Consider the following 116,439-nt stretch of genomic DNA (forward strand, 5'->3'; position numbering starts at 1 on the left):
TCCCACACCCCGAAACTTAGGGAAGTGTCTATGACCTCCCGGTTCAGTTGTGAAAATCAAAGGTGCGGAGCCAGGATAGAACCCAAACACGGCCACCCAATAAGGGCACGTAACGCATTTTGTGTTAATTACAGGTTTTATTAAGGGTCTTGTCAAACTTTACAAAGGAAAAAGCGGTTTATGGTTTGGCTTACCCGCAGCCCAAGCCAAACAGGGCTGGCAGGGCACGGTTGTCTGATCGTGGTTCCCAAGTTCTGGACCCGTGCACCTCCTTGGTGCTACCACCTCTACTGACTGGCTCCGCCAGGGATGGGTAACAATACATGCTAGCTAACTGCATCTTGTCAGGTAGGAGCCAAACGCAAACCCTAACAGTAAAAGGGAAATAGGTAGCAGGTAATTATACACTCTGAAGAACACAAGTAATTTCCTTGAATCCACAGCGATTGGAAATTAAATTGTTCACAAACAAATAGTGTGAACATTATGTGGAAGGTCATGTATTTGCTACCTAGTCTATGAAACAGTTGACAGTATTGTGGCACAACAGCTTATTTTGGTTCAGAATTCTTCAAATCACTCCCCGGTTTTTCGTGACCTTCCTAAGATAATCAATGGCCCAATTAATTGTAAAGCAAAGTAAGAATGAAACAAAAACCCCTGGAGATCCAGGAATTTGAAGGTTTGCAACAGCTAACACCTGATTACTCTAAAGGTTCCTCGTGTTTCTATGTTTACAATCACGGAGCGCAGGAACGGGTAGTGAAAATTTTAGTGTACAGCTAAAAGCAAAAGTCCAGTGGTATTTTAAAATATTAAGTCATTTTAGCAATGTACAGTGTGACTTGGTCAAATCCTCCAAGAATGGAGTAATAGTTAGTTGAAGTGACCTCTGTATTATTTCATGAAAATGACCAAAACCTTTATCCTGAGTAAGAATCAACAAAAGACTTTTGTTGGTCTCACGTAGAAGAACCTATTTCCTGGCACTGCTTGGAGGCAACCAGTGACCCGGGCACACCTACCACATTTATAAAGATTAGCATGTGTGCAGACTGCATCTAATCTCTTCTTTCCAGCTCACAGGGACTGTGAGCTGCAGCCATCTAAAGAATTTCCGTTCCCGATGAATTTGAGCAGTTCTATTTCTCCAGCCAAAGCCCCGCACTGAAGAAAATCCAAAAAACAAGATCTAGCATGTTAACTTTAGGAAGTATAAAATGCCTCCAGGTATATGCGATCTGAAATTACAGGCAGGGAGTTCCCCGAGAGCATGTGAACATAGCTAATGTTGCAATTAAGCCAATGTTCTGAAGAAAAGCTGATACTTAGCGCTGCTTTGTTCTGAAGACCAGAACATGAAAGGCCCTGAAGGCTTTGGAACCAACTGCGCTCTGAGATCACTAATGTCCAAAGGCTGAAATACTCCTTGGTATATATGTATCTAGTAGAGCTCCAAATACTTCAGGAAGAATCAACCTTCATCCGTTACAAATCGCAAAATCCTATTAAACCTCAATTTCCCAATTTTGAGTTCTGTTCATAGTACTTTTTCAAAAAGGCTTCCATCAGTATCTAACAGAAAAATCTTCCAGCCTCTCTGCATTTATCCATCAGTTTGGAGAAGAGGCTGTATCTTTGTACTTTTTGTGAAAACGGCTCACCGAAGAACCAAACAGAACGAAACCTATCTGTAGCAAAGCCTGGCTTCTTAGGGAGAGCAAACTGGATATGCTGCTTCGAGAGCGGCCGTAAGCACGAACTCGTGCACCAGTGGGATCCCGCACAGCAGCTGCAGAACCACACCAGTGACAGGATTTACAGCGATCTGCCCAGGCAGGCCTCACTCCTTCCCGTTTTGTTCTGCTACTGAACCTAATAACCTCATAAAACCGTACCTTAAAATTTCATAATTTCAGCTTATGTTTAATTACGTGGCATTCTCTTTCCCTCATGACAGTACAAATTAGAGAGGTTTTACTATATTTAGATTACAGTGAATAAAGTTCAAGACAAAAATCCCAGTGTTAGTAAAAACAGTATCAAATATCAGATTTCGCGTTTAAGTAAACTCAACGTGCAGGACTGAAGTCGGCTGTTGTGTCTACAGCTTGCTCAGACCTGCTAAGATAGATCCCAGATCAATGCAGCTGGATCAGGTCCCAACTACAGATGATCATCTGTGAACCAGGTATTTAAATTAACCACTAAGTCTGAGGCAATTTTACACGTAACAGGCTGATATTAAGCAATTTAAATCTATTTTATTTCCCAGAATCTGAACTACTGTCAAGATCTATTCCAATGAAATTAATAGACTGCTTACTTCAGTCTTACAATTCCCAAGCAGCTTTCCTGATGGAAGGATTAAGGCTTGTGTCAACAGCATTTCTGTGGGACCTGAAAATCTCATATAACTGGTTCCACTGGGATAGTTTTTATGTTGGGTCCCAAGGTAGGGAGACATTTCCCTGAATTATCCTACATTCTCAAGCCTGATTACGGAACAACTGGATTCATGAGGCAGAAGTTACAGATACAGTTAACAGGTAAAAGAAAAAACAAACACAACAAAACAAAAAATCAGCTAATGTGTTGCTTTACATTGATTTTAAGAAAAAACTTCACTAGGAGGTCCATGTTTAACTTTTAAATGCAGAGTGATTGTGTAAATTAGATTTTGGCTCAAAGGACAATGTTGCAATTCTGATCAGTCTCCTAGGAACAGACTGAAAATAAAGCCGATGTACAGTAAGAGAGAGATTCTGTGAAACTGGCATTTATCCATTAGCCATAGTTTCGATGATTATTTTGATTCGATGATTTACATCCAAAATCAGAAGCCGTGGTTTGTCAAAGGGGTTTTCTGTGCTCGCCCTGGGTGGAAGAGGTGGCCTGAGTGATGCTTCTATTTTATAATGCCAAACACTGTAACCTCCAAGCGCTGTAATAGACTATTGAAAAATCTAGATTGTTCCAGAATATCCAGTTAGTATGGACACCACAGTCACAGTGACCATACCTGAGAGAGCTCTCCCCGTACTCATTCTACTATGAAGGAACTGTGACCCCTTCTTTTCCTTTCTTAGGATCTCTTTCGGGACAGAGAAAGGGGTGGGAGAGGAAACACCACACGACCAGAGGTGCCATCAGTTGCTAGAAGTCAGATGCAGAGATGATTTTGCTTGTTGCCCTTTCCTAAGAAGTTTGGGACAAAGTGAATTGCAATGCTACTGCACAGACGATTTAGGGATCCCTCGAATGGAAGGAAGAGTAACTCCTAATTATGCGGGACAGTGATCCTATTCTAGGCCTGTGCTGAAGTCGAAGAAGTCCTCATGCTGGAAAGGTGCTACTGTGAATAGTTAGGTGGAAATACCAGGTCGGCAAAGCGGGGCAAATGGGCACGTCGCGTCAACGTGTCGGGCACAAACTCACTCACACTAAATGTCTTGATTAGTTTCTTTCCCCATATCCCTTTTCTTCAGTCCTGCTTCTTAGCCAGGGCCCATGACAGGAACGTTTAACAGAAAGGCTGGGAAGGGTTCTATGTACCCCGCTTAAAAAATACCTTTGCTTAAAAACACTTACATATCCAGTGATTAGCAATTAAGAGGTGAAAATAATTAACTACTCAGTAGTTAAATTCTACTAGTTATCAAAAGTCATGGCCTACTGGAACCAGCAGCACTACAAATGGAAGGCATGCTGCATTTCTTAAAGCTTCTTCTGATGCTCGATACGTCTCTTGCAGTGTTAATTGCACTTAAAACACATCTGTTTTTCTCATTTAATCTCTGAAATTTGTCCATTTTTTTTCTTCATTTATAAAAAGAGGGAAGGGCTCAATTTATCATTTGCTCTATAGCTCTCTGAATTTGATAGAGATTCCAAGCAGATTTGTGTGATGAGTATAAGGGGAGCGGAGTACAGCTGCTTTCTGGAGCAAATGAAACTTCTCATCATGACCCTTCAGAGCTTGGACTGCAGGGGCTTTAAATACTTGTGGTAAGATTCATGGACCTGCAGGGAAGGGAGAGAGAAAAAAATCACTGACAAGGAGCTGGCGATGTAAAAGAGCATACTTTTAATTGAGAAATTATCTGGACCTTATTTGGATCCTGATTTGAAAAACTAAAGGGGAAGAAAAAAACGGAGTCAATTAGAGGATTTGGACATTGATTGGGTAGTTCATGAAATTATTCTTAATTTGTTTAGGTGGGAGAATGGTTCTGTGGTTACGTTTTCAAAAAACGTATCTTTTAGAGATACCTACTGAAATGTCTATGGATACAGTTATCTGGTATCTTGGATTTGTTTCAAAATAATCCCAAGGGGAGAGGGTGGGGGGCGGGGGGGGGGGGGGCCTCAGGTGAAACACATTGGCCATGAGTGTGTCACTGAAGTGTGACAAAGGGTCCACAGGGGTGTACATGTATTCTGTTTTTTGTATTTGTTTGGAAATTTTCAGTTAGTTATTAAAAACGCGGGGCGCCTGGGTGGCGCAGTCGGTTAAGCGTCCGACTTCAGCCAGGTCACGATCTCGCGGTCTGTGAGTTCGAGCCCCGCGTCAGGCTCTGGGCTGATGGCTCGGAGCCTGGAGCCTGTTTCCGATTCTGTGTCTCCCACTCTCTCTGCCCCTCCCCCGTTCATGCTCTGTCTCTCTCTGTCCCAAGAATAAAAATAAAAAACGTTGAAAAAAAAAAAAAAAACACAAAAACAAAAACTCACGGAAATTAAAAACCTGCATACTGTGGGGACGACCCAGTTCCTTTCTGGATCTGTTACTCAAACAAAGTGACTGTCTAAGTGGCCACAGGAGTTTCCAAAGCTTTCACACAGGTGAGTCACTCTGAGGTCTTTCCTGCCTTAACATTTTTTTTAAATTTATTTTTAATGCTTATTTATTTTGAGAAAGAGAGAATGCGTGAGCTGGGGAGGGGCAGAGAGAGAGGGAAAGAATCCCAGGCAGGCTCCATTCTGACAGCAGAGAGCCCGATGTGGGGCTCAAACTCATGACCTGAGCTGAAATCAAGAGCCGGAAGCTTAACGGACTGAGCCACCCAGGTGCCTCTCCTGCCTTAATATTTAAATGAGGAGTTTCAAAAGGTGAAAAAACATTGTTTTTGGTACCTCTGCTTTGTTCAGTGGGGACTTCTTGGCCCACTCAAATAAGTTTTCATACACGTTCCCATCATAACGGCCGAGCACAGAGCCGAGTGTCACATCCTGAAAGTCAAAAGCATCGACCAAAGCAACAGCATCTGGGCGAATCACAGTCAGCAGCTCCTTAATGCGCTGATTTACTTGGGTAATTTGAGACTCCGTCATGATGCCTCCCTAAGAGGAACGGAACAGGCAAACGTTTAGACATATATTCACGTATGCCGACAGATATTCACATATACATGCACATACGCAACTGTAAAGTAGACCACGACTATTTTTCCAGCAAAGAAAAGGACTTAAATTCAGCAAACACTGACCTGCAGAAAGTCCCCTGCCTTTTGACTGACTCCATACAGGCAGTACAAGAGACATAAATTCTTCAAGACAGTGTGGATGGACTTATCTTGGATTTTGAGGAGTTTTTCTGAAAAGAGCTTAACTACCACATAGTGGCAATGTGCCTAGATAAAAACACACCAGAAGGAGAGAACCTTTGAAAAAGATTCAATGCACAGCAATGAGGGTTCTGCACTAAGAAAACGGGGTGGAATTGGGTGGGGTGAAGAATGGAGAGAGAGACAGGAAGGAGACAGGGAGGGAGGGAGGGGGGAAGGGAGCATGACCACCGACCTCGCTTGCTCGAACAAGGTCAATGGAAGTTAGATTCCATGCTACCTCCTTGCTTTCTCTGTGAATCACTTCATTTTGAAGGTTTTTTGCAGCAATTTCTACTAATCTGTTAAGAAATGAAAGAAAACTGGAGCTTGCAGGAAATGATGAGCAGTACTCAGGCTTCCTGCTCTTCCATCGGGCCCCAGCCCCCAGAGCTCCCCCCACCAGCTACCGATCCCAGCTCCTAAGGGTGGGCTCACCTGGCTGCGCGGAGTTTATAGGCTTCCGTTAGGCTGTCGGGGCTGTCGATGTCCACCACAGTCGGCCAGACCGCGACCTGCTGCGGCTGGATGCGCTGACTGGGCAGGTCATTCAAGTAGGACACCATGCCACACATCAACTTTCCTGAGTGCACCTGGTCATAACTTTTCATCAGGAACCTACAAATCACCGGTACACATGCCTTCAGTACCTACACTCTCATGACACAGAGGCAAACTCTTGCAATGACTCTAAGCTGGATGACAGGTGTTTCCTACTCACTCGTCTGACCATGAGATAAAAACAGTGGGTCAGGATGGAAGGCAAAACCACAGACTACAGGAACAAATAGAACGTGAAGAGCAAACACGGGAACAGGAACCGATGAAGATGACGCAAACATTCTCGACAGCGGCGAAATCGCAAATCAGGTTCTCACCTAGCCGTCTGCAGCATCATGACAGTGTTCTCTCCCTCAAAGGTGCAGGTGGGGGTAAAATTGACATAAATGTTTGGAAGGCCGCTGCAGTGAGAATAGCCATGCCCGCCACAAGCCATCCGACAAGCTTCGATGGCAGCATTAGTTGTCCAGGAGGTGAAAGCCTTCATCCCGGCGGCAAGGGCATGAAGCTGGAGGGGGAAAGCACAGGCCGTCAGAACGTGGGTGACGCCAGCAGTCTGGTCCGGGATGCAGCGAGGAGCACTCTTCCTCACCTAGGTGCCAGTCACTTGCAACATCACATGGCATGCGTGCGAACGGAAGCACGATCGTATCAGTGGCCTGAATTAGTGTTCCCACACTCCCTTCCAAACTGTTCTGCTTGGCAAAAAGTCACCAATTATGTTCCTTTGATTAACCAATGACCAACATAGTACAGTACTTCTGAAACTTAAAAACAAAACCCACGTATCTTCATACGTGATCCACTTTCAATTAAAAAAAAAAAATTCTTTTGGGAATATATGGATTCTTTACCAGAAATCCCAACAATTAGTTCTGTCTGGACATTATCCAACAGGCAAATGTCAAATGGGAGGGTGCCCACAAGCGAATGAGTAAACACATACCTCGGGCAGTTCACTCAGGTCCCCTTGGCCAATGTCCTCATTAATCCGATGGTAGGTCTCCTTCATGTACGCGCCGACAAACTGGAAGGCGTAGGCAGTAGCCAGGAGTGGGAAGAGTTTATACTGCTGGGTCTGAAAATCCAAAATCTGTGGTTCTGGTTCACTAAAGGATACAGAAGAAAAAGAAGTAAACACTCACATGGAACTTAACAGGTGCCAGATTCTAGTCTAAACACTTTGATATATTGCAGCGGCTATTATTTTCTCCATTATACAGAGGAGAAAACAAGAGGTGAAAAACCTGCCTGAGGTCACACAGCTAATACGTGGCAGATCCTCAATTTAAGTCTAGCTGTTTGGCTACAGAAGACCATGTTCTCAACCACCTTGTTGAACTGCCTAGGTCACAGAATTTTCTAGCTGTGAAGTTCATATCTAAGTCTTTGCAGTATGACTAAGGAAACTATCTCACAGCAACATACAAAATCAGAATCAACTTCGCAGAAGGAAAGCAATGATAAAAACATCTAACACTTAGATAGCTGAATAAACTATCTTAACCACAATACTGGAGAAGTCTCAATGAACAGAATTAAGTATCTGATGTCTAAGCAGGTCAGCTCTTACTGATTTCTTTATTCCTTCTGTAAGAGTTAAATAAAAAAGCTTATCGGGGGGGGGGGGGGGCGGTGCCTGGGTGGCTCAGTCGGTTGAGTGGACGTCCAACTTCAGCTCAGGTCATGCTCTCACGGTTCGTGACTTCGAGCCCTGTGTCGGGCCCTGTGCTGATGGCTCAGAGCCTGGAGGCTGCTTCGGATTCTGTGTCTCCCTCTCTTTCTGCCCTCCCCTGCTAGCACTCTGTCTCTCTGTCTCTCAAACATGAATAAATGTTAAAAAAAAAAAGGTTATCGGGGAGTCACGTTCAAGTGAAAGGCAGCAGTAAGAACTGTGGCCGGGAACACAAGAGGGAATCAAGTTTCACGCCACTTTCACCAAACCCAATTCATAGTTGTTAGTAGCAATTAAGGATTTTCAAATTGCCTTCAGTGTTCTAAACATTTCAATTGCAGAGCTCAGGTAATATCACTGTTTTTCTTAGAAGGCTAAAAATAACGTGCCCACTCTCATCTTTCCACTTAAGATCCGGCACGCCGCCATCTTAGCTAATTTTGCATAGCCAGTGAGTATTCTCTGGATCACATTTGAAAATTCTGGTATGTGAATGGGGTCAAAGGTAGGTCTTCGGCACCGATGCCACCCTTACCCTGGCTTGAGCTCAGACTGGTGCCTCACAGCGCTGTATCTGATGGCGATGGTGCAAGCCTTGGATAGAGACCGAGCGGCTTCTCCTACGAGGAAGGACCTGACAAACACCATGGTCCCGTAGGTCAGCTTGTTACTCACGGGCTTCACGTACGTGCCATCAGGCTTCACCTGGACAAAGAACACGGGACTGATGCTTCCTTCTGTTAAACCCAACTGGCAGGTGGGGCTTGTGATTCTCCAAGTTTGGTCCCCAGAGTGGCGGCATCTCCTGGGAACTTGCTTGAAATACAAAATCTCAGTCCCCATCCTGATCTACTTTAAACAGCCCTCCAGGTGATTCCGACACATGCTGAAGTCTGAGACCCGCTGGTTTAGCAAACTAGAATATGCTCTTCATACCCGCCAACTGCTTTTGATTTCATGGTCATTAATAAAAGAAGCATTGGGAATAAAACTCTATTATTCCCTTCTAAAAGAACAGACCCTTCTAACCCCGTGGTTATCAACAGCGGCTGAAACCCCAATGTTTGACACGTCTGCTCCTCTAAATATACCTGGGCATACTTCATCAGCATGTTTTCTCTGGGAATACGATAATTGTCCATCTTCAGGTAGCCATTATCCATCTCATCATAGCCAAATTTGGGGCCGATATCGCCAACAGTAATACCTACCACAGAAGAAAGGAAAGTCACCAGATGTTTGCGCTCTGCGATTCCTGGCTGGCACTGGCCTCTTCAGCTGTGTTCTACTTTCTGCAGAAGAAAGTGATCGGTTTAGCTCTTTACCTCAACATCAGATGAACAGTTCTAACCTGGCAAAGGCTTATGGGTCCCAATTTCACGAATCGGTACGATGAAGGCATGTAATCCGTAGCACTTGCCCTTTGTGATGAGCTGGGCAAGAACTATTGCATGATTTGAGGTCTTTCCAACTGTAACATCAAAGAGAACGAGACAGAGAAGTGAGCGCAAGCATTCTTACACTTTCAAAGGATAGAAATGGGGCGGAAAAGCCATATGTTAAACACCATAAGCCGGGAACTCTCTGGGCGTCTTATGACGGCACCATACCCAGTTTTCAGAAAGAAATCCACTTAAGCGGACAGTTATGAAAATGTATTGAATTTTGGTAAAGCAATCCTTTGTTTTACATATATGTAAAAGCTTTTATACAAATTTTATTGAGATGTTATTAACCTATCATATTTATAAGTTTAAGGTGTACAGCCTCTTGGTTTGATAGTAATCCTCCATTTTAAAAAGACTTTGCTTTCTTTTCTACTTTTTTCTCATTTGTTTACATAAAAAAATTTTTTTTTAAGATAACCATAAGACCACTATTCATTTCCTTTTTCTCTCTTACGGAACTGCTTTCCAGAACAGTGGCCACTAGCCACATGGGGCTCTTTACATTTAAATTAATTATAACCAAGCAGGGAATACTAAGTTACTTTAAATGATGACCAAGGAAACTGAGCTAACAATAGGAATGTTGGGAAGAGGGGCGCCTGGGCGGCTCAGTTGGTTGGGCAACTGACTTCAGCTCAGGTCATGATCTCACTGTCCGTGAGTTCGAGACCCGCGTTGGGCTCTGTGCTGACAGCTCAGAGCCTGGAGCCTGCTTTGGATTCCATGTCTCCCTCTCTCTCCCCCTTCCCTGCTCATGCTCTGTCTCTTGATAATAAATAAACGTTAAAAAAAAAAAAATTACAAAAAAAAAAAAAGGAATGTTGGGAAGAAAAATTAAGAAAAGAGAGTAAGAGGCTGAACTCTCTATGTTGTAAATATAGACATATCTAGAACATGCACTGTAAGAGACTGTGAAACAGCTCAGAAGAGCTTAAGACTGAAGAGTTCTCTCCAGACTTCAAAAGGATATTCTTGTACAAGCTCTACATTCTACACACAATCTTGTAATGACTCTTTGAAACATCCAAGAAACGCTAAAAACGTCACATACGTCCACCAGGCCACCACTTGATGGAGGTCACGGTAGGGCTGTTGAGAATGAACTCCTGAGTTTCAGGGTCATAAGTGGCTGTGGTTTCCAACCCTCGGAGATGAGTTCCTAAGGAAATAAGTTAAATTCACTTCGTGTAAAATAAGGGCAAAAAAAAACCAAGCACAGGGTTAAATCTCCTGCCTCCTCCTTTCAGCTCTAGAAACAGCTCAGAGAACAACAAAATCTAAAGGCAACAAAACATTTGTATATGAGCTACAAATAGCTGATAACCAAGATATGTTAATTTCCTATCTTTTTTTTTTTTTTTTTTTTTTTTTTTACAGAAAACTCTACGGGGGTGTCTGGCTGGCTCAGCTGGTGAAGCCTGTGACTCCTGATCTCAGGGTCATGAGTTCAAGCCCCACACTGGGTGTGGAGCGTACTTAACATAAAAATTAAAACAAACAAACAAACAAACTCTACACCTCAACATGGGGCTTGAATTCATAACCCCGCGATCAAGAGTCACGTGCTCCACTGTCGGAGCCAGCCAGGCATCCCCATCATTTCCTATACTTAAACCAGACAACTCCTATTAGGTTGAAAATATGTCAAGCATGTTCTGTTTCTACACTTGAATTGATTCACCTCTATGACAGTGGATTTGTAACATTATTTAAATCAAGAAAATGTAAAGGCATTTTAGAATCATATTTTCAGAAGATCACAGGATATGAACATAACAGGGAAGCTAAACGTCTCTTTAACACCTCTAAGCTTTGGTATGCCAACGTCAACTCACGTATTGTGTTTACCACACCAGTTCAACATTCTGGACTTCTCTATTTACGAAGACTAAGATAACAGGTGACAGAAAGAGACTCCAGCCAAAGTTCTTGTAAATTAAGGACTTATTTCAGAGGGATGGCTAGAATAGAAAATGAGACTTAAAAAAAAACTATAATCACTATGGGGGAAAAAGAGTCGCAGCTGTGACTTTGGATTTCTAAAGATCAAAGAATAAGGTGTGAGTTTTCCAATACCAGGCCTTTAACTTCCACCTGGCTGGTTCATTAGCGTGACAAGGAAGAGTTCCGGTTTCAGACGTTTATTGGAGATGGACAAGGGTTCATGCGTTAGATCCTAATATAAATGTGCCAAAATTCTTTGAAAACAGTTATGGAAAAATGTTCTAAGCGACACTCCCTCTAATAACACTACCCTGAAGCAAATGCTGAGGACCTTTTTACCAGACTGGTTTGATAATGACAGACCTCATTAAACACTTACGCTTTGAAACATTTAGAAACTTCCAAGTGGAGTTACAGAAACGGCCACTTTATGAGTGATCCACAACCTTCCCAAGTGTGAATCCAGGAACCAGATACTAAGACTCATTTCACCACAGAAGGTTTTTGTTTTTTTTTAACCAAAGAAGTTTTTATAGAAAAAGAAGTAATACAGTAACAGAACAGATAGTGACAAATTGTTTGCAAATGCACAGCTGAACGAAACAGTACTCCACTTTCAGTCTTGTGAAATATGACTCAGCACCAAGAGCCAAATTAGCTGTAAAATCAAGATGAAGTTGTACACACAGAAGTAGCAAGTGTGGCAAACATTCATTAGACCAGTTGTTCTGAAACCTCTAAGTAGGAGAAGAGAAGACAGAAGGAAATGAATAGCAAACACAGATACCAATTCACACCAGATAACAGGGACAGCCACCATCTCCCAGACCGACGGCCTAGAAGTGTGCCTTATCTTATTTTTGAAATAACCTTTGGCCAAACCAACTTCAGAACTTTACTGAATCAAGGCACAAAAAAAGTCAAAGTATAAAATGCTCACATTATGGTTATATAAAGCCACTCATTTCCCGGAAGCAAGTCAAAGAGCACGTGTACTATTAAGCTGTGTTTCTTCTGGAATTTGTGCAAGTTCATTAAGCTATCAGTAGCAAAGGTAATGAGAGTAATAAAGAAAAAAAGATGGGTTCCGATTCCACATGCACACAAATCCTACGTAACTCCAGTGAACTTGAAAACCCACTCAGGAAACAAATCCTTGACCTACTGAAGGGGAACCATGAAAAAGAATAATCAGCCTATCTCTGTGCTCACATAACCTTTAATTTCCACTGACCAAGGCAATGTCTACACCGAGACTTGTATACGCGAAAAGCCTGGACTCTGCAGAAAGATCACAGTAGGTGGCGATGCCATTGCTAACCTGTGGTGGGCTCTCCCTGTTTGCTAAGCTTGCAGAGTCCCACCCAACCCAGAAGGTAGACTGAATGCACCATACCATGGCCCATCTCTGTCTGGGCATAAGTGCCAATGATCTCCAAGTTCCAGGCGGGCATGAAGAAGCGCTCCTGTTGTTCCGCGGTTGCCTGGTGAAGTAAAGTAGGCAAGAACATGCCCAAGTGAAGATCCAGAGGCTCAGGCCGCCCTCGGTGCACAAAACTTCGAAGAAATACCAAGGATGGGCATTTGAGAGAAGAGTCATCAGGTGTGAGAGAATCAGCAATGTGAACAGAGTAAAGGGAAGGAGAAAAAAAAATTCTTTTAAGTATGGGTTAGCTGGGTGGACTTTGTCATGGATAGGAGCACTGCCCCTTTTTGTATTACTTTCATAAACTCTTGGCAAATTCCATTTTCCTCAATTTGGCGAGAAGTTTTTTCTTAAGCTACTCAACTCTTGGATAATTAATCTGGGTTGAGGACTGGCTTCCGATTCCAAAGCCCGTGCAGCGCAGAAATATGCGAGTCGGGCAGAGGAGTCCAGCCTTGCAATTAAATCAAAGGAAATAAAAAATGTGAAGAGGTTGTATGGAATGGAGAATTCAAGTTGTACAATGATTTACCCTGATGAGAAGGTGAGACCGGAGAACTTCGGTCTCTCAGGCCGACAATATGCTCCCCCAGATAAAGTGTCTCCTACGTGCATTTTCAAGAATGCATCCAGCTTCCAGGCTGGAGTGCTTTGTGCTGGCCCATAAAACATCCAGCACAGATCCACACCCCTCACATGAATCTGCTAATTTCATTCAGATTCATCACAAATATCCAGCCAGGCCCTACTGAAACAATTTAATACAAAAATGGGCAGTGCTCTGCATCTGGTAATTAAGTGCAGAAATAAAAAAAGACATGCAATTTCTAGGAAAGACCATAATAATAATAATTACAAATAACAGATTCATGCATTACAGGGCGGTTAAACGTGAATTATCACTAATGATAATAAACATCTTAGGTTTAGTAATTTTGAATCCACTTTAAAAAAATGTATTTCATTTATTGTTTTTTTTAAGTAGGCTCCACACCCAGCGTGGGGCTTGAACTCATGGCACTGAGATCAAGAGTCACATGCTCTACCAACTCAGCCAGCCAAGTGCCCCCGGAGTCCACTTTCTAAAGTCATTCTTTTCCATTTAAAATCTGCAGGTGCCTTAGACTCGTGTGAATTTATTTCCAATAGGAAGTAGACTGATATGCCTCTGTTCTTGTTCCACATCGCTGGCATTCTATTTAACTTCCAGCTCTAACTTCATCAACTATATACTGCTCTTATTATTCTATTAGAAATGAACTGACACAACATTTCAGTTTTAAAATTTCTCAGTTTGGGGGCGCCTGGGTGGCGCAGTCGGTTAAGCGTCCGACTTCAGCCAGGTCACGATCTCGCGGTCCGTGAGTTCGAGCCCCGCGTCAGGCTCTGGGCTGATGGCCCGGAGCCTGGAGCCTGTTTCCGATTCTGTGTCTCCCTCTCTCTCTGCCCTTCCCCCGTTCATGCTGTGTCTCTCTCTGTCCCAAAAATAAATAAAAAAAAAAAAAAAAAAAAAAAAAAAAAAAAAAAAAACATAAAATTTCTCAGTTTGTTCCGAAAGTAAGGAGGGAAATAACCGGGGCACGCTGCCCAGGCAAGAGCCGATCAACTGTCTTCCAATCGGGTGGCTGGGCTTTCAGCTATCCGATCACATAAAAATCAAAAAACGTGCAACCGATGTGCTCATTTTACAAAGAAATTAGACTGAGGTGAGTTAAGTGCCTTCAGATCAAGAAGATAATGGCAGAGTGAGGACAAGAATCCCACCACCTAATCACATCTTCTGATTGGGGCAGTTCTTATCCAAGTGCAATGAGGGCTGAGCACAATGATGAGGACACCAGAAAACCTTGCCCAGATCAGAGCAGCCAGCCTAGGAAGCAGCAAATGGAAATCCCGTAAGATGTCAGCACTGGTGGAAAATGGGTGAAAGGTCCATGGGATCTCTCTCTGCTATTTCTGCAACTTCCTACGAATTTATCATCATTTTAAAATAAACAGTTAAAAAAATAGTGGAAATCCTCAGATAAACACATTCATGTGAGGAGAGAGAGTGCTTTCACTCACAAACAGGAATGCCACTGTCTCCAGTTTCGAAAAGGATGGGACCTAGGAAGAAAAATCAATGTACACCTAGGACGCAACAGAAGAAAACTCTTTGAACCAGGGCTGAAAACTGAGGCTTGGGACCAGCCACTTTTAGGGCTGAAAGACTACTATGCGTTACTAGAACCCAGGGCAACTGCTGGTAAAGGCAGGGCCACTCTGAAGCACCCATCAGACTCCTGGGAGGGGTCTGCATCAGGGTGCCGTATAATGGAGCAACAAATACCCAGGTTACAAAAATACACTTAGTAGGGCAGGGGTAAACTATTGTAATCAGAAACCGTTTTGAGGGGCACCTGGGTGGCTCAGTGGGTTAAGCCTCAGGTCATGATCTCACAGCTCATGAGCTCAGGCCTCACACAGGGCTCTGTGCTGACAGCTCAGAGCCTGGAGCCTACTTCAGATTCAGTGTCCTTCTCTCTGTCCCTCCCTCTCTCACTCTCTGTCTCTCCAAAATAAATAAACAAAAAAAACAAAAAAAAAAAAAAAAGAAAAAGAAACCGTTTTGAGACCAAAGAATGTTTTTAGGAGAAAAATGTCTCTCGTGACTAAGATAAGGACTATTCACAAGTGGATGAAATTTAGACACGTTGCAAGGAGAAAGTGACTGGATAGTTTTTGTTTTTATTTATTTATTTTTACTTAAATCAAGTATTTGTTGCATAAAGCTGGTTATGCACGATAAAGATTATATATTATTTTTAAATAATTTATTTTGAAATTATCAAGGACGAACATTTTGCTATGGTGAAGCGGTGCAGTCAATTCTTTTAAAACCATTAACACCTGGGGTGCCTGGGTGGCTCAGTCGGTTGAGCGTCCGACTTCGGCTCAGGTCATGATCTCACAGCTTGCGGGTTCGAGCTCCGCATCGGGCTCTGTGCTGACAGCTCGGAGCCTGGAGCCTGCTTTGAATTCTGTGTCTCCCTCTCCCTCTGCCCCTAACCCACTCATATTCTGTCTCTGTCTCTCTCAAAAATAAATAAACTTAAAAAAAAAAAAAACAGAAAAAAAAACATTAACACCAAAAGGCCTGCCCAGTATCTGCTACGTGATACTGGGCTGGAAAGGCTGGTAGCCAATGCTGAGGACAAATTATTAGACTGATAATATATAAGAAAGAAAGAACTCAAAATAGTATCTCCACGGACAGCATGATTATAATGCCAGGGAATCAACAATAAAATACCATCAATAATAAGTGAACTTAGAAAAGCTGTAGGCTATAAGGAAAAAAACCCACTGCATTATTATCCATTAGGACCATTAAAGGAGATATATCAGGAAAGAGAAAAACAATTTATAAAAGCAACAAAATGTTTAAAAATGTTTAAGTAACTTAGCTCAGGATATTAAAGATTTAATTAAGAAAAAAATATCAGGGGCACCTGGGTGGCTCCGTCGGTTAAGCGACCGACTTCGGCTCAGGTCATGATCTCACTGTCCATGAGTTCGAGCCCCGCGTCGGGCTCTGTGCTGACAGCTCAGAGCCTGGAGCCTGTTTCAGATTCTGTGTCTCCCTCTCTCTGACCCTCCCCTGTTCATGCTTTGTCTCTCTCTGTCTCAAAAATAAACGTTAAAAGAAAAAAAAATTAAAAAAAAAAAAAAAAAAGAAAAAAATATCAGCACTAATGGGATGGATAAAAGAAGATAAATAACAGAAAAGAAATTGCTAAATCCTGGTCAAGATGTCAGTCCTTTATTATAATAAAGATAATACTTCCCAAGGAAATATAAGGATTTAATGTAACACAGATTTGAAATTCCTGTAGAATATAATTTAGATTTTGACAAATTAAGATCATAATTCTCCCAGAAGTATATAATAACACCAAATATGTAGGTCTTAAAATGTAACAATAGCAGGCTTATCTTACTAGATTTTTAAATATCTTACAAAGCAATAATGAACCAGTGTATGACATTTATGAGAAAAATGGACAAATCAACGTAATATATTTTAAGGTTCCAGAAATAAATAGAAACTCATAAAAGTCTAAGAAGAACCGGAAAGAATTAACAATGGGAAAAAAAAACCCACTAGTTAATAAAACATAAAATTAGTATGGGATTCATTCATCACTCTATACCATATACAAGTCAAAGCATTAAGCATCAATCAATCAAACAAACAAAAAAAACTGTTAGAAAATAGAGAATAATTATCCAAGCTATGAGGAAAAAATTTTATACCCACTCAGAGAAGGATGCATTAAATACAGAAAGCCAAAACGTTTAACAAAACAGATGGCAATAGAAAAAAACACTGGAAGGATACTATATAACCATGTAAGATCAACACACAGATTCTATTGAATCAATACTCAGAGAAAAATGCAGTTCATACATAGGAAATGTATACAGTAAGCCAAAACATGTAATAACATCCAGGCTCACTGGCACTGGAAAATTAAAACTTCAACTCTTAGATATGAAGGTAGCAAAAGCATTTAAAGTAACCACGCTGACGGGGTGTATGGAGACACAGTATGCTAGCAAGTCCCTAAATACACTATAAAAAGGTTCTGTGTTAAACCATGAAATGGAGGCTATACAATGTTCTTTTCAATACAGTAATTCACATCTGAGAAAGATATTCTGAAGGCATAACTCCAAAGGACACAGTTTTTAATAAAGAAGTTTATATCGCTATTAAAAACAATAGCGGGGAATTAGAACAGCCCAAAAACCGCGGGAGCGTGTCTCACGAGAAGTTCAACAGGGAAGAGACTCAGAAGAAAGAGAACAGGAGACAGAGCAGTGAAAATACAAGTGGAGAAAAACTAGTGGCTTACACAATCAAGTTGACGGTCTATTTCTCGAGTTTCAAAGGAAGAAAGGTGCTTTAGTTCATATTTGAGTATTAGAGATGGGAAGGTGCAGATATAGCCCATCAATATTCCAAGATGGTAACTATGTATTATATAAGCTCTATTTTCCTGAATAACAGCAACAGAAAACAAAGCAAGGATTGCTGTAAAGTGGCCACAACTTGAAATGAACAAGTATCTGTCAAGACCAAACAGACCACCTGCTTTGTGACCCGGAGAAAAGTACGGCCAGGATGATTATCACTGGACCACGTTCCACAGACGGTCCCTTCAACGCCAGAACCCCACGGAGAGGGTGCGCCCCTCAGCCCACACCTCTGCCTTTGCTTAAGGGTACAGACCCAGAGACCAAATGTGCGTCCGGTTTTGTGCACCTACACAGACAGGTGAGTATTTAGAGGCGAGAAGACAGAAAACAGGTGATCGAGACTTCGTGCAAGGGACTGAATTTTAAGATTCTTGAGGATCCTGGGATGAGCCTGAGCAATACCATCTCCTCACTTCTCGGCAGCCACCTAGAGCTGAAAGAATCCCAAACTCGACGTGACCGCCAACTCTGTGACAATACTTTAGACAACCGTCGTCAACCAATCAACGTTCCAGAGGCTCAGGATTTCCTCCCTCTGCACAATTTGCTCTATTTCCAGTCTCTTTGATGTTGAAGGACTTCTTATTCTTACACAGTCACCGGACGCAAATGAACTGACAGCCTGGTGCTCCCGGAAAAGGACAGTAGCAGACACAGCACGACAAACACCAATATGAATGAACAAGATTCCAGCAAAGCAGCAAGACCCAATCTCACAACCCTGTTCTCTAAAATACAGAGATTAAGACAAAGCTGGTTCAAATACAAGAAAATATCCGAAAAATAAAGGCAGCAAAGGAAAGAAAACTGACAAATGCAAACTCACCCAGAACAACATAGGATCTCAGTCCGATTTCTGGGCTCCTCAAGCCGGTAAACTTCAAGTTCCCGTTTCTTCCTCTTTCAAAATTTAGGGCAAGTATACATTTACAATGTAGTTTACAGAGGCAGAAAGGTTAGACTGATATACATATCAGGCCCATTTAGCCTCAGAATAATTTGCATCTTTATGCCTCCTATAAATAGCACCACTGTAAGTCAAATTCCACAATGATGCATACAGAAACAAAACAAAATAAAGGGCTCTGTACCACAAAACTATTTCAAGATTACAAAACTCTCCCTTTCTCTCCACCACCTCCCCCCACCAGGATGACCGTAAGAGTGTTACATTCCTGCCCTTAGGCAGGTTGCTTTAGTGTTGGCCATCCCCGGAGCTCAAGTCCTGGGTGTCTTGGCCGGGTGTTCGTAAGACAACATCACTACAGAACCTGCAGCTCTCACGGGGATCATGATAAAGAACATCTTAAACCATTTCACAAATCAAAAAGCACCAAATCAAACACAAAAATGAAGTTTTCAGGGTATCTCCGTCCCTTCCTCTTTTCCTTATTTACATAATGGAAGCATTATGGTAATTAAGGAATGAGACTGGGCAGCTCAAATTCAAAACCCCCAAACCTGCCAATGGCCTTGTCTATGAAAACAAACCTCTTTCACCTTAAGACCAAGCACAAAACTTTTTTGAGTAGGGCATTTATGAACAATTTAACCAATGACTGACAATACAAAGTTCAAAAACACGTAAAAGGAAAAGATATAATAAAAAGACTACTGTAGTCGGGGCGCCTGGGTGGCTCATTCGGTTGAGCGTCAGACTTCGACTCAGGTCACAGTTCGTGAGTTCGAGCCCCACATCCGGCTCTGTGCTGACAGCTCGAAGCCTGGAGCCTGCCTCGGATTCTTGAGTCTCCCTCTCTCTCTGACCCTCCCCTGCTTGCATTCTGTCTCTCTCAAAAGTAAATAAACATTAAAAAAAAAAAAAAAAGAAAAGAAAGAAAGAAAGACTACTGTAGTCAAATGCAGAGAATCCTGAAACTTTCCCCAAACTGCCTTACAGCCCAGCTAGCAGGCAATGGAAGAAAGATTAAGACACTTAAATGCTCCAACCCTCTGCCCCGCCCAGAAAATCAGCATCTTCAGCTTCATTAAAGCAGAGAGGCAACTTCCAGATGTTCCTGAGCCATTAACACTCACAAGAATTTCCAACAAAGTCATCTGTATAATAGACACCAACACAATTTTGCCACGTTTCAATCCTATCTTTCCAAACTGCTCAACAGTCATTAAAATGGGGTACACGTGAAGCAGGGGTAAAAAGGCTTTCAGAAGGAACAGTGGAGGATGAGAGTCCTGGGCACGTTTATGGGGAAATGACCTATGAGAAAACAAGAAGCTGGATTTTATTTAAGGTCTGACATCTGAAAGACCAAATCCCAAAAGGGCAGCAGCAGGAAAAGACGAACACCAGGGGTCATTTGTCAATTTAAGTCCTGAGGTGGGTTACCCACGGACCCTCAAATATGGACTAACCGTGGCCCATTTCCGTCTGGGCGTAGGTGCCAATTATCTCCAATCCTTTGCAGGAGAGCAGCCATTTCTCTTGCTGAGCAGTGGTGCCCTGATTCAGCAAGGTGGGAATAAACATGGAGTAATTGAGGCTCACAGGTTCCACAAAATTGACCAAATGTATTCTACAGGAGAGAAAAGAAAAGGGATCTCAGCCTTACTCTAGAAACTGCATTCTACTACCCATTCTTGTCAGACAGCCATGGCCCTCAGGGACTGAGGTTAGGACAATTTGAAGCCTTCTCTCAAGAAATTAAATCAGAAGTTTACCATTTCCCAGCAAAAAGGCCAAATCCAGTGGTATCTACTGCCTCCCCCTCAAGTCATTTCAGGGCCAGAAATCCTCTTTAATTCTACACTTCATCCAGGAAGCAAATTCTACCCATGTTTTATAGCTTAGAAACCCCTGTGTTTTTTTGTTTTGTTTTGTTGGTGTCATTTGTTGGTTTGATCGGTTGGATTCTTTGGAGTGTGTTTATTTTCAGATTTTACTTGTTCTGAAAATCAGAAGGAACCCCATACGACATTTATTTGTAGGACTGTTAACAAAAACAACTAAATAGTTTAATCTTTCCCTAGATAAATAAAGCAAACGTCTAGGATAGTAAATATATACTATACCCCAGGGCCAAACCACAGATCTCTAAAAGTCTTCCGAGTTTACAGATGGGTAAGTAGGTAATGTGAGAATGTTAAATGTTTACTGCTGATGATCTTTGATAACCACTCCAGATGAAAGGAATTCCAATCATACTAAAATTCAGCCTTCAACTATTTTCTCATAAAACAGAATCTGTGGGTACACCCGAGTGGCTTAGTCGGTTGGGGATCTGACTCTTGATTTCGGCTCAGGTCACGATCTCACAGTCATGAGATTGAGGCCCTCGTTGGCTCCCCGATGATGCCTGCGTGAGATCCTCTCTCCCTCTCTGTCCCTCCCCTGCTTGTGCACCTGCACGCTGTCTCAAATAAAATAAATAACAAAACAAACTGTGCAATAGTCAAAATACAATTTACATACGCTAGTCAGCTTGGTTATGCCATTAAAGATTTTACCGGGGTCTATTTTGCTCTACCTACCTACCTACCTACCTACCTATGTTAAAGGACAAAACAAGTGTCACCTAACTGCTTTTCACAACTCTGCAAGGAATGAATAGGAAGCAGTGTCACCGGTTTATCTTGGTCTGTCCAATGAGGACAGCGTGAATTAAAAGAAAGAGGGAGAAGGCTGTCAGTTCACTTCTGGGGATTGAATCCCAGCCCCACCGCCTTTAGGTTGGAAGATCACCTTTAAGGGTGCTGTGGACAAGCTGAAACATCTAAGGAGTGCCTGGATCCGAGAAACATCAAAAATGCCCTTTTAACCCAGAGATTCTAGACTTTTTACACCAGTGTCAAATGTCATTAAACTAAGTGGAGAACAAGAGGAAAAAGGAGGGGTATGAATAGAAGAAGTGAATTGAGTTAGCTTCTCAGTAACTTGGATTAACAGGAGTTTCCTGCTGCTGGACTGTAGAGAAGCAACACCCCGCCTCACTGAAGTGAGGGTCAAAAGCCTGAGGAGGTGGATAAATGTAGAAATTGTTCTCTCAAAGGTAAGAGCACCACCGCATTCCTTAACAATCATATTTTCCTAAAAGAGGAAACAGACTTAGGAGAGTTTCTGAGAAATAGAAGCAGTAATTTAGGTGCTAAAAATGGTGGCAAGATAAGACACTCCTATTCCTTGGAGGGAAGTGAGGAGCTGTGGGTTTATAAAATGACGATACTGACACAATATAATTCTGGGAAACTCAGAGAGAAAAATACGTGACACAAAACAGACTGCCCAATGTTTATGTTAATAAACATAGTGAGATTCTTTTGAAGATACTCGAAAACCAACTCATGAACAAAATCCCAGTGCTTGTTTTTCAATTGTTTAATTCCCCCTGAAAATGCTTTTCAAGGAATCAGCTGTAAAACCTAAAGAGAGTAACAGATACCACGGCTGATCTTCATCAGAATTTTAAACAGTCTTAAGACCGTTTTAGTTTTCATAGTAAACAGGACAGTTAATAGACAAAATTACAGGAGAGTAGATTAGGAAAACAACTTTTACATTCCCCAAACAGCAAGGTTTTTACCCCGAAGACTGGAGAGCACATTTCTTTTATTGCTCGAGTTGAGAAATCTCAGTATTTTACTAATATTCCATCAACTTTAAAATATTCCCATATGTGAATTTTATTTTGAGATAGGAGAAATAATTGTAAAGAAACTAGTAAATGCTCAAAATCTCCAGAAAGAGAAATATTACTGTATTTCATCAGTTCTAGCATGTAGTAAGTCAGGTGTATCTCACAACTAACAGGATGTCATAGTTAACTGGCTGCATTTCTTTTTTCTTAGCGCTACGTGAAACATGCGTGTTAGTTACAATGGATGGCAGGTTGAAACTCAATGGCATTCAGTAACTGCCAAAACTGATTTTCAATCCCCTTTTCTCGCAGAAGTTGATCTCCCTGTCCTGTCCTAGAACCACTGGAAGGATATCAAAAGGTGGGTTAAATTTTGTACTCTACATTCCCTAAACAGCAAGGTCTATATCGTGAAAAACGATAGACGAAACTGGTTTGTGTCCTCTGCTCTTTAACCCACATAAAGGAATTTGTTCTACTTCATTGTGACTTCACTCCACTCTGGTTACACCACTGATTATGAAATCTCCTAACCAACTCTGAAACACATAGCATCAACCATTTAAAACCAAAATGAAACAAACCTCTTCTTTTGGGTCGTTTCAAAAAAGAATAAAACCTTACTAAATTCTTAAATTTTACATAAAACCCAATTCAGGTAATTCAGACACATAGCCATCTAGGAGTTACTCAACCTCAATACTCCCACAGCCATGATGAGTTACAAACTTCAAAAGTGAAAAAAGAACATTTGGAAGCGAGTAAGTACTCTGATTTGGACTACCAAAAATAAACAAATCCTAACTTTATGACTAAAATGGAAAGGAGTTCTCAGGCAGTCCTAAGGGCCAGAGTAAATGATTCCATCCTCCACAATAATAACCAGGTCAGACTGAAAATAATTAGACACCGAACATATTAGAGGCAGTAGAATAAGGGAGCATTTATATTAGTACATAAACGCAGAACTTGTAACATGTTCCATTCTTCTTAGCTCTTGAATATACACCATTCCCGTCACTTAATCTTTACTGATAGAAAATACTGGAATCCTTCTAAAATGTGGAAACCTAAAAAACGAAGTGCCCAGGAATAAACAAGAAGCATAAGAGAGGGTACAAGCCAAAGAAAGGACCTTGTGCTAAGGTCATGTAATTATAGTGTTTATTTAGATAAAGGCAAAAAAAAAAAAAAAAAAAAAAGTGCTTGTTTCTAATTAAAAAACAAAACACAACAAAAAACAGACGATCTGGAAAAAGTACATACTCTTTTCAGCATAAGGACCAAGGCATTTTGAGGTCTCCTATGCCCAAGAGCCATTTAAATCACACTGCCACCAGATTTAAGAATGCTGGGTTCTTAGAATGCTTTATATTCAATTCTGAAATCTTCATCCAACCCACATTTTCCATTATTTTCAACTCAACATCTACACTCTCATACGGAAAGACAATCTGCTATCGCTCCAAGATACTGTTTGGTCTTGCAACTAAAATTTGTCCCAGGGTGGGGGCGCCTGAGTGGCTCAGCTGTCTGACTTCTGCTCAGGTCATGATCTCGAGGTTCGTGGGTTGGAGCCCTTTTGTCCGGCTCTGTGCTGACAGCTCAGAGTCCGGAACCTGCTTCTGATTCTGTGCCTCCCTCTCTCCCTGCCCCTCCCTGCTTGCACTCTCTCTCTCTCTCTCTCTCAAAAATAAATAACCATTAAAAAAAAATTTTTTTAATCATTCCAAATCCTGCCTCTAAATTTAACAAGCCTCCTTCTTACAAAGAGCAAAGTCATTTTGCAAGCAACTCAAATCACTCCAAGTTGAGATGTCTGAACCAAACAAATGGGTACTGATTCTTAAGAAGGGGAAAAAAAACCCCAAACCCTGCAGCATCTCCATTCATTATCGGCCTTCTACAAACGTCATCCTTTTAAAGGGCTTCCAGTACAAAAGCAGACACTGTTTTTCACACACGTAACTTTAAAGTGGAGTGAAAATATGCAATTTGTCTTGAAACACCAAGTCCGATGGAAAAGGAAGCCACAGGCTGCGGGTTTAAATGTGAAGTTTGGGCTTGGGCACTTCATCTATGGGAAGGCATACCTACTTTTTAAACCACACGATTTCTTCAGGGTCTGCGATGCCAAACTCCCTCATCTTCTTCACCATGCTGGCGCTCTTCTTAACAGCCACCTCGTAACGCTGGCTGCGACTGAGGAAGTTCAAGTCCTCATGCTGGAAGTCTGGGTCATTCAGAATCAGGTTCTCTGCAAGGGAGTTAAAGGGCATCGAGAGGAAGACAGAAATTCAGGGCGCCGTGACCCCTTGAGTCCCAGCAGCTTTCAGGGTGCGGGCACAGGTCCCCTCTCGGGATGGACGACATCCGTCACTCAGCCCCGGGGGGCCCCAGGGAGTGGGGGTCCCGGCTCCCCCACAGCTGAGCCCCGCGCGGCTCAGGCGCTGCGGCCTACTCTCCACAGCGCCCCCCCACGACTCCTCATCGAGGGAATCTCGAGCCGCGCTCGGGCAAGGAGGGAGGCCTCGTCTGCCGCCCTCACCGATCTCTCGGCGGCGCCGGGTGTTCTCGGGGCTGCCGTCCAAGACGTGCGTGAGCAGCTCCGGGTTGAAGCTGGCGGCTTCCCGCTCCCTGCGAAGATCCTGGTTCATGGTGGCGACCGGCAGCGGCGGTGGCAGCAGAAGCCAAGGTGGCGGCGGCGACAGCGACGACGGGTGTCCACGGCTCCAGCGCGGGCCCGGCCCTAAGAGCCGCCCCGGGACGGCGCGAGACCCCGCCCCCGCTCGCCTCGGCCCGCCCCGGCCCGCCCCTTTTCCTTTCCAGCCGCCCGTCTGCGCTCCGCCGACTGAGGCCCAGGCGGAGGCGGCGCCGGCGTGGACGCCGTGACCGCGGCCGGCAGGGGGGCGGACGAGCCCCCCGCTCTCGTCCAGGGAAGTCCTAGGGCGGCCCCCAGGGAAGGGGACCCCGGAAGACGAGCCAGAAATCGCCCTGGAGGAAGAAGCGCGGAGCTCCCGCTAACCCGCCCCTCCCTCGTCACGTGACCGCGCGGGGCGAAAAGAGGGAACCTAGGGCCGCCGCGACGCCCGCACAGGTTGGCGACGGGGTTGGGAAGGGGCGGGGCGACGCGACTGAGGAGGAGTGCGCCTGCGCCTTAGCAGTTGCCGGTCCCGCGGCTTCCGGGTCCGCGTGCAACGGCCTCCCCGGAAATGAGGTGGGAAGGTGGACCCAAGGTTCTGGGCGGGGTTGAGTCTGTCGGCCGTGCGACGTTGTTGGGGTGGGTTGTCGTAGGATTTCCCCGAGCCCTTCCAGGTTGGAGGAAGAAAAAGGGACTAGAACAAAAGTCGCCCTGGGAAGAGACTCCAGTTATCTTGTGTTAAGATAAGGGCATCCTTGCTGCCTGAAGCTCCGGGGAGCTGAGTATGGGATTGCCGGCGCTGCTCCCTGTCTATGGGGTGGGTGTGGACCAGATTGTGACCGAGCTGGCAGTTTAGAGGTCTTGGAATCCGGACTTTTTTGTTTTCCCAGTTATCATTGTCGTCATCAAAGTAACAGTTGCCCACGTTTAGGGTACCTGTATCCGAGAATTTGTAATGAGAAATCTCCCCATCCGAGGCAGCCCCCTTCAACCAGTTGTGTTTTTAATTCTGATTACTAAAAAATTGCTAAACAAAATACTTACATGCTAGTTCCTGATTTCTTCTAGTTACCGTTTGACTTCATACCACGATAAATGAGGATCGAGCATAGTACACCATCCCCTTCTTTCTCTCTCCCTAATTTACCCTTGTAACTTGAAGCAACCTACTCATCCATTGGGTTTTAAAACTATGCACTCCGTTCTCTGTTACTTATTACATCAGTTTTTAGTAGTAATCCTGGGAATAGGTTAAGGTAAGTGAAGCATCCCCTTGGGACACAATTTAAGGGAGCACTAATCAAGATTGATAAAGGCAAGATAGTTGTTACTGATCTTTCCTTTTGTCTCAGTTCCCCATATACCAGGACTAGCCACTGTTGCTACGTTTTTAATGCCCCCAGACATTAAACTATTATTTAGTTTGGCTATTGTGTTTGGATTTTACTCCTCTTGTCAGAAGCTGGCTTTCCAAATACCACCAAGGTAACAATATACGACAAAAGTGAGGTGATGGCTTACTCAGGTAAGGGAGAGCACTCCTTGGCAGAGCTTTGGCAGGGCCTCAGGAGAAGGTAAGGCCAGAATTTATGGTGAGTTGGAAGTTTGGTTTAAGGCATGTCGTTCACTTCAGGGTCGGGTAAGAACTGATGCGCGACAGTGGAAAAATGGTGGAAACGTCAAGGCAAGAGAATTCAGATCATCTCAGCGGGCAAACTGGCTATTGATGGTCAAAGCATTTGCATAGGCTGGACATTCAGGAAAAGTATTTAAAGGAAAAAAAAAAAAGTGCTAATGGAAGCTAAAGTCCCGTTAATGTAGGCAGTAAGATGTGGTTTGGGTTCTCTGTGTCCAGGCTGAGTGTGGAGGTAGATGGTCTTTTCTTCATGAATACATTCACCTGTTCAGTAAATATTTAATACTGTACCAGATGCTGTGTTAGGCACAGGAGAGACTCTGAGGAATAGAGGAAACCCTGCCCTCCTGGAACTGGTCATCTAGTGGGAGACAGAGGCATTAAACAAGTAAACAAATCCCATTGTTTGAAATTGTATTATTCAGTAAACTGGAATGAAAGAAAATAAATGAAGCTAAGGGGATAGAGTGACTGGGGGTGATGGAGAATGAGAATTTGGAGAAGGTCGACAGGGAAGGCCTCGCCGAGGAAGAGGAGGATGAGGTGGGGCCAAAGTAAGGAAAGAAAACCAGTTACGTGAAGGTCTGGGGAAGACCGCTCAAGTCTGAGGAAAAGCAAGTGTGCAGGTCCTGAGGGCGAGCTAGAGGAGGTGTGGTGGTAAACAAGGGCAGAAAGGTAGGCCAGGTGCCAACCCCATGTGGCATTGTGGGCCAACAAAAAGACTTTTTTCAATTTTTTACTTTATTGATTTTTTGGAGACAGAGTGGGAGTGGGGGCAAAGGGCAGCGGGGGAGAGAGAGAGAGAGACAGAGATTGAGAATCTTAAGCAGGCTCACTGCTCAGCAAGGATCCTGATGAAAGACTCGATCCTACGACCCTGGGGTCATGACAGCCAAAATCAAGAGTCCGACAACTGACTCTTAGCCACCTAGATGCCCCAAGATCTTCAATTTTAACAGGAGTTTATAATAGGAAGCTTTTAGTAGATTTTCATTGGGGTTATGTGATCTGATTTACATTTTTAAACACTTTGTTGTGGAAATGTTCAAACGTACAAAGGTAGAAGGAATAATACAACAAACCCCATATACTTTTCCCCCAGGTCCAATAATTTTCCACTATAATTCCATCCACTTCCCTACCACATTAATTTTAAGTAAATCCAATATCCTATCACCTATAAATACTTTTAGGATGTATCTTTAAACTATTTTTAACATGATCCTAATATCATTATCACACTTGGAAATATTAGCACAAATTTCTTGTCATCATTGCAATCAATTCAAATGTTTCTTAAAAAACTATCTACAGTAGGGGCACCTGGGTGGTTCAGTCAGTTAAGCATCTGACTTCAACTCAGGTCATGATCTCGTGGTTGATGAGTTTGGGCACCACGTCGGGCTCTGTGCTGACAGCTCAGAGCCTGGAGCCTGCTTCGGATTCTGTGTCTCCCTCTCTCTCTCTGCTCCTCCCCTGCTCATGCTCTGTCTCTCTCTGTCTCAAGAATAAATAAACATTAAAAAAAAATTTTTTTTAATAATAAAATAAAAAACAATTACAAAAAAAATTGTCTACAGTTAGTTTGTTCAAACCAGGGTCCAGACAAAGTTTACGTGTTGCAGTTGGTTGGGATAAGAATCTTAAGCCTCTTAATGTACAGGTTTCCACTATACGACTTTTTTTTTTTTTTTTTTTACAATTTGTTGGAAAAGCTAGGTCATTTTTCACATTGAACTTCCCACAACCTGGATTTTTACCATCTCTGGATATCTTTGATGTTCTCTGTAAGCTGTTGGTTGTATCTAGAGGCATTGTGAGATTCAGACTTGAGATTCTGGCAAAAAAAAAAAAAAAAAAAAAGACTCCCTGTGGCATATTTTCCATTTTAAAATATCACTCTGGCTGTTATGAAGAGAGTGAGCAGAAGGAAAATAGTGGAAACAAAGAGACTAGTGATAAAGCTGATGTAAGCTTGGACTGGGGTGGCTTGGTTGGAGTCAGGTGCATAGATTCAATGTGTATTTTGAGGTAGAATTGACAGAAATTTGTGACGGGTAGGATGAGACCATGAGAAAAGGGAGACCTCAAGAGCGAGTACTGGGCTTGAGCCGATGGAAGATGGGGGTGTGACCTGGAGGTGATATTAGAGCCACAGGACTCGGTTCTGGTTAAAACATCACCTACCTGTGTCTATTTCCTCTCCTTCCCAGGACCCATCTAAATGGACCACGAGAACAGGAGAACAGTAATTATCAAATCAAGGAAATACAATGGAAATACAATACTATTGGTACAAGACTATAATCTACAAACCTTTTCATGGGTTTACAATTGTGCAGTTATGTCCTTCATCATACTTTTCTCCTGCAACCAAGATCAATCCAGGATCATGAATTCTATTCCGTTGTATTAGTTTTCTAGGGCTGCAACAAAGTACCACACACGGGGTGCCTTAAAGAACAGACATTTATTGTCTTATAATTCTGGAGATCAGAAGTCCAAGATCAAGATGTAGACAGCTTTGGATCCTTCTGAGGCTGTGAGGGAGAGTCTGCTCCATGCCTCTCTCGGCTTCTGATAGTTTGCTGGCAGTCCTTGGTGTTCCTTGATCTCTGTGCACATCACTCTGACCTCTGTTTCCATCTTCACGTGGCCGCCTCCCTGTGTGCATGTCTGTGTCCACCTCTCCCCAACTATAAAGACACCAGATTAGAGCCCATCCTAATGATCTCATTTTAACTTGATTACCTCTGTGAAGTCCCTGTCTCCAAATAAGGTCATATTCTGAGGTATTAGGAGTTAGAATTCCAATATACCTTTTTGAGGGGACACATTTTACCCCCTAACAGGTGACGTGTCTCTTTAATCTCTTTTAACTGGAGCAATTTCTTTGTCTTCTGTGACTGACGTGTTTGAAATATATAAGCCATTTATTCTGTAGAATGTCCCTCAATTCAGAAGTCTGATATTTCTTCATGATTAGATTCAGGTTATGCATTTTTTTTGTAGAAATATCACAAAACAGGGGTGCCTGGGTGGCTCAGTCGGTAAAGCAGCTGACTTCGGGTCAGGTCATGATCTCACAGCTTGTGAGTTCAAGCCCCATGTCGGGCTCTGTGCTGACAGCTCAGAGCCTGGAGCCTGTTTCAGATTCTGTGTCTCCCTCTCTCTCTGCCCCTCCCCTGCTCACACTTTGTCTCTCTCTCTCTCTCTTTCTCTCTCTCTCTCAAGAATAAATAAAACATTTAAAAAAAATTTTTTTAAGAAATATCACAAAACAATGTGTCTGAGTGCCTCAGTGTCTGAGTACTGTTCCTGAGTACAAAACAATGTGTCTGAGTACTGTACCTCAGGCGGTACAGTAAGGTCATATTTGCTAAGTTCCTTTACCGTGAAGTAGATCATTTTTTCTGTTTGTAATTAATAGGTAATCTTTGGGCAGATCTGTTGAGACCAGGTAAATAGCCTGTTCCTCATCGGACTCTTACCCAGTACATGTAACATTCATTGATGATTCTTCTCTGAATACATTTTTACTCTGGTGATTGCAAAACTTTTAAAGACACAGTACACAATCCTTTTATTTCGTTTTTGTAAAATTCACTTCGTTGAGGTTACATTTAAAATTTGTAGCAATCCCCATGTGATAGAATCTTCTGAGGCCAAAGTTCAAACAACCTGATGCAATTTGAACTTTAAAGTTGAAGGTTCGTTGTGCAATATAAGCTAACAAAGAACTGTAACTTTACAAACACTTATGAGTCAGGGTTGGTGATCAAGCCCAGGTGGGGGACGGTGTGGTGCTCTGAGACAACATGGGAGCATCACGCCCCTTCCCACATACCTTGCTCCACACCTCTCTTCCATCTGGCTGTCCCTGACTCTTATCTTTTTATAATAAACCGGGGATCTCTTCCAATTGTGGAGTAGTAAACATATACGATCAAGATTCTTATTCCCTAGAAGGAAACCCAAAGCTGATAAAAGCTGTAATGATCTTGGTTTTGGGTGTTACTTCTCTGTCCTTCAGTCCTACTGCAGAAATCTTAGCAATTGCTTCAGAAAAAAAAGGAAGAAGCAGTCACACTGGGTCACTATCCTTCCCATCCTTCCCGTATGGTATTTTCTAATTTCCCAGTTGTTTTTTAAAAAAGAAGAAGAAGAAGAATATTTCTCTTGTTCATACCATGGAATTTTCTCCCAGAAGTGGATATTGTGCCTTGGGCAATCAATGAAAAGGGAAGGCTGGGAAGTACAGGTTATACCAGTACTCAGACTTCTAAAGGCATTATTTGAAATCCTGCTGAGCCACAAGAAAAGCCAGTCCTGACATACCTACTCAGAAACTCTCTTGAATGTCTGATGATACATAGATAATGATTTGGTGAGCCTGCTGTGCTTTGTAAATTAACAGACATGTCTTAATAAACACATAGCAACTTTTGTTCGAAAACAAATCAATGAGGTTAAAATTTACAAAAGCGCATGCCCCCTCCCCAGAGTCAATTCCACTGTATGATAATTCAAAAAATAATAATAAATTTAGTGATGTGGTTACTTACAGCTTACAGTATATGTGGTGTCTGAGAGCGGAAAAATTACTTTTTACAAAAGATTCAAAGTTTTCACCTTTTTGCTAGATTGGACAGAATTGTCCCCATTATTCCAAAACAGAAACCACAACATTTTCCCCTTACGGCTGACTTTTGGTTTTTTTTTTTTTTTTTTGGTTTGTTTTTTTGCTTCTCTCTCATGCCAGAGATGATTAGGGGGCTCTCTCATTTCTGGGGACAGGAATGGCTCTGCTCCCTGGTCACAGTGATTAGAACATCGGCACTTAGGGCAAAATAGGATGGGGCCTTGGCCAGTTGCCCCGTGCTGCTTGAAATGACACTGTCTTGAAATGACCTTAGAACATTGACCAACAACACTCCTGATGAGCCCCACGTTAGAGATCCTGAAACCAATTGTGCAAGTTTCTAGGTAACATAAACTTCTGCGCTAAAGCTGTGTCCTCTGGTTTTTCCAAGAATCTTACTGGGGATGATATAATTACAAATTTCTTTGTTTATATGTCCATTGGCTCGTCCTGTCAAATAGCTGAAGCTGTCACCTTCAGGATTCCTTTGTCATTAATCCTCATGGTCCTTGTGTCGTTGAACTCTGGAGTGTTCTTTTGCTCTCACATATGCAAATGTACATATTAGATGTAAACGCCTGCTCCTTACTTTTTTTCCTAATGATAGATCTTGGAGATCTTGCCATGCAAGCGCATGTAATGTGTCATCGTAAGAAGCCTGCTGAATGTCCATAGTATCATTATTACATCACTTATATAACTGGTCTTTTCTTTCTCTTTTTAAATTTTTTTTTATGTGTTTATTTATTTTTGAGTGACAGAGACAGAGCATGTGTGGGGGAGGGGCAGAGAGAAAGGGAGACACAGAATCCCAAGCAGGCTCCAGGCTCTGAGCTGTCAGCACAGAGCCCCCATGCGGGGCTCAAACTCATGAACCGTGAGATCATGACCTGAGCTGAAGTCGGACACTTAACCGACTGAGCCACCCAGGTGCCCCTTCTCTTTCTCTTTTTGAAATTACTAACAAAAACTCGTAACCCTAGTGCAGCCATGAGAAAGACATTAGACAAAACCGAAACTGAAGATCATAGTACAAAATACCTCAAAATTCTCAAGGTCAAAAGGCAAGGAGAGTCTGAGAAATTATCACAGCCTAGAAGAGTCTAAAGAGACCTAACAACTGAATGTAATGCGGCATTCCGGAAGGGACTGTGGAACAGAAAAGGGACATCAGGGAAAAAACTAAGGAAATCCAAATAAAGTATGTTGTTGAGTTGTTAATAACATATTGATTTAGGTTCATTAATAGTGGCAAATGTGTCGTACTAATGTAAGATGTTAATTAGAGGGAAAACTGGGTAGGATGTACTATCTTTACAGGGTTGCTGTTTTTTTTTTTTTTCTTTCAGTAGGCTCCACTCCCAGCACTGAGCCCAACGTGGAGCTCGAACTCGAGACCCTGAGATCCAGAAGTGAGCTGATAACAAGAGTTGGACACTTAACCAACTGAGCCACCCAGGTACCCCTACAGGTTTTTTTTTTTTATAAATTTTTTTTTTTATGTTTATTTTTGAGAGAGACAGAGACAGAGACAGAGTGTGGGCGGGGGAGGGGCAGAGACAGAGGGAGGCACCGAATCCGAGGCAGGCTCCAGGCTCCGAGGTGTAGCACAGAGCCCAAGGTGGGGCTCAGACCCACGAACTGTGTGATCATGACCTGAGCTGAAGTCAGAAACTCAACCGACAGAGCCACCCGGGCACCCCGAAATATTTTGTTTTTTATTAAACTGCTACCCACTGGAACTAGCCTTTCCTGTGTGGCTGGTCTCAGGAACCTGCTAATCTCAGTCTTGTGTTCTGCTTGGTTTGTCAGGAATCTTCAAAAATCCACCTCTGCTCCTTGAGATGCTACCCAAACCTGGGATCTATTACTTCCCCTGGGAAGTCAGTGCTGGCCAAGTTCCTGACGGGGGCACACTGAGAACATTCGGAAGGTCAGAATGGTTTTTTTCACATAGTCGGGGGAATGTTTCAATTCGTCACCCCCACCCCCAACAGAAAAAAACTAATTAAAATAGTTTTATTATAATTTTGTCTAGTAATTTTTTTGATGTTTTTAGAAGTTTTGACTCACGACTTCAACATCAAGAGTTGTATGCTTCCCTGACTGAGCCAACCAGGCGCCCCTTGTTTAGTTATTTTATTTTTTTAATTTTTTAATGTTTGTTTATTTATTTTGAGAGAGGGAGAGATAGAGAGCAAGCAGGGAAGGGCCAGAGAGAAAGGGAGACAGAATCCAAAGCAGGCTCCAGGCTCTGAGCTGTCAGCACAGAGCCCGACGCGGGGCTCGAACCCCCAAGCCGTGAGATCATGACCTGAGCCGAAGTCGGACACTCAACCGACTGAGCCACCCAGGCGCCCCTAAATGCTAAAAAACTAGTATGTTTTCATTGTACAAAATGTAGACAGTCCCTAAATGTATAAAGAAAGCAAGCAAAAACACATGTAATGCCACTTACTGTCTGGACAGCCACTGCTAACCTTTTGGTGATTACTTGACATGTTTTCACATGTATGTACGTACATGAATATGAGAATGGGTGTGTGTTCGCACAACATGTGTATAGCGTCATTAGTCATTAGGGAAATGCAAATTAAAACCCACGATGAAGGGCGCCTGGGTGGCTCAATCAGTTAAGCATCTGACTTTATTTTTAAAGGGATGTCTTTCTTTCTTTCTTTCTTTCTATTTTGAGAGAGAGAGCAAGCAGGGGAGGGCCAGAGAGAGAGGGAGAGAGAGAATCCCGGGAAGGCCCCACACTATCAGTGCAGAGCCTGATGCAGGGCTTAAACTCACGGACCGTGAGATCACAGCCTGAGCTGAAATCAAGAGTTGGACACTTAACTGACTGAGCCATCTAGGTGCCCCAAGTATCTGACTCTTGATTTCAGGTCAGGTTATAATCTCAAGGCTCATGAGTTTGAGCCCTGCATTGGGCTTGGCACCAACAGTGTGGAGCCTGCTTGGCATTCTCTCTCTCTCTCTCTCTCTCTCTCTCTCTCTCTCTCTCCCCCAAAACAAGTGAATAAACTTAAAAATATATTTAAGAAAAAGCCAATGAGATGCTCCTATACACTCACTAGAGTGGCTAAACTTAAAAAGACTAATAACATGGGGATACCTGGGTGACTCAGTTGGTTAAGAGTCCAACTCTTGATTTCGGCTCAGGTCACGATCTCATGGTTCCTGAGTTCAAGACCCACATCGGGCTGTTCAACGACAGTGTGGAGCCTGCTTGGGATTCCCTCTCTCTCCCCCGCTTCTCTCTGCCCCTCCCCTGCTCTCTCGTGCTCTCTCAAAAATAAATAAACTATTAAAAAAATTTAAAAAAGACTAACAAAACCAAATGCTGGAACTCCTGTACACACTCCTGGTAGGAATGTAAAATGGTACAACTGTTTTGGAAAACAGTTTGGCAGTTTCTTTAAAAGCTACACAGGGGCTCCTAAGTGGCTCAGTTGGCTGAGCGTCTGACTCTTTGATTTCAGCTCAGGTCATGATCCCGGGGTCATGGGATCGAGCCCTGCTTAGGGCTCTGCACCGAGTGTGAAGCCTGCTTGAGATTTTCTCTCTCTCTCTCTCTCTTTAAAGTAAAAGAAAGAAAGAAAGAAAGAAAGAAAGAAAGAAAGAAGGAAGGAAGGAAGGAAGGAAGGAAGGAAGGAAGGAAGAAAGAAAGAAAGAGAAAGAAAGAAAGAAAAAAGATTTAAAAGGTAAACATGTATCTCATGCGGTGCCTAACTGGCTGAGTCCATAGAGCATGAAACTCTTATGATCTCAGGGTTGTGAGTTCGAGCCCCACATTGTGTATAAGAGATTACTTAAATTAAAAAATATATATATATGTATATATATATATATGTATATATATATACATATATATATATATACATATATATACACATATATGTGTGTGTGTGTGTGTGTGTGTGTGTGTGTGTATGAACATATATCTATCATGATCCAGCTATTCTACTCCTAGGCATGTACTCAAGAGAAATGAAAACATGTCTGCACCAAGATTTGTGTGCAATATTTTAATTTTTTAAAATGTTTTATTTATTTTTGAGAGAGACAGAGAGACAGAGCATGAGCAGGGGAGGGGCAGAGAGAGAGGGAGACACAGAATCTCAAGCAGGCTCCAGGCTCCGAGCTGTCAGCACAGAGCCCGACGCGGGGCTCGAACTCACGGACCGCGAGATCATGACCTGAACCGAAGCCGCTCGCTTAACCTACTGAGCCACCCACACGCCCCTTGTGCACAGTTTATAGCAGCTTTCTTTGTAATGGCCAGAAACCAGAAGCATCCCGGATGTCCATTTGAGTGAATAAATAAATCGTGGTGTATCCACACAATGGGATACTACTCAGAAGAAAAATGGAGTGAACTATTGTCACGTGCACTGATACGGATGAATCTCAAAATAAATATGCTGAAGTAAGGAAACCAGGCCCCCCCCCGCAAAGTTACATGTTGTATGACTCCTTTTATATAAAAGTCTAGAAAATGCAAAGTAATCCGTAGTGGAAAACAGGAGACCGGTTGCCTGCGGGAGTTCCCTGGGTGTGGCACGTAGGAGGATTACAAAAAGGCAAGAGAACTTTTCAGGGTGATGAAAATGATATGTTCCTGTCTTCGTTCTCAAGTGTGTACGATGTCCAATGTCAGATTTTGTCCCTTAAGTATGTATTGTTTATTGTATGGCAGTTATATCTAAGTAAAACTGGAGGGGAAGACCGTATGTTGTAGAGTGTTCAAACAGAGGAGGGCAAAAGGCTTGAAGAAGCACTTCCTAAAAGCAGATATACATAACAATTAGCAGTCCTACAAATAAGTGAACAATTTTGCATATGACGATTAAAAAATATCTACGTATATACACTCAAATGGACAATAAGCACATGAAAAGATGCTCAACGTCATTAGTCACCAGGGAGATGCAAATTAAAACCACAATGATATGGTATTTTCATGCCCAGTAGAATGGCTAAAATTAAAAAGACTGACCATACCAAGTACTGGCAAGGATTCGGAGTGACTAGAATCCTCAGATGTTACGGGTGGGGTGCAAAATGGCACAACCATTTTGGAAAACAATTTGGCAGTTTCTTTTCTTTTTTTTTTTTTTTTTTTTATGATTATTTATTTTTGAGAGAGAGACACAGAGCACGAGTAGGGGAGGGGCAGAGAGAGAGGGAGACACAGAATCCGAAGCAGGATCCAGGCTCTGAGCTGTCAGCACAGAGCCCCATGCGGGGCTTGAACCCATGAGGCTTGCCAGATCATGACCTGAGCCGAAGTCAGACACTTAACCAACTGAGCCGCCCAGGTGCCCCTACACATTTTTTTTTTTAAGAGAGGGAGAGAGAGAGCGCATATGCGTGCAAGTGGGAGAAGGGCAGAGAGAGAGAGAGAGAGAGAGAGAGAGAGAGAGAAATCTTAAGCAGGCTCCACACTTTATCCCATGACCCAGGGATCATGACCTGAGCTGAAATCAACAGTTCGACGCTCAATTGACTGAGCCACTCAGGCACCCCAAACAAATTATTTTTAAGAATTTCAATGGTGTCCTACTGAGCAATAAAAGGAATAAACCACTGATTTACCCAACAGCATAAATGAATCTCAAAACCATTATGCTGACTGAAAGAAGCTAGACACAAAAGAATACATATTGTTCTGATTCTATTTCTATGAGGTGCTTGAGTAGAAAAATTCATCTGTAGAGACCAAAGGCAGATCAGTGGGTTGCCTGGGATGGGAGATGGGGAGATTGATTTCAGAGCGGCACAAGGGAACTTTTGGGGCTGATAGAAATGTGCCAAAGCACCCTGAAATGTGGCGAATCTTAATTGGGGTGGTGGTTATATAAGTGTATGCTTTTGTCAACACTCTTTAAACAAATGCCTTTTAGTGCATAGAATTTGTATCGTAACAATGTAGACTGAAAACGATTTTCTGACTTGTTGCTGCCATTTTTATATCTCTGACCGGAGTCCCCTGGATTTATGGGGCTCCCGGCACCTTTTGAGCTTTTCGTGTTTGTTCTGTGTGTGGATACAAATGATCACACTTTTCCTGACCTGCAGGTTGTGCCTCTATGACGTGGCTCAGTCCCGAGTCACCCTGAGGGCTCAGCATGGATCTGACGAGCACCAGATCCTGGTGTGTACCAAGTTGGTAGAGCCGTTCCAAGCCCAAGTGGACTCCATGTATCTTGTCCTTGGGGAGCTCGAGCACCAGGGTGAGTCGTGGCCTCACACACTCTTTTCCCTGTGGGTCCCGAGTGGGACAGTCTTCAGTCAGGATGGGGCCTGGCTTCTGACCCAACAAGAGTCCCTCACTGGGGTTAACTTTCCTTCTAAACCAGCCCACAAGTTCAAGGACTCGTGGGAAACGGAAGTGAGAGAGGAGAGAACCCATTAATTTCCGAAGGCTTACCATGTGCTAGGCCTGGTACTGGATAGTTTGCTTAAATCTTTGTGAATCTGCCCACCGGTCTTCAACTGAGTCTTAACTGTTGCCGTTTCACAGGTGAGAAAACCAAGGCTCAGAGAGGATGGGGTTAGAATAACAGGCCAAGAAGTCAGGGTGAGAGAAATAGAAGGGAAGGAGTATCAGCAACCTGGGAGAATCTCTCCCAGGCATCAAGAGTCGAAGGTTGCTCTTTTTTTTTTTTTTTTTAATGTTTATTTTTGAAAGGGAGAGAGAGCGCGAGAGAGCGTGCGTGTGTGTGCACAAGAGCAGGGGAGGGGCAGAGAGAGGGGGACAGAGCATCTGTGCTGTCAGCACAGAGCCTGATGTGGGGCTCAGACTCACAGACCTCGAGATCATGACCTGAGCTGAAGTTGGACGCTCGACCGACAGAGCCACTCAGACGTGCCGAAGGTTGTTGTTTAAAACCTAGGTACTTGAATGAATTCTTTGCTTCGCTCTCTGGCCATTCCTGTGTCATCTTCCTTTACACAGCTGATATCATACTATGTAATGTTGTATCTGGTTATTTTGGCTTCATCTACATTGTAAACATTTCCCCAGGTTTTAAAAGTTTGTGTAGACATAATGTTTTATAGCCATATAATATTTTATATGTACCTTGAGTCACACGACCATTGCACGTGTATATTGTTTCCGTTTTTTGCTCTTACAAAAATACTGTACGTTGACTGGTTAAAGAAATTACAGTATATTCAGTCAGTGGGATGTTATGCAGCCATTAAAAATGGTGTTGTAGGGGCACCTGGGTGGCTCAGTCGGTTAAGCGTCTGAGCTCAGCTCAGATCATGATCTCACAGTTTGTGAGTTCGAGCCCCACATTAGGTTCTGTGCTGGCAGCTCAGAGCCTGGAGCCTGCTTCAGATTCCGAGTCTCCCTCTCTCTGCCCCTCCCCTACTCATGCTCTGTCTCTATCTCTCAGAAATGAATAAACATTAAAAAAAATTTTTTTTAAATGGTGTTGTAAATCTTTATCAGTTGACATGAAGATATGTTCATAATATCTTACTAAGAAAAAGCAGTTTACAGGGGCGCCTGGGTGGCTCAGTTGGCTGAGTGTCCGACTTCGGCTCAGGTCATGATCTCATGGTCCGTGAGTTCAAGTCCTGTGTCGGGCTCTGTGCTGACAGCTCAGAGCCTGGAGCCTGCTTCGGATTCTGTGTCTCCCTCTCTGACCCTCCCCCAGTCATGCTCTGTCTCTCTCTGTCTCAAAACTAAATAAACATTTAAAAAAAATTTAAAATAAATTAAAAAAAAAGAAAAAAAGAAAAAGCAGTTTACAAAACAGTATGTATTGTAAGATCACATTTTTTAAGATTTTGTTTTTAAGTAATCTCTATATCCAACGTGAGGCTCGAACTTACAACCCTGAGATCAAGAGTCACCTACTATCCCAACTAAGCCAGCCAGGCACCCCTAATATACATTTTTTTTGCATACATCTATGTATATGAAAGATTATTCACCGAAATGTTAATAGAAGTTATTTCTGGTGGTGGGATTGTGGGATTCTTTGTATTTTTATTGGCATTTTACAGTGAAAACATATTGCTTTTTTTAAATCTTTCCTTAAAAATGTTTTTAATTGATTATTTTGAGAGAGAGAGAGAGAGAGAGAGAGCATGAGAAAGGCAGAGAAAGAGAGAATCCCAAGCAGGCTCTGTGATGTCAGCACAGAGCCTGATGCAGGGCTCAAACCCGCGAACTTCGAGATCATGACCTGAGCTGAAATCAAGAGCCGGGGGCACCTGGGTGGCTTAGTTGGTTAAGCATCCAACTTTAGCTCAGGTCATGACCTCACTGTTCATGAGCTCGAGCCCCCCCCATCGGGCTCTGTGCTGACAGTTCAGAGCCTGGAGCCTGCTTCAGATGTTGTGTCCCTCTCTCTGCCCCTAACCCACTCACACTGTGTCTCTCTTCCTCAAAAATAAACATTTCAAAAAATTTTTTAAATAAAAGAGTCAGAGACTTAACTGAGCCACCCAGGTGCCCCGGAAATGTATGCTTTTATAGCCAGAGGGTAAAAATGTAAAAAAAAAAAAAATTGTCTACATTGAGATATATTAAAAATGCCACACTTAATACCCTTCGGCACTAATCTCTGTCCACTTTCTGATTATTGCCTCAGGGTAGTTTCCTGAACATAGAATTGCTGTATCAGAGGATACAAACACATATGTTTCTTGCTTTACATCACCAATGTCCTTTCTAAAAGTCAGGGTGGTTTTTAACCCTGGATGAAATGTACTAGAAGAAATGTTAATGTTCATGTTTAATTATCTTTGATTTCATAATAGTTCATCTTTATTCAGGCTCAAGCCTTGGAGCTCACAGAGTTCCTGCCCTCCTGTTGATTTGAGAGAGGCATCAGGAGGGGGCTGCGAATGGGTACGACGGGCTTTTGCACAAATGATTTCTACTTTGACTGCAGCCCCAGGTCACCTGAGGCTTTCACCTGTACCCCCAGCCCTGCACTGAATCCTGGGAGCTCTCGGGAGCCCACCGCACAGAGTCTGGGGTGCTAAGGCCTGCTTGCCAATACAGAGAGGGGTTGAAGCTTAGGACGGCAGGCCAGGATGAGAGCAGGACCTGGCGTGGATGTTCAGAATTACTTGTGGGAAGAAAAATGGGAAAAAACTTGTATAAGTTCAACCCATGTAATTTTTTTAATTTAATATTTTCAAATCAAATGTGCGCGAGTGGAATGGTAGAATGGACCTCCCTGTCTGTGCCCATCACCCAGACTCAGCCGGGATCCATAGTCTACGTACGGTTCCTGAGTCTCCACTGCCTGCATTTACTTATTTGTTTTATTGGTGTCCAGAAACACCTCGCAGGTCTCTAACATTACCACAGTCATACTCCAACAAATTGACTCTTCTGGATACAATAGAATACATTTGTCCGTGTTCACTCTCCTCCTTGCCATGGCTTTTTTTTTTTTTTTTTTTTTGAGAGGGAGAGATAGAGACAGAGACAGACAGAGACGGAGGATATGAAGCCAGCTCCCCGCCGAGAGTGAAGAGCCCCATGCGTGGCTTGAACTCATGAACCATGACATCTTGATCTGAGCCAAAGTCAGATGCTTTAACCGACTAAGCCACCCAGGTGCCCCTCCATGGCTGTTTAAAAAATTGGTTAGCTCAGATCAAGATCCCAAGTCTATATATGGCATAAAGACTTGGGTTACATACCCCAAGTCCCTTGTAATATTTGTGGTTTCTTTTTTTTTCTTTATTTTTTTTTTTTAATTTTTGAAAGAGAGAGAGAGAGAGTGGGAGAGGGGTAGTGAGAGAGGGAGACACAGAATCCGAAGCAGGCTCCAGGCTCTGAGCTGTCAGCACAGAGCCCGACACGGGGCTCGAACTCATGAACTGCCTCGTGGCTCATGACCTGAGCCAAAGTCAGACGCTCAACTGACTGAGCCACCTAGGTGCCCCATCTTTTTTTAAATGCCATTTATTAGAGAACTCGGGTCCGGAATTGGCCAATTGCTTCCTCCTGGTTACGTTAAACCTTCTCCGTCCTGCCTTTTCCTGAGGGTAGTTCAGGGACAGCACTGGGTCGAAGAGAAGGAAAGGTTCTTTAGATAGGAATCACAGTCAATAAATGCAAGAAACTTCGAGAGGCACCTCTTTGAAAGCCCTGATGAAATAATGAATCTAGGCAAAGATCGATCTTATCACTGGCTGATCCCATTGTTCCATGAATGACTGGAACGTTGCAAAGCCGGAGTCAGCCAGCAGCACCCACACCCGCCCGATAAGCCAGACACCGCGGAAGTGGATTGATCAGTGTTGCACCTGCGCCGTGACTCACTTTGAAAGCACAGACAGCACCACTCTCAAGTGTCTTTGCGCCCCCGCTCCCCAAAACTGAACCTGAATAATCAAGCCTCAGATCAAGCAGCAGTCTCCCTAGGCTCTGGCTACGTTACTGCTTCTCCTTACTTTCATCACAGTCTATTTTTTTCTTTCTTAAAAAAATGTTTCAGAGGCCCCCCCGGGTGGCTCAGTCGGTTAAACGTCCAACTTCAGCTCAGGTCATGATCTCATGGTTCGGGAGTTCGAGCCCCACGTTGGACTCTGTGCTGACAGCTCAGAGCCTGGAACCTGCTTCGGATTCTGTGTCTCCCTCTGTCTCTGCCCCTCCCCCACTCACACTCGGTCTCTCTCAAAAATTAATAAACATCAGAAAAAAATTTTTTTAAGTTTCCCCCAAATTTCTAATTTCTGAATAGCACATGCTCATCATTGGCAACTGACACGGGAGGAAAGACAACAATGAGGAGGGGAGGGGCAGAGTGTGGGTTGAACCTGGAGGTGGCCACTGATCCACATAGACCAAGGTGCTCCTGTGTGGCTGCTTTCAGATCTCCTCCGTATGTCCTGTCCCAGCCAGATTCCAAGTCCTTTGGGGCACAAAGGTCATCTAGACACAAGACAATGCCCTGTGGCAAGCTTAGCAGTTCTGATGACAGAAAAGAGGCCACTTAAGGTCACTTTCTGAAATTTGTGCACACAGCTAGCCAAGAGGCACAAAAAGGTGAAGCTATGTCAGAAACCTGCTGGCTGTGACACGTTCCTTGGGCACCATCTAAGGGCTCAAGGACTTCCTGCCCAGGGATTGAGGTTTGGGGATGTAGGCTTTCCCCCAGTGCTGCTCCAGAGTCCCTAGACTTCCTAGGCTGCAGGTGACCTTGCCTACAGCGAGAGGGCTGCCCTAGGGCCCTCGCCATAAATCCCATAAACCCCACCTGCCTGATTTTCTTCCAGCTGACTGTTGTTCCCTTACAAGCCTTCCTGTCATGTTCTCTAAAACCTTCCCCCCTCCCTGAAAGACTCCTTTTTATGCTCTCACCTTCGATGGGACTTGCCTGAAACCTGGCTCTTCCCCAGGACAACAGCTCTCCTCCTGTCCCCAAGTGGCACCTGGTCAGCTTCCCAGGTCACTGCCGCCACCAGACCCGGACAGGTGCCAGCAGCCAGCTGGCTCCTCAGGTCTGCCGTTGTGAATCCTTATCCTTCTCTGCGGCCAACCGGTCCTGCCTGCAGGCGCCTCTTGCCCCACCTCTGCGTCCCATGGCCGCATCTCTGCCACCTGAAACTTCGGCCTTGCGACCTCGTACCTACCTGTCTGCTGCTCTCTCCTCTGCAGTGCCCCGCAGGACCTGTGGACCTGAGACACTCCTTCCTTTTTCTCCCACCTTCTCTGCCCTTTGCTTTCCCCTCCTCTAGCCCCACCTCACTCTGAGGGCAGCCCCTTTGCTGGCAGAACTTTCACGCCCTCGTTTCTATCACAGTGGCCTGATCAACCCCCGACCTTCGCCCTCTCGGGTCCCACCTGTTGATGGAGAAGGTTCACATGCTCTGTGGATTCCCAGCATGATGGTTTCAAGGTGTCCTGCCGCACCGGGCCTTCTGCGTGTCCCAGTCAACCCACCGTCCCGTGGTTCACAACATCTTCTCAGCCACTCACCTGTCACACATCTGCTTCATCACCTCCATGCTTTTGGCAGATGACCTTGCCTCCTATGTCCCGGGTGAAATCTTAAATGACCTGCGTCCACACCCACCAGACGCTCCTTGCGTCTCGTCTGGGAGAGAGAAGGGTCCGACCTCCGTGCGGCTCAGCCCCTGTGCTGTGACGCACAGCCTGCCCTTCCGTGGGGACTTTGCTCTCCCAACTGAGTCCTTATCCTGTTCCCGCTGCTTCTTCCTTCTCAACACATAAATCCCTCAAGCTTCTTGTATATTAAAATAATAGTGTCCTGGGGCGCCTGGGTGGCTCAGTCGGTTAAGCGTGACTTCGGTTCAGGTCGTGATCTCGCGGTTCGTGGGTTCGAGCCCCATGTCGGGCTCTGTGCTGACAGCTCGGCGCCTGGAGCCTGCTTCCGGTTCTGTCTCCTTCTCCCTCTGCCCCTCCCCCACTTGTGCTCGGTCTCTATCAAAACTAAATAAACGTAAAATTAAAAAAAATTTTTTTTATTTTTATTTTTTTTTTTTCAACGTTTTTTATTTATTTTTGGGACAGAGAGAGACAGAGCATGAACGGGGGAGGGGCAGAGAGAGAGGGAGACACAGAATCGGAAACAGGCTCCAGGCTCCGAGCCATCGGCCCAGAGCCTGACGCGGGGCTCGAACTCACGGACCGCGAGATCGTGACCTGGCTGAAGTCGGAGGCTTAACCGACTGCGCCACCCAGGCGCCCCTAAAAAAAAATTTTTTAATAATAGTGTCCTCTTCTGTGTCCCTACCTCGCTGTGGCCCTCCTTCTCTGGGCAAACGTCCTAAAAGCAGGTCTGTTTTGGGGGCGCCTGGGTGGCTCCGTCAGTTAAGCACCCGACTCTTGATTTCAGCTCAGGTCATGATCTCATGGTGCACGGGTTCGAGCCCCACAGAGCGCAGAGCCTGCTTGGAATTCTCTCTCTGCCCCTCCCCTGCTCAGGCTCACTCTCTCTCTCTCTCTCCCCAAATAAATACACTTAAAAGAAAGAAGGTCTGTTCTTCATATCACCCCTTCCTTCTCTCCAACCCACGCCTCTACCCACTGCATTCCAACGTTGTCTTCATCCAGGCTCTGTTGCTCTGGGTTCGTTAAACTTCCAAGAACTTCCCCTAAATGACTCTCTCCTTGGCCGTCTTGTGTGTAAACGCCGCTCTCCCCTCCCTACAGCATTTCTTCAAATGCTTTCAATCCCAGTTACAGAGACCTTCTGCAGACGGACTGACACAGATGGACTGATGGACTGACCCAGTTTGTCCCTTGTGGTAACCATCTTTCTAAAGGTCACCTCCACGTTTAATAACATTTTTCATTCACAGGGAGAAACGTGTTCCTCAATGTAAATAGAGAAGGGAGCGTTTCCCCAGGCTGGCGGGAGGGAAGGGCTGATAGGCATCACGTAAGGAAAGTCCTGCGAAATCAAGTCAAATAACTAAGAAAATCTTCGTACAGGTGGTTTTAATTGCAAACGAGAGCTGTGATTTTGTTCTTGCTTGTCCCGTGTCACCCCGAACGTGGGCAGCTGCTCTGTGACACCTGTGTGGGGCTACACGTGTCCCAAGAAAAGCTCTAGCCTTTCGGTGCCAAGTGACGTTTGCCAGGTATCCTGTTTGACTCCTCGGTATCCGTCTCTCAGCTATTCCTGAAGTGGCCGAGTGATGAGAATCAACCATCTACGGCGATGCAGAGATCCGGACGGTGCCACACGGCCACTGCTCTCCAGGCTGTGCCCTGTCTGCAGCCCCGCACTGGGACCAGTGGAAGCTGAGGACACACAGGCAGCCTCCTGTTCCAAACAGGTTTATCTGCCGGTGCTGAAGGCTGGAATCTAGACAGTCCAACATTCTGAATTGTGCCCCCAGGCTATGTTAAATCAAAAAAGCGGTCCAGGGGGCGCCTGGGTGGCTCAGCCCGTTAAGCATCCCACTTTGGCTCAGGTCATGATCTCGCGGTTCGTGGGTTTGAGCCCCGTGTCGGACTCTGTGCTGACAGCTCAGAGCCTGGAGCTTGTTTCGGATTCTGTGTCTCCCTCTCTGTCTGCTCCTCTCCTGCTAGCACTGTCTCTCTCTCTCTCTCTCTCTGCCTCAAAAATAAATAAACATTAAAAAAAAATTTTTTTTTTAAATCGTCTAGGGGTACCTGGCTGGCTCAGTCAGTAGAGTGTGCAATTCTTGATCTCGGAGTTGTGAGTTCAAGCCCCATATTGAGAGTAGAGCCTACTTAAAGAAAAAAAAAAAAAAAAGAAAAGAAAGTAAAAGAAAAAAAAAGAAAGAAAGAAAGCGGTCTAGACTAGGGGGATGGTGATTGAGACCCTCTTCAACCCCAGGCACTTGGGACCTACAGAGCAGGTGGCAGGAATTAGGACGACAAAGGAGGGGCACCTGGGTGGCTTAGTCGGTGAAGCATCTGAATCTTGATCTCGGCTCAGCACTTGATCTCAGGGTCCTGAGTTCGAGCCCCATGTTGGGCTCCACGTGGGGCGTGGAGCCTACTTTATGAGACTGACGCGCTGCCCACTGCACTAAGAAGGCGACAAGTGGAGCCTACTTAAAAAAAAAAAAAAAAAAAAGACAACAAAGGAGGGAAGTAGAGGGTACCTCGATCTGGCCCTTCCGCCATGCAGAAGTGGGATTTTCAGGCTCTCCCCCCAGTTCCAGACATGTGCCAATTGTGCTGTGGCAGGGCCACAGTTCTGAAGCCCTAGAAGGAAAATTACGGGGACTCCACGCGCCATCCCTCCAACTCATCCTGTTAAAATTCAGTCCTGAGAGCAAGGCCGGGGGAAACAGCTGGCATGCATCCGTAAGGTGACCCATGTGTCAGCCACTGCCAGTGCCTTGTGCTTGTGTCTTTCAGACGGAGGCTCCGTGGTGAAGGCCCGGGTGCTGACCTGTGTGGAAGGAATGAATCTGCCCTTGTTAGAACAAGCCGTCCGGGAGCAGAGGAGGTACCAGCAGGAGAGGGACAGCAGCCAGCAGCAAGCGACAGTGCCTGACAGCTGTCCCCCCGAAACCTTCCCTGAAGTCAAGCCCCCTGGAGATGCCAGAGCCACTGCAGGGAAGACGCAGGACCTTCCCCAGGAGTGACAGCCTTTGTCTGGAGCTGGAGAGAAGGGGTGGGGGCGGGGGTGGGGTGGGGTTGCTAATTTGGATTGTTCCAGACACCCTGTGGGAGGCTGCACTGTGGGGTGCTGGGGCCCGAGCCTCGAGTGGGAATATGGAGGGTTCTGGAAAGTCCTCATGAATAAAAACCCCAGTGGGGGGAGACCTTGTGTTGTGTGCACGTGGTGCAGCGCCGGCGGGGACCAGGAGGGGGAGCCGGGGAGCCGGCAGCCTGTTAGCAGTGAAGCTCCAGGAGCACAGGGTTTCTGGTGAATTCTGGGCTGGGGTTACCAGGGGGGTGGTGCTGGGGGTCCCCAGGGCTCGGGTGGGGGTCCCGGGATGCAGGGGGGCTGTCCCCACCGAGGTTCTGCCCTCACAGGAGGCTGAGCGTCCCCAGACAGTTGAGGCCCAGCCCCTCACCCTGGCCTTGCGGCCTAGAGCACGACTGTGGCTTCAGAAACCCTTCCGGACCCCTGACCTCTGCCCCGAGCTGCCCTGACCTCTACCCCGGCCCCTCAGGCCACCCTTCTGGGTAGCCTTCGCCCCCAGAACCTGGGGCTTGGCAGGGCAGAGGCGGGAGCTCCGCTGAGAAGTTTGGGCCCTCCTGCGCTCCGTAGCTGGGCACCTTCCTGGCTGGGTTGGGGGAGGCCTGCGCTGGGGATGTGTTCTCTGGGGCTGAGTGGGGCAGAGGCGGACCTGGGCCCAGGCAGGGGCTGGCCTAGGTGTTCCGGGGGGGCTGGAGGGGCAGCGGGGGCGCTGGGTGTGCCAGTGAATGCCCCAGGCGCCCTCTGTTTCCTGGGCAGCTCTGCGGCTATGGATGTGTTCCAGAAGGTAGAGAAGATCGGAGAGGGCACCTACGGGGTGGTGTATAAGGCCAAGAACAAGGAGACGGGGCAGCTCGTGGCCCTCAAGAAGATCAGGCTGGATTTGTGAGTGCCCGGAGGGCCCCGGGACACATCAGCCCCAGGGGTGGCCCCCGTCCGTCCCACACCTCAGGGTGCACTTCTGAGTGTGCCCAGTTACAGCAGGGGGGGCAGGCGCAGAGGTGCAGCCCTCCTCGTTCCCTCCACGCTTCGCCCGGGGCCCCTGGTGGTGCTAGTGTGTGCCTCATGAGGACCGCAGCGCCCCGTCGCTGGGGGCCGGGCCATCCTTCTGGAATACGGAACACACAGGTGACTCCCCCCCGGGGCAGAAGCACCCTTCTGGGCTCCCTGCCTCCACTGCCGTACCCTCCTTTCCCGTAGGGAAACTGAGGGAGTCCCAAGCACTGCCATCAGGGAGATCTCCCTGCTCAAAGAGCTGAAGCACCCCAACATCGTCAGGTGAGGTGGGGAAGGAGGCGGGGAGGCTGGGCCCGTCTCCGTCCAGCCGGGAGCCGTGTTGTGACTGGTGGACCCCGGCCAGGCTGCTGGATGTGGTGCACAGCGAGAAGAAGCTTTACCTGGTGTTTGAGTTCCTCAGCCAGGACCTAAAGAAGTACATGGACTCCACGCCGGCCTCCGAGCTCCCCCTGCACTTGGTCAAGGTAGCGAGGGAAGGGCGGGGAAGGCCAGCGAACGCCCCCCTCCGCCAGCCCCACTTCCGCTCATCCGGCCCCTTCCTCGCTCCCTGTTGCAGAGCTACCTCTTCCAGCTGCTGCAGGGGGTGAGTTTCTGCCACTCTCATCGGGTCATCCACCGAGACCTGAAGCCCCAGAATCTGCTCATCAATGAGTTGGGTGCCATCAAGCTGGCCGACTTCGGACTGGCTCGAGCCTTCGGGGTGCCCCTACGCACCTACACCCACGAGGTTCCGCGGGCCCCGGGGGAGAGGACGGCTGATGGGATGTCACCTGAACACTCAGCCAGCCTGCATGATGCTGTTTTCTTGCTCCCACAGGTGGTGACACTTTGGTATCGCGCCCCTGAGATCCTCTTGGGCAGCAAGTTCTATTCCACGGCTGTGGATGTCTGGAGCATTGGCTGCATCTTTGCCGAGATGGTAAAGAGGGACAGACATGGCCACGGGGGAGGCTACAGGCAGGGTGCTGCTGGGGGCAGCGGGGGAGGGGGGGGGGGGACAGTGCGACACTGATGCACCCATTAGAGGTGGATTAAGGGGTGTTTGGGCCTGGTTGCGGGACTAAGGAAGCGGAGCTCATTCCAGAAAAGGTCGGGATTCTCAGCACAGCCCCGGGAAGGATATCTTATCTGGTGTTGGATTCTGTATGACAAGGGAGTGGACCCCACACCCCGTCTCCCTCGTTGCAGGTGACCCGTAGAGCCCTGTTTCCTGGTGACTCTGAGATTGACCAGCTCTTTCGGATCTTTCGGACCCTGGGGACGCCCAGTGAAGCCATGTGGCCAGGAGTCACCCAGCTGCCCGACTATAAGGGCAGTTTCCCCAAGTGGACCAGGAAGGGGTTGGAGGAGATTGTGCCCGGCCTGGAACCAGAGGGCAAGGACCTGCTCATGGTAGGTACAGGTGGGGGGCAGGGGAGGGCCAGAAAGGCTGCTGCTCCCACCACAAGTGTCCTCTTTGTCAGCCAGCCCCTTGTGTCACCTCACCTCCTTCTGAGTCTCTTTTCTGACCCCTGATTGTCCCAGACCCTGCACATACTGGTTGTTCAATCCGGAGACCCCCTCCCCTGAGGAGTCGAGTGTTTGTGTTTCCTTTTAAAACTCCGATCTTCTAGTTAGTTAGCTTTGTTTTTATGCTGTGATACCTGCCCTTTCTCTGTAAGCTCTCCCCGGCAGGGAGCACGCCTCCTGCCATGGTGGTTACTCTCTGCACCTGGCTGTTCCCTGACGTCTGGGCCCCTGCCACACAGCCTTCACTCACCTGTCCTGTTGTACCATCCTGACCCACTGGGCTGGGCCCAGGCCAGGCTGCTCGGGAGGCCCCAGGTAGAACCACCTCTTCTCGCCCACAAAGATTTGGGGCCACGTTTGTCTCTTTAGTCTGGTTGTTGGGCCAGGGGAAGGCAGGGCCGGATTTTCACCTTTCCAGAGGCCTGCGTAGGTCTGCCAGCAGGACGGCATAGACCTCCAGCCAAGTCGCTTAGCATTCCATCTGGATTACTCCTAGACAAGGGGTCTGTCCGCAGCCTCGCCGGGCTCAGGGACTCCTACTTCCTGCCCCGCCCTCAAGCACGCGCCCTGGACAGCTTGGGCCCTCGCCTTCTCCATACATAGAAGTCTGTCTCCACCAGACAAGGGCTGAGGCCTGGGAACCTCAGGCAGGGAGAAGACAGATGGTCTCAGCCTCTAGTCCGCAGGAGGCGGGGAAGGTTTCCCAGGGCCGGACCAGAACTCATTCTTTGTCCCCAGATTCCGAGAGCATCCAGAACTGGCTTGCGAGCTGGGAGATGGCTCGAAGGCAGCTGCTCCCGGGTTTGGGGCCCGCCCCCTAGGGCCCGAGGGTAACTCCTCTCAGGGGCCCGGCCCGGCCCAGTGCTCGATCTCTTTCCTCCTCCTTCCTCCACAGCAGCTCCTGCAGTACGACCCCAGCCAGCGGATCTCCGCCAAGGCCGCCCTCGCACATCCGTACTTCTTGTCCGCTGAGACCTCCCCGGCCCCCCCACAGTATGTGGTGGAGCGTTTCTGCCGCTGAGAGGGTGTGAGGTCCTCCGCCTCGGAGCCTCTCTCCGCTGCTGCCCCGGCTGCCTCCCCCACCCATGTCCCAAGGAAGAGGACCTATCTGGGAGAGAGCAAAGTTCTGAGGAATTTGGCATCGGCTGCCAGAGAGCGGAGTTTGGGTTAGTCCTGCCCGCAGGTTAACGAGTTCCAGTGCTGTTTGTTGGGTTTGACAGTATCGGTTCAAGACGGGGGCACCGGAGCTCCGTGCGCAGGGGGTATGTTAGAGGTTGGGCCCCCTGCCGCAGGAACAGCTGCTGAGATGAGGAGGAAGACTGCCCCCGTGTGGCGGCGAGGCAGAGCCAGACAACGCCCCCCCCCCCCCCCCCCAAAGGGAAGGGGTGCCCCCTGCCGGTCTTTTTGGCTTTAAAATGTTTGGGGGAAGAGTTGCATACCAGTTAAGAGTCCCAGTTTAACGGGAAGAGAGAGGACATTTTCCTGATCCCAGGGAACGTCTGGGATGTGTGTGGCTGTTCTAAGTACTTGTCTTACACTTAGGATATGCTCATGTTGTTTGCCTCTGGCTTTAAGAACAGTAAATAAAAGTGCTATATTTCCTGAGTTTTCCAGTGTTTTTCTTGGGGGCAGGGCGGGGGGAAGGGCGCGTACCAAGGACTTGCTGACAAGGGGGAGGTTGACAGAAGGCTGGATGGAGACTGTTCCTGGCCAGAAGTCAAAGTCCCGGAGCAGAGGCAGTGGGGACGGGAGGGGCTGTTCGGGGTCTCTCCGGGGCCTGCCGGTGCACCCCTCCCAGAGTCAAGGGAGCCAAAGCCCTTGGAAGCATCCATTCCCTTGGCCAGGCTGGGTGGATGGGTCTGCTTCCCACCTGGGAAGGACCCCAGCAACTCTCCCTTGTGCTTATGGCTCAGACAAACCCATCCTGCATTCCCAAATGTGAACTAGACGCGGGGAGAACTCATTTATTGGAAGCACTGGGGCAGGGAGGAGGGAGGAGAGACAGATGTGCCGATGGATGGCTGGGTCTGGGGATGGGCCGGGCAGCCAAAGTTGGGGGAGGGGTCCCACACCGCAAACTTCCGAGTAATAGCACAAGTATCAGAGGAAGGACCCACCCGCTTGGATGAGGCTGTTCCCCCCGGGGCGAGGAGTGCACGTGTCCCACCCTCCCCCTCACACCCGCTCCCCGGGACCGCCTGGCCCCCTCAGCGCAGGGGCAGGGAGCGCAGTACTGAGGGGGAGGCGGCACGGTAGCAGCGGTACCCCTCCAGGGCAGCTGGGAGCAGCAGCAGGCCGCTCAGGGGGTCTCTCCGGCAGCGCCCCATGGCCTCCTTATAGCTCACCCGCTCCTTGGAGATGGGGTCTGTCAAATCCTTCTCGTAGCCGGACTCATCCTGCAGAAGCTGGGCCAGCTCCTCGCTGATCATTCCAGAGAGCACCGCCTGCGGGACCGGGATGCGGCCGGTCCTCTTGGGGTCGATGAGCCCCCCAGTCAGGTGCTGCACCTGCAGGTGTGGGAGCACGCTCTCCCGGGGCATCCAGCCCTTCTGGACGGCCTCGCCCACCGACAGCCTCTTCTTGGTGACGGGATCCTCGATGCCCGTGAAGGCCTTCTGGGCGTTGAGCAGCCTCTGCGTGGACGTGTTCTCGATCAGCCCCCTCTCCATAGCCTTGTGCACGGAGTAGCGCTCCCGGCTGAGGAGGTCTATGATGCCCCCCGTGGCCGCCTGGGCCTCCAGCAGCTTCTGCCCGGTGATGGGGTCCAGCATGTTCTTGGCCACTGCCGTCTTGATGGTGCATTTGTTGTCTGTGGTTGTGTCGTAGATGCCGGCGATGGGGAAGCTGTCATCGCCGAGTCCGAGAGAGACGCTGGGAGAGAAGAAACCGGTGCCCTGGGGCGCTGGGGAGGCCAGGGGGGACTTGGAGATGATGGAGCCGATGGAGAGTGAGGAGCAGGGCTTGGTCTCCCCCGCCACGAGCAGCGCGAACTCGGAGACGGGGAGGCGGCCGTCCTTGTAGAGATGGTACTCTTCCTTGGAGATGCGCCGACAGCGCAGGGCGGCCTCGATGGAGTACTGCTTCCCGCTCTTGCGGTCCAGGAGCACGGACTCCTCCCCACAGGGGCCCGAGGTGGTGACCTCCTCCCAGTCACACTCGAGCTCCTGTAGCTGAAGGTACTGGCCTCGGTCGATGATGCCCCTCTTGTAGGCCTCGTATGGGGACAGGTCCTTCCCCGTCTCCGGTTCCAAGATGGAGATCTTGGTGGAAAGGTTGGTCTCTCGCGTCTGGGTCTCCTGGTTGAGCTCCTCCCTGCTCACCTTGGCGTGGAGGTCCCGGAGGGTCCTCTCCTTCTCGTGGATCTGGTCCTTCTCGCGGAGGATGGCCGCCTCGAGCTGCGAGAGCTCCCGGCCCCGCCGGGCGGCCTTCTGCCGCTCGCTCTCCGTCCTCTGGCTGAGCAGCTGCGCCTCCTCCTGCAGACGCAGCACCGTCTGCTGCTTCTGCTTCTCCAGCTCCCGCAGCTCCTGCTGCAGCTGCCTTCGCTCCCGGGCCGCCTGGTCCCGGCCCTTCTGCAGCTCGGCCTCCTCCCGGGCCCGCGTCTTCCTCAGCGCCTCGGCCTTGTCGATGCGCTCCCGCAGGTGCCGCACCTCCTCCTCCCGGCTCTGCCGGGCCGAACGTTCCCTGTTGAGCGCCTCCCACGCCCGGGACCGCTCTCCCTCCAGCACCCGGTCCTTCTCCACGCGGATCACCTCCTTGTAGATGGTCTTCTCTTGCGCTTTGGTTGTCTGGAGCACGTCGATCTGGACCCTCAGGTTCTTGCACTCCCGATGCAGCCCCGTCACCCGGGCTTTCTCCTGGTCCAGGTCCTGCCGCAGGGCTTCTGTGGACTTCTCCAGGTCCGGGTCCTTCTCCAGCTTGACCACCTCCTCCGTGACGATCTGCTCTTGCGGCACGGGAGGCCGCTCCTCGAGCTCCCGGATCTTCAGGCTCAGCCGCCGCAGCTCCCTCTCCGCGGCCAGCTTCTTGCCCCGGTCCTCCTGGAAGCCGAGCAGGCCCTCCCTCTCCTGCACGCCAGCCTGCAGCTGCTGGACTTCCCGCTCCAGCTGCCGCCGCCGGCCCGCCTCCTCGTCCAGGCTCCGGCTCAGCCGGCTGTGGTCCTCGCGGAGCTTCGGGTCCTTCCGGGTGACCACCACCTCCTGCACCACCACCTTCTCCTCGGGCCGCCTCCTCTCCAGCAGCAGGTACTTACTCTGCAGCTCGGAGACCGCATCCTCGGCCGCCCGCCTCTTCTGCGCGGCTTCTCGCACCTCCTGGCGCAGCCGCTCGGCCTCCTTCTCCAGGACGGGGTCCTTCTCGTGGCGCACCACCTCCCTGTTCACCGTCTTGGTCTCCACCTTGGAGCGCTCCCGCTTCCACTCGTCGCGCTCCCCCCGCAGGCGGATGAGCTGCTCCTGGGCCCGCCCGCTGCCGTTGACCAGCTCGTTGAGCCGCGCCTTCAGGCGGTCGATTTCCCGCAGCACCTCGGGGCTCCTCTCGTGCTTCACCACCTCCTGCGTCACCTCCTTGTACTCCACCGCCGGCTTCTGGGCGCGCAGGGCCGCCAGGTCGGGCAGCAGCGCCGCCACCTCCTGCTCCACGCGGCTCCTCTCGCCAGCGGTCTCCTGCAGCTGGGCCCTGAGCCTCGCCATCTCCTGCTGCGTCTCCGGAGCCACCTGGAAGGTCTCGTGGACGCGCTCCCGGAGCTCCACTTCGGGCTTCTGCTCCTCCGCCGCGCCGTGCCTTCCCCGCAGCTCCTCCAGCTCCCGCGCCAGGGTCGCGTTCTCGCTGCGGGTCTCCTCGAGGAGGCTCCTCAGCCTCGCCGCCTCTTCCAGAAGGCACGGGTCCCGCTCCACCTTCTTCACCTCCTTCACGATCACCTTGGGCTCCACGGCGCCGATTGCCCGCTCCAGCGCTTCGAGACGAGCCCGCAGCTTGGCCACGGCCTCCTCGGCGCCCTTCCTCCGCACGGTGTCCTCTTCCAGCTGCAGCCTCAGGGCCTGGGCCGCCTTGAGCATCTCCAGGTCCTTCTCCACCTTGACCACCTCTCTCACCACAACCTTCTCCTTCACGTTCGGCTCCTTCTCCTCCAGGGCCAGCAGCTCCTTCTTGAGCTTCTCCAGCCGGACCGAGACGGTGGCGTTCTGTCCCCGCAGGTGCTGGATCTCGCGGCCGAGCTGGGCCGCCTGGCTGTCCAGGTCAGGGTCCCTCTCGATCTGGGTGACCTCCTTGGTCAGCAGGTGGGGCCGCACGGCCCTCCTCTTGCTCTCCAGCTGGACCACCTGCTGGGCCACTGCCTCCAGGTCTGCCTGCAGGCTGGCCCGCTTCTTGCCCTCATCCTCTACCTGGGACTTCACCCTGGACAGGTCGCTCTCCAGCTGGGGGTCCCGGTAGAACTCCACCACTTCCTTCTCTTCCAGCCTCTCCAAGGGCCGCTGGGTCCTCAGCTGCAGCAGCCGCTTCCTCTGTTCCTCCAGCTCGTGCTGCACCTGAGCTACCCGCTTCCTCTCCTCCTCCAGCTGGGACTTCAGGGCCTCGGGATCCTTCCCTGCTCGGGCTGGGCCCTCGGACCCCTGCCGTGCATCATGGGTCACCTGGATATCCTCACTGAGCTCCTTCTGCAGAGGGAGAGGAGGAGGGAAAGAGTCCTGGAGGGGAGGTGGGCGCGGGGGGGGGAGGGATGAGCCCCATTTCTATCACCCCCACTGCACGCTGAGATCAGAGACCCCTCCCTGCTTCCTGAGGCTTCTGGTAGGTTCTGGGAGCAGGAGTCGCAGACCTTGGACGCGGGATTTTGAGAGGACCCCTCAGCCCCACGACGCAAGGCAGTGTTCGGGAGGAATTTGCACCAGAACGTGCAAACAGGACAGGGTCTCCTTTCCAAACCTCTGCCCCTCCCCTTCCAGCTAGGCTCCCGGGTATGGGCCCACACTCTTCTGGGAGTGTCGGTGTAGGAGAAAGATGGCAAGTTCCTCAGCCAGACACCAAGAGCCATGGAAGGCTTCTGTCTCCCAGGGAGGGAGACTTAGGTGGCCTCTTGCCCCTTGCGGCTGGTCCTGAGCTAAAGACTTCGTGGGGATTTTCTCCTGTCCCCACTGGCAGACTGCCCAGTGGCTAAGCTGTGACTGCACTGAATGACATCTCCAGGGCCTGACTCTGAGACGGTTACCAGCCTGGAAGAGCCGCTGGGGAGAGAACCGGGGAAGGTAGAGAGCTGTACCCCTCAGGCCGCGGAGCCTGCCATGTCCGTGACCAGCCCAGGCTGCCTCGCACAGGGACGGAGTGGGCGCTGTCCCCGTACCTTCTCGAGCATCCTTCTGGCAAACTCCAGCTGGCGCAGCTGCTGCTGGCATGCAGCTGCCACCTCCGTGTAGGCCTTTGTCAAGTTCTTCTCCTAGAGACGGGGAGCAGGGAGGGAGAGGGAGGACAGGGTCAGCTCCAGAGCTGGCAGGGCTGGTGCCGAGGGACACTGAGCCTCGCCGGGTCCCATCTCACCTGGTCCTGGATGCTCTCCTGCAGGGGAGCTACTCGGGGTCTCTTGGGGGCTGACCCTGCCTGAGTGGTCTCCAGGGAGCAGCGGTAGGTATCTGCCTGCAACGCGTAGTCCTGAACAGGGAGGGAAGGACAATAGGCCGATGGTCAGTGGGGGAGACAGGGGATGGGAGAGCAGAGGACTGGCAGAGGGAGGGGAGATAAGGGAAGGGCTTACCTGGAGGGCTGCCTGCAGGTCCTGGGAGAGGCGGGACGCCATGGCCCTGTCCTGCTCTCGGCCCTGGATCTCCTGCTGTAGCCTCTGCCAGGGAGAAAGCGGGAGTCGAGGGAGGTCGGCAAACACCATTCAGCCAGGCCCTCCTCCGGGGCCTCAGGCAGCCAGCACGCTCCAGGGGCCGCAGGGGCAGGAGTTCACCTGGGAAACTGCCCTTTCCGGGAATTCTTCCTTCCTCTTTTTGGGAGAATCCCTTCCTTCTGCCCAGTGCCCCTCAGAGTCACGTTCTAGCCCAGGGGCCTTCACCCTGTGACCCACCTAGAGAGCTTGTTGAAACAGAGATTGAAGGCCCCCCTCCAGAGGTCATGACTGAGCAGAGCTGGGTTGGGGCCTGAGAATTTGCACGCCTAACTGTCTCCATGATGCTGGTGCTACAGGTCCAGGGACCTGAGGACCACTGCTCCATCTGAATCGCTCCTAACCTTGGCCGCCCCTTTTCTTCACTTGGGGAACTTTTTAAAAAGTGCTGATGTGGGGCACCCGGGTGGCTCGGCCAGTTAATTGACTCTTGATTTCGGCTCAGGTCATGCATGATCTCACGGTTCGTGAGATCGAGCCCCGAGTCTGGCTCACGTGCTGTCTGCTTGAGATTCACTCTCTCCGTTCTTACTTCCATGCACACACGCGTGCTCTCTCTCTCCCTCAAAATAAATAAATAAACTTCAAACAACAAAAAAAAAGTACCGACGTTCTGGTCCCAGCGATTCCAATTTAATCCATCTGGAGTGGGGTTCTGGGACAGGGATGTTTTAAAAGCCCCCTGGGTGATTCTAATCTCCAGCCAGGTCTAATAATCTCTGTCCCAAGCCACGTGTCCGACCTTATACCCCTTTGCTTTCTCCCTAGACACTGTCATTCCTCCTGCGGCCCCAGGCCCTTGTCTTTCAGACCACTTGCCCTGACCCCCCCGTGTCCTGCCAGGGGCTCCCACGGGGCTCTGGCTCTCCACCAGAGCACTCACCAGCAAGGTGGTCTGCAAGGCATTGGCCTCCCCCACCAGACTGGCTGTGCCCGTCGCCTCTGGTTCATTGCCAGTGCGTAGCAGGGGACTGGCAAGTAGGAGGAAGAGGATGAGGTAGGAGCTGGAACCCCCAGGAGCGTAAAGCTCGCTGCCCACCTCATACCAGATGGCGCTGGCCTTGACGTTTCTGTGGGCCAGGTGGGGCGAGTGTTTAGGGTGGGGGTGACCCCAGCAGGGGCCTGAGCTCTGAGGTCTCTTAGCATGCTGGCCACTAGGGGGCCACACACGCACGGGCGGCTCTCCCTGTGGGAAGGGCCCCCAGAGAGGCTGGAGGTGGCCTGCGGTCCCAGCTCCTCACCTTCTGCGCCTGCAACTTGTAGGCCACCTGGCTGGGCCCGTCGCTGGGCCGCAGCTGGTTGTGGGGCAGGTGCTCCAGCCAGAAGCTCAGGTTGTCCCTGCAGTTCTTGAACTGCTGGTAGGTGAGGCTGGCGTCCTGCAACATCTTCTCCCTACAGGAGGAGGAGGAGGAGGCCCGGAGCAGAGGTGACAGCTACCCTCTGGGGACAGGTGAGGGGTGCACAGAGGAGACTGGTGGGTGCCTTCCTCCCTGGGACGGGTCAGAAGGCCCTATTCTGGGCCTATGCTGGAGCTGGGCATTCTGGGAAGGCCCAGACAGTCTCTGCCAGGGAGGTAGGCAGGCTCGCCCTGGGAGACGGGTGCTGTTATTATCCCATTTTAATTAGCAATAATCGCGCCTCGGATAAACCTTACGGGCTACGATACTGCCACTGCGCAAAGCTGGTTATTATCCCGTTTTAGAGTTGAGGAAACCCAGCCTCAGAGAGGTGAAGTCACCAGTCCAAGGTCACACAGCTCGGTGGCAGCAGCCACTGCTGTGCACTGGGGGGGGGGGGGGGGGGGGGGGGGGGCGTGCCTCGAGCCCTAACAGCCCAGCCACTCACCGCAGGTCCAGCTGGTCCCCCACAGCGTGGTAGCGGTCGGTGAGGGCCCTCGCCTGGCGCTGCTGGTGAGGCAGATCTTGGCAGAACTCGCAGAAGCTGTTCTGCAGGGTGCTGCACGCATGCTCGGTGGCCTTCAGCTCGCGGTGCAGCCCCAGCACGCAGGCCTGCTGTTCCCGCAGCTCCCTCCGCAGGCGCTGGGGAGGAGGGGACACGGCGCCGTGCACCCTCGTGGCTCCATGAGTCACCACGCCCACACCCCCCCCACCGCCCCGCAAATGCTCGGCAAGGCCACCCGGCCCCTCACCTGCAGCTCGCTGACCCTCTCCTGCAGCGCGCCTGGGCTGGCAGGGAGAGGGGCCTCCTGTGCCACAGAAGATTCCAAGCCTCGGATGACCCTCTCCGTGTCCTGGATCTGCCGCTCCAGACCCAGGGCAGCTCTGGCTCTGTGTCAAGGGGGCCCCGTGTCAGGAGCTCCCAGGGCCACACGCACCCCCAACGGCACCACCCAGGGGTCCCCCTTCCCAGTCCCCGGAGCACTCACTTCTCCCCGTAGAGGTTGCAGAGAACCTGAACGTCACTGTACTTGTTCTTGAGGTTGTTGAGGACTACAGGCAGGTGCAGGGCCACGGGGCCCACGGGCTGGCTGGACAGAAATGCTTCACACTCCTGCTGGGCTGCCTCCTTCTCTGCTCCCAGGCTCTGCAGCCGCTGGGCTGTGCCCTGGGGCGGGGCGGGGCGGGGCGGGGCGGGGCGGGACAGGGTCAGAGGTCTCCTTCCAGAAGGGCCCACCCAACCCTGCCCACAAGGCCTCAGAGCACGGTGGGTATGAGCCTGGGCTGAGGCCAGAGATCAGGGATCAGTCCTGGCCCCCAGCATCCCCCTGGGGATGACCTTGGGCCTGTCAACCTCCCTGAGCCCCAGTGTCTTCATCTGCAGAAAGACTGATGGGAGGAGGCAGCACGACCCTGTGGGTGTCACTGTGCCATTCACAAAACGGTTCCCTGCCCGGTCGCCCAGGTCAGGCGGCAAAGCCCTAGCTCTGTCCACATGGGTTATTCTGTTCCTCCTCAGCCACTCACTGTCTACCTTCAGGCCTAAGTGCACTTCCTAGGGCCCCCAGCACCCCTAACGTGGGAGACGTGGTGGCTTCAGGACTTGAGGACCCAGTTGGGGGCTGCCATGTCCCCATGCAGGCATAACTGGTGACTCAGGTGCAAAGGCCCAGCCCCCTGTCAGCCCCAGAGCCTCAGGCGGCGGGGGGATCTGTGTTGAGGCTGCATTCTGCCCCCTGCCCGCTCTGCCGTCCCCCCACGACGTCCCCTCTGAGTCAAGACCCAGTCTTCAACACCTCCCGCGCATCCTGTCCCAGCCCGGGAGCCCTCCTGTCCCCACCGGCCCTCTGAGCATCTCACACCCCCGGTACAAGGTGGAGCGGAGACCAGCTGTTTGCATGGGGACATGGGCCAACGAGATTCAAACATTTAGAAACCAAACCCCAGCACTGTATTGAACAGAAACTGGTCGGCAAGGACATAACTCAAACCGCCACCCCCTTCCTCCCTGCCCCGTGGGGAGGGGCTGCTTTCACTGTTAGCGCTCAGAGGACTGTCCTTTTGTGATGGAGTTTACACACTGCAACCTCTCCTGGGGAGGCTCCCCCACCTGCCTCCAGGAGGAAGCCCAGGCTTCCTTGCTGCTCTCGGGACCCTCGCTGGAACACCTCCCAAGTGCAGGGTCCAGGGCCTTTACCCTGGGCCCTGCCCTTCTAGAACCTTCCTTGGGCCTGACGTCATCCTTGGGACAACCAGATGCATGGGTATCACTGTGTCTGTTTTCAGTGGCGAGGAAATCAGGGCCCAGAGAGGTTAAGTGATTTGCCAAGATCACAAAGCTGGTCAGCGGAGGAGCCAGAGTGGGAGTCAGCTTGTCTTGAACCCTGGACTGTCCGCTCCCTGCCTCTGCCTCGGGTCCCTGCGGCTGAGCGCACACTCGCCTCACCTTTAGTTCGTGCGCCCCCAGGGGAGGGGTTGTTCTTATCCCTGCTGTCCTCGCTCATCCACCCACCTCGTGGCTTTGGATGCGGCCCTCCAGGTCCTCCAGTGGTGCCGTGCGGCTCAGTGGGGCCCGGGCCCAGGCCAGCACCTGCCTCTCTATTTGCCCTAGGTCTCCATCCAGTCGGGTCATCTGTGTCAGGAGTTTCTGGGCCTGTGGGTCTTCTGGGGCTGAGCCAGCGGGAGCTGGGGGCATAGAGTTCCTGTAAGGGTCCAGGGCCTACCTCCCCTCTGCCCATCTGCCTGAGGAGCTCTTCCCTGGTGCCCCCATAGCATCCTGTGTGGGGAAGGGAGGGAGGCGGGTGGGTAGGGCCTAACTGGGGGAGGGACCACGCTCCCTCGGGGCTTGCCAACCCAAGAGATGGAACCCCCCAGCAGAAGTCCCTAATCCAGGGTCCCCCCTGCCCATCATAACCCCCCCCGACAGTGACCAAAGTAGGAATCTACTCCTTCTCTCCCAACAATCCCCAAGTCTCTGGCCAGCCCTCAGTACCCTGCTGGCCAGTCTGTAAGGGCTGCGTAGTGCTGGCCGTCAGGTGGCTCTGGACTGTGGCCAATTTCTGCTTCAGGGCCTGCAGCTCCGAGGCCAGCCTAGAACAAGGGGGAGATCAGAGAGGGACGTCTCTCCTCTCTCTCTGAACGCCCCCCCGCCCCCAACTCCACCCCAGGAGTCACTGCTCCAGGTGAAGGGCAAACACCACAGGACCTGGTCTGGGCCCACAGCCTGCCTCCTGCCCCCGAGTATCCCCAGGCGGACCCACTTGGAGGCCCTGGCCACGGCTTCAGGGTCCGGAGCCGGGATGCAGAAGCAGGCGGCTGGGGCACGTTTGGTCTCCCCACCTGGGCCTTGCACGACCCAGGTGTGCTGGTCGGTGTTGTCCATCAACACATACCGCTCACCCCGCAGCAGCTGCACCTGGGGGACAGGGCAGGTGGGGCTCGTGTCGGCTCAGGGGCAGGGGGATCTGAGGCCAAGATGGAGCCAGGCTGGGTACACGGGCTGGGGTAGGGGCAGGGACAGGCCAGAGGCAGAGCAGGGCTTGGAGGACAGAGGGCTGGGGCAGGGTGGGGATGGGTGGGAGCGGAGGCAATGGTGGGACTGGAGGAGGCAGGGCTGCGGCTGGGCGGGCAGAGCCTGTACTTCTTCTGAGTCCCAGTCGCAGATGCTGTCCACGTGCAGAGGCTGCTGGGGGGGGTTCCTGCGCTGCTGCAGAGGGGCCACCTGATGGCTCTGCCGCTGCAGGTCCCCAATGGTCTTCTCAGCGACAGCCAGCTGCTTCTTGTCTGCCTGTGGGGTCCCAGGCTGCACTTGAGGCCTGCCCCGTACTGCCCACCCCCACCATGAGAGCCAAGGGGCCTTCACGAAGACAGGGTCTCTAAGTCAGGAAAGTAAAAGAAGGCCCTCCAAGGGGCCCAGGATCCTGGGGTCTGCTGGTTGGGGCGGGGCGGGGTGGGGGGCTGCTCAGCATCACCCAGGCCTCTAGAGTAGGGGCTGGGGTGGGCGCGCACAGATCCCTCCCAGGCGGTCTCTGTCGCATTGCAGGTGAGGAAACTGAGGCCCAGAGGTGGAAAGGGCTTGCTGGTAACAGACCAGCCCCTTCCTACTAGAGCAGACCCCCTTCTCCTCCCCACCCAGGGTGGGCTCAGGACGGGAATAAGTCCCCGGAGAAGGGTGAGACCTAGACGCAAGGGCCAGCCCCATCCCCTGGAGCGGGGTGCAGGTGGTCTGGTGGGGCTCGCTCACCTCCAGCTGTTGTAGCAGCTCTGTGGGGGCGCCAGGGGGCCCCCCAGGGGCAGGGCTGTACTGGGTGTCCAGGCTGGAGTTCAGCTTTGCCAGGGTTTGGCTGACGGAGTCGGCCTCTTCCTGGAACTGAGGTCGTGGGTAGTCAGGGGGAGAGCTCTGCCCACCAACCCCGCACTGGCCCCTGCACCGTCGGCCTTTCTACCCAGGCCGTGCGGCTTTTTTAACCGGAGTGTTCTGCAAATGGGCGTTTCTGGCTCACTGGGCTTGTTTCAGGGTTATGAAACACCGTGGCTTCTGTGCTTCCTGCCCAGATGGAGTGGGGCTCTCCTGCTTACTCCAGTACCTGCTGTCGTCCTGGCTGGAACCTGGGGTGGGTGCCCCCAAGTGGAAGCTAGGAGTGTGCTTTACAAAGAAACTCCTGGGGGCACCTGGGGGCACCTGGGTGCCTCTGTCGATTAAGCATCCGACTCTTGACTTGGGCTCAGGTCATGATCTCACGGTTCGTGGGATCGAGCCCCGCTTGGGGCTCTGCACTCACATCACGGAGCCTGCTTGGGATTCTCTCTTTCTCTCTCTCTCTCTCTGCCCCCCTCCCACTCATGCATGCTCTCTCTCTCAAAATAAATAAACTTAAAAAAAAAAAAAAAAGAAACATCCTGCAGTTGGGTGATGTTGTGGAATTCTTGTCCGTGTGATAATGGTATGGCAGTTATGTAGGAAAATATTTTTAAAAAGGAAGGAAAACCCCTTTGGCTTATGTCCCTCTCAAAGTATATGAAACATCACTTGTGATTTATGCAGAAGAGTAAGATTTTAACTAATTTATTTAGTTTGCCTTTGAGAACCAACCCCTTCCCCACCCCCCGGCCCCCCGGGAGCCACCTCACCCTGTTGTGAATGTTTGCGTGACCTCGTTTTCCCTCTGGGACCCGGTCATGATGACACAGCTCTGCCGTTTTTAGGAGGTGCCTTGTCTCCCTCCGTGTGAGCGTGTCCTGTGGCGTTCTCCAGGCACTTCTGCGCCCAGGGCCCCGGTGGCCGCCCGCCCCTGTCTCCTCGGGCCCCCACCCAGCCCCGCGCACCGGCTCACCTGGCGATACGTCTCCACATGCTGCAGCTGGCTCTCCTGGCAGATGCACAGGTTCAGAAAGTTCTGCCACGCCATCTTCAGGGCCTCCTGGTGGGTCTGGGGACAGCAACACCCAGCCCTCGGACCGCGCCCGCCCCGCCCCGCCCTGCGCACCCATCCGCTGCCCGCTCGGCCGGCCCCACCCTGGGCCGTGTCTCCCTCTCCCCAGCCTCCCTGGGGAGCCCCCGGATTGAGGGAGCGGGCGGCCCTGAGACCGCGGGCAGCCTCTGTCCCTCGCACCTGGATGGGCCCCACAGCCGGGTGCCCCAGCTCCACCATGCGCTCCCCGTCGTCCTCTAGCTGGTTCACGCTCTGCTCCTGGCTCAGCAGCTCGTGCTGCTTGAAGTGCTGGGGGAAGAGTGCGGAGCATCAGTGACGGGGGAGGACGGGACGGGATGTCCGTGTGCCCCCCTCCCCCGGCCCCCCACTCTGCCCCCGACCTCGTACTCCCGCCGCACGCCCTCGGGGTCCGCCATGAGGTCGCTCCAGTCCTGCTGCAGGATGCCCTGCTGCTGCTGGGCCAGGGCGTTCAGCTGGCGCGTGCAGCCCTGCAGGTGCGTGTACAGGCTGCCCAGGCTCTGCCCGCGCCACGAGGCCGCCTTCTGTGCTCCGCAGGACGTGGCGGGGGAAGGGGGGTAGCAAGGGGCGCCGTCAGGCTGTGCCTGGAAACGCTGGCCCCCGGAAGGGTGCAGGGGGCCAGGCCCAGCCCTCTCCCTGTCCACCCAGCCCTTCCGCTCACCAGGAGGTCCCGGTATTGGCTCCGGATGGTAGCTGCGTCCTGCTTCACCAAGGGGGGAGACAGAGCAGGCTCAGCAAGAGGCAGCATCCAGGGGAGATTGTACCCCTTGTCCTGGGCCCACTGTGTCCCCCACCTCCATCCCTTGCCCCAGAGGGCCCGCCAGGCCACCTAGGCTAGGATGGGAGAAAAGGGAGGGGAGGGGAGTGGAGGGGAGGGGAGGGGAGGGGAGGGGAGGGGAAGGGCCAGGCAGGGATGTACATCCCCCACCTGCCCGATGAGGTTCCGCAGCTGCTGCCCGTAGGCCTCGATCTCCTTCTGCAGGATGTTGTGCTCGGCAATCTGCTCTTCCAGCTGGGCCATCCCGGGCCCGTACCGGCCCTCGCGCACCTGCTTCTGCAGAAGGAGCTGGGGGTTCAGCTCAGCCGCAGGGCGCCAGCCCTCCCACGCCCTCCCCGCGTCCCCGTGCGGAGGAGCGGAGTCGGTCGTTGGGGCAGAGGGTGGACAGGCCCGCAGAGCAGCCCAGGTGAACGGCAGGCAGCTCACCCCGGGGGACATGCTGCCCTCTGGTGGCCCTGACTGAGCGTCATCACGACTGCAGTCCCCGATGCCTACTGGTCCCCAGAATGCAGAGCGCGGCCGCTAAAATGTCTTCCTGCCCCTCCCTGCCTCCTTACCTGCCCTGGCCTCGGTACCTCCCGCCTACACACCTGTCACTAGGCTCTGGGACCTTGCGACACCTGTGACACCCGTGCCCTCCCCACTGTCCCTTCATTGTCATCAGGCACCGTTGTGTTGTGATATCAAGGCACGGTTCCCCACCCAATGCTCAGGGTGACACGCCCATGACCTGGCTCTGCCTGCCTCCCCAGAAAACCCCGCTTCCCACCCCACCCTAGGCTGGAGCCTCCGTTTCTTCTTTCTGGAATGTCCTCTCACCATTTCACCCCAACCTAACTGAACCCTCCCACCTCTTCACACACCCCTTCCTGCAGGAAGCCTTCCCTGGCTGCGCACGGTCCCCTGCGAGCGCTCCCTTCCCAGACCCTCCCAGGTGCAAGCACTCAGCAGCCCCCCTCCCCCCAATGACACAGAGCTCTGTGATTTCCGGTTGGGTCAGCTGTGATTTTGAGCTCCCTGAGGTGTCTCTGACATTGGGGATGACCCTGACCTGTTTCTGCTCCAGCACCCGTGCCCAGTCGACTCTGGGCCCCACGGCGGGGGGCAGCACCATCTTCTCGTACAGGGCGCGGTACTCGGCACACGCCTGGGTCACCCGCTCGTGCAGCTGCTTGATGCTACGAAGGAGGGGGGCCGGCAGGTCAGGGCTGGGCCTGGGGCTCCCCTGGAGCCCCGACGCTTCCGTTCTCCAGCCCCGGCCCCGGCCCCGGCTGCCACCCCACTCACTCCTTCTCGATCTCCTCGGCCTGCGGGTGCTTGAGCCGCCGGGCCTTGTCCACGTCCAGGAAGAGGTCCTTCAGCAGCACCTCGGCCTCCTTCAGGCTGCGGCCCACCTCCTGCCGGTGCTTCAGGGCCTGGTCCTGCTCGCCATGCACTCGGTCCTGCGGGTGTGGGACCACATCCTCGCTGCCCATCATCACCCCTGCCCCGAGCCCCGTTCTCGCATTCCCATCTGCCGACCTCAGTGCCCACAGCAGCAGAGGGCCAGGCCCAGGGCATCTGTGGGGCAGGTGCAAAGACTTGGGGGAGCCCCTTTGACCCTCCCAAGTTGGAAGTCCAACAGAGAAGCAGAGCGGAGCCCTCTCTCCCACTGTGTTTGGGGAACGACCAGACAAGGCCAAGGGTGGTCTGTCCCACCTTCACCGCCTGCACTCCAGATGCTTCAGGGAGCCTCCCTTGCCCCCTCACCCCTGCGGCCTTACCTGCTGCAGTTTCTTCTGGGTCTCCAGGATGTCCCTCTCCACCTGGTCGGCATTGGCCTGCATGCGGGAGATGAGCAGGGCCAGCTCCTGGGTGGCAGCCCTGGGGTGGGGGTGGGGACAGAGAGCAGCCTGGTTGGAAAAGAGCCACCTGCATGGGGTCCACCTGTGTGGGGTCCCCCGTGTCCCTCGGCCCTGTTCTTCTCTGCAGCCAGGCTCCCTGCCCAGAAGGGCGGCATCCAAGACGTGGGGTCTCTGGTCTCTCTCTGCAGGAGGTTCTGGGAGATTCCCAGTCCTGAAGGTCGGAGAGCACTGTCCCCACATGAGGGATCAGAGAATGGGGGTCTCCAGTGTGTCTGGCACAAGGGAGCAGGCCAACATCACCGTCCTGGCAGTGAGTTCCTAACCCCACCCAGCTCCCTGCCTCTCACTTGGGAGTGAATCATGCCTCAGCCGCTAAGGCCCGAGACGGCATGGCTGGGCTTTGGGAGGGGCAGTGGGCTGGCTGGGGGTAGGGGAGCGGCGGCATGTCCCCCACCCCAACCTCCTCCCACCCCAGCCCTGTCTCCCCCTCACACCCTGGCCTTTCCCTGTGCCCAGGCTAATAACCATCTGAAGGAGCCACACAGCACTGGGGCAGGGGGAGGCATAGAGATTGTGCGGACACTTCGACATCCCCAGATTAAGGGGATTTAAGCCTAGATTAGGACCTGACTTGCTCTAGGTCGCACAGCAAGGAGCAGAGTATAAGCCTGATCTGGCTCCCCAGAGTCCTTTGCACCGGGCACTTGCTGTGTGCCTGAGCTCACGCCCTGCGGCCTAGAGGGTCAAGCAAACCTAGTAACAGGTAGAGCCGTCCAAGCCTCATAAGCACAGCACCCTGTGAGGTCACGGCCCTGGGGAAGGGGAAGGCTTCAGGGAGCTGGCCTTGAGTTAGGGATCAAAGGATGAACCCCCACCCCTGGCTGCCCCAACAGAGGGATGGTGCCAGAAAGAACTCTGGGCAGGGGCAGCTGGGTGGCTCATTTGGCTAAGCATCCAACTCTTTAAAAAAAAAAAAAAATGTTAATGTTTATTTTTGAGAGAGAGAGAGAGAGTGAGTGGGGTAGGGGCAGAGAAAGAGGGAGACACAGAATCGGAAGCAGGCTCCAGGCTCCGAGCTGTCAGCACAGAGCCTGACGCGGGGCTCGAACCCACGAACCGTGAGATCATGACCCGAGCCAAAGTCGGATGCTTAACCGACTGGGCCACCCAGGCACCCCTAGTACCCAACTCTTGATTTTGGCTCAGGTCATGATCTCACGGTTCAGTTCCCGAGATTGAGCCCCGAGTTGGGCTCTGCACTGATCTCAAAAAGCCTGCTTGGGATTCTCTCTCTCTGCCTCTCCCCTGCTCACGAGTGCTCTCTCTCAAAATAAATAAACATTTTTAAAAAATGAAAGAACTGTGGACCAAACAGCCTGGGTATGATCACTTTCCAGAGCTATACTGCTGTGTGGCTTTGGGCAAGTTGCTTAAACTCTCTGTGCCCGAAGTGCCTCGTTTGTAAAGTGGGGCTTCAATACTATCTACATCACAGTGTTTCTGTGTTAGGAGGATGAATCCATCTGAAGCAGCCAGTGTGCAGCCTGTGTAGTCGGCATCCAGCTAGGTCTTATTCCACTAGAATATAGGCACCACAAAGTTAAGGACCTGTTGGTTCTGTGTAAGGTGGCATCCTCAGTGCCTAGAACAGTCCTGGCACACAGTAGGTGCTCAATAAACGTGTCAAAGGAATAGACTGCACAGGAGGGGAACAATGAGCCCTGTGTGGGGTGACTGCAGCCAGAGCCAACTGAGCTGTGTAGACAGATCCGCCAGCTGCCCCAGGCTAGGAAAGCGCTGCCCTGGAGCCTGGCTGGGGACAGGGGGCTGTGGGTCCTGCCTGAGCCCCGGGTCACCTGTCTTCAGGCCTGGCCTCCTGGGAGGGCTGCTCCCATCGGGAGGAGCACACTCCACCCTGGGCAGGGCCCAGGAGCCCCAAAGGACAGGTCACTGCAGTGAGAGTCCTAACTGCCGTCTTTCCTGTCTGCCCAGAAGCCCAGCCTCAGTGTCATCACCCTGATCCCTATCAGGGTAATGAGCCTTTCATCTCCACTCCCATCTGCCACCTCCACCCTGCAGGGGGGGCTGACGGCCAGTGAGAGGGAAGAACGAGAAGGCAGCAGCCAAGTCTGTCTGCGGACCATGGGGCTGTCGAGAGGCAGGCCGGGCCGGGCAGGGAGCTGGGGCAGCAGAGGGAGGCTCTGAGGATGTCCCGGGCCTTCTGGCCCTCCCCTTTCCCTGCGGCACCCTCTCCTCACACCCCAACGCTGTAACAAAACTCAAGGCCCCAGGTGAGAGCCTGGAGAGGAAAGCTACAGCTTGGACCCAGCAGCACAACAGCCCCGCCTCCCTGCGCCAGGCACCCAGCCTCCCTTCTCCGCCTCCGTCCCTCTGCCCACCCTGTACCCAGGTTCCAAGGGTCAGCCCAGCCCAAGCAGAGCCGTGAGGGCAGAGCCACGGACAGGGAGCCAGGCACTCCGGTCTCCCAGCACCCCCGGGGCCCTCCTCATCCATCGTGTCTCCTGCAGAGCACCCCCAGCCGTGGCCCTCAGGCCCCTTGGAGAACGTGGGAGCCCCAGGCCGTCCCTGGCCTCCTGCTAGGACTGGAGCTGTCTGGGCAAGGGAGAGAGTCCACCCCCGGGGCCCGTTGGCCTCGGGACACTAAATGCCAGCACCGGGCTGGTCCTGAGCTCCGGGCGGGCTGCCATTGGCAGGTGGAAATGGGAGCACCTGGGCCGGGCACCACCCCGCTCCAGCCCGCTGCCCCGGGCCCCACTTACCGGCTGTGCTTGCTGGGGGAGCCCTTGGGAGAGCCCTTGGCCGGGGAGCCCTTAGGGGACCCCTTTCCCTGGGAGCCTTTGTTCAGACCCTTGAACATGGTTGTGAAGGCAGGTGCCGCTCAGGCTGGGCTCGGCCGGTGCAGGCGGGCGGCAGGCAGCGGGCGTGTGTCCTCGCTGGCTCCTCAGCTGGGCTCTGGCGAGGTGGGGCGGCCAGGCACCGAGAAGGCAGTTTCTGGGAGGCCCCTCCCCGCAGGTGAGGCGGCGAGCGGGCGCCGGCCGGGGCTGCCACGCATGCACCCACACTGCCCACACTCAGCTGCTCCTGCACAACCAGTTTGGGAGGAAGAGGCACAGCCCAGAGGGCGGGGCGCCCGAGCCTGCCTGACTCCCAGAGAAGGTTTGGACTTGTTACACCCACACGCCCAGAGGGAAGCGGCAGAGATCGCATCCAGGCAGGCGGGGAAATAGCCGGGCCCAGGAGGGACAGGGTTGCGGACAGACAGAGGCTCGCGCATGCTCAAAGACAGGAGCCCGGCCTCGCAGCCTGCAGCTCGGGCTGGGGGTTGATAAACACCTCCAGGCAATACAGGGCACCTGGCTATCGGGCTATCGGGCACGCCCCCACCCACAGCTCTTACCCCACCGGTCGGCCGGGGGCGGCTGGCCTCTGCTCTGTGCTCTCCACCACCATGATGGGGCAGCCAGGGGGCATTCACCCCAGACAACTGGCGCAAGGTACATTTTTAAAAGCGGGCACCACCCAGTTGGCTCCCCAGAGGACACCCCACAGTCCCGCTGCCCGGTCTTCCTGGCTGGCTCAGTGTCATCCTGTCTGTCCGTGGCCCTGGGGCCAGATGCAGTAGGACATCGCTGGGATCCTCCAAAGAGTCCAAGACCAGCTCCAGAGGGGCTGGGGCGCCCCTCCCCCAAGAACCCCCAGCATTAGCCTGCAGGTGCTGTTGAGCCTAGGGTCCGGCTGAGCCGCTTGGGAAGCTAATAGACTTGGGTTTTCCTGACTACCTCTCCTCACCTGGTCCCCCAGAAGTGGTCCCTGGTGGCTTTTTCTCAAGACAGGTGGAGTGGCGGACAGCCGTACCAGTTTCGTGGCCTCTTCCTCACACTGAGTGCCAGGGAGGCCATCTCGGTAGCCGCCTTCTCCCACGGTGCCCCCTCTATTGCCAGCCACTCATTTCACTGGCCCGCCGAGAAGAACCCTTCCGCGGCTCTAGAGCCACTCCCTGGAACCATTACAGTTTCAATGGAGGAAGGGCTGGGGCAGTAGCAAAAGGGAGGGAGGCAGTCGTGCTGGGTTTGGAGGCCTGGGACCTCCCGGCAGGCCCAGCTGAGGGCAGAAAACACCCAGAGAAGAAAGAAGGATCCCTCCGACTGGAGACGGCAGGGACAGAGCTGAGACCGGCCGTGTGCGCCGGGAGGACAGAAAAGGTTTGAGTCCCTTTGGGCAGCATCTCATGGACAAGCCACCGAACTTGGTCCTGGAGAGGGGACACAGCAGTCACCCATCCTGGAGGGGCAGGGGCTGAGGGGGGCAGCAGGGGTGGGGAGGGCACCAAGGAGCCTTGACAGAGCAAGTAGCAGTAGGGGAGCAGAGTGGTCTCCAAAGTCCTGCTCCCAGTTGAACGTGATGGTGAGCGGGAGCCAAGGATGGAAGGCCAGGCCCAGAGGGCACACGGCCCCCGCCGCCCCAGCCCTCCCTCCCTGTTATTGCAGGGTGACAATTTTCTTCTAACCACAACTAGCAATCAACCGTTCTCAGAAAATGGCCATTGTTTAAATGACTGTAAGGTCCAGCAGCCAGCCCTGAACGCCAACTTCGCATATCCACCCAGAGAGCTCACTTCCTTATCTTCGAGATTGGACAAGTGGAGGCAGCCCCTGGGAGAGCCGAGACAGGAAGGCTGCCTTCCCGAGAGCTCCAAGTCTCTTCCTGGGCGGTGGTGGTCAATGGAGGGAGGGGGCAGGGAGAAAAGAGGTCTAGACTCCAGCCCTGCGAACAGCTGGGGCCAGGGGAGGGCCCCTTAACTGTGGACAGGGGAGAGGGAAGCAGACCCGGGCTGGAGAAGGCAGGAGGCGGAGATTTGGAACATTTGAGCTTTGTCTCCTGTCTGCAGAAGCTCTCCTGGAAATAAACGAGCGCCACAGGAGGCCTGCACACGCCCCGGCGATTAAGGCTAACTGATTCACTGCAAGAAAACCAAGAGGTGAATTCCTGGCGTGACTGTCTAATGCCGAGTCAAATCAGCACCCAGCTCCCCAGACAGGGGCTGACACGCAGGCAGGAACAGCCTGATCTCGGAGATGTTCCTAGTCAGATGGCAGTGATCCTGACCCCCAAGACTAAAAGCACAGGAGAAGGGGAAGGGACAAAGAAAGAAAATAGGTAGGGCTTTAAATATGTGAGCAAGCCAAATGTCACTGAGGCCGGGATGGGACAGAGCCTCCATGGAGACCTGTACCGCCCCACACGGCAGCCACTTGATTTCAAAGACTCAGTATGAAAAGATGTAAAATATCTCATTTTTTTTTATATTGATTGAAGTCAAAATATTTTGGAAACACTGTGTTAAATGATGCATTTAAAAAAATAGTTTTATGGGTTGCTTTTCACTTCGCTTTTAATGTGCGTTTCCAGAAAACTTAAAATTACAGATGTGGCTTGCATTTGTGGCTCACAGTAAGTTGACCCTTGAACAATGTGGGGGGTGCAGGGTGCCAGCCCCCCGTTAAGTTGAAAATCTCTGCATGACTTTTGACTCCCCCCAAACTTAACTACTAACAACCTACTCGATTAGCCCATATTTTATATGTGATGTGTATTAGTCTCACAATGAAGAGAGCTGGAGAAGAGATATTAAGAAAGTCTTTAGGAAGAGAAAATCTGTTTATAGTACTGGACTGCATTTATTTTCTTTAAAAAAAAATTTTTTTTTAACGTTTATTTATTTTGAGACAGAGAGAGAGAGAGAGAGCATGAACGGGGGAGGGGCAGAGAGAGAGGGAGACACAGAATTGGAAGCAGGCTCCAGGCTCTGAGCCATCAGCCCAGAGCCCAACGTGGGGCTCGAACTCACGGACCGTGAGATCGTGACCTGAGCTGAAGTCGGAGGCTCAACCGACTGAGCCACCCAGGCACCCCTGGACTGCATTTATTAAAAAAAAAAAAAAAAAAAAAAAAAGCCCCAAATAAGTTGGCCTGCACAGTACACACCCATCTTTTTCAGGGGCCAACTGTACAATTCTACCAAACAGCTCTGACCTGGAAGCTGGGCAGGGTGTCCCAACTTTCAGGCTTCCCAGGCCTCGCCCCTGCCACATCTCCTTCTGAAGCAGGCAGGCCGAGATCCACCTGGCTCCTTGTCCTGCCACCAGGGCCTCCCCTCGCCTGGAGCTTGCGTCCTCCTCTGTGGAGTGAGCAGCTGAGGTGGACTAGTCCAAGGTCTCCCCCCAGCACTGTGCCAGCTATGACTTCAAGCAGTAGCTGCTTGCATCCCCCAGCCTGGAGCACGCAGGCCAAGTGACGTGGGCCACTTGCAGCTCGTGGGGCCGGAGGCCACAGCAGGGCTGATCAGAACTGAAAGCCGCCCAGGTCCCAGTTCCAAGGCCGCCATGCACGCACGCAGCTGGGCAACAGGGTGGCAGCTGGGACCATGTGCCAGGGCTTATGCGCCGCCCCCCTGCCCCTGCTCTCTGGGTTCCTGCAGAGAGGGGCATTCTTCTCCCTGCTGAAGCAGATGGTGGCAATTGCCGACTTTGCCCTGGGAGCCATCACCTGCCAAGCTCCCGTGTGGCCCTCGATCAGGCCAGACTTCCATCTCTGCAAATTGCCCTGTTTGAACAGAAGCTCTGCCACCAGGCCCGTGGAGCCGAGCTGACTGATAAGCTCTCCCGCCTCACGCTTCCTTGGCCCGCTGAGGAGCGAAGGTGCCTCCACCAGCTGGGCCTGGAGAGGCGAGGGCTGCCGGGGCAGGGCATTAGGGATGAGCCTCCCTCTGCCTGCAGGCGCCAGGGGAGGCAGAGCTGTGGGCCCCGGAACCCAACAAGCCTGGAGGTCAGCCTGGAGACAAGCAGAAGGTGACCATGGCTGCCTAAGAGCAGAACAGGAGGAAAAGGAGCTCTTCCTTTTGGGCCTTTTACAGGAAGAGTCTAGCAATTCAAACCAACCAACAAACGAACCCCACCTATCGCGAGATTAGGGCCCCCCATACTGGATGGCGAGACAGAGAATACAGGGTGACCTCAGGAGTCCTCAAGTCCCAAGTTGGCCTGAGAGGACAAGGTCAAGGCGGCCTTCTGGTGTCTGTTCCCCTCTAGGAGTGACTTCCCTTCCCTAGCCTTGGGCCACAGAGGCCGGCCCAGTCCAGGTGCTGGACCAGTGCTGGGACAGCCCCGTCTCTGGGCCGCAGTGAAGCCTGCTATTGCACAAGCAACCCCTATGTTCCAGAAAGTTCCAGAAGTCTGCAGCTGCCCACTGTCACCCAGGAACTGCTGGGCCTCCGGGTCTCCCAGGGTGCCCAAGGGCTCCGGGCTGCCACCTTGAAGACCTGCGGCCCACCTGTGAAGTTCAGGTCTGGTGGAGGCGGCTAACCTGCACGGAGCCCTGGGCGCTGGCCTGAGGAAGGACAAGGTTTACAGAACAAAACCGAAAGAGCTAGCAACAGTCTTCACAGCTGAGGAGCAGCCCTTCCTAATTAGTCTTCCCTGCCAGGAAATTGGAAGCACACAGGACAGGCAGCTCTGTGGACTCGGCTGGTTGTCCTGGTGACACTGTTTAGACCCAGCAGGGCCCGGCTCTGGAGGGAGGGCGGCAGAGAAAGGCTGTGGGGTGCCCTGAGGGAAGCCCACCCCGGCCAACTCCCTGCACGGCAGCCCCGCTTCCTGGACCCAGGGTTCACATTGTCCCAGGAGAGAGCCGCTCCCTGTTGGGCTACAGTGAGAAGAGACTTCTATGAACGGGTCCTAGCTGGGCAGGAGCTCCTCCCGCCAGGCCCCAGGTCAGAGCCCCGAAGGGGCACAGGTGCCAACGGGCTACAGGCAGCACTGGAGGGAGAAGCACGTGTTCTAATGCCAGCTGCGTCCACAGAGGAGCGAAGGGAAGGAAATTCCTCTTTGTCAAGTGGCTGTTGGGTACTAAGCCCTGTGCCCGCTGTCCTTCTCCGTTAGAGACAGACGCCCCTCTTTTACAGGTGAGGACCTCCACACCCTCTCCACTTCACACACGAGCCAGAGCGAGCTACCACCGCCAGCTTTCGGGGACCGGTTACCTGTCTGCCTCCTGCCAGAAGATCCCTGGGAGAAGTTCAGCCTAATAGAAGGGATGTGGCTCTTTTCCACGTGTGAGGAGTCATTCAACCACAGACTGAGCATGAGGACACACAGTGACAGTTAATGGAGGTGGAAAGAAAGGGGACCACAGAAGCCGGGCTCCCCCTCCAACACAACGCAGAGGGTGTGGCCGGGAGGAAAGCGGAGCCCCGCCTGCTTGGGGTTTTCTGCAGGTCCTGGCACCTGCCCAGAGCAGCTCGCCAGACGGACGGACAGACGGGCTCTGATAGGGCCGTGGAGGCTGTCACAGTCCCGCCTTAAAGCAAAACTAAAAAATCAAACCTTAGATCCTGAGATCAGTCCCTTAACAGTTTGAAAATCGAAAAGGTCAGACAAAAGGTTCTCGGGAACATTCCATCGGTATTCATCATCCGAGATCCTATTTCCTCTAACTCCTACCAACTGGTAACACCACTAACGTTGCAGAGCGCTCACCGTGCTGAGTGGTGCTTGCAGCCGGGCCCGTCCTGCCCGTGCCCCGTGCAGACTCCCTAACACCTGGTGGACCCACGGGCTAGATTCTTCCAGCTGGGGTTGTCAGGATGCGGGCAGCTTCCAATTTATCCCTTGGCTTTGGAACATCGATAAATTTTACAGCTAAACCTGGTTTCCGTCTCTTCCGTAGCAACAAGTGTCTTAAAAATAAGACTAAAACCAACACATGTTTTTCCTACCTTTGGACATTTTCCCAGGCCTCTGAAGGTTCCAAGCTTGTGAAGGCTGTGGATGGCCATGTGCTGTTTAGAATTCTGCCATCAGCTAGCTTTTGGTACGAATGATGCCAGATGAGCCAAATCGGCATCACAGCATCACAGTGGCCAGGCGGAGCACAGCCCCTCCCGGGAAGTCCCCGGAGTCCATCGTCCTCTCCTAGAGGGGGTGAGGCCACTGTGGGGGGAGGGGTGCACTGCCACCACAGGCTGTCACCTCAGGGCCATGGTCAAAGGCTCAGGATGCCACCAGGAGACGGGACCCAGCCTGGCAGTGTTTCATTTCCAACAGGGAATCCAAGAATTCTCAGCTTAATGTAAAACCAGAGAGGCCCAGTACCCCAGAACAATCACAAGAAAGGAGGAAAAAACGTAGGAAACTGCTAAGGCAGGGCTTGTCTGACCCCAGGTGTCTCAACGCTCCTTTTTTCCAAACAGGACCAACAGATTCACAGGCAACAAACTTGGCCAAATTATGTCTTTGAATCTGATGTTCAGCATTATCCCCTGGCAACTGAAGTTAGCTTTTCACTACTACTGCTTCTGCAAATCAAGACCGCCACCACTCAACAGACAAGCAAATAGAAACCATGAGCACAGCAGCTGTAGGGCATGTTCTAAAAGTGCAGAGACCATGGGCGCCCTGGGCGGCTCGGTCAGTTAAGCGTCCGACTTCAGCTGAAGGTTTGAGTTCCAGCCCCGTGTCGGGCTCTGTGCTGACAGCTCAGAGCCTGGAGCTGCTTTGGATTCTGTTGTCTCCCTCTCTCTCTGCCCCCCCCCCACCCCACTTGCACTCTCTCTCTCTCAAAAAATAAACATTAAAAAAAAAATTACAGTGCAGAGACCAAATTAAGCTTCCCCTACTCTCTGCAACTTGGGAGACTGAAGTTCTGGCAGGGTCCAAACCTGCCGACCAAACGTAGCTCATCTGGGTGGAGGGAGGGGAGCCACAACTGCAGGAACGAGCACAGGAAGCAAAGCGGGTGCCCGCACCCAAACCTTATACCCCGAGACCTCACTGCATCTCTCGTTACCTGTGCAGGAAGGACTGAGTGGCCACTGGCGTTTCATTCTGTGACTCTACCCAGCAAGTTGTGCCGGCCCAAGGAGCAGCCCAGGGCTCATGTCTGAACCCATTCCCATGAAGAGGGGAGAGCTGCTTCCTGGCCCGAGGACAGAATGGGGTCCTGCTTTTGGCCCTCTGTCTCCCGCGACAGGCTGTTTAATGTCAAGGGATCCTGTGTGAAGGGATGTACAAACTAGCCGGAGACCTCGGCCCTGCCAGGTCTGTCTTCTTGCGTAAACATGTGCTCTTAATACTAAACATATCTTGTTACAGCCTCACTGGCCGACCACAGCCACCACTACAGAGCGGCTGCCAGGGACACTGGGACGAAGGGAATTTCTGGTGTCGCCACAAGAAAGGAAAAGCTTAGAAAAGGTCAATCAGAATGACTGACTCCAGACTCTGATCCCCTACTGACGCCAGCACTCTAAAGAGTGGGAGGGGCAGGAAGGGCCATCTGCAATACAAAGGGACACCTTCCCAGATGGGGGCAGGAGATGCAGGCTGGAGGGCTGCCTGCAGGTGGGTGTCCGGCCCAGCTGTGGCTGGAGGGTCAGCAGAGAATGTGGTGAGGGAAGTACAGAACCTAGACCACAGCCTGGTGCTGCTAAGCCGGGGAGCGAAGAAGAGGGAGAAGAGGGTGAGGAAAAGGATAAAGGCCCCCAGGGCTCCCTCAGACCATTAGAGACACTGCTCCAAGCCTCTGGGACCAAAACCCAAGACGTCAGGCTCAGGTCATCCGCGCCGTATCGTCAGAGCGGGGGAGGACACCCCTCAACTGCGTGGCACAGATGGGAAAACTTTCCATTTAGAAACAAAATCCGCCTCCTAAGGCTCTTTGACCCAGAGCAGATCCTGAGGGGAGGAGAGCTCACAATCTGAGCACCTGGTGTCCTACACAACCTTCAACTCTAACACAGGCAGCTGATTTGTCTTCCAGTCTCCTAACTTCTGGCAATACCCACCCTCTGCAGCTTCCCCGGAAAAACACAAGGCACCGTGGGTTCCATCTTGAAAGAACAGTCTCAGGCCTTCATTAACTGCCCAACCTCCCCTTCAAGCCGCCCTAGTAGGCTCCAGGTCTGTGCCGCAGGGAAGCCAACACTGCCCGCAGTGGCTCTGCCTTCCTAAGGGGTGAGTGTGCGTCCCCAAAAGGGATTCAGTGGTTTCAGATACAGCTCATGTCTAAATCATTTTTATCCCTAGCTTTCTTACACTGCTTTTGGGACTTCTGTTATTGATGCTACGAAAGAAATAGAAAAGGGTCACTAAGGGAGAAAGTTTAAACAGCATGGAAATTGATTCAAATATAATTTATGGCATCTAAAAATCTTGATGGGGGGCACCTTCTCGAACACTGCCCTATCTGGCCTCGGACATGGCCGAGTTGCCACAAGTCGGGGTACGCTTGACAGGACGGGATGGGTGAGGACACGTAAAAAATGGGCACAGGCTCCAGCATCTTTGCCTTTTAATATAAGATTTGTTTTCATCATTTCTGAGTGTAACACATTTCTTCTAAAAATAGAGCTCTTTGCTTGTTCTGAAACTTAACTTCCACTAGGAGGTGACAGGGAATAAGGCTGACCGTAATTCTGGGGTGACGCTGCCAGTGTTTCCTGGTCACAGACCCCTCACGGACTCTGGATGCTCACAGCGAGGAGGAGTCCATTTCAAATCCATGGTACTGAAGAGACATGACAGAAAGTTCCAAGCTCCCATCCATGCCTGGCGTGGACCCACCCGAACGCGGCAACGGCCCTTCCTCCAGGAGGTGCGGACAGAGGGATCCCGCACACGTCCACCGGAAGACAGCAGGGTCCCCTTCTAGCACACCGGTTAAGAACGTAAGTGCACAAACACACGAGACATAGGGACGCAGCGCTGAGGATGTTACACTCCGGCCCTGGGCCGAGGCAGACCTGGATTTAATATCATGGAACTTGCTGGGGTTTTCTCACGATACAGATGGAGAGTGAGATTCTCCCCCTGCCCCCAAGAAGAGCCGAGTTAGCTCCTGAATCCAAAGATGCCCTTGATGTATCCAGTGAGGCCACTCTTGGTCTTCTGCTCCAACTTGTCCTCGAGGGGTGGGAAAGCCACATGGTTGAGGGCCAGGTCAAAGAACAAAGGCTTGCAAGGGATGGGTTGGAATCCTGGCGGGAAGTGCACGAGGTTGGCTTGCTTGGTCACAAGGGAAGGGTCCAAGCAGAAAGTCTCAAACCGTTCGACCAGAGGCTGGAAGGCAAATCGGAGGGAGGAACCCGGGCGTTAACCACGGGCCACCAGGGCAGCGTCATTCACTACGTGCGGAGCATCCAGTTCAGAGCCTACAGGGGCCCCCTCACTCGATCCCCACAAATCTCCTATGAGGGTGCCGTCATGTTCCCATTTCATAGCGGAGAGTCACTGAAGCCTAGAGAGGGTGAGCGAGGGGTGGGCCAGGACCGGGGCACAGGCCTACCGGACGTCCCAGGCAGAGCTCCCAGCCAGTGGAGCTGCTCTGCACAGTACACGTTCCTACACCACACTACACGCTCCTTATCTGGGCCCACCTAGCTGGCGTAACCTCACCCAAGCAGCTCTGAGGTCTCTGAGTAAAAGAAGGGAGACAAGTATGGTGTTTACTTAGAAGTTAAGGGTCCTCTGCTCTGTAACCGAGCACACATTCCTAGTGAGTTATGAACCCTACTCTTCATTCCTCAAAAGCCCCAGACGTACCTTGTTATCCTTTACTTGGGAGGAAGTCTCCGTTTGGTGGGAGTCACTTGCATCTGAAAGTTGCAAAGGGACTCCGTAAGAAGAGACACTTAACACACCACAGTCACAGATGACACCTGTCACACGTGTGGGTTCTAAATCCCAAGAGCCAACATGTGGGGAAGTTAGCCCTCTCCTTCCTGGGCCAAACTCTGCTAAGCACTGCAGACAAGCACATGATAAACCCAGAAGTAACGTCAGCCCGGTGGAGCTCCCACGGCCGTACGAAAATTACTAGGGAGAAGAGACGGCCTAACACTTTCTCTAAATTCTTCTACCCAGTTTGATGCCTTCATGTGGCAGATGTAACAGCAGAGAAAAAGAAAGATCCTACAGATTAACCAAAACAGTAGTGTACGGGGTGGCAGAGAGGAGGGATGGCAGCGAAGGAAATTTGGGAACACAGTCAGCAAAGCACAGGCAAGTGGCTCACCCAGGATCGCTGCCGCCTGCAGAGAACACTTCTCTGACCTCACTTGTGTGATGAGCTCTTGAACGTCAGGCAGGTCCTGTTAACGAGTCAGAAAACAGGTTCTCACGAGCCAGGGCCAGGTCGGAGACGGGCACCAAACTAACCTGACTGCGCTAAGTGATCCCACTGGTATTTTCGTAGGCTTGAGACTTTATAAATGGTTTGCCCTATTAGAAAACAAAACACTAGCTTGGGGTGCATGCCTGGCTCAGTCCGTGGAACGGGCAACTCAGTCTCAGGGTCGTGAGTTCAAGCCCCACTTAAAAAACGAAACAAAAACTAGCTTGTTTCAAACAGGAAAAGCTATGCCGTGGCTTAAGTAACATTGCCCGGAGAGAGTTGTGATGATAACAATAAATAAGCAGATCAGACGCTAAATGTACGATGGGCCAGGCTGTGCTGAGCAGTTCACATAACTGCTAATTCCATCTTTGCAATAATCCTGACATAACCTGCACTCCCCTTTACGGAGGAGGAGACTGAAGCATAGGGGGGCCACAGAGCGGGCTGCAGTCTCACGCCCGGCGAAATTCGGAATGATCTGAATCCTCCCGCCTCCATTCCCAGACTTAGGTCAGACGGGCATCTGTAAATGCCTCTTCCTCCTGGGATAACTGTCCGCAGAGTCTGCTTCCACATCCCAAGGACATCCCATGGTTACACTGCCACCGTGCTGGTCACACGCCACCCCCCCCCCCACCCTACTCCTTCCTCTCTCTCCACCTTCACCAGAGAGGACCTGCTCCTTCCTGCTCGCCAGTCTGTGACTGCGACAAAACCACAAGCTCTCTGAAGGCAGAAGCCAGGTGTGCACGTTACCCTGGAACCCAGCACTGTTCTGAGGGAAGGGGCGGGCGCTTGGGGAGCAGTGGGTCCCGCCATGGGTAGTCCCGGCTTGCCTTTCCAAGTAGGCTCCACCGGTAAAATGTGCCTGGATTCCTTGGCCCGGCCAATGCTCTGATCTCCACTTCATCCCAGCAGTCCACAGCTTAAGGAGCTAGCTGTCATTCAACAAGCAGTAATACGAACCAAACCACCAGGTACTTTCCACAGGCAGGCAAGCTTCGAGGAGGTACACCCAGATTGCCCGGGGGACTCGCTAAAATGCAGATTTAAACCAAGCAGGCTTGGAGCGGGGCCTGAAAGTCTGCATTTCTAGTAAGTTCCCAAATGCTGCTGCTGGCACAGGCACACTTTGTGTGGAAAGGCTTCGTCGGTGGTTCTCAACTTGGCTGTGTATCACGATCACTGAGGGGCTTTAAAAAATCCCGGTGCCCACCCTAAACACCACACTGATTAGAACCAGCATCTCTTGGGGTGGGACTCAGCCACCTTTTAACAATCTTCCCAGGTGACTGCAACATGTAGCCGAGTCTGAGAACTGTACTTCAGCTTTACCAGGGAATGGCTTTCCTTGTTAGCACGTGAGTCCATGTGAGGCCTGGAACGCTGCCAGGAGTCACAGCCTGTGGCTCCCGGGCCCTCGGGGGCACACTACATCCCACGGCAGACCAGGCAGGACCAACCTGAGGAGGGGCCTCAGCCCCCACGGAGCCTCACAGCACAACTTCTCTGGGCCTGGAAACAAGGACCAACGACTCACCTTTAGGCTGTTCTTGAAGGCTCCGGCGTCAGAATTTACTTCATTTGCGTATTTCAGGACTCTGTCATACAGGACAAGGGCTTCGCTCCACTTCTTCACCAACACATAGGACTGAGCGATGAAAAAACACCTGAGGGGAACGGGAAAGAGCCAGAGTATTCTAGAGCAACAGTCACCTGAGATGAAGGCTTTCCTTCAAGTTAAGGCTAAATTTTACGTTTGGAAACAGGTTTGTTTTTTAAATTTTTTAAATCTTTATTTACTTTTGAGACAGAGAGAGAGAGAGAGAGAGAGACAGAGACAGAGTACGAGTGGCGGAGAAACAGAGACAGAGGGAGACACAGAATCTGAAGCAGCTCCAGGCTCCGAGCTGTGAGCACAGAGCCCGACGTGGGGCTCGACTCACAAACCTTGAGATCGTGACTTGAACTGAAGTCGGTTGCGTAACCGACTAAGCCATCCGGGCACCCCTGCAAACAGGTTTCTTAACCTCAGGATCACTGCACACAAGATCCCGACTCCGCATCACTGCGTGGTGACCCCGACATCCTCCATCCGGGCTTGCCAGGCTAACCTAGCCTCTTCCCTGCCACCGCCGGTGACACTGCAGGTCCCACTCTGTGAAAGACCCGCTGCCTTTCATCGACTGTCTGACTCTGCCGCTCCCAAAGGCATGTGGCAGAAGCGGGGCCAGGCACGAAGGAGGAAGGCTGCCCGGCTCAAGTATGAAATCCACCCGCCACGCACACGTCCGGGCCAGCTCGTGCATCCCTGCTCATCTTTTTCAAAACCAAACCCGAGAATCCTCTTCCGAATGGAAACTACTCCACTGGGGTCAACAGGGCCTGGGGCTGCTGGTCCCTAACAGAAGGGTCCACGTGGACCAGGAGGAGGGGTGACAAGTGCGACGACGAGGCACGCTAGAGAGTTAGCGCTAGGGCATGAGAGCCAGAAGGCGGGGGCACAATTTCACAACCGACGCTATTCTGCCATCCTGTCCATGCCCCTCTGGCTCCACACTGCCCACCTCCAAGTTATAAATAACATGATTCACTTAAAAAAAACAAAACAAAATAAAACAAAACAGAGGCTTAGCTTTCTCCCAATCCAATTCAGGTTCCGCTCTGGTTCTGTTAACTAAACCTTTCCTACACTTGTCCCTTTTCCACCGGGAGGAAGGAGGGGAGAGGAGGGAGAAGACCTTTCGCAGGGGCTCCCCCATCCCCCTCACCCCATCCAAAGAGAAAACGAGGTACACTGGAAACTCCCAGCCACCACCTTCAGCAAAGACGTCCCCTGAGCACGCTGGGCTAACTGTTCTGACCGCGGACCAGGTAGGCATACAGCCAACAACCCAATCTTCTCGAGTCTGGTCCACGCTCCCAAGGCTTCCAGAAACAGCACGCGGCACAGGGGAGCCCCATCCATCTCATGGGACCTTACCTGTAAGCCTTAAACACCAGCGTCCTCAAGCCTATCTCCTTCTGGAAGGCTCTGTCCTCCTCTAAGCCAGGAAGCTGGAGCAATTCCACCAGATTCTGCACAAGAGAGGCAACAAGAGAACTCATGAAGAGCAGGCCTCTGACTGGGTTTTTGACGGGAAACCCTGTAAAAAACACACGTGGGCAAGGAGAGCCCGGGCCAGGAATGACGGGAAGGTCTGTGAGGGGAAGCTTGGCAGCAGCCACGCCTGGTGTCACCGCCGCCCCCTCTCTGCTACCGAAAGCCCTCTTGTCCTTTACGCCCCTGCTCACATCTCCCCTCCTTCTGAGGCCTCCCGGACCAAGTCAGCTAGAGGAGGCCTCTTGCCTCCTTCATTTCAGAGCAGCCCTCTGTTTGGCATCTCCCACAGAGGCCTGGTTTGTGTGCACGTGTCTCTTGATCTTACTCACAGGCCAACTCCCGGGGGCCAAGCCGGCATGGCCTCAGGGGGTCCCACGGCCTGTGGGGGAGGATCTCGCACAGATAACACCTAAGGGGTCACTGGCCTCCACACATCAGCACGTGGTGTGTCGAGGCCCAGACTGCTGAGCTGGTAGAACGAGACCCTTTTTCCCAAGACACTAACAGCTGCTGCCTGTCACACCCCCTTCACTGTGCAAAGCCGAGTCGTTCTGTGTCCAACATGCAAAGGACGGGCCCTGGCTTCCCTAGTGCTCGTGGGTCACCTGCAGGATGATGTCATAGAGGCGGATCAGATCCTGGGGCCGCGGGGAGCGCTTGCTGTCGTCTTCCGGCTGCTGCTGCAGCAGTGCCTTCTGAAGACCTTTAGCCATGTTCTCGTTCCGCTTGATGGCCGTTGACAGCTTGATGTAAGTCAGGTAGCTGGAATGTACCACACGTCAGCTCAGGTTATGCTCAGAGAAGCTGGCGTTCTGAGAAGAGCACTGGACCACAAGTTGGGACTGACCTAGGGGAAGGGCGTGGGGGCGAGGGCGTGTCACACAGTAGGGCCATTTGGCCTGGGCCTCAAGCTCAAGGGGCCCACAATTCTGGCTGCTATTCAGTGGCAAATCTGCGGCGAGCCAGTATGAGACCTTACGATGAAATCTGATTTTAGCTTGAATTATATCCCCTGTTTCTTTCTTAAAGAGCCACAAAGCTACTAACTTCAGGAGTCACTGTTAGTCCTTGAGATGATCCATGGACGGCAAGCTCGTCCCTCGAGCAAGGATTAACGACGTGCTGGCCCACACTATGAGGACACTGAGCTTGCACGACAGCTGCTCCTACTCATCCGATGACCTTCTCTTCTCAGAAAATACTAAGGGACAACTTCTCTGGATGGTTATGTGTACTGAACACACGTGCACACTGGAGACTATGCCTGCTTATTGTAACTGGACCGCCTGGAAAATCTCTTTTAATACTTGGGAATATAAATGTGGTAACAATCGAAGACTGTTTAAAATGTATTTAGAGGGGGAAAGTATTTGGGCCTCTAGATCTCTGTCTTACTCTGGCAGAAGACTGGAGGCATCCCTGGGAGAGGACACAGCCTGGGGACAGGCACACAGGCATAGCTGAGGTCAGGATTCCACAAAGAACGCTGGGGATTACGAGACTGTCAAGTCCTAAGTGCTGCCCCCTAGCCTTCCCCTACTCGGCTTGTAGGATAAGAGCTGCTGGTACATTCTGGGGATCTGACCCACCCAAGAAAACACCCTCCGAGATTTTGGAGTCAGGGTCCCGGATGAAAAGGCAGAACCAGAACGTCTGTAGCGAAGCCCAAGCTGATGAGCCCCACGCACAAGTGGAGTTCCCACCAGACAAGGTACATTTTTTAACAGATGTCGAACACCACATAAAGAAAACATCTAACAAGGCAGAAGAGGCCAAAACCAAGGGGAAAAACAGCAACTTGGAAGAATCAGACTTGGCAGGAAGAAGAGGGAGGGAAAACTTTCTGGTCATAAGCTTAGAAAGAGACACTAAGCTTATGGGACACCTGGGTGGCTCAGTTGGTTAAGCATCCAACTTGATTTCGGCTCAGGTCATGATCTCATGGTTTGTGGGATCAAGCCCCCATTGGGCTCTGTGCTGACAGCACAGAGGCTGCTTGGGATTCTCTCTCTCTCTGCCCCTCTCCCACTCGTACTCTCTCTCTCTAAATAAATAAACATTAAAAAAAGAGAAAGAGACACTATTTAAAAAAATCAATATTCAAACAATACACACAAACTCTTAGAAATTAAAATGGTATGAGAAATGAGGAAGCTTGTAAGGAAGCCAGCTGGGAGGGACCAAAGGAAGAGCGCGGGCCATCGTGGGAAGGGGTAGGAAATACCTAAATCCAACACACTCGTGTCATTTAGAGACGTAGAGGTAAATACCAAGAGACTTTGTTTAAAGAATGATAAGGGGCAATCCCTATCAAAATAACATGAGCATTCTTCACAGAGCTAGAACAATCAATCCGAAAATTCTAATGGAACCAAAAAAGACCCTGAACAGCCAAAGCAATCTTGAAAAAGAAAACCAAAGCTGGAGGCATCACAATCTTGGACTTTAAGACATATTACAAAGCTGTAATCATCAAGACAGTATGGTACTGGCACAAAAACACTCAGAACAATGGAACAGAACAGAAAACTCAGAAATGGACCTGCAAACATATGGCCAAGAAATCTATGAAAAAGCAGGAAAGAATATCCAATGGAATACAGACAGTCTCTTCAGCAAATGGTGCTGGGAAAACTGGACAGCGACATGCAGAAGAATGAACCTGGACCACTTTCTTACACCACACACAAAAATAAATTCAAAATGGATAAAAGACCTAAACCAAGACAGGAAGCCATCAAAATCCTAGAGGAGAAAGCAGGCAAAAACCTCTCTGACCTCAGCTGCAGCAACTTCTTACTCAACATGCTCCAGAGGCAAGGGAAACAAAAGCAAAAATGAACTATTGAGTTCTCCATCAAAATAAAAAGCTTCTGCACAGCGAAGGAAACAATCAGCAAAACTAAAAGGCAAGCAGCGGAATGGGAGAAGATATCTACAAATGACACATCAGATAAAGGGTTAGTATCCGAGATCTATAAAGAACTTATCAAACTTAACACCCAAAAACCAAATAATCCAGTGAAGAAACGGGCAAAAGACATGAATAGACGCTTCTCCAAAGAAGACATCCAGATGGCCGACACATGAAAAAATGCTCCACATCACACATCATCTGGGAAATACAAATCAAAACCACAATGGAGGGGCGCCTGGGTGGCTCAGTCGGTTAAGCGTCCGACTCCAGCTCAGGTCACGATCTCGCGGTCCGTGAGTTCGAGCCCCACGTCGGGCTCTGTGCTGACCGCTCAGAGCCTGGACCCTGTTTCGGATTCTGTGTCTCCCTCTCTCTCTGACCCTCCCCCATTCATGCTCTGTCTCTGTCTCAAAAATAAATAAACGTTAAAACAAAACAACAAAAAAAACCCCCACAATGGATACCACCTCACTCACACCTGTCAGAATGGCTAGCATTAACAACTCAGGCAACAACAGATGTTGGCAAGGATGCGAAGAAGATCTCTCTTGCACTACTGGTGGGAATGCAAACTGGGGCAGCCACTCTGGAAAACAATATGGAGGTTCTCCAAAAAATTAAAAACAGAACTACCCTATGACCCAGCAATTGCTGTACTATGTATTTATCCACAGGATACAGGTGTGATGATGTTTCGAAAGGGCGCATGCACCCCAATGTTTCTAGCAGTGCTATTGACAATAGCCAAAGTATGGAAAGAGCCCAAATGTCCATCGATGGATGACCGGATAAAGAAGACGGGGCATACATGTAAAATGGAGTATTACTCGGCAATCAAAAAGAATGAAATCTTGCCATTTGGAACTACATGGATGGAACTTGAGGGTATTATGTTAAATGAAGTTAGAAAAAGAGAAATATCATACGACTTCACTCATATGAGGACTTTAAGATACAAAACAGATGAACATAAGGGAAGGAAAGCAAAAATATAAAAACAAGGAGGGGAACAAAACATAAAAGACTCTTAAATATAGAGAACAGGGCTGCTGGAGGGGTTGTGGGAGGGGGGATGGGCTAAATGGGGCATTAAGGAATTCATTCCTGAAATCACTGTTGCGTTATATGCTAACTAACTTGGATGTAAATAAAAAAAAAAAAAAAAAAAAAAAAAAAAAAAAAAAAAAAGAACAAGTGGCTGCTTCTGAGAAATGGGAAAGATCACGAGATGGATGTTCCTAAGGCTTTTGAAAAAAATGAGATTCTCAAAACAAAGTATTATTCAGAGTGGTAAAGGAATTTAGATACATCTTTGCAAAGTTTTATGAAAATACAACAGCTAATTGATTCCTGCTGTCAATTTACCCCAAAGCTGGCTTCTAGAGCCTAATTTAAATCCAGAGTCCTGGTACCAGCTAGTTAAAAAAAAAAATTTTTTTTTAAATGTTTGTTTATTTTTGAGAGAGAGAGACAGAGTGCGAGTGGGGAAGGGCAGAGAGAGAGAGAGAGAGAGAGAGAGAGAGAGAGAGAGAGAATCCGAAGCAGGCTCCAGGTTTTGAGCTGTGAGCACAGAGCCTGACACGGGCTCAAACCCACGATCCGCAAGATCATGACCTGAGCCGAAGCTGGACACTTGATTGACTTACTCACATAGGCACCCCATCCACGGTCCCGGTACCAGCTAGATGTGCAAATGGGAGAAGGGATTCAAAGGCATGGAGGCATCACAATTTGAAGGTTTTCTGAGTCCTGCTGAAGCTCAGGGTCTTTTCAAGGATAGGAAGTTGGATCAACTCCTGACTCCCGACTCTCTGTGGCTGTTAACTACAAACACGCTCCCTAACCTCCTGGGCCTTGGCTTTCTCACAGAACCACTGCGATACAAGACATCAAAGAGACGTTCTTGTTCGATACCCCTCCGAGTCATCTGGCACTCAATTGGACATTCACATAATATCGAATTCTCTAATGTAGACAGAGGGTGTTTGCACAGTTTTGTTTTCAAAAAAAAAGGGAGGGGTTAGGCGAATGGCTGAAATAGAGCCAAGTTCACTAAAAAAGTTACGAGCAACAACTAAGTAATTAAGATTTCAAGGTCACATGGGGTAGAGAATCTGAGAAGTGCAGTGTTCCCAGGTCACTTTACTTCTCCCCATGAAGTTCCAAAAAGGTCACTCTTCCTTCCATCCTTCTTCTGTGAAAGAAAATGAGCCATACCTTAAAAAAAAAATTAACCTGACAAAGTGATTTAAAGACGTATTATGAAAGAGCAAAGGGACAGGAAGAGTCCAGCTACGTCTGAGGAAAAACCTGGCGGGGGACCTGCTCCACCAGACACCAAGGCTTACTACAAAGTCACAGGAAATCAAGTACTGGTGCGAGTACAGAAAATCAATCAGCAGAGCCGAAGAGGGTCCAAAAAAGAGCACGTGAGGAGAAAACGGGATGCAGGCCTGACCGAGTGGCACTGTAGGTCATTGGGGGAAGGACGGCATAGTCAATGAATTGTAATGGAACAGCCTATCATCCTAATGGAAAAAAGGTGAAGCAGATCCTTATGCTGCACTCAAAATAAACTCAATATAGAATTAAACTTAAGTTGAAATTGAACTTAAATGTAAAAGGGATGATGGAAAACATTCAGAACACGGAGGAGAGTAACTTTAGGAGTCTGGCACGAGGAGGAGAGTGGTTACCTGTAGAAGAGAGGGAGGAATAACCAGGCTGGGGCCACAGGGAGCTTTGGAGTTACCAGCTGTATTCTCGTTCTTAACATACGACACTTAAAATTACACGGGTCACAGAATAACATACAAATGCAGTATATATACTCTTTTCCTTTTTCTTTTTTTTCTAAGCAGGCTTCACACTCAGCGCAGAGCCCAATGCGAGGCTTGAACTCACAATCCTGAGATCAAGACCTGGGCTGAGATCAAGGGTTGGACACTTAATCAACTGAACCACCCAGGCGTCCCGGTATATACACTCTTATGATAAAACGTGCATACGTTTGTTAGTGTTATTTACTATACAATATTAAAATACACATAAACGTTATATATACTCTTTCATTCCAATGATATATTTTACTACATTGTGAAAAAGTAAAAAAAAATGACAGCCCTTACCTGTGCAGGTACTGAAGATTAGATACCTTCCCCGACTCCCCCTCGAGGGTGTAATCTCTCTGTTTCTGCGGAAAGCAATAAAGGTAAAGGTAAAACAGCCGACCCTGTCCTTGGCTCTGACCCCTCATTCCGTGGTGTGGTCCCCAAAGTGCCCTGGAGCACAGGCACAAGCTCCAGTAAATTAGGGATCTTTAAATATCAAAGATCTCCCGGGCATATTCTAGAACAGCAGGGCCGCTCGGTCGTCACCAGCACCTGAAAACTGGACTTACGTAAGAGAATTCAGAGTTATGGCCAGTCATGCTTCCTGTCCACCGCTCGCGGTGTCCAGACCCAAAGCATGAGCAACAGACAGTCCACAGCCCGCGGCTCCATTTTAGGGTCTGCACCTCGGATGAGCGTTCTGAGATCCAAACTCTGGCCTGTCAGCTCAGCCTTTTGTGGTTGGCTGAACAACGGCTCCTACAGATGTGAACATCCTAACTCCAGGACTTGCGAAGGTGTTACCTCACATGGTAGGAGCTGTGAAGAAGTTAAGGATGTCTTAGTCAGCCTGGATTATCCAGGTGGGCCCAGTGTAATTACAGGCTCCTTCTGAGAGGGAGCCAGGAGGGCCGGTGACAGAGACGAGGTATTGGGACTGAAGCAGAGGTCAGAGAGGAGTGAAGGGGCCAAGCTGCTGGCTTTGAGCATGGAGGAAGGGGCCACAACGCAAGAAACGTAGGTGGTCTCTAGAAGTTGAAAAACGCCTTCTCTGGAATGCTGAGAATGGATTCCTCCCCTAGAACTTCCAAAGGGATGCAGCCCTACGAACCAGTCTTACACTAAAGGCCATCTGAAGGCGGGAGAGAATTAGATGTGTGTTTTTCAAAACCACTAAGCTTGTGGTAATGTTACAGCAGCCACAGGAAACTAAGACGCCTTGGTATCACCGTATTCACCACACGCTGCGAGGGGTCCCTGCAACTGCTGTGGGTTCAAGGTGAATGATGGAGGGCGGGGCTCTGTATATACGTATCAAGTGGATGAAGAGAAGTATAAAATACAAAGGTGGCTTAATGATAAAGGAAACAGGTCCACAGCCTAACAAATATTTATTAACGTTTTTTACTCAAAGCACCACGGCAGACGCTAAAATATAAAGTTGCTTTTAATACGCTTATAATCTCGAAAAAACGTATTTAACAAAGTAAACATAAAACAATACATAAGATGTTAAAAGGTAATTCTGGGCAAAATACCCAACAAAAATTACGGCCGCAAGTGCTAGATATTTAGAACACGGGGAGACCTTTATAGGCCAGGACGGTGCAGGCAGGCTTCCCAGAAATGGAGAGCTCTGAGCTGGACACTGAACACCAGGGCGGGGTTTGGACAGGTGAAGAGGAAGAGGAGGGACAAGCCAGGTGTGAGCAGGGAAAGGAGAAAAGGGTAGGAATGCACGGAGGCGGGAAAGGCCTACTAACAAGATGGTGAATACAGCAGCTTGAGGCACAGGACCCAGAGGGGAGCAGCAAAGTACAATCTGGAAATGGGAAGGCCCAGAATCCAGCTCACGGAGTTGGAACTGCACTTGCTAGACCAGTGAGCTCTCAAGCAGGGTGCACACAACCCAACGAATGTGGTATAAGAAGAAAATGAGAACTTCTACTTATGTTTACCTCATTTCTATTAAATAATAAATTATATATTTACAAATAAGCGTATCAGAGGTACATGCTCCATTTTACTTATTGGGTGCACTATTACAAAAGTTTGGAGACCACTGCTCTAGAACTGGGAGTATCATTGGGTTTTTCAGTGAGACAGTGACAAGGGATCAAGAAAGATCCCACTTTTTGCTACCAGCAGGAAAGACCTGGAGAACTGAACCCAGACCAAGATGGTAAAGAACAGTCAGACCTCTGTGGCAGTCTAAGACAAAAGGCTAATCAGAAACGGGGTCGGGGTGGGGGTGGGGGAGGGGTGGACAAGTGGAGACAGAAGTCACAAAGAGAGTTAGCAGGGTTGCTGGTGATATGAAGAGATAAAAATGGTTCCAAGGTTTTCAGCCCAGATGCCCGAAAGAAGCACAGTGATATTAAAAAAGGGAGCACTGTGGGGCGCCTGGGTGGCTCAGTCAGTTAAGCGTCCGACTTCGGCTCAGGTCACGATCTCGCGGTCCGTGAGTTCGAGCCCCGCGTCGGGCTCTGGGCTGATGGCTCGGAGCCTGGAGCCTGTTTCCGATTCTGTGTCTCCCTCTCTCTCTGCCCCTCCCCCATTCATGCTCTGTCTCTCTCTGTCTCAAAAAGAAATAAACGTTTAAAAAAAAAAGGGAGCACTGGAGAATTAATTACCTGGAGCTATGAACTTGAGACCAAAGGCTTAATACGAACCCACTAAGAGGAAGAGGATGGAGAGAAAAATCTCTCAATCTGATGGAGGTCACAGGCATCTGTTTGTCAGCAGACCACCATAGCTAAAAATACCATGGCTAAGAGTCCCTGCACTCAGACCACTGGACCCCCTGCCCCACTCCCACACTGAGAATGAGACACACAGACCGAGAAGGACCTCAGCCCCGAGCAAGAGCCTGGGGCCCAGATGACAGTCCTACCTGATCCGGCTTGAGCTCTTCTCGAACGGCCTGGATAGCGTCCCGACACTCACTGAGCATGGACTCAAACAGGCGCTCCTTGGTTTCTTCACTTTCAGCCTACACAAAGACGGAATGAAGTAAAAGATTTTCTTCTGAGTAAGCCACAGTACTCTAATGGGAGGAGGGCATAACAGTGCCTTGGTTCCCATTACACATTGAACACACACATCCAAAACACCCTAAATCACAGACCATTTCAATTGTCACTCTTCTCCACCGTGTAAGATTTTTCTTACAGTCTTTCTCATTATTTGTATGGAAATGGAATTTTATATATATTCACATATAAATATAAAGCAAACATACGGAGAAAGGATCTGCATAACTGATCTGAAACTGTCAAACGATAGATGCTTGAAATTTTTTCCTATCATGAAACTTTCTACCACTTTCCTCCCACACTCCTACCTCTGCTCAGGACCTGCGTCTGACATCCTTGAAGCACAGCACACCCCACACTGAAACACAGCATGCCAGAACAAATGGTCTGAAACCCTACTGTGCGCCAGCAGAATTGCCCTTACAAATGTAACCCCAAGACTCGCTGATTCTGGATTTCTATTAGGTCCAAGCAAGTGAGTAACAGGGCCAACCAATACCCAATTAAAAATATATTTCTCTTAAGTATCATACGAAGCTCCCTTCACCACAGAAATCTTGTACCCTGATATTCCCTGTGGCTCTGCTGAGGCTGACAAGCACTCCACGACAGTCTCTGTACAAGTTCAAGGGTGTGGTTACCCCTCTGCCAGCCAGCAGGGATAAGGGAAGAGTGATTCATGAACCGAGTACCTGCCAAACCACATTACCATTGTAAAGAATCTGATCGAGCAGGTAGGAATGGAGGAGAGGCAGAAAGGAGATGGACCCGCTGTGACTTTAAAACATCAACACTCCATTATTGTATTTGACTTTCCACACATACATCCAATCTAATCTCTTGACATTCAACTGACCTTTAAGCCCAAAAGAAAAAACCCAGTACTGCCCACTCCTTGAAGAGGCTGGTAGGGGCTTATAGAAAAACCTTTTCTTCTCTCGAGAACTCTTATGTTTTTCCTGGTTTCCCGTGGAAAAAAAAAACAACAAAAAACGTCCTTAGGAATTACCCAATATAAATCAAACATACTTTTCTAATTATATTGACTTTCCTGTTGATCACTAACTTAGGAAAAAATCAAGGGCACATTCTATAAACCTATAAAGGCAAACATGGCCACCATTAATTTGCTGAAACCTGAAGAGCACTGTCCAAGAGAACTTTCTGTGAGGGGGCACCTGGCTGGCTCAGTCAGTAGAGCACATGACTCTCAATCTCGGGGCTGTGAGTTCAAGCCCCATGTTGGGTGTAGCGATTATTTATTTTATTTTTTAAGTTTTTATTTATTATTTGTTTTAATCTTTATTTTTGAGAGAGAGACACACACAGAATCCAAAGCAGGCTCCAGGCTCTGAGCTGTCAGCACAGAGCCCGACGCGGGGCTTGAACCACAAACTGTGAGATCGTGACCTGAGCCGAAGTCAGACACTTAACCGACTGAGCCACCCAGGCGCCCCAATAAAACACTCTTAAGCAGCACCTCAAGTTAGCAAGATCCTCTGCAATAACTGAATCAAACCTTCTGGCCAAAGGTTTTGAAGTGTGAACCTGTGGGCTGGGGCGGCCACGTAACAGTTAACCGGAGTAAGACCTATAGACACACTTGCCACCGACCACGACCATGCACGAACCCCCAGCCACACTGTTAGCAGGCAGGGTGAGCCTGTGCGTCCAGCACCGTGTCGGGGGAGGGTTTCGCCTTTTCGGGCAAAGGGTATAGGAAGTTAAGAGAAGAGCAAGCCTTGTTTCGCCAGCTACCTAGGAGCGGTCTGCCTTCCTGTAGAGAGAGCGTGGCTCAAGTAACTGAAACGATGCAAAACGCTCGGTCTCTTTACTGCCGTGGGTCACCCCGTTCCCTCTGAGTAAGGACACCTCGGCACCAAGGTGCTGAACACAAGCAAACTTTCCCACTGCTCCCACGAAAGCCTCCGTTCCAGCAGGAGTTTTACAGAAGCCTTAAACCACATTGCAGGAAAAAGCCCACGGCAAGGGAGGGCCCGCGGTCACACAGCACAGTGACTCAGAGATCGCTAATCTCTGCAGCAGAGCTTCTCAGGGTTCGCCCCGCACTGGGCAAGAGGTCTCCAAACAGAAAGGCTGAAACGTACTTTGCTACTTTCACCCGTATTTATAAGCCTATCTGGGAGGCTAATAGCCCTGAAAGACAATGGGACAAGATCCGCCCTCCGTGGAGAGGCAGGATTCCTCAGGATCTGCCTGCAGACCCCTCACGTCTGCCACGGAACCAACAAGAACGTGCTCCTGTACTCAAGTGGCAACCTCCCTGCCTAAGAATCTGTGGTAGGCCTGCACCTTTTCCAGGTGTGCCTATGAGACAGAGAAACCTTAAGCCCAGAAGTAATGTGTTACTCGGACCTAATAAGCTAAAAAATTCTAATCAGTTTTTATAGAACTTGGGACACCCCAGGATGTGTTTTTCGACAGCCTCAAGACATGTCTCAGGGCCACGTACGCGTGCAGAGGAAAAGCAGCTGCTGTGTGTCCTGGGGTAGAGACCAGACCCCCTGCTATTCAAAAGGGCTTCCAGACTGTTCTCACTGGTCTACAAAGACTGCTGGAAGGTGGCGGTGTGACTAAGAGACTGACAAGACGAGTCTGACCACATTCTGCACTGCACCTGCAGGAGAACCAAGGGGATGGGACCAAGCCTTCCCCAGGCCACTAGGGGCCAGGAAACAACACATGGAAATCTGCTAAAGGAGGAGAACACAAACCTCCCTTAAGGAACAGATTTAAAAAAAAAAAAAAAAAAAAGAGAGAAGGGGACAAACGGTCTCCCTTCCACTCATACTTTAAAATATTAACCATGACCCGAGGGTAAGACTCATCAAACCTGCCATCCTCCCCAAAAGAGCTGCCTGACAACATTTTCACAATGCAACCACCAGTGACAATTCAGGTATGATTAAGTATTAACAAAACAAAACAGAAACAAATTATAAAGTAAGGCAATTATTTAGCACACGAAGACGTAAAGTCTGGCTCAGGAGACCAAGAATGTTGCAACTGGATTTTGACAGTGGATTTATTCTCTGCTCCAGTCTTTTTGGTCTAACACTCTATCTCCCTGAATTATTTCTTCCTTCCAGGCTTTTCAGTAAACCGCTGTTCTAATATTTAAATGGCATAAAAGCTCTACAAGCAAACATCACTGGGCCTACCCAATTCTTGCATTCCAGTTCCTAGAGAGGGGCAACAGCAGTACTAGTTAAGAAACACTCAAGACGTGCCTGGCCGGCTCAGTGGGTGGAGCACACAACTCTTGATCTCAGGGTTGTGGGTTCAAGCCCCACGATGGGTGTGGAGATTACTTAAGATCTTCAAGGGAAAAAACAAAAGAAAAGCAGCACTGAAGCACTGAAACCAGGAGTCCGCATCTCCAAGGCACAGCTCTTGCCTCCCAGGGCAAAGAACAACTCCACATAACGAGAACGGGCAAGGTGGACAGGGCCTGTGTGATATCCAGCCAAATAATCTGGCAGGGGCACAAAGGGGGAAGTGGTTCTTCTTGGGATCAACCTCAAATGGCCAAAGGGTATTTTCCATAGTTAATAACCCATGTTTGATTCAATTCAATAGACATGTAATCAGCTACAGTGCACAACCTGACATCTAAGGATTTAACTAAACTTTATTTCATACTGTACCTGAATTATTTTATTTACCCGCTAGATTTGGTATATGTGTGACATACGACATTAGGCACTGAACTGTTTCTAATGTTAAAACCTTACCAGGATTCTCTGGGATTGACACACTTTTGTTCGATCAAGATCTTTTACATCTACCACATTATTTGAAGATCTCTGATATTCAGAAGTGACCCTAATGCCCTACTGTAAGATCCTTAATACCCAGAGATCACTGTATTCACTGCAATCAGAACATCAACTAGGCACTTGACAGGGGCTAACAAACACTACACATCCTACAAACACTAAAAGGATAAGGGAACATTATAAACTTAATGTCAATAAATTCAACACTGTAAATGAAATTAATATATCCTTTTTTTTTTAAATTTTTTTTTAACGTTTTATTTATTTTTGAGACAGAGAGAGACAGAGCATGAACAGGGGAGGGTCAGCGAGAGGGAGACACAGAATCTGAAACAGGCTCCAGGCTCCGAGCTGTCAGCACAGAGCCCAACGCGGGGCTTGAACTCACTGACCGCGAGATCATGACCTGAGCCGAAGTCGGCTGCTTAACCGACTGAGCCACCCAGGCGCCCCTATATCCTTTTTAAAAATAAGATTCATCCAAAGGACACAAGATGAAACAAAATCTGAGTGCTTTATCTAATAAAAGAATTATATTTGTTGGGGCGCCTGGGTGGCTCAGTCGGTTGAGTGACCAACTTTGGCTCAGGTCATCATCTCATGGGTCGTGAGTTTGAGCCCCGCGTCGGGCTCTGTACTGACAGCTCAGACCCTGGAGCCTGCTTCAGATTCTGGGTCTCCCTCTCTCTCTGCCCCTCTCCCACTCATGCTCTGTCTCTACCTCAGAAATAAATTAACATTAAAAAAAAAAAGAATCATACTTGTTTAAAACAAGCAAAAACAGGGGTGCCTGGGTAGCTCAGCTGGTTAAGTGTCTGACTTCGGCTCAGGTCATGATCTCGTGGTTTGTGAATTCGAGCCCCGCATCCGGCTCTGTGGTGACAGCCTGGAGCCTGCTTTGGATTCTGTGTCTCCCTCTCTCTCTCTCTCTGCCCCTCCCCTGCTTGTGCTCTTTCTCTCAAAAACAAACGTTAAAAAAAATTATTTTTATGGCACAAAAACACTCAGATCAATGAAACAATATAGAGAACCCAGAAATGGACCCACAAACGTATGGCCAACTGATCTTTGACAAAGCAGGAAAGAATATCCAATGGAATAAAGACAGTCTCTTCAGCAAGTGGTGCCGGGAAAACTGAACAACAACATGCAGAAAAATGAACCTGGACCACTTTCTTACACAATACACAAAAATAAACTCAAAGTGGATGAAAGACCTAAACGTTAAGACAGAAAGTCATCAAAATCCTAGAGGAGAAAGCAGGCAAAAGCCTCTTTGACCTCAGCCACAGCAACTTCTTATTCAGTATGTCTCTGGAGGCCAGGGAAACCAAAGCAAAGATGAACTACTGGGACCTCATCAAAATAAAAAGCTTCTGCACAGCGAAGGAAACAATCAGCAAAACTAAAAGGCAACTGACAGAATGGGTAAAGACATTTGCAAACGACCTATCAGATAAAGAGTTAGTATTTTAAGATTTATAAAGAACTTATCAAACTCAACACCCAAAAACCAAATAATCCAGTGAAGAAACGGGCAGAAGACATAGACACTTCTCTAAAGAAGACATCTATATGGCCAACCAATACATGAAAAAATGCTCAACATCACTCATCATCCAGGAAACGCAAATCAAAACCACAATGAGATACCACCTCACCTGTCAGAATGGCTAACATCAACAACTCAGGCCAACAACAGAGGATGCGGAGAAAGAGGATTTCTTGTACTGCTGGTGGGAATGCATGCTGGTGCGGCCATTCTGAAATGGAGGGTTCCTCAAAAAACTAAAAATAGAACTACCTTACGACCCAGCAACTGCACTACTGGGTATCTATCCAAAGGATACAGGTGTGCTGTTTCAAAGGGACACATGCACCCCAATGTTTATAGCAGCACTATCAACAATAGCCAAAGTATGGAAAGAGCCCAAATGTCCATCAATGGATGAATGGATAAAGAAGATATGGTGTCGGGGCGCCTGGGTGGCTCAGTCTGTTGAGTGTCCGACTTCGGCTCAGGTCATGATCTCACAGCTTGTCAGTTCGAGCCCCGCGTCGGGCTCTGGGCTAACAGCTCAGAGCCTGGAGCCTGCTTCAGATTCTGTACCTCCCTCTCTCTCTGCCCCTAACCCACTCACTTTCTGTCTCTGTCTCTCTCAAAAATAAATAAACATTAAAAAAAAAAAAAAAAAAAAAGGATGTGGTGTGTACACACACACAGACACACACACAATGGAATATTACTTGGCAAACAAGAAGAATGAAATCTTGCCATTTGCAACTACGTGGATGAAACTAGAGGATATTATGCTAAGCGAAATTAGAGAAAGACAAACATATGACTTCACTCACATGAGGACTTTAAGATACAAAACAGATGAACATAAGGGAAGGGAAACAAAAATAATATAAAAACAGGGAGGGGGACAAAACATAAGAGACTCTTAAACATGGAGAACAAACAGAGGGTTGCTGGAGGGGTTGTGGGGGGACGATGGGCTAAATGGGGCATTAAGGAATTTATCCCTGAAATCATTGTTGCACCATGTGCTAACTTGGATGTATGTTACGAAAAAACAAATTACAGAAAAAAAATTTTTTTTAAACAAGCAAAAACAAATTTTACAAACCTTCCCACAAGTATCAACTCATTATGTTGTACACCTGAAAGTATGTGTTTTATGTCAATTACATCCCATCCCAAAAAAGAAAACAAAAAACAAAAACTTCCTACAAAGAAAACTCCAGGCCCAATATTTTCACTAGTGAACTATAACAAGTATTTGAGAAAGAAAAATACTGATATGACATAAACTCTTTCAGAAACAAGGAAGGAAAATCTCCAAACTTGTTTTATGAAGTTGTGTGTAACCCTGATACCAAATTCTGAAAAAAGACATTATAAGCCACTATTCCTCATTAAAATAGATGCAAAATTCTTCAATACTACCAACGGAAATCCAGCAGTCTGTAAGAAGTACAGTAATGTATCACAGCCAAGTGGGGTTACCTCAGATATACAAGATTGGTTTAACACTGAAAATTAACCAATGAAATTCACTATCTTAACATTCTTTTTTTTATACAGTTTACCCATTAACTTTTTTTTAATGATAATTTAACTCTATTTTTTATGTTTTAAAATTTACATCCAAATTAGTTAGTATATAGTGAAGCAATGATTTCAGGAGTAGGTTCCTTAGTGCCCCTTCCCCATTTAGCCCCTCCCCCCTCCCACAACCCCTACCATCTTAACAATCTTATCTTCAGCCTTTACTCTCCCAAATGGAAATTTTGGTGGTTTGGGGGTTTTTTTTGATGTTTACAAAAAACATCCTCATATGGCTCCTTCTCTCCCTTTGATTTCTTACACCCTCCAACACTCCACCATATCCCATGGAATAGCAATTAAAAACCCATACGATCTTGCTGGCGTACCTGCACATTACAATTTTCACCGGCAGTGGGTCAAGCCTTATGTCAGGTTTTCTAATGACCCAACCTGACTGAGGTGCAGCTACATTTAGCAGTGAAAGCTCGCAGGAGCCGGGGCAAGAAACCTCGGCTACTTATCCTGACTTACTCTCAAAATAAAATCCTAGGCCAGCTCTCTGTGGAATTGCATAAAACGTGTCCAGTGGGAAGGGCTCTTTCCCTTGTGTTAAGAAGCACCTGCATGTTCTTAAACTGAGTAACTTTAGGGGCACCCAGGTGGCTCAGTCAGTTAAGCGTCCGACTTTGGCTCATGTCATGATCTCGTGGTTTGTGGGTTTGAGCCTCACACAGGGCCGTCTGTTGTCAGCACAGAGACTGCTTCAGATCCTGTCTCCAGCTCTCTCTGCCCTTCGCCTGTTCTCTCTCTCAAAAATAAACGTTTAGAAATAAATAAATAAACAAACAAACAAATGAATACATAAATAAATTGAGTAACTTCAGCAATGTAAGTAAGACACAAAGGATAATGGATAAATGAATGCTGGAGATCTTTAGAAAATGATAAAACACAACAATGCACCACCTTCACTACTGAGCCTTTATATTATCGCAAAGAGTTACTTACTGAAGGATAGTCTTCTTCTTAAGGACTTCAAATACCAGTTAACAAAACATAGCTTATGAAGAAATAACCCAAACTATCAAATACACTGACCTTTTGCTATCCTTCCACTTCACTTTTTTGGGCACGCACTTACTAACAGAATTTTAAAACAAACATCACCTCCAGTACATCAAGATTGAAAATTCTTTGCTGTTTTTTAACGTTTATTTATTTTTTAAGAAAGAGAACAGGGGATGGGGAGAGATAAAAGGGGACAGAGGATCCAAAGCAGGCTCTGCGCTGACAGCAGAGGGCCCGATGCAGGGCTCGAATTCATGAACTGTGAAATATGACCTGAGCCCAAGACAGATGCTTAACCGACTGAGCCACCCAGGTGCCGCAATTCTTTGTTGTTGTTTTAAAAAAAATTTTAATGTTTATTTATTTTTGAGAGAGAGACAGACAGAGTGCAAGTGGGGGAGGGGAAGAGAGAGAGGGAGACACAGAATCTGAAGCAGGCTCCAGGCTCTGAGCCGTCAGCACAGAGTGAGTTCGATGCAGGGCTCAAACTCACGAACTGCGAGATCATGACCTGAGGCAATGTTGCCACCCAGATGCCCCAAGATTGAAAATTCTTAACTTAGATAACTTTATTCAATCAAAAAAAGAGATCAAACATACCCACTTTTAAGTCTACGTGGTATTTTTCACTTTACACAATTTATCCTACAACAGTAATCCAAAATACAGAAAAGTCCATCCAGTTTTCACTGCACCATCGTTTACAGTGCTTAAAAACTGTACAGAATACGAATGCCCAGATGTGCCTTGATTAAACAGCATTTTAAAAAGCGCACTTGCCATTATCTGTGTATATTAAAACGGATATTAAGTAGAATACACTTAACTACACAAACGCAAACACTGGCAATGAGGTGAGAACACAGGACTGGCACATGCACTGAGATGACGGACTCTGAATACAGCTGACCCTTGGACAAGGTGGCAGTCAAGGGCGCGGGCCCATGAAGTCAAAAATCCCAGCAGAACTTCCGACTACACAAAAACCTAACTACTAAGAGTCTCCTGTTGATAGGAGCCTCGCCAATAACATAAACAGTCTACGAACACCTATTTTCTGTGTCAGATGGGAAATACTACTTTTTCCCCCTTTGTGCTTGCCAAAGCCTTTTAATTTTCCTTCGTCTTTTCACAAATATCTAACAAACAATTATAATTTGTAGAGCTATTGAAAGCATGGTCCCTGGACCAGCAGAATTAGCACCACTTGGGAGTTTATTAGAAAAACAAATTCTTGGGCCCCAACGCAGACTTACTAAATCAAAATCTCTGAGGGGTGGGGCCTTGAGTATGTTTTGTTTTTTTTTTTTTAATCACTGTATTATTTTTTTCATCATGGTAAGCGTACTTTTTAATATTTATTTACTTACTCTCTACACCCAACATGGCACGTGAACTCACAACCCTGAGGTCAAGAGTCACAGGCTCCTCTGCCTGAGTCAGCCAGGCGCCCAGGTACGTGTACTCGTTGATCCCTGTCCTCCTTTTCACCCATCCCACCCCCGCCACCTCCCCTCTGGTATATACTGCGTTCTACATAGTACAGTCTCTGTTACATCCTATATTCTTATAATAAAATAAGTCAGGGGAGAGAAAACATTAAGAAAGCCGTACAGAAAATATGTTCAAAGCATTAGATTTATAAAAAAAAAAAAAAAAAAAAATCCACATTGGGGCACCTGAGTGGCTCAGTCAGTTGGGCGTCCAACTTCGGCTCAGGTCACGATCTCGCGGTTTGTGAGTTCGAGCCCCGTGTCAGGCTCTGTGCTGACAGCTCAGCCTGGAGCCTACTTCAGATTGTGTCTCCCTCTCTCTGCCCCTCCCCTGCTCACACTCTGTCTCTGTCAATAATAAATAAACGTTAAAAAAAATTTTTTTTTTTTAAATCCACGTACAGGTGGACCTGCCTGGTCAAACCTATATAGTTCAAGGATCACCTGTATCTTTTTTTTAACCTATTCGAGGCTGGAATAACGTTGTTATTTTCTTGTCAATACTATCAAACTTTTGGCCAATCTTGAACTGCTTTAAAAGGAGTGGCTACTGGGCACCTGAGTGGTTAACCATCCGAGTCTCGATTTCAGCTCAGGTCATGATCTCACAGTTCCTGAGTTCAAGCCCTATGTCTGGCTCCACATGGTCAGCGCCGAGCCTGCTTGGGATTCTCTGTCTTCCTCTCTCTCTGCCCCGACCCTGCCTACTCACTCACTCTCTCTCAAAATAAATAAATAAACTTAAAAAAAAAAAAAAAAAAAAAAAAGGAGCGGCTATGATCTAAAGATCCAGAAGTCGACCCTTCACGTATACTAACACCTGAGTTTAAGAGTGGTCCTTTTAAACACATACACAAAGCTGAACTAGTCATCACATGACTGAAATGATCTTCAATTTCAAAAGCAATGGCTTCACATGCAGTCATAAAATGCTTTCACTTCATCTAATTTAATTCAAGTTAATTTCACAAATAAGGCAAAAAGATCTTCCCCCAGATGAATTTTTATTTTCTAATTATGTGTACAAAGCAGGAGAAAAGATAAATTCAGATAAAACACCACTATTCCTTCTCCTCCCACTAACTACTGAACTGGAGACGATTCCCCTGCCAAGGACTTTTTCTTTTTTTTTTTCTCCCGCTCTCCCTCTCTTTTTCTTTTTCTTTTTTTTTTTTATTTATTTTTGATAGACAGAAAGAGATAGAGCACAAGCGGGGGAGGGGCGGAGAGAGAGGGAGACACAGAATCGGAAGCAGGCTCCAGGATCGAGCTGTCAGCACAGAGCCCAACGTGGGGCTCGAACCCACAAACCGCGAGATCATGACCTGAGCCGAAGTTAGCCGCTCAACCGACTGAGCCACCCAGGCGCCCCTCTTTTTCAAGTAGTCTCCATATCCAGCATGGAGTCCAACATGGGGTTTGAACTTGTGACCCTGAGATCAAGAACTGAGCTAAGATCAAGAGTCAGATGTTTAAACGACTGAGCCACCCAAGCACCCCAAGGACTATTTGTTTCAGTGAAGGTTCTGCTCATTCAGTCTTTCCCAGGGAACCAGGACTCTGCTTGTATACTGCATTAAGTAAGATTACATTAGCTGTTCACCAAAGCCAAGTTAAATGATCCTGCTACTAGCCTTCCTGGTACACGGGAAAGTTCAAGGAACATGAGCTTTGGAGTCAAAAGGGCAAGATTTTTTATTTTCTTTTTTAAGTTTATTATTTTGAGAGACACAGACAGCAGAGGAAGGGCAGAGAGAGAAGGAGAGCGAGAATCCTAGGCAGGATCCATGCTGTCAGCATGGAGCCCAACGTGGGACTTGAACTCACAAACTCTGAGATCATGACTGAGCTGAAACCAAGAGTCAGATATTTAACCTACTGAGCCACCCAGGTACCCCCCACCTTTAAAAAAAATTTTTTTTTAAGTTTGTTTATTTTGAGAGACCAAGAGAACAGAGGAGGGGCAGAGAGGGAGAGGGAGGGAGAGAAAAAATGGCATGGTTTTAAAGGCAAGCACTGTTTTCCCATCTGTAAAATGAGAGTATTACCCACTCCATAGAGTTAAAAAGGTAAAAACACGAAAGCTTTAGACAGTGTATCTGGGACATTAAGGAGGACCGTTCCCCTCCTTTGGTCATCTCTGGGGTGTGTCTGTCCAGGTGACCACTGTGTATTTTTAAATTTTGTGGACTGATGTGTAAGACCATGGAAAATCCTTACAACATGCTAAGAAAAACAGGATATAAAACTGGATCTCAGTATGATTTCAACAAGTAAAAATAATACTTGAGATCTTTTATAAGTATAAAAAAGACTAAAAGGAAGTACATTGTCCTTTTTATCAATATAATGCAACGTCAATGAAGGTATATGGGAAGTGGGACTAAAGGTTGATCTCTTAAAAAAACATTTCTCTTTTCTAAACATTAAGCTAAATAACTTTTTTAAATTAACAAATGTTAGGGGCGCCTGGGTGGCTCAGTCGGTTAAGCGTCCGACTTCGGCTCAGGTCATGATCTCACAGTCCGTGAGTTCGAGCCCCGCGTCAGGCTCTGTGCTGACAGCTCAGAGCCTGGAGCCTGCTTCGCATTCTGTGTCTCCCTCTCCCTCTGACCCTCCCCCGTTCATGCTCTGTCTCTGTCTCAAAAATAAATAAACATTAAAAAAAAAAAAAAAAATTAACAAATGTTAGCTTTTCTTCTCATTTGCCTAATATACGTCTGTGGCCCTATTCCCAAGGAGCCCCCCACTTAACTCGCTCCTGGGCCACTCCCCACCCAGACTGCAGCCTGAACCCCCGCCCCATTACCAATGACGCAGCTCACCTCTTCCGGCACATACCGCCTTGAAACAAAAGAATGAACCCAACTACATAATCTACAGGATTGCTACCAGAATCCTAGTTCAGAAGAGATACTACCACACAGCAGTGCCGATGAAATGCTCTCCAAAAAAATTTCTCGATCTTTTAAAAAAAAACAAATCAACTTACTGCTATCGTTCTAGTCTCCTGCTCTTTCAGCAAATGGAAGGGAAACAAGAGGGGCAATATACGACATAGAGACACAAAGAAATTCTTCCACTGTTGAAGGCTGCCCCCAGCCCAAAGTAGCTGTTTTGGAACAAGTCACCTAAAAGTCTGGATGCTTAAAACAACTCACGAGCACAACGAGCAAAGCACTCCTACGTACGAATCATTCAGGGTGCAACAGTTTTCTGCCACGTGGCAGGAAACGCCCCTGGTTCCTGGGGAGGCTGGAGACACATTCAGCAGCCTGTTGTTTTTTTTTTAAATGTTCTTCATCTCACACAGAGGAAGGGCTCCAAAAAGGGCCTTCCTCGTAACTGTCTACTTTGTAAAAACCCAGATCGCCAGGATCTCTCATCTTTTGGAACTTATTTGGTTGTTCACACCCATAAACAGGTGACAATTATGTCAGTAAGCACATCAAGTATACCGCTTTACATGAACATTACGTAAATGCCACATGTACAACAAGATATTCTGGCTTACCTAGGTGCTCCTGAAAAGGCTCAGGAACAAGAGGTGGCCCCTTTAGGGACAGAAGGCTAGGGCAAGAGGTCACAACAGCTAAGCTGCTGCACCACCTACTGGGCTGGACGGGACTCCTTGCATTAAGCCAGCCTCTTACTGCTCCTATTTCCACGTCCATAGCAGCTACTGCCAATTTCTGTGCCCTCTCTACCTAAGAACTCTTCTCCAAGCCCAGCCTTTACAAAAATTTGGTGACCAAATCCCAAATAGCATTGAGACGAATTTTTTGTTTTGTGAGAAATGAACACCAAGAAAACACTACACCTGGGGGCGTCTGGGTGGCTAAGTAGACTGTATCCGACTCTTGATTTCGGCTCAGGTCATGATCTCACGGTTTCATGAGTTGGAGCTCCTTGTTGGGCTCTGTGCTGACAGCACAGACCCTGCCTGGGATTCTCCCTCGCACTCCGCCCCTCCCCTGCTCACGCTCTCTCTGTCTCTCTCAGAATAAACAAATTTAAAACAAAACAAAACCAACCACGACACCTTAAGCACGCAAGGGCAACCTCAGACGCATACAGAAGAGAGAACAGGCACTTCCTCCTCACCTGAGCAATGGCTGCTTCGTTATCAGCCAGTCCCAATAAAAAGATCCTCACTTTGTCGATCTTCACCGGAACCGTCCTCCCTCTCCACTCCACTTCACTCATGGTGGCTGCCTGTTTGGCTCGAGTCTGAGTGATCAACGCCTAGAAAGTAGTTTTAAAAAAATTACAGTTTTAACTGGTGATGGTTAAAGTAAGTAGAAACTACAAGCTGCCTGTTTCTATAATCAACACGGTTCACTTTCTAAAGCAGAATATAAATTGTACTTAAATAATTCCTCCTTGGTTATCATCTATCTTAGCTTACAGAAACTCAAACATTAAAGAACATAACTGAAGGGGCGCCTGGGGGGCTCAGTTGGTTAGGCGACCGACTTCGGCTCAGGTCATGATGTCACGGTTTGTGAGTGCAAGCCCTGTGTCGGGCTCTGTGCTGACAGCTCAGAGCCTGGAGCCTGCTTCGGATTCTGTGTCTCCCCCTGTCTCTAGCCCTCCCCTGCTCACGCTCTGTGTCTCCCTGTCTCTCAATAACAAATAAACGTATGAAAAAAAAAAAAAAAAAAAGAATAGAACAGAACAGAAGGTTAAAAAGAGCAACACTGGGGTGCCTGGGTGGCTCAGTTGGTTAAGTGTCTGACTTCAGCTCAGATCACAATCTCGTATTTCATGAGTTTGAGCCTCACATATGGCTCTCTGCTGTCAGTGCGGAGCCTGTTTCAGATCCTCTGTTTCCCTCTCTCTTTGCCCCTTCTCCATTCGCACTCTCTCTCTAAAATAAATTTTTAAAAATAAATAAAATAAAATAAAATAAAATAAAATAAAATAAAATAGGGGCGCCTGGGTGGCTTAAGCATCCGACTCTTGGTTTCAGCTCAGGTCATGATCTTAGTTTCGTGGGTTCAAGCGCCACATCAGGCTCCATGCTGGATTCTCTCTTCTTTCTCTGCTCCTCCCCCCACATCCACTGTCTCTTTCTCAAAATAAAATAAATAAACTTAAAAACATATATATTCTTAAGCATCCAACTTCAGCTCAGGTCATGATCTCACGGTTCACAGGTTCAAGCCCCACGTCGGGCTCTGTGCTGAGCTCAGAGCCTGGAGCCTGCTTCAGATTCTCTCCCTCTCTCTCTGCCCCTCCCCCGCTCACACTGTCACTGCCTCCCTCTCTCTCTCTCAAAAATAAACATAAAATGTTAAATATATATATATTTTTTAAAGTACACGAACACAAATCTACATATATTAATAGCAATTACACCGGATCTAAGAGTATAGCTTATTTCTTTTTTCTGGACTTTTTCAAACCAAAGGCTTCACAAAAATGTACGGACCAGATTACCTCCAATTTTTCAGCCAGGAGGCCCTCAGTGCCCCCAGACCTCAATCTCATCTGCATGAGTTCATTGATAGCCGACTGGTCCCCTGAAAAGAGAGAGAGGTGTTGAGTGGAAAATCCTGAAGGGTCTCTTCTCTTGAGAACCACTAGATTCAACTCCACGGTCTTCCCATCGCGTGAGCACATTTCAGTGAATCCCAAGTCCTTTGACAAAGCTCTGGAGGAGCACACACGTTGGCAGGGTGGAAACAAAGCACAGGGATTGCCTTCTGCAACTCTAAGCCAAGCTGATTTCAATAGCTCTACTTTTCTCATTAGCCAAAACCCATGCCACAGATGGATGCAAGGACAAGGGAAGAACGGAAGTTCAGTAAATCCTCTAGGCTCTCCCGGATGAACCACCAATAACCCACCCGTCAAGACAGCTCAGCCCTTGCTCACCAATGTTATATGCACAGTAGCGGATGTTAGGCGAGATCTCCTCCACACGTTGGTTGTACAGCACGGCCTGCTCTTCTGTGAAAGCACTGGCTAGCTTCTCATAGATAGTTCTGCGAGGAAAGAAACATCTGGTTTCACAGCAGCCTTATTTAAGAAAATAAAAAGGAACAGTGGCTGAAAACAAAACACGGCCCTTTGAGGTCCTTCTACCAACTATGAGAACTGGCGTATTCTAAAGATGAGTGAGAATAATCAATGTTTCTAAAGGGAAGGGAAAAAATTAAATAAATAAATAAAGCAAAAGAAATAAAAATCAAAGAAACTGTACTTTCGTAGAAACAATCGTTAAGTTATCTGCCGCCTGAATGGGACTATGTACAATCAAAACTGGCCATGGCTTCTGGACCGGAGGACTTACTTGCATTTGTTAAAAGCCTCAATGGCAGCTTTCCATTCCTGATGTTCAAAACGCAGCATTCCTGAGAGGTAAGCCGTGTAAGCCTGGGAGGGTGGGAAAAGGGAAAGGCTTCAACACCCACGAGCCGATGCCACAGCTCAGCCTCCTCCACCTGCTTTCAGCTTTGACATCAGGAATATAGACATACTCGGGGTAATTTTAAAACAGGAAACTTATGGGCGCCTGCGTGATTCAGTCAGTTAAACATCCGACTCTTGATTTCAGCTGAGGTCATGATCTCACGGTTCGTGAGATCAAGTCCCACACTGGGCTCTGCGCTGACAGCCTAGAGCCTGCTTGGGATTCTCTGTCTCCCTCTCTCTGCGTCTCTCCTCTCCCCCTCAAAATAAACAAATAAACATTTACAAAAAAGAGAGAGAGAAAACTTATTTAATAAGATGTAACACACAGAAAATTCATGATGATTCATTTACTTCCCAGGAGAGAATTTCAAAATAAAGAAAATCTGTTTCCTTCATTTAACAACCAGCTTCCAGGCTACGACCTTCAGTATCAGAAGCTGAATGTAAATGTTCAGTGTCTATCACTCTTTAAAAATTCATTTCAGAAGATTCTTATTTTGTGAACTTCCCAGATCTAAGATTCCAGCTTTCCATATCCATTTCAAGAGAAATATGAGCTTTTTTAAAAAAAAGTTAAAGCTAATTATTAAAAACCAAGAGTTCAAAAACAAAAATAAGAGATGCCAACTTCCCCTTGAAAAAGCAAGACCATGTTTTTGCCTCTCCTATCAATTTAAAACATCGGGAAGCTGTTCTGTTTAACCATAAGGTCACGTCTCTAACCTCCACAATGAAGGAGGCTGATGTAAAGACACTAACCTGAGCCTCTAACTTGGTCTTGGCATCCACGCGATTGCTCTCACACAAGCGTTCCAATTCCTCTGCGTGCTTCACGGCTTTGCGCAGGCGAGAGAGCAAATGGAACCGTTTTCGGGGTTCGGTATTGGCTTCCTGTTTAAGCTGCATGGCATAGCTCCAGGCTCGCTCAGCGTCCATCAGAACCAGAAGCAAATACCTAAACCAGAGAGAGAACAGGCAAACTGAAGAATGAGGGCCAGGAGCGTGAGACTCAGATACTCTTCAAGACACAATCTTCAGCCTCTCATCTCTTCTCCACGTCCCCCTGGCCTTCCTCCTCAGAGCTACTCTTCTCCTGGTATCAACTATGGCACTCAATCAGTATCTGACCAGATCTGCCTCCGCTTTCTAACCTCCTACCAAACAGGAGATCAAATCCCGCATCAGGCTCTGCACTGACAGCCCAGAGCCTGCTTGGGATTCTCCCTCTCCCTCTCTCTGTCACTCCCCAGCTCGTGCACACGCACGTGCACGCATCTCTCTCTCTCTCTCCCAAAATAAATAAACTTAAAGGCTCTAGAGTAGGTGTTGGCATCTCAGTGCCACCCCCACTAGCTATGTGACTTTGAGCAAAGTACTAATCTTTCTGTGCCTCCGTCTCCCATGCAGTAATACAGGTAACACATTTAAACCAGTCTGGCACTTACTAAGGACTCAGCAAGTTAGCTGATTTATTACGATGACGATGAATCTTTTGTTAAACTACTGCCTTGATTAAATACCCTTAAACATCAGCTTAATCTTGTCTCTTCAAAATAAAGAATCTCACCATCATAAGAGACCCTTCCTAACTTGTTCTCAACGGATTTAACCAATACATCCTGCTGAATCCCACCGTGGTCTCGACGCTCTAGTTTTCTGTGTCTCCATACACCAAGCTCCCAGCCTTTCGACTGTCCAGAGCATTATAATTCCTATAGTGCGTCCAGACACCATGGCCTGCTGTTTCCCCTCACACAATGTTCTTTCCTCTCACAAATCCCTCAAGGTCCAGCCTCCTCCATGCATGCTTCCTGGCTTCTCCAACAAAAACTCCCAACTAACATCTCTCCTCCAAGACTTCAGAATTCTTAAGAGTAAATGACACACAATATGGTAGTTTCCCTATCTCGCAGTGCTCTGTTTTGTACCTGACTGATATCACAGGCAACAAGGTTCAAGAACTATGCCTCCCCAACTCTTCTACATCTAAGATGGTGCCTCACTCTGTCTTGGCCATATATTAGACTAGGGCACAACAAACATTTTTTTGTAAAGGGCCCAATAGTGAATATTTTAGGTTTTGTAGGCCATATGGTCTCTGTCACAACTACTCTGTTATTGTGCTACCGTAGCACAAAAGCAGCTGTAAACAACACCTGAATAAACGGTGTGGCTGTGTTCCAACCAAACTTTGTAAAAACAGGTGGCAAAAGGGATCTATTTGGCCCACAGGCTAAAATTTCAGAAACTGGCCTAGAGACCTCTAATACATACTGCTTGACAGATTGATCCTTCAGCAAATATTAAGCCTGGCTACATTCAGCACTGAAATATAAAACTTTTCCGGAATAACTTACACACAACTTTAAGATATACTGGTTTAAGTTAGCCCGTACACATTGAAATTTGCATTCTAGAAACCCCACCTAATAACCACTTAGATTCTAATCACTGACTTTAACATTTAGCATTTCGCCCTAGTTCTTGAAAAAGTTACTGAACCCCTTTGAGCCTTGGTATCCTCATCTTATGGCACAAGAAAAGGAAAAATGCGCACCCCCACAGAGCTGCTAAAATAATCACATCAGGTAATTAAAGAGTTTTGGCACACTAACATATAACTGTTCAATAAATGTGTTAGCCAGAAGTATTTAACACCTACCACTGAGGAGTCAATACCTGTTATCAGTCAGAAGATCTTCAGTTACTTTTTTCCCTGTGAATTTGTGTCTGTTCCCCATCTTGAAGTTGAGAGTTTTTCGAAGGCGTCTTTGTCTACGGGAACAGTAGCCCCTGAAAGAAAACAACAAAAGTAATTCAGACAAGCTGCTAGGACACTCAATAGCAAATTCTATAATAAAGTCAGAAGTTTGAGGTGTTCTACTTATGGTTACCACTGGTATCACACTTCATCTTATAAACATTTAGTGAACTAAAACCTGCAGGACAGTAGGACTGGTGTCACAGAAAACACATTTCAAAGCTAATCTAAGGTGTCAGAAGTCACAATTATGGTGACCTTTGGGGAGGAATGGCTTGTGACTAGAAGGAGCAAAGGGGAACTTTAGGGATGCTGGTAATGTTGTGTCTTAATCTGGGTACTAGTTACAGGTTGTGAAAAACTCATCACTTTCTGTATGCTTTTCTGTATATAAATTATACTTCAATAAAATGATTTAAAAATCCTTCAATAAAATATTTTCTTAAAAGGGGAAGGAACAGATGAAAACAAAAGGGCAAAACGCTGATCACTATAATAACTGATCTCCTTAGTAATTAAAAAACAAAAATAAAAACAAAAACTCAAGTCATAATAGTCCAGTTTAAAACTTTTTCGTGGCTTCCCACCATACCTAGATTAACACCTGACCGAGTTACCCTGGCTTACAGGACCCTACCCATTCTGGCCCTGCTTAGTTCTCCCCCTTTATCTCCTACCTCTCCCCACCTTGCTCAAGCTGCCCCAGCGCTGTTGACCCTTTACAGCATGGCGGACTCCTTAGAATCTGCAGAGTGTTTTGTTTAGCAGTAACTTTAAAAGTCTGGTAGTCAAAGCCTGTACCTATAATATAAAATAGTTAGATACTTCTGCTCCCAAAGTTCTGAACTGTACTGTACATTAGACATCTATTCTACTTTTTTAAGAGTCATATTAAATTTGTCTTCTAACTTGAAGACTGTTACAAAGTTTACCAATAAGTTGTAATGACATCACAGAATTCTCCTTATATAGGAGTGCCTGGCTGACTCAGTCAGTGGAGCATGTGGCTCTTATCTCAGGATTTTGAGTTCAAGCCCCATACTGGGCACAGAACTTAAAAAGAAAAAGTAGGGGCGCCTGAGTGGCTCAGTCGGTTAAGCGTCCAACTTCGGCTCAGGTCATGATCTTGCATTCTATGAGTTTGAGCCCTGCGACAGACTCTGTGCTGACAGCTCAGAGCCTGGAGCCTGTTTCAGATTGTGCCTCCCTTTCTCTCTGACCTTCCCCCACTCACATGCTCGGTCTATCTCTCAAAAATAAATAAACATTAGGGGCACCTGGGTGGCTCAGTTGGTTAGGCGGCCAACTTCGGCTCAGGTCATGATCTCATGGTTCATAGGTTCAAGCCCCGAGTCAGGTTCTGTGCTGACAGTTTGGAGCCTGGAGCCTGCTTCGGAATCTGTGACTTCCCCCCTCTCTTCTGTCCCCTCCCCAGCTCATGCTCTGCCTCTCGAAAAATAAATAAACGTCAAAAAAATGTTTTTTAACAAATAAAAAATTAAAAAAAAAAAAAGAAAGAAAATTTCCACATATAATGTTTAAAAAACTGAAAAGCTTTGTATTTAACCAAGACTCTACCAACACGGTTAAGTTAAAAAAAAAAAAATGATTACCATAACTGCTTGCCATTTTCAGCAGAAGCCTCCAATGCATCTACAATATTGTGAGGCACAATGGATAAAAAGATTGGCTCCTTTTATTCATTATGAAATTTTGAATTTTACAAGTATATTCTGAGCACTCAATATATTAAGTTCAAAGTGAGACTTTCTAAGGATACTTTCTGATACAACAAAATAGGTAGGATATTAACAAAAGCAAACCACATCTGAAAATTCCACAATAATTTCCATACATCTTGCCCATGATATTTACCTATACCTCTGAAAATCTCCATGCCGTAAACCATGCTGCTGCTGGGATTCCTTGATAATCTGAAGAACTAGAGCCAAGATTAAGGAAAAGCTTACAAGAGTAAGAATCCAAATAAATCAAAACCGGGTCCTGTCAGTTCATACTTGTACCAAACCATCAAACATTTCTGAAATACTTAGTACATTAGCTACTGAAACCTCTTATAATCATTTTCAAGAGCTATCTTGTCACGGGACAGGGCTAAGCATGTAAAAAAAAAAAAACTGCCTGAACTGTTACCAACTTTCAAACTAAAAAAGAAGAGCATCATTGGCCACTGAGGATCACTGAAACCCCACAGCTTAAATAAAGTTGCTGGATTCTAACTGCTGATTATAACTGGAGTGGTTCCCACGGATTTACACCTGGACCCAGTATTTTACTCATTCAAGCAGACTCAGGTTATAAATGACGTGTACTACTCCTCTATTTGCATAACTTCCTACATCTACCAAACCTACCTTTCCTGAACAGCTGTAATGCTACACGAGCCCGTGGTCAGCACATACTAACCAACCCAGACAATAGCTTATATCAACTCATCAGTTTTTCTTTTAAAAGAAAAAAGCCCTGACCATACTCTCTTTGTTTTTGTTTTCCTTTTTAAGAATCTTGAAATATTTTAAGATTATGTACCAAACATTAGGAAGTCTAGTGACCTTTATCTACAGTTTCGATTCTTTTAGTCCTCAGTGCTTCTCTAGAGACATACATTAAAATACTGAACACTAAGACTATCTCAACAACTAAAAGGGAGAAGCCATAAGGTTCTTTAAAAAAAATCAAGGTATTCTAACATTCATTTGGAACTACACCAGTTCAAAAAGTAAAACCCCCAAACCCTTGAAAACTTCATTAGGATGTCAAGCTAAATGTGTTATTTCAGAAACTCACCTACATTTTCTCCATTTCTTATTCATTACAAAAAGCCACAAACTAGTGTCTCAGGCACTCAATTGTGATATTCTGATGGAAAATACAGACAGATTCCTCCAGCTCAACTGAACGACTCTCAACCAGATAAAATGCCTACAAGCCTATTAAGAAAGCTATACAAGCGATGTTAATCTACGTTTATATTCAACAAGTTTTTCCATAGAGCAATCAATCTTTGCCTCCATAGTCAGGACACGGGTCCCCACGACTGCGGGACAGAAGTTTTAAGCCAAAAATGTCAACACTGCAATTTTCCCTCCTCAGTTCAGTGACTCAAGGTGCCAGGACAGGAGCTCACTGGGGTGGCCAGAGTGTCATCCCTGTCACCAGCCCTCCAAGCAGGCAACTGAGGGGGGACACTGCAGAAATCTGCCCAACCTCCTGGGGCCACGAGAAAGAACCGGACGTTTCCCCAGCCTGGAAGGCGAATGAGATGCCAGAAAAGGCCGGTCGAAATACAGACCCTGGAACTCTGAGCGCCAGAAAGTAACGGCGAGAGAAACTGCAACCCTCGGCCGCTCCTGTCTGGGACGTGCCGGGACCCGCCGCGTCTCCCGCCCCCGGCCATGCATATCGACACGTAGTCATTGCGAGTTAGGCCCGATTACTCTAGGATACTCTCCAAACTCAGGCTATCCCCGAATTCTTTGTTTGCCTTCGATCCGGCTGAAGGCCGTTCGTTTTCCTTATTTTCGTCTCCTCCGGCACCGCGTCCACCGCCGCTGCCACCACTACCGCCGCCGCCGCTGCCGCCACCGGGAACCTGTTTCTCAGCAGCCATCTTGCCCCCGCGCCGCAGAGCCAGACGGGATAGAGGAGGCGGGACGACGGAGGAGGAAAAGAGCGAGGCCTGCCCAGACGGCCTGACGGGATAGTGGCGGACTCCGCCGCCGACGTCCCGGGCCGCAGGCGAGACGCACTTGTTGGAGTGCGCCTGCGCGTCGGCTGGGGGTGGGGCGGCCTGCCGTGATGGTGAGCGGGTTTGGGGCTCGTCCTTGCCGGGAGGCTAGGGAGGCTAGGGGTTTTGAGATCTTTTCGGAGCAAACCCTCCTCCCCTCCTCCACCTAAGGCTGCGGATCGGGAGATGGACCCCCGCCCCCAAGTCCCCGCTCCTGCCTCCCTGCACGGGGCATCGGGCTCACGTCTCAAGCACAGAGGGAGGGAGCGGTTAGCTAAGGACTGGATTTCGGGGTGTCTACCTCCCTGGATACTCGAGAAATGGGGTTCCCACCCTACCCGAATGAAGCACTCTCCCTGTGAGGGAACCGCCTCTACGCTTTCCTCTGGGGCCGACCCTGAGAATGCCATGGCGCTGGTGGGGTCAGGGGGTCAGCAAGCGGCCACCAGGTGTAGGAACTTAGACTGCAGGGGACCTGTGTCTCTGGTCTTTGGAGCGAGCAATTCAAGCAGTTCAGGAGGAAGAAGTGTTGGGGCGAGGGACACTGAATCTTTGCAGTATGGCACTGTGGGCTTTGGGGTCTGCGTCCTATGTCTCAGACCCTGTCTCCCCCATTACTGGTCGGAAGATGTTGGGCAAATAACTTAGTCTCCCTCTAAATCTTTTCCCTCCCCTGTGAAATGGTGATAACCAATTAGGACGGTTTTTATGAAGATAAAATGAAGCAATTTAAAGTAAGTCTCTGCTCAGTGTCACTAATCGTTAGGGAAATGCAAATCAAAGCCACAATGAACTATCACCTCACACCCGTTAGGATGATTACTATTTTTATTTATTTATTTTGGATGGTTACTATTTTCTAAAAAAAAAAAAAAATAACAGAAAATAACACGTATTAGCAAAGATATGGAGAAATCAGAACCCTGGTGCCCTTTTGGTGCCAATGTAAAGTGGTGTAGCCAGTGTGAAAAACAGTATGACTGTTTTTTGGAAAATTAAAGAATTACCATGTGATCTGGCAATCCCACTTCTGGGTATATATTCATAAGAATTAAAAGCAAGGTCTCCAAGAGATATTTGTACATTCATGTTCATAGCGGCATTATTCACAAAAACGCAACAGGGAGAAGGAACCCAGTGGCCCTCAGGAATAAACTAAAAATGGTACATCCATACAATGGAATAGTATTAAGCCACATGCTACAACATGGATGAAGCTTGAAAATAATTGTGCTAAGTAAGCCAGTCAAAAAAAGACGAGTATTATATGATTCCACTTATATGGGGTATTTAGTATAGTCAAATTCATAGAAAGTACACTGGTTGGGACGCCTGGGTGGCTTGGTCGGTTAAGCGTCCGACTTCGGCTCAGGTCATGATCTCACGGTCCGTGGGTTCGAGCCCCGCGTTGGGCTCTGTGCTGACAGCTCAGAGCCTGGAGCCTGTTTCAGATTCTGTGTCTCCCTCTCTCTCTGCCCCTCCCCTGTTCATGCTCTGTCTCTCTCTGTCTCAAAAATAAATAAACGTTAAAAAAAAAAAAAGTACACTGGTGGTTGCTGGGGGGGGGGAGGAAAAATGGGGGATTATTGTTTAATAGATACAGAGGTTTGATTCTGCAGGGTTAAAAAGTCCTGGAGATTGGTTGCACAACAATTTACTTGTGAATTTACTTAATACTACTGAATCGTATACTTTAAAGTGTCTAAGAAGGCAAATTGTATGTTTTGTGCATTTTACCACAATTAAAAATAAATCTTAAAAAAATAAGTCTCAGGGCATCTGGCTGGCTCAGTCAGTGGAGCATGTGACTCTTGATATCAAGTTGTGGGTACAAACCCCACATTAGATGTAGAGAATACTAGAAAATAAAATCTTTTAAGAAAGTCTCCTGGGGTGCCTGGGTGACTCACTACGTTAAGCGTCCAACTCTTGATTTTGGCTCAGTTCGAGGTCTCATGGTTTGTGGGATCAGGCCCCAAGTCAGGCTCCACACTGGCAGCTCAGAGCCTGCTTGGGATTGTCTCTCTCTCCATCTCTGCCCCTCCCCCACAAGATAAGTAAATAAACTTTTAAAAATATGAAAAAAATTAAAAAATTAAAAAATATGTCTCCTAAATGTCCATCGACAAATGAGTGGGTAGAGAGAATTGATATGACCATACAATGGAATATTATTTGGCCCTAAAAAAGCAATGAAGCACTGATACATGCTACAATGCAGATGAATCTTTATTATGCTAAGTGAATAAAGTCACACAAAGGACCACATACTGTGTGACTCCATTTATATGAAATGTCCAGGGGTGCCCGGCTTAGTCAGGAGTTGTAACTGGCTGCCTACAGCTGAGGTGGGGGTGGAGATTGGAGGTTGATGGCTAAGGAGCAGGAATTTCTTTGGAGAACATTCTAAAATTGATTGTGGTGATGGCTGCAAAACTGTGACATGCTCAGTCAGCAGAGCATGTGATTCTTGATCTTGGGGTCATGGGTTTGAGCCCCACATTGGATGTAGAGATTAAATTTAGGGTTAGGGTTAGAGATTAAACAAATAAATAAACCTTAAAAAATAAAATAAATAAAAATAAGTTACATTTAAAAGTAAAACTATATATAATATATACATGTATATATATGTATGTATATATATATACACACATTAATGTTCAGAAAAGGCAAATTTATAGAGACAGATCTGTAACTGGCTGCCTAGGGCTGAGGTGGGGGTGGAGATTGGAGGTTGATGGCTAAAGAGCAGGAATTTCTTTGGAGAACGTTCTAAAATTGCTTGTGGTGATGGCTGCAAAACTGTGAATATATTAAAAACCAAATGCAAACTTTAAGTGGGCAAATGGCATGACATGAGGATTATATTTCAATAAAGATCTTTTTAAAAAGTAAGTCGGATGATATTAATCCTCTAGCTAGCCGGAAGTCTGCAGTGGCCCCTCGTTCTGCTCAGACTGGAAGCCACGTTCCTTGCAACCAAAAAAGCCCTACCTGTCACCTCCTCTCCTGTCAATCTCCTCGTTTATCAACTCAAGCCATAGCAGCTTCCTTATTTAGGGATACAGGCACACTCCTGCTTTGGGACCTTTGCACTGACTGCTGTCTCTGGAATGCTCTTCCCCCAGATATCTGCTACTCTAGCTCCCTCACCTCCTTCAAGTGTTTGTCTAAGTGTCACCTTCCTAATGAGGTCTGCCTGGCCCCCCTATTTCAAAGAGCACCACTTCTACCACTATGGTACTCCCAATTCCCTTACCCTGATCTACTTTTCCTGCAGGAAAAAATGACCCGTTACTGAAGGGGCACCTGGGTGATTCAGTTGGTTAAGCATCTGACTTTGGCTCAGGTCACAATATCATGGTTCATGAGTTCGAGCCCCGCATCAGGCTCTGTGCTGACAGCGCAGAGCCTGCTTGGGATTCTCTTTCTCTCCCTCTCTCTCTGACCACCCCCGGCTCAAGGGTGCGTGCACCTGTGGGTGCACGTTCTCTCAAAATAAATAAATAGACTTAAAAAAAATTCATACTGAAAAACCGAATGGCAAGCATCTCATAAACATGAACTGTTAGTATCTTCCTATTCCATGAGTAGGCAGGCAGGGCAAGGGTCTGGATAACGTTTCCCTGCCCAAAGGTGTAGGAGTAGGGCTTTGGGGGCTGAGATCCTGGGGGGAGTGGGGGAGTGGAGAGGAAAAAGAATGTTCCAGACTGGGACCCCATGAACAGGGCAGGGAAAGATGAAGCAGAAACCAAGCGACAGTGGCAGAGGGTGGTGAATTTCAGACCCAGTGAACCGGGAGAGGG

The 116,439-nt window shown here is 49.0% G+C and overlaps 5 protein-coding genes and 1 non-coding gene across 13 annotated transcripts; 2 read left to right on the forward strand and 4 right to left on the reverse strand.

The window, feature by feature from the left end:
* Nucleotides 1–2,246: 2,246 nt before the first annotated feature.
* Nucleotides 2,247–25,055, reverse strand: ACOX1 (acyl-CoA oxidase 1). 3 transcript variants are annotated; one of them, XM_078438138.2, is made up of 14 exons: nucleotides 24,820–25,055; nucleotides 24,369–24,528; nucleotides 12,628–12,788; nucleotides 10,339–10,446; nucleotides 9,191–9,310; nucleotides 8,931–9,046; nucleotides 8,375–8,544; nucleotides 7,111–7,273; nucleotides 6,482–6,672; nucleotides 6,042–6,221; nucleotides 5,800–5,905; nucleotides 5,487–5,630; nucleotides 5,134–5,340; nucleotides 2,247–4,023 (listed from the first exon to the last, which is right to left on the reverse strand). In XM_078438138.2, exons 1-14 carry the CDS (start codon nucleotides 24,926–24,928, stop codon nucleotides 3,973–3,975), a joined length of 1,986 nt encoding a protein of 661 aa, XP_078294264.1. In that variant the 5' UTR covers nucleotides 24,929–25,055; the 3' UTR covers nucleotides 2,247–3,972. The 3 variants fall into 3 exon arrangements, with proteins under 3 accessions (XP_078294264.1, XP_078294265.1, XP_078294266.1); XM_078438139.2 differs by lacking the exon at nucleotides 12,628–12,788 and adding an exon at nucleotides 20,053–20,213; XM_078438140.2 differs by lacking the exon at nucleotides 24,820–25,055 and adding an exon at nucleotides 20,053–20,213 and having other exon boundaries at nucleotides 24,369–24,481.
* Nucleotides 25,056–25,091: 36 nt separating this feature from the next.
* On the forward strand, nucleotides 25,092–46,459 carry TEN1 (TEN1 subunit of CST complex). 5 transcript variants are annotated; one of them, XM_060645336.3, is made up of 5 exons: nucleotides 25,093–25,488; nucleotides 32,540–32,649; nucleotides 33,003–33,123; nucleotides 37,278–37,432; nucleotides 46,045–46,459. In XM_060645336.3, the coding sequence occupies exons 3-5, from the start codon at nucleotides 33,035–33,037 to the stop codon at nucleotides 46,272–46,274; spliced, it is 474 nt and encodes a 157-aa protein (XP_060501319.1). In that variant the 5' UTR covers nucleotides 25,093–25,488; nucleotides 32,540–32,649; nucleotides 33,003–33,034; the 3' UTR covers nucleotides 46,275–46,459. The 5 variants fall into 5 exon arrangements, with proteins under 5 accessions (XP_060501323.1, XP_060501319.1, XP_060501320.1 ...); XM_060645337.3 differs by having other exon boundaries at nucleotides 32,543–32,649; XM_060645338.3 differs by having other exon boundaries at nucleotides 25,093–25,368.
* A 110-nt stretch (nucleotides 46,460–46,569) lies between these two features.
* On the forward strand, nucleotides 46,570–50,464 carry CDK3 (cyclin dependent kinase 3). Its single transcript, XM_060645332.3, has 7 exons — nucleotides 46,570–47,218; nucleotides 47,534–47,611; nucleotides 47,694–47,814; nucleotides 47,907–48,077; nucleotides 48,168–48,269; nucleotides 48,539–48,742; nucleotides 49,755–50,464. Exons 1-7 carry the CDS (start codon nucleotides 46,950–46,952, stop codon nucleotides 49,878–49,880), a joined length of 1,071 nt encoding a protein of 356 aa, XP_060501315.1. The 5' UTR covers nucleotides 46,570–46,949; the 3' UTR covers nucleotides 49,881–50,464.
* A 35-nt stretch (nucleotides 50,465–50,499) lies between these two features.
* Nucleotides 50,500–76,435, reverse strand: EVPL (envoplakin). Of its 2 annotated transcripts, none has more exons than XM_078438127.2 (22): nucleotides 75,073–76,435; nucleotides 65,128–65,227; nucleotides 64,652–64,806; nucleotides 64,416–64,542; nucleotides 63,515–63,640; nucleotides 63,248–63,286; nucleotides 62,949–63,110; nucleotides 62,749–62,856; nucleotides 62,470–62,565; nucleotides 61,380–61,505; nucleotides 60,777–60,923; nucleotides 60,397–60,551; nucleotides 60,129–60,226; nucleotides 59,649–59,821; nucleotides 58,126–58,304; nucleotides 57,889–58,027; nucleotides 57,585–57,778; nucleotides 56,981–57,131; nucleotides 55,605–55,688; nucleotides 55,391–55,501; nucleotides 55,197–55,289; nucleotides 50,500–54,513 (listed from the first exon to the last, which is right to left on the reverse strand). In XM_078438127.2, the coding sequence occupies exons 2-22, from the start codon at nucleotides 65,188–65,190 to the stop codon at nucleotides 51,067–51,069; spliced, it is 5,973 nt and encodes a 1,990-aa protein (XP_078294253.2). In that variant the 5' UTR covers nucleotides 65,191–65,227; nucleotides 75,073–76,435; the 3' UTR covers nucleotides 50,500–51,066. The 2 variants fall into 2 exon arrangements, with proteins under 2 accessions (XP_078294253.2, XP_078294252.2); XM_078438126.2 differs by lacking the exon at nucleotides 75,073–76,435 and adding an exon at nucleotides 67,989–68,380.
* On the reverse strand, nucleotides 57,279–57,422 carry LOC132688704 (U4 spliceosomal RNA). The gene has a single exon (XR_009614675.1). It is a non-coding gene; the product is annotated as a U4 spliceosomal RNA (small nuclear RNA).
* A 123-nt stretch (nucleotides 76,436–76,558) lies between the features above and the next one.
* Nucleotides 76,559–112,546, reverse strand: SRP68 (signal recognition particle 68). The gene is made up of 16 exons (XM_060645331.3): nucleotides 112,351–112,546; nucleotides 110,758–110,824; nucleotides 108,801–108,914; nucleotides 106,881–107,076; nucleotides 106,000–106,082; nucleotides 105,582–105,691; nucleotides 105,144–105,226; nucleotides 103,806–103,946; nucleotides 90,144–90,242; nucleotides 87,548–87,612; nucleotides 82,108–82,264; nucleotides 81,383–81,477; nucleotides 79,940–80,069; nucleotides 78,298–78,373; nucleotides 77,826–77,878; nucleotides 76,559–77,342 (listed from the first exon to the last, which is right to left on the reverse strand). Exons 1-16 carry the CDS (start codon nucleotides 112,511–112,513, stop codon nucleotides 77,115–77,117), a joined length of 1,860 nt encoding a protein of 619 aa, XP_060501314.3. The 5' UTR covers nucleotides 112,514–112,546; the 3' UTR covers nucleotides 76,559–77,114.
* Nucleotides 112,547–116,439: the final 3,893 nt, after the last annotated feature.

The sequence above is a fragment of the Panthera onca genome, chromosome E1 (genome assembly GCF_046562875.1).
Source record: "Panthera onca isolate mPanOnc1 chromosome E1, mPanOnc1 haplotype 2, whole genome shotgun sequence".
Classification (NCBI taxonomy): Eukaryota; Metazoa; Chordata; class Mammalia; order Carnivora; family Felidae; genus Panthera; species Panthera onca.

What these genes read in the sequence shown, in the direction of transcription:
- ACOX1 (XM_078438138.2), bottom strand. Translation starts at nt 24,928, where the DNA reads ATGAACCAGGATCTTCGCAGGGAGCGGGAAGCCGCCAGCTTCAACCCG. An exon ending in ATGATGCTGCAGACGGCTAG is followed by an intron (nt 6,222 to 6,481) that starts GTGAGAACCTGA and finishes GGTGATTTGTAG; the next exon opens with GTTCCTGATGAAAAGTTATG. An exon ending in CCCCACTGAACAAAGCAGAG is followed by an intron (nt 4,024 to 5,133) that starts GTACCAAAAACA and finishes CCTTCCCTGCAG; the next exon opens with GTCCATGAATCTTACCACAA.
- CDK3 (XM_060645332.3), top strand. Translation starts at nt 46,950, where the DNA reads ATGTGTTCTCTGGGGCTGAGTGGGGCAGAGGCGGACCTGGGCCCAGGC. An exon ending in TCCCCCTGCACTTGGTCAAG is followed by an intron (nt 47,815 to 47,906) that starts GTAGCGAGGGAA and finishes TCCCTGTTGCAG; the next exon opens with AGCTACCTCTTCCAGCTGCT. An exon ending in AGGGCAAGGACCTGCTCATG is followed by an intron (nt 48,743 to 49,754) that starts GTAGGTACAGGT and finishes CTTCCTCCACAG; the next exon opens with CAGCTCCTGCAGTACGACCC.
- EVPL (XM_078438126.2), bottom strand. Translation starts at nt 68,086, where the DNA reads ATGTTCAAGGGTCTGAACAAAGGCTCCCAGGGAAAGGGGTCCCCTAAG. An exon ending in GCGTGCGGCGGGAGTACGAG is followed by an intron (nt 62,857 to 62,948) that starts GTCGGGGGCAGA and finishes CTCTTCCCCCAG; the next exon opens with CACTTCAAGCAGCACGAGCT. An exon ending in AGGAGAGCATCCAGGACCAG is followed by an intron (nt 55,290 to 55,390) that starts GTGAGATGGGAC and finishes CCCCGTCTCTAG; the next exon opens with GAGAAGAACTTGACAAAGGC.
- SRP68 (XM_060645331.3), bottom strand. Translation starts at nt 112,513, where the DNA reads ATGGCTGCTGAGAAACAGGTTCCCGGTGGCGGCAGCGGCGGCGGCGGT. An exon ending in GGATAGCCTGAGTTTGGAGA is followed by an intron (nt 110,825 to 112,350) that starts GTATCCTAGAGT and finishes TCTTGGCTCTAG; the next exon opens with TTCTTCAGATTATCAAGGAA. An exon ending in GAGGCTTTTAACAAATGCAA is followed by an intron (nt 105,692 to 105,999) that starts GTAAGTCCTCCG and finishes CTTTCCTCGCAG; the next exon opens with AACTATCTATGAGAAGCTAG.
- TEN1 (XM_060645336.3), top strand. Translation starts at nt 33,035, where the DNA reads ATGCTACCCAAACCTGGGATCTATTACTTCCCCTGGGAAGTCAGTGCT. An exon ending in ACACTGAGAACATTCGGAAG is followed by an intron (nt 33,124 to 37,277) that starts GTCAGAATGGTT and finishes CCTGACCTGCAG; the next exon opens with GTTGTGCCTCTATGACGTGG. An exon ending in TGGGGAGCTCGAGCACCAGG is followed by an intron (nt 37,433 to 46,044) that starts GTGAGTCGTGGC and finishes TGTGTCTTTCAG; the next exon opens with ACGGAGGCTCCGTGGTGAAG.